This window comes from Pyrus communis, chromosome 7 (genome assembly GCF_963583255.1).
Source record: "Pyrus communis chromosome 7, drPyrComm1.1, whole genome shotgun sequence".
Classification (NCBI taxonomy): Eukaryota; Viridiplantae; Streptophyta; class Magnoliopsida; order Rosales; family Rosaceae; genus Pyrus; species Pyrus communis.
Genome location: NC_084809.1, coordinates 4,379,440 through 4,501,335, shown reverse-complemented (window position 1 = coordinate 4,501,335; position 121,896 = coordinate 4,379,440). Strand labels below are relative to the sequence as shown.

Here is a 121,896-nt window from a genome sequence, read left to right as displayed (position 1 = left end):
TGCATTACTCTCAAGTACTCATTCAACTGTTGCTATGATGTTGGTTATTTATACTGAAGCTGTTAAGCATGATGAGTTACTGAGATGTGATGTTCTGAAAGACTATTCAAATGCAAGGGTTGCATTCCACTTCTGCATCAGGGGACAAATATTGTAAGAGAAGATGTCACACCTGCATAGGGAAAATACCACTTCTGCAAGGAGAACAGATAAGGCAAGTGAATATGATACATTGAAGCATGTGGAGACAAGCACAACAAAACATGTGTCGACTCATCCTCGAGGGAGCCAAAGATCACTTGTTACGTGGAGCTGCTCGTGGTCCCATTTCATTCGAGAACAAGTCCCAATGCCTTTAAGGAAATCATAAGTCCGATTCAAGATCAAGTGTCCACCACCCTTGGATCGAATTTAGTTCCAGATAAATGAAGTAAATTCAGACATTTGGAGGAAGTCTAGCAGAAAACCCTCCAGCCCAATTCAAGAACAAGCTTGTGGAAAGTCAACAAACACAACAGATATGATACTACTCATTAGGGGGAGCATCAAAAAACAGATCAAAGATTTTAACAAGTCAATCGAAAACTTATGGCCATCCAAGGAGGAGTGTTATAGAACAGTGAATGTTCACTCAAAAAATAAAATAATGGGCCATTTCATTATTTGCCGAAGCTTGCCTCATACGACTCCTATTTTCTATAAAATACAAACTCCACACAACATCAAAGCAATAAGTTCATGAAGAGGAAGAGAGAAACGAGAGGAAGAGGAGAGGAGATAACATATAGAGTTATTTTGTACTACTATTATTCTAAATTATAATAAAAGCACCACTGCTGCTCGGATGACGTACTTCAGTCACACTGACTGTAGAGAAACCTCGTAAATTTTGTGTCTTGTTTTATTTATTCCACTGCATACACCGTCAATTTTACAACAGTGCCAAGGATTTGTAAGAATTAGAGATGGTATGATGATTTTCTGGAAGTATCAATAATAGTATTAAGAGTGTGAATCTCGTATTAGAGATAATAAATACAATGCAAGAGCTTGTAGTGTGTTAAGTATTCTTCTGATGCTAAAGTGGAATCTTAATTTCTTTCTTGGTATTACAACAGTTATCTACGTTGTAACATCCCACATTGTCCAGGGGAGTGAATCTTGTAAGCCTTATATGTATATTCTCATCCCTACCTAGCACGAGGCCTTTTGGGAGCTCACTGGTTTCAGGTTCCATCGGAACTACGAAGTTAAACGAGTTCGGGGGTGAGAGTATTCTCAGGATATGTGACCTACTAGGAAATTCTTGTGTGAGTTCCTAGAAACAAAACCGTGAGGGCGTGGTCAGGGCCCAAAGCGGATAATATCGTGTTACGATAGAATCAAGCCGGGGATGTGGTGGGGGCCCAGGCCGAGATGTAACATACGTGATAAGTCTCATTAATGACACATGCTCTACCTCTATGACATCTTATATATTTTGTTGGTTTTTTAGTCAAAATAAACCATAATACCAAAATACGCTCGAATTTTGTAAAATCATTTTGGTAATTTGTTATTAAATTGAGGATATTTTTGCTGCTTTTGGTCCTTATTTAACATAGAATTTTCACAAAATGATCAAAATGATTGATAGTGGATAAACTCAAGGATCACTTTTATCAATCTTAAATCTCAAATACCAAAGTGAGAAATTATGATAATCTCATAGACCATTTTAGTTAAAACAACTATTTTTGTTCACATGTTTGAAATAATTAACCTCATACGTGAGACTAAGAGAACGTTTTAGATTGACAAGTGTCAATAACAAATTTCATAAGAAATTCTATGACATGGAAATACGTAATTGACAAGGAAAAGCAAGCCATTAAACACACAATTAAGAACAAAGGTGCTTTTCACCAAATCCCCATTATGCCAATTATTGAACATTTGACTGAAAAACAAAAACACCGTCAGCATTTCTTTAATTAATAGGAGTTTAAACGAAACATTTTCGGTATTGTTTATTTTTTAACAAAAAACTACATTTTTATCTTTTCTTAATACTATTCATTATACCTTTATTTATCAATTTTCATTAAAACTAATTTTTTTTTTAACTTTCCGTTAGTTTTCTTTTAATTATTAATTAGATTTCGACACCGTCAAGTACGGCCGTCCGTCCGTCCCCACGACGAGGCCCAACACCTGCAGCTCACAACGCACGGCAGGCATCAGCAAAAATATCAAACGACATGTCGACAAACCAAGAGGGTGAGGACTGGGGAAGGAGCTTGCGTTGACCGTCAACGCCAGCGTGGCCACTCCCCAAAAATTGAAAAAAGCCTACGGAATCTCCGTCATCCACCACGTGTCTTCTTGCTATTGGACCTACCTCCCTACCCCTTCCTAGTGGCGACCATTTTTATGCCCCCACCCGGATTCCATTTCCTCCAGTTTTGCTTCGAGCTTAGATCTTCTTCTTCATCGTGGACCAGAGAAGGTACGGACGCCCCCAGCTTCTCAAGAACTACTCAGGGTTTGATTTTTCCTGATTTGATTTCAATTTTAATTTTTTGTTGTTGATTTTCTGTTTGTGTGATGATTTGCTTGTCTAAGATCTAAGGTATAGAGTTCAGTTTTTTTTTTTTTTTTTTTTTTTTGGCATAAAAAAGATATTGACTTTATGTTTGGTGGTTGGATCTGATTTGATTTAAGCTGTTTGGTAGTTGATTTTCGAGTTGTGACTTGTTTGGTTGCTGGGGAAGTGGAAGTGTTTTTCTTTCATTCTATCATCAATAAAGAAGTGTTTTTTGAAAGTGGGATAAGAAATTTGGGATTTTTATTTTTATTTTTTTTTATCTGGTTTTACTGAAGTTAGAGGCTTGGAAATTACCATTTGGTTAAGCTGGGAGTGAGATTTATTGGTCTAATCTGATTTTGCGATAACTGAATTAGGATCCTGATCTGTTTGTTTGCTGAGAAAATTCTTGTAGAGGTCTGAAGTTAGCATGCTTAATTGTTTTATAGGCTTTTATGGAATTAACATGGCTTTACTCATCTGTTACAAATTCAACTGTGTATCGCGTTTGCTTTGGCAGATCTGAGTAACCTTATGAACAGAGATCGCTGATTTCATTTGTCATTTGTTGGATTGATTCCCAGGTTTCAGATTTAGGCTTACATAACAAGGATGTCGCCACCTGATTCTTCACGCGAGGAGAATGTGTACATGGCCAAGTTGGCCGAACAGGCTGAGAGATACGAGGAGATGGTCGATTTTATGGAGAAAGTTGCCAAGACTGTCGATGTTGAGGAGCTAACAGTGGAGGAAAGAAATCTCCTCTCTGTGGCTTATAAGAATGTGATTGGAGCTAGGAGAGCTTCGTGGAGGATCATATCTTCCATTGAGCAGAAGGAGGAGAGCAGAGGGAATGAGGATCATGTTGCGATTATCAAGGAGTACAGGAGCAAGATTGAGACTGAGCTCAGCAAGATCTGTGATGGGATCTTGAACCTTCTTGAGTCGCACCTCATTCCATCTGCCTCATCCGCCGAGTCCAAGGTGTTTTACCTCAAGATGAAAGGTGATTACCACAGGTATCTTGCTGAGTTTAAGACTGGAGGCGAAAGAAAGGAAGCAGCTGAGAGCACTTTGTTGGCTTACAAGTCTGCTCAGGTTGGCTTTCAGCTTGCCATTCTGCCGCTTTTAATTTGTAATTGTGCTTGTGTTTTTTGTAGTGATCCTTAAGCTTGTTTTGTTTTCTTTGATGTAGGATATTGCCCTGGCTGAGCTGGCTCCAACCCACCCGATAAGGCTTGGACTTGCACTTAACTTCTCAGTCTTCTACTATGAAATCCTTAACTCACCAGATCGTGCTTGCAATCTGGCAAAACTGGTTTGTATGCAAGGCCTTATATATGCTATCATTTTGTTGTCTGTACTAATGTGCATTTAGTCTGTGTGACTAAATTATTCAGTTGTATTTGTTGCATAAAATTAATATATTGCTGTACATATTCAATGAAATTACATAACCTATTTTCATTGTTAATATGTTGCCCAGCTTTTTATGATTCTTTATGAATTTGTTGAGTCGCCATGTTTGGCTTTAGTGTTCCTGGAATTTACATGCTTGATGAGAAATTCTTTTCCAAAGACGATAATTTGCAAATTTCTTTGAAGGTATTAGTTGGTTTATAAATTAAGAAATACTTAGTTTATCTGGTTATGCCACATGTTGTATGAGAAATGGCGAGTCGTCCTTTAATCACTCACTTTTATACTCTCTGAATACTTCTTTCCTAAGTAATATCTACTTCTTGGCTCAAATTTTGAAAAGCCTTTCCACTCGTAACTTTGTTTAGGTCAGATTCTTGATCATGCTTGATGGGTTAATTAATAGGTATCACTACATATACTAGAAGAAATGAACTCTCACCAATTTCAAGAATAGCAGCCATCATGTTTGGTGGGATAATTTAGATAACATTGGACTTGTAGTGAATAAACAATCTGGATGTGAACTTTTGAGTTTTAGCTGTTATGTAACATGTTACAAATTAGCAATTCATGCTCCAGAATTTCTGTATGAGTGTTATACATTTCTTATTTGGGGGTTGTTTAACCATTCGTGTGTCTTCAGGGCATGAATTTGGTATATGTGTTTTGCTTTCTAACATTTGGTTTGTTAAGTGAACTAAACACGCTTTCGTAAAATGATTATTTTCTCCCTTCTGGTCGAGTACAAGTTTCTTTGTGACTGCAGGTTTCAAATAAACTTGAGAATTGGATGTTTAGTGTATTGCTTTTAAACTCAATTTTGCTACGTCTTCCCACAGGCTTTTGATGAGGCTATTTCTGAGCTTGACACATTGGGTGAGGAATCCTACAAGGATAGCACTTTGATCATGCAGCTTCTCCGAGACAATCTGACACTCTGGACTTCCGATATCACGGTATCTCTCTCATCCTCCTTCCCTCGTGATGCATGTACATGAACGAATGTATACATTTAAAGTATATTAGATTTATCTCTCCCCCCTCCCTCCCTACCTTGTTGAACATGTCCATGTATGGATCATTTATTAGAGTTAAGGTTGGTGGTACTTTTTTCATTTACTCCACAAAGGGAGAAAGGAAGGGGGGTCTTGAGATCGGGATGCATCATTCTAGTGATAGCAATGATGTAACCAATAATTTAAATTTGTATTCATCCAATGTTGTTTGATGATTAAGTTCCACTCCAGTATTTTAACTGTGGTAGACTAAATGTAATTGTTTATCTGGTGTTTTAGGATGATGCCGGGGACGAAATCAAGGAAGCATCAAAGCGCGAATCCAGTGAAGCACAGCAGTAACGAGGCTTCTGGTTCGTAGAATTTGTACTATGTACCCTTTTATCTTGGGACCTTTATAATAGATGCCTGTGGATTGTAGAAGGATTTGCCTATGAACTTGACGGTCTTGAGCGCGTCAGCGCTTAGGGTTGAAATGTTCCAGCCTAGGGTTGGAATGTTCCAACAGATCGCAAAATTGCGTTTTATAATTGGTGAGAAGAATTTGGTTCAGTGCTTTCAGTGCTGTGCTATATGATTTAGTGTTAAAAATTAGTGTATTTTTTTTCAATGTTTCTTCAGATTTCCAATGGCTTGTGTTGTTTTTTTACCAGATGTAACATTGTGGAGCTTGTATTCTTTATGCTTCTCTCAACTAGAATGTGTTTCGGGTACATCCAATTCGCTCGACCCACGTTGGTACCTTCATTGTTTGCAACCTTAGAATTGATTGTTTGGGGCTTCTACAAATCAGTTTATTGCTTTGTGAACTTGTGATTTCTTGTATCTTGAGCATGTACATCTTCTTAATCGATAAGTCACTGAGTCCGCTGCTTTATCGTCGCGATTTGATTCGTTTTGATACTGAAGCTATAGGTGCCTCAATCGGTTTTAACTCGTCTCCATGTTTATCTTCTTCTCTTGTTTCTCTTCCTGTTGGTATTTACTTTTGGACATGCTTCGTTTGCTTTGCTCTTCTTCTTCGGACACATTTGGCATAGTGCTAGAACCTTGTTTCGAGATGTTTTTGCTGGTATTGATCCAGATTTAGATGCTCGAATTTGGATGCTGCATTTTGGGCATTCACGAGTTTCTAGAGTTGGGAGTTACATTGACGGTTCTCAAAGTTGTAAAGACGATGACGTTTCTTGAAGCGAATGTTTTGCATTTCTTGGCTCTGACATCGAATCGGAGTGGCTCGCGAGAAATGAAAGGCTTCGATGATCACTAAAGGTGGTGGTCACCATTTTCTTAAAATTGTTGCCACTTAATCCATTGCATTTCAATAAACTGATTAATTTCCGACCAGATTCACATGAGAATTATGGGCAAATTAAAGCAACGAAGAGTATGAAAACTACTGGGAAAAAAAAAAAAAAAAATACAAACAAGCATATCATGTCTGACCGAATGCGCCCCCACTCCCCAAAATCAATCTTTTCGGTTTTATAGTGGTGGTGTCTCCCATGACGCTTACTCGTCACTCTTTGTTGGTTTCGAGACTGGATCCCCTCCGGATTCAAAAGGATGTGAGCCCACTAATCAATGAATCTTAACCATTGAAATTTGATTAAATGATTATAATTATTATAACTTTTAGAGGGGTTCCTGTTTGTAGCCGTTAGATCAAATTTCAATAGCCAGGATTCATTGATTAGTGGGCTCAGATCCCTTGGATCTGGAGGAGATCTAGTTCCGTTCACTTCTGTCTTTCTTCTTTCTCTATTTATTTCTTATTTTTTTGTGCAAACTTTTAAGATCGAACCGACAATTAGGGTTTAGAGTTTAGGGTTGATGACAAACATAACGTAGAGCCATAATTGATATTTCCCTTGTAGTTTTTCTTTAATTTTCCATGAGAGCATAACTGAACTAAAAAATTTACAAACAAAATAGAGAGTTGTTGTATTTTTCTTTCTATAATATTTGAGGTGCAAAATGCGAATTTTATAGTGCCCCGTAACAATTCCCATAAAAAAAATTTAGTTGATACAAATTCTAAGATTAATTTGTCAAGCAAAATTAAAAAAAAGGCTAGAAAAACTACTGCCGCGCAAACTTTTACCTCCACTGGTCAAGCAAAACGCCGCCGTTTGCCCCACTTCCATCGCGTTTTTGGTGTCTGGTTCCCCTGCTCGAATTGCTTCACAACATATAAAGAAGATACACGCACGTATCATACACGAACACGATATGCTATTCGATTGAGTATTGATCAACACAGTCACTCCTCTCCCTGCTATCTTTTTAATAGCTTCGATTCAAGCTCTGATTCAGCCTCCAATGGCATCCGATGCTGCCATTGCCACTTGGTATTTGCTCTCTTTCTCTCACCTCTCGGTTATGCTATTCTAGAGAGAGAAAGTAGAGCAGGTTTCGTTCATTCTGTTTGTCTTTGTGAACAGGGGCTCTGGGGAAGACGGCCAATTGGGAATCGGGAACAACGAGGAGAAGGAATGGGTGTGCGCCGTCAAAGCCCTCGAGTCGCAGACTATCCGCTCTGTTGTCGCTGGCAGCCGAAACTCTCTCGCCATTTGCGATGACGGCAAGGTGGGTCCTCTTTCATCTTCTTCTTGTCTTTTTATCACTCCATCCACTGTTTTGATTACTACCCTTTTCACTTGTTTGTTTGTGTGTATTCTGCAATTTTTGAATTTTTGGTTTTGGGTTTACTGAAAGTTTGGATTTTTATTGAATTTGTGGTTTTGGATTTACTGAAAGTTTGGATTTATGTTGCATTTTTTGTTTCACTGAAAGCTTGATTTTTTGTGTTGTGAATTGAATTGGGTTACCAGTTGTTTACATGGGGTTGGAACCAAAGAGGAACCTTAGGGCACCCTCCCGAGACCAAAACTGAGAACATTCCAAGCCAGGTTAAAGCTCTTGCTAATGTCAAGATTGTTCAGGTAATTTCGAATTTATCATAACCGTGCTTGGCTTTGGAAATAGTTAATTTTTTTGTTACTATAATTTTCCTTGGATTTAATTAGGGGTTGTTTGAAATCTAGGCTGCTATTGGTGGATGGCATTGTTTGGCTGTCGATGATCAAGGCCGTGCTTACGCCTGGGGTAATTGATCAAGCTTTTTCTACTGTTTAAGTTGTGAATATTTACTTCTCTGTCTCAAGTTCTCTAGTTTTCATTATTTAGAATCCAATAGAAGAAAGAATGAATTCCTTTAAGCCAGTTAAGCCAAATGCCAAAAGATGGTTGCTTCTAAGTCATGTTTAAAACCATGCCGGAGTTTAGTATGTTTTAACTTCCAAGTAAAGGTTTTGGTTGGTTTTCTTGAGGTGTGGTACATAGACCCGGAAGTTGTTTTTTCTCAGTCTAAAGGTACAAAGTTGTTTGGTGCAGGTGGGAATGAGTATGGACAGTGTGGTGAAGAACCTGAGCGGAAAGATGACACTGGTAGACCTTTGAGAAGGGATATAGCGATTCCTCAACGCTGTGCACCAAAACTTAAAGTCCGCCAGGTGGGTACCCATGCCTGTGTCTAGAGAACTGCATGATAGGAATTTTTGGATGTAGGATGCTTTTGTTTCTCAAGAGACATCTCTTTCTATAAAACGGTATTTGACATGTTCTAATTTTTCACATCCCAGGTAGCTGCTGGGGGTACTCACTCTGTGGTACTTACATGTGATGGGCAAGTATGGACATGGGGTCAGCCATGGCCTCCTGGAGACATGTATGTTGCCCCTGGACTTGAATCTGTCAACTTGTTTTCAAGTATCTGTCTTAGATTGCAGCCAACCTTCTAGGTCATACTATATCAAATTCTCTTTATACTATAACAGCTACGTGCATGGATGTACTTGTGAACTCATCGCTCACTGTCGTTTATCATACAATCATCCCTGGACTTTTGTTCTAATTTTCAGAAAACAAATTTCAACGCCTGTGCGTGTACAAGGTCTTGATGCAGTGAGGCTCATTGCAGTTGGGGCATTTCATAATTTGGCTCTGCAGGAGGATGGTACTTTATGGGCTTGGGGTAATAACGAATATGGACAACTTGGAACAAGGGATACTCAGCCGAGATCACAACCTATTCCTGTCCAGGGGCTATCTGGTCTTAATTTGGTTTGTATCACATTTCCGTGTATCTTTTTGTTTAATTTCTCGTAGTTACTTTAGCCTAGCCTCATGTATGATTATCTCGATGTTTTCTGAATGTGTGCCTTCGCATTATCCACCGTACACTGAAGTGCGTTGTTTGTCTAACCGGGAAGATTGTTACGTGATAGTTCGTAGGTTTCATACCTTCATGGTTGAACGTTTGCAACTAGATGATACGCCATACGTTTATAATGCGTTTGCCATATGTTTATAATGTGTGTTTTTTTAACCTTTTTGCTTGTATAGGTGGATATTGCTGCTGGAGGATGGCATTCTACTGCACTGACAGAAGATGGAGAGGTGATTTCTCTCCCTTCCTCCCTTCTAACATACACCAATGACCGTTTGAGATCAACGTGCTATAGTTCAAATATTTCCGTATTGCTAACGTTGTAACATCTGCATTTGAGTCAGTGGGATATCCTTACTTCTCTGCCTTTTTCATTTGACTGCAGGTGTATGGTTGGGGACGAGGAGAACATGGAAGGCTTGGGTTTGGCGACAATGATAAAAGTAGTAAAATGGTGCCGCAAGGGGTTCATCTTTTAGCTGGGGAGGATATTGTTCAGGTACTATCTATAGTTCATTCCTCGCCACTCCTCTGAATAACTCGGACTGCAATGTGTTTTATCGTTGATTTGATCGATTTCTTTCGTCGATTGCTCCAAAAATCCTGCAGGCTCGTAATAATCTCGTTTCCTTCCAACAGTTTGAGATAGATTGTGTTTATTTTTCATATAGGTGTCTTGTGGAGGCACTCATTCTGTTGCATTAACTCGTGACGGGCGAATGTATTCGGTAAGAATTTTTCACCGATATGAGTTAAAAAGATAATTTGCTTACGTTAATTTCTCATTGTCTTGCTTTAGTTCTTGCATCATCTTGAGTTTCCTTCCACATCACATCTGGTTCCACCATTTTTGTTTGATCCAACAACTTGTCCTTGTATCGGCAGTTTGGCCGAGGCGACCATGGACGCCTTGGATATGGAAGGAAGGTGACGACTGGTCAGCCGATGGAAGTTCCCATCGGCATCCCTCCCAGAAATGGCACTGCAGACAATGGACACTGGATTGCCAAACTCGTCGCTTCTGGAGGACGCCATACGTTGGCAATCGTAGAATGGAAAGCCGATGATGAACCAGAATCATAGGAATTATGTCTGAAAATTTTCCGGTAGCTTGAATAATCGATGTTGGTTATGTATAACTGTGTTAACTTAATATTTTCGTTCTGCATATTTTTTGCTTCCGGGTTTTTGAATTCGGTAAAGAACTGTTTTGCGTTTGGGTTTTTGAGATCGGTATAAACCGAAACTCATACAAACATAAGCCCCTTCGAACCCTTCTTGCTCGTGTCCGGATTAGGGTACGTCCAGCGTTCCATTCCCACCAAACTAACCGGAAAAAAACTGATACAAACGCAGAGCGCGGCTAATGAAACGGAGACATTGTGTTGTTTAATTTACAGCTGCTGATATGAACGGAAGTCAGATCACAGTCGTTGCGCCGGTGCTCCGGGGGTCATGACCGGTGCCAATTCCACCATGTCTATGTCTGCTCCTAAACATCCCACCATGCAGAAGCACCAGGTAAAGCAATTGACCTAGTAGTGATATTGCAATCATAGCTTCCAGTGTTTGCTGAAAAACACCAATTAATTTACATAATCTAGTTTTAACTTGTTTAATTGTGCCTCAGCAAACAGCAATATTTGCTTAAAAATTCTCTTACCAAGCGTTTTCCTCTGTGCCCTCCTAATATCATCTCGTTACACACAAAACTGCATCAGACACATCCAACCAAAACTGATTAATTTCTTGACTTTTGTTATGAAAATGTAAGCACTTTTTCATGTTGATTTTGGGGCGGAGAGGGGAGAGAAAACTACCCGAAAGCGAAGGCGATAATTGTCAGGGCTACGATCGCTGAAGAAGCTGCACCGGCTAAACTATTGGTTCGCCATATCCGGAGATGTATCAGACCGTAAAGCACAGAAGCAGCACCAACCACACCGGCTATCAATGCAAAGATCAACAAGAAGCTAGTCGATGTGTTGCCTCCCAAATCTGTACAAAAGTATCAGAGCTCAAAACCCTATTTCAACCATAGTATTCTAAATTACTCTAATCTATGCATAGGGTAATCGTACTCAGTACACATAAGTGACACTTTTCTGATCAACTGTTCTAATCCACGTCGAATACTAGAGGGATACTACACCAACAATAGAACATGCAATCTAATTAACTGATTCAACCCAACTCGAGTACTAGAGGATACTAAATGGACAATAAAATAAAGAATCTGATCAATTGACTTAACGCACATCGATGACTAGAGGAATACTAAATAGTCAATAAAACGAGGCACTATACCGTGATTTACGTACGATGTTTAGTCTCTCCCACTACTATTTTGCAGAGTTGGTTCTATTTGTGCATATTTTCTATTGACATTCTAGTGGGCGTAAAATAAGCAATGAAAACGTAAAAAAAAGAGGAGTGATTGAGAGAGAGAGTGCTTACGGGCGTAATTTTGCTCTCCATTGATGTATTTATCAAGGGACCAACAAGCAAGTCCAAGCATGATCAGATGGACCACCAAGTTGACTACCAGAAGAGGAGCCATTAAACCTCTACCAATCCTTCCGACCGCCATTGATATCAAAGCTTCAAAAGCTCAAGCTGCAACCCTTCAATCTTTTAGTTCTCAAACTATACACACTTTTAAACTCCAAGCTCAAAAGTACACACCCTGAGACCTGAGTGACACAGAGAGATTCAAAGCTGATGGATAAAAGGACAGAAAGCTCCTTGTGTTACGTGGTTTGTTGTAAGCAACCCAACTGTAAACGTGTCGGCAAGCAAGGGCATGGTTCCTTTAACGTGGAGATACACCATGCATGAAGAATTCGGGTCTGAAAAAACAAACAAATGAAATTATGGTTTGGATTTGGGAGCCATATTTGTTAGAACAAAAAGTCACTTGGTTCACATGCAGGCTGTCGGGAGTTCGTTTAATTAATTAATTACCTTGTTGGCCAATGACGTTGTTCAAAGGGACGTTAGGTTAAGTCGTCATTCGATATGGGTGCATGTGCAGTTAAAGTTATTCACGTACATAAACGATTGACTGTAGCATAATTTTATCTCATTAGACTCCCAAGAGAAAAACTTAGCAGTGTTCGAGGCACACGTACTATGGCCCACCTCAAAACTAGAAAGATGTAGAAGAATCACTAGAAAATGAGGGAAGTAATCCGAGGGCACGCGTGTTATAGCCCTCCCATCCTCACCTACCCCTCGCACAAGGTCACTGCCAACCCCAAAGTTCAAGGCTGGCTTCGTTTTGGCCTCTCAAAAAAGTACGAGACCCTCTAACCGGCCTCAAAGCTTGTTCCACCCGATATAAGAGGTGTCCTAGTCAGGTGGCCCTACTGTTCTCTCTACTCTTGAGGCTCAAGTCTCACAAACTGTTACAAACCGATTGCATGTAAAAATTGATACACACTGTCAAAATTGAAGGTCTACCCTCTTGCGTGCTACACAAGAAACACATATGAGCTAATGTGTTGTATAAATTGATGGTTTCGCATCCTTGTTGAAGTTTTACAGAGAAGTATCTGATGCAATGACATTCAGGGGAGGTCCCACAAAGAAAAGTAGAGAGCTTAATACAAGAACAAATAGGGCAAAGAAAAACAGTGATTTGCAAGGATCTGCATATCGTCTAACAAGTGCGATTCCTTCCTCTTGGCCACTTGTTGAAGAAGATGATGCATCATCCAGTTGAAGAGTTGGGCATGTCAAAAACCCATATGCCACTCCTGCAAATGCTGCTCCAAAATGTGTCCTGGAACAACATAATATGATATAAGGTCACTCAGGGACAGTCTCGTAATGTTTTCTGATATGAAAATAAAAAAAAACGAATAAGTATCTTCAAAACTTGAAAATGCGTCTGGTAGCTTACCAATCATCAATAGGGCCGAAAATGCTCAACGCGAAGCTAAGAAGCGTGGTTATGACAGCCTTTTGGAACATACTCTCCGAAATATCCTTTGAAATTATGTCCTTGTTTTGGACCTGATAAGCGAGCCAAGCTCCGATCATGGCAAATATTGGTCCCTGCGATCACATTATGAACTTAAACACATTCGGAAGAGGAGAGAAAAGGGGTAACAAGATTCGTAGAAAAGGAATTTGTGGGGCAGAGCTGCTTACCGTTCCACCAACAGTTGGCTCTGGTGTATGAAGAAAGCTAATCAAGTTGCCGGAGACTCCTCCGAGTATGTAAATCAAGAAAAATGTGAATGATCCATAGCCTCTGCACACTTTAGGCCCAAATACAACGAGTCCCCAGCAACCAACAGCTATGTGGAAAAGCCCCGAGTGCTGCATAAGTTACATGAGCCACGTGATAACCGTTGATAAGGAAGAATAATATGCAAATGCTCTTCAAGAATTTATCGCTTTAGGAATTCCTACTATTTTCTTAATCGATCCAAATTGTGAGGCGGATCTTGCAGATATTTCATAAACCAGAAAGCATGTATGTGCTGCATTATACTAAGAACCAACAAACTGGACGTTTCATAAACGATATTTAGATACCCGACAAATGTTAAGGCCAGATAAATCTCTAGTAATGTGCAAAGCCCTATAATTATTTGATACGTTCACATTCAAATCCAGTGGCTAACTAGCTAATGCAAATTATCACGGATAATGTTGAAATGGAAACAGAATCGAAACACGAACCGAATCGTCGGTCTTGTACCAGAAACATGGGTGTGACTAGCCTCCACCATTCTCCAACCAGGATCAAATCATTTATCTTTGCTCCATATAGCAATGGAAGAGAGAAGAGCCCTAAGTCAGTGTTCCTAACCGGACTCGCAATCTCGAACAGAAAAACTGCGATGTTTACAGAACCTAATATGCTTCTGCATCCAACATAAAGAACAAAGAAGCAAAATGTCATTATTCCTAAGGAGCTCCCAGATTTAACCTGGATTTTCGGTTCCCAATATTATATGAATAAATATACCGGTCACAAACTTTTAATCGAAAATAAAACCAGCAGAACATAAAACTGCGGTTTATATACAAACTTACGAGTCTATTTAGTTCCCCCATTTCTATTTCTGATTAAAAGTTCATAACCGGTTCGATTGGTGCATATTTCTGAGTACTAATTTAGATAGGGCAGGGTCTTACATTAAGTAGAGATCAGAGATTTCGTTATACTCGAGCGAGTCTTTAGAAATCTTTGGACCAAGATCATCCCTTTCACGTATAGGATTTCTGTATGCCTTCAATACCCTCTCATCACCTTTTCCGGAATCTCGATTGATAGCTGATGGTTTTGCAATTGGAATGTCTTCAGTAGCAAGATCAACAGATTTCGTCGAGTCTCCATCTGAGTTAATACAAAATATAAGAATTAAAATGTCATTTCTAAAAGTAACACACACAATCGACTCAGCTGGGAAGATAATTTTACCTTTATTTCTAAGTTTTCCAAGATAATCATCAAGAGACTCCAAACCCTCCTTTAGTCTCAGCTGACCATTATTTTTACTGAGTGGTTGCTCCCTTGTCGTGTTTGAATCATCCAGAGGCACATTTGTGACGTTTTGGAGCTTCCCAAAGTAAGAATCCAAGGATCTCAAATGGTTCCCAGAATCTGATGCAGCATACCAAACCATCCCAAGAATCTTATGTTTTCTTGCATTATTTTCTGAAGTTGGAATACAATCACATCGAAACCCTCTGTCCCTCTGTCCGATTACATAGTGATTTGATTCAGCACAGCCTCTATATGGCATTTTGTAGCATATTGGAACCACGGCCATGTGTTCCTGAAAAAGAAAGAAACCAAACAACAAAAAGGGTATCATGCATGAACTAACTCCAATATATACAACAATAGTGGTAACCAGTGGTTTATCTCCGCTCTCTATCTCACTCGTCACGTAAAATCACAGCCGTTGCATGTAAGAATCCCTTGAATAAAAATTATGAGGAAGTAAAAATTAGTACTAGAGAGCAAATTTTTTACAAGTGCAACATTAAAGCATGTGACTTTTTCTAGTTAGTTTCAGTTATTTTCTCAGCAACCAAACAGAGACTCAAAAGGCCAACTTTATACCAGACAAACACACAAAAGCTTAACATGGTTTGCCTGGTTAATTCTGAAAGAAATTTCCGTTTATAACCAACCCAAATTCTCCACTGTTACCAAAAACAAGCTTTTAATCTAGAAACCATAATTCTCTTCAAATACAATACAAAGCAGGAGACTTTTTCTAGGAAATTTCAGTTATTTTCTCAGCAACCAAACAGAAGTTACTCAAAATACCAACTTTCCTGAACAAAACAGAAAAATCTCAAAAGGGTAGGTTTACATACCTCCAAGTCCAACTCCCAAGTATTTCCCAGATTACCTCAATGCAGAGGTTCTGTGAGAGGGACAAAGTCTGAGGTTGTTTGTACTTGTGCTTGGTTCTGCCATTAATGGAAAGACATGATTAAGTACAAATAATACATGAAAAGCCCACGATTGAAAGGAACAGTAAGAAAGTGTCACTGACAGTCTGACATGGAATGAAAGAAATCCAGAGTGGATTCTCCTTATCGCTATTGGTCCATTAGGTTTCTGCCACGAAGGACTCACCGGCGATATGGTTTGCGTGGATGAACTCTATCTGACTGCCTTCAGCAGCTAACCAGAAACTAATGGTCAACGTACAAGAAAATTAGAGGCTTTTAGTCGAATACCCCACTTTTGTTTATTTATTTAATCGCAGGCCACAACATTTTTCTGGCATGAATTTTTCATAACTACTTTAAGCCACTTGTTTTTAAGAATTTTATTTTTAAGCCCTATTTCCCCCACATTTTGAGGCTAATGTATATTTTGTATATGTTAAGGGTTAGGCTTCTAACTTTCTACAGAGGTATCCACAATTTCAATGTAGACGTACGTTTTATCCTTTTAGTTTTCCATAATTCTAAGACAACTTTGTTTATTCTAGTGGGTAGATAGCGTGCTAACGTGTTTATTTTGAAACTGATTTTGTCTCATTTTACTTCTTGAAATTGTCAGTTTTGTCTCAAGTAGCGAGTTCATTCTATTTTCGTCTATCCCGTCAAATAAACTTTAAATTAAAGGGTACTATAGATATTTCATTTTTGACACTACTCTTTATCTCCAGCATGCCTCTAAAATAATTGCAATTCTATTTTTGACTACTCTAATTCAAACTTATGGACATCTTGTGTTTCAAAATCTAATCTAAGCTACTTATTGAATCAATGGCTATAGCTACAACAATCCGCAATAGAGACTGATAAGGTTTGAATGAGAGTTATAAAAAATGAAATAGAGATTGTTTCAACAAGCAAGATCTCTCGTATACACGACTCACAGATCTACATTATCTTTTGTACTTATCACAAACTTTCTCCATTGAAATTTATGCTCATCTTTTGTTGTTCCCTCACCCTTTTCTGAAGGTATCAAATTTCTCCAACATTTTTTTTGCTTCTATTGCATTGTTGCAAGTACTCTTAGATCTATATTATTTATGCATTTTTATTTTTTAAGTTGAATAGTATATACTTGTGAGCTTTGCGTTTTTGTCTTTCTTGGAGTCGTATATCTAGCATTTGATGACTCGAGGACGATGTTTCTAGATCACCAGATTGTTCTCTACCTTCTTGCTCTCCTTCACCTATAAGGCATAATAACAAGATGCTCTCATCTAAGACATGATTCACACTTGTCTACCCTATTTTGAGTCAACATTTTCCGTTGTAAAACTCAAAATTATGGTCACTTCTTCATAAAATGATTCACGAGTTCAAACTCTTTTCTCTCAATCTCAATTTTTCCTCTTATATTTGAGAAGAGTGAAGATTAGAGAGTAGACAAGTGTCTGTCATGGCTTAAATGAAAGCATCTTGTTCTTATGCTTGAGATTTCCTTCCTCTTTGACACTTTTGAAAGCAACAACCGTGCATATTTAGTTCATGAATAAAAAAAGACAAAAAAAAAAAAAAAAAACAGAAGTTAGATTAAAATGATTGTGTACCAGTGTGTATAAACTGCTCACGTCGAGAAGGGTAAAAAAAAATCGGCCTAATTTTTTTGAATTTAGAGGCATCACATGGTGCGGTAACATATTTTCTATTTTTTTACCATTGGAAATCCAACGGTCTTGATCAACAGATCATTGAAAATCCAACGGCTGTCAAGCATCCAAATTTGAGCCATTTGGCTCGTTGCATTTCACGTGCGTTGGGGATGTCTACTACTGATATCCTGAGTTGCAAGCGGGCTCGAGCCCTGCCTTTAGTTGGCAGGGCAGCCCAACGGGCTCCTGCCTTTCACCCAAACGCCCCTATTTTTTCATCTGCTAAATCTATTTTTCGAGAGAAGGGCAGTTCAACCTAATTGCAAGGGCAATTCGGGGAATGCCACGGTTGCTGTAAACGTGAAAAAATTTGAAAAATGAAAAACGTTACACGAGTCCGAAAGTCGAAGCCCAAAATTTGAGTGACGACCAAAATTCTCCCGCCAACCTCGAAGAGGCGGGGAAAGGAAATTTCAGACACATTACAAAATTAGAAATAGCTGCTCTCTCCCCTCCACCCACTGCTCTGTCCGAATCTCAGACTATAGAGAACGGGAGAGAAAGGGGAGTTTTACTCGAGCTCCGCTGCGGAAGACGTCGCCTCAGCTCGCAAGATGGTGGTGGAAGAGAGCAACAAGGTTGAGGATACTCTGGTGGTCGGGAAACAACGCGTTCGGGCCGTCGGTGGCCAGACCTACGACTCCAAGAAAGGAGTTTCCTGCCATCAGGTGATTTTTGTTTCGCTTTCGGTTTTGGGTACTTGATTTGGAGGTTGGGCGTCTGTTTGGTTGGTGAGAAAAATTTCAATGTAAAGGATTCGACTTTCCTAGCCCTTTTTCTTGGTTTCTGTTTCTCTTTGGATGACGAAAAAAGGTTGGGAATTATGAAACTTGGGGTGGATTTATCTTTGTTGGTCAATTTGTTTATTGATTTGTTGGTTGAATTCTTCAGTGCCGTCAGAAGATGACGGAAAAGTTGACAGCTTTGGCTGCCTCCTGTAAGAACGTCAAAGCGAAAGGCATTTGCCCGATTCAGTTTTGCCATAAGTGTCTGTGGAACAGGTTAGATTGGAATGATTTTTTCTCTCATTTTTCGTGTTTTCGAATTAAGTTTTCGGATTGAATTAGTATTTGGGTGTTGAATTGAGAATAGGTATGGATTGAAAGCTGAACAAGTGGAACTCGAGGATGATTGGAAATGTCCGAAATGTCAAGGCAATTGCAATTGCAGTATATGCTTGTAAGTGTTTGGTATATTAGACAAATGTGTTTTTATAGTTGTTGGTGTTTTGGTGCTGCGGCTGATTAGACTAGTGTGCTTTATCAGGAAGAAAAACGGTTACCAACCCACTGGTCTTCTCGTGTACGAAGCCAAGGCGAGAGGGTTTCAATCTGTTTCTGATATGCTGACTATGTACAAGCCAAAAAAGCAAGGGGAGGAGGATGACAAAAGCAAGGATGGCTCACCACAAAAGCGCGTTGCTTCAGAGAAGGTCTGGTGCTTTTGATTATGGTTGCTTTTGTGAATGCATATTGATATTGTTGATGTCGTTTTGGTTGGTTTTAGTGATGTTTTTATGCTCTCGAGTTTTGATAGGCAATTGTCGTTGGTTCACCAAGAAAACGAGGGAAGGAGAACACTCTCGATCGAAGCAAAGATATGAACTTGGATGCAGCTCTGAACTCTGGTGAGCAGGAAACTAAGAAAGCAAAGCGGGAAGAGTTGACAGAAGTTTGTAATGGCAGCGGAGATGGTGGTGCTGCTGTGAGTAATAAGGATGCCAAGCCCAAGGCCAAGGAAGTCAGAAGGAACCGGAAAGTAAAGGAATGCCCCGTGAATATTGAGAATCAAAAGGTTGATCTTGACCTTCCCCTGCCACAGGGCAATCCCTTGACAACTGTAGCTGGTGTTGAATTGGCTGCTGAGGATGTTGGAAATGCTCTGCAGTTTCTGAAATTTTGTGAAACTTTTGGAGAGGTAATTCTAACTTTTTGTTCCATACTTCTGTTACATATTAGACTAAAATGGTGTTCGAGTTTTCTGGTTCTATACCTGAATCAAAACTGATTGAAGTATCTGTTTAGCCCTTTGCATTTAGATGCTCACATGATTCATTTGCGTTCTATTAATATGAAATGGTTCTCATTTTTGCACATTTATTTTGTGTTTAAACATTCCTGAAATTTCACTGCACTTGAAATCTCATTTTCCTTTTCCTTTCACTTTAGTTTCTTAAAATCCAAAAATGCCAAGCTGAATCTGTACTTAGAGAACTATCACGTCGAGGAAGTGGGCGAAGGGGACGGCCTGGACAATACTCCTCAGTGATTCGATTTCATAACTATATGCTCTCCTTCATACAGAAGGGTTCCTTAGAGGAGTAAGGACTCTACCTAGCATTTTCCATTTATGCATAAAGTAATTTAGTAAGCTTTAGTTGCGGGAAGTAACTCATTTGGTTTCTGTCAACTTTATTTCCTGTCAGGTCTTCTTCTTTAGATCAATCAAGCTACAATAAGTCCTGGTTCCAAGATTTGGGGGAACTTATCTCTGCATCCGGTGTCTCTAAGGTCGATCCTGTATTAAAGGAACTGTCCCCAGAGTGTTTTAGCAAAGGCGGGGATGGATATGATATGTTGAACATCACTAAAAAGCTCAGGATTTTGAATTTCCTTTGTGATGAGGCTCTTGACACAGAGTAAGTGAATAAGCATAATATGTGAATCATTATTTTGCAATTGTCTTGGCTTCTGGATTAAGAGTGATGAGAACTTTCTGATCTTTCCTTCAGTATGCTAAGTGGATGGATAGAGGACCAAAATGAAAAATTGGTCCAACGAAAAAGGGACGCCAAAGAAAAAGTTGCTAAAGCAAAGGATAAGGTAATATGTAAAACAAGGCAACCTTTTATGAGGCAACATCTTTTGAAGAAAACATGGAGTTCTATTTTTAACTAAATCATATATTTGCAGGAGAGAGATCTCAAAAAGAAGTTGCAGAAGGAGATGACTAAGAGGATAATTGCAAACAATGGTTATCCTGTCCGAATTTCAGAACGTAACTCTGTTGTTTCACAAATCACAAGCAAGGCAGCTCAAGCTCACACTGAGGTAGTTGAAGCAATGGCCATGTCACCTAAAAGTAAGTTCCCATTTAAAACTATCCTTAAGAATATCTGAGACATTTTTCTGTGGCTGAATGTTTTTCATGTTTTAATTCTTCATGAAAATCGGGTTATCAGTTTGCTAATTGTTAAGCTTTCGTATCCTGCAAGCAACCTTGCTATACATGCCCGTGTTAAAATGTTTTGACCTATTTTATAGGCAATGAAATATGTGAAGCTGTTAGAATAAAGGCTTATGTTTTGGATGTTCATGGCCGTGCATTTTGGAAACTGAACGGTGATTTTGGTGAAGATATTTTGCTTCAAGGTTAGTCTTAACTGTGCCAAATACAATTGGTAGATTTCCAGGTCATGAGTTATTTCAATGTGTAAGCTTTATGTTTGCGTATTGTACAGATATGGGAACATGGGATGGAGCTCCTTCTGTTGAAAACTGGTTCGTTTATGGCGCTGAAATGAAAGAGCCAATCGACAAATACCTCTCTTTTCTAAGTCTTAAGTACGCACATATAATTGTTCTACAGTTTTAATTTGGTTGAAAATGTTCTGATATCGCACAGTTTTCTCTTCCTCCCTTTTCAATGGACTGGTTGTTCATGCATTCATTGTTTGCTTGGCTTGCAGACAAGAACGGGCCAGGAGCCAGAGGCCATTCAAAAGTCGGTTTGCAAGCAAAGAAGAAGACTTGCAGGTTCCTCAGACTCCTGAAAGCAATGAAGAAAACCCTGCGGTTTCCGACACCTTCTCAAAGCAATGAAGAAAACATGGAGCTCAGTCCTGAGGCTAATTAAAGTTTTGAGCCATCAGAAGACAGTATTTAGCTCCCCCATTTTCTGCACAAACTCCTATATGGGATGGTTGTTTCCTACCTCAGACTTCCCTCTGTATGGCGGGGAAGTGATGTTGGGTAGCCGGCCGACGGCCTCAGACGGAAAGAAATGTTGATCTGAACTTTTGGATAGTTGTATCTTAATGTTAGGGAAGTTATTTCGTACTACCTTTAATCCTCATGCACACTTTAGGTTACTTTTGGCCTCTGAATTGAAAGAATTTAACAACAATCAATCAAGGGACATGTAAATGATAGTGTGCAGAAGGAGTGCGCAAAAATTATTTCCCCTAATTTTATTTTGTGATGGGAAATGTAAAACAATGTGACGAGTTAAATTTCGATGTAAGCTATGATTTCACGTTTCTCTATCTGTGCTCAATTTGGTTGGGTGTAAGATGTGATTTCACTGTTTCTTTATCTTATTCGTAACGGTTTGGCGTTGGATAAAGTGATAAAAACTTGGGTGTATCATGTATGCTTGTTTCTCTATCTCATTCATAATAGTTGATTCTTGATAAAAACAAGAAAAATTTGGGTGTGCTGTGATTTTTCATGGCTTCTTTATTTCACTTGTAATGGTTGGGTATTGAAGAAAACGAGAAAAATTTGGGTGTGCTGTGATTTTTCATGGCTTCTTTATTTCACTTGTAATGGTTGGGTATTGAAGAAAACGAGAAAAACTTGAATGCAAGTAGTGATTTTTATCTCGAAGAATGTGACAATCGCAACGGTTACATTCAATCCTAAAGAAAACAATGAAGTAAAAGCTAGCGCTGAAAACACATGCGGGTGCATGTGCATTTGGATATGCTATTAACTATTAAGCAAACCAAACTCTAAGAAAGCTTAAGTGGGTTAATTGGCTAGTTAATAATAAATGTACTTTTCTATATAAGAGCAACCCAAGTTCTATACAGTTGTCAAAGCAAACCTTTAACCTAGAGGAGAGGGAAATTGGTGAGGATCGACCAACATCAGGGTGTATGAACATAATTATATTTCGCCACTGCGATAAAACGTCATCTACAAGACAAATTTTTATTTCAGTGAGTACATAGCACCTTCACATGCCATAGATAAATGAGGGACATTTAAGTCATATTTATGATCATTTATGATCATTTATTAAATAGTACTAGAAACTTGACTCGATTATTGCTAAGGTCCTTGCACTTTGTTAAAATTACTTAAGTAACATCGTGTGACATATCACCATATAGCCTACTACCAAAACAAGGTCGAGTGACGCTCGAGATTGAAGGATCAATTGTGCACATTATATAGTGGGCTGGCTCAACTTAAGAAATTAGAATATTTTCAAGTTGAGGTGTGATTATCAACGTCATGATAGTGTACCTACCATGAATGAAAATAAAAATGGATAGCGAAGAAAAAGTGGCCATCATTTAATTTTATTTCATTTTAATGAAATTACAAATATACCCTCTAAACCCTAGGCACCTCCTATTTATACGTGTTTTTGTCTCACTTTCATACCAACAAAGGCTGCTGCTACTCAAATTTAACTTGTCTTGTATTTTTCAACAAAAAATTTCAGCCATAAATCTGCTTCTCTTTTGCATTTCCCTCACTCTAATATGAAGGTATGTCACTTCTCTAGCATTTGTTATATCTCAATTGCAAGTGTGCTGATACTCTCAGATCTATACTAATTCTGCATTTTTCTCAATTTTGATTGTAATCTTGTAATGAAAATGGATTAAATTAGATATTTTGATGATTGTTATCTCATCAAAATGAATTCTGTCGGTGCATAATTATTAGCCCAAGTTAGCAAATTATTATCATTTTCTTATACGTGTGGGTTGAGAGAGTAGTGAGTCGATTAGAATTTCAATTTCAAAGATCAATGGTCACAATCACTTGAGTCACAAGTCCGTTATTGGATTATTAATGCATATCATCTCAATTTTTTTTTAATTGTAACTATATATCTTGAAAATTGGATTAGATTATATCATTAATGCATATAATTTTTGCACAACTAGTGGATTGCTTGCCTTGGTGGTTATGACACACCCCGACCGAGATCAGGGCGTGCTGGCCGTCACACGAAGGTGACGTAACCATGTGCACGTGCGGAAGCTAATAAGATAGTAATATAAAAGTACGAATAATTAAAAACTAGCATACAGAGTACTAAAACAAGTGCTAGTGTAAGTGAGACACAAGTTCAGAGCAATTCTACAGCAGTCCAAAAGAAAAGATGCGACAATAGTACACCCGTAGGTGACCCTACGCTGGTGAGTGTTTGTCAGAAAAGCCGGGAGAACCCTCTGGGAAACCACCGAAACTGCTAAGCAACTAGAACCTGGAGGGGCGCAAAACAAAAGCGTGAGTGGGCAAAAACAAAACTTTTCTAAAACCATTTAGTAAAACACAATCTAACCCCTCGCCGTAAAACCTGTATACTTCCCAGAAAATAACATATGTACGTATGTATAGATATGCCAATCATGCTCAAGAATATGCCATGTCAGAATCTCATAATGGAAATGCAAGTGCTCAGGTATAAACCATATCAATAACATGTAAACTGGCAACCGGAGTCACCTAACGTGACCTGTACGGCTGCATATAGAGCTCAAATCTCAAACTCAACAACTGAACCTGCCCACGAGTCGGAACCACCTAAAGTGGTCTGTACGACAGGCCTGGGTGTAATACATATGTACGCTCTAGTGCTACGATCACGTGAAGGCTGTGCGAATAATCGCGGGTCACCTACGAGTCGGAACCACCTAATGTGGTCTGTACGACAGGACTGTGCACCTAACTTGGATCCAAGCTGAGCGTGTGGTGCGGGAGGTGAACATCACGTGAAGGACTGTGCCCTACTATGGGCGGGAGCACTAACACCGGGGGTGCATGTTATGAGCTCTCTAAGCATCTCAAATTACTACTGAATGTAAATATGAATAACACTTACCTGACACTTACCTGTGCGTCCACAGCACCCAATATGCATATGTATATATATATGCAACTATTAACATAACCAACGATGCATGAATAACGATAATGTAATGCATGGCATAAACTAATAAACATTAATTCAATTTCTGGGCAAATATAGTATATAGGTATATACGGAAAACCAAAAGCCCACTCACTGGTAAGTGGAAGGGTCGTAGCCCCCCTGCTTCGAGTGACGACGCTCGTCCTCGGGATACGTATCACTTATACGCGAAACAACTACAAAAACGTTAATTTTAAAGCACATAACCAACTTCTCGTAATAACTTCTCATACATTGCTCAAATTGGACAAATGAATATACCAACGTGCTCTACACAACCTCAGGAACACACCCAAATTTTTAGAAAAATTTTTCTCCGCCGCACGCGCAGGCACGTGCCTGGCACGCTGACGGCGTCAACTGACGCCGTGAGGAATATTCCGTTATTTCTAATGGATTCCGTCAACGGCGTCAGGAATATTCCGTCAAGTCTGACGGAATATTCCGTCTCCTTCCCCGGCGAACCTCCGGTGCCGGCGCTGGCGCCGGAAAACTGGGAAATTTTGAAACCGTGTTTTCTCACTTGTTTTTCAACCATTTTTCATGATTCTTGCACCAAAACGACGCCTAGAACTAGTAGAACAACGATATACAAGTTTTAAGGGTCAAAAACCACAAGAACTTACCTGTGCAAACTATCCAAAACCGGCCAACTCCGACCACGGTGATCCCGACGTCAAAACTCTTCAAACGAAGCACTCCGAGGCTCCTTGGGACACCACCAAGCTACCTACGAGCTTCAAATTTCCTAAAACGTTAGTATTTACGTTCGCATGAATAGTACTCAAATCGAACCACCTCGAATCGACGTGAAAACGTTAGAGTTCTCACCTGAAAATGGTACGATCGTGCTCCTCTCAACCTCACGAGTTCGACATGTCCTTGGTTCCCTCGATTTGCTAAAGTTTGATGGGTTCTTGGTGTGTCCGTACGTGTTCGAAGAGAAAGGGAAGAAATGGGAGCACGGGAGAGAGACAGGGAAAAAGACAGAGGGTGAGGGAGATGACAGTGTGTGTGTGTGTGGCCCAGCACATGCCAACACCACATAAAACAACTAAACAACATAACGAAAACAAACTAGGGGTAAAAGGGTCATTTCACACGCACGTTTTAGATAATTTCGGGACGGGATGTCACAGGTTAGATTATCACTTTATGAGAGCAAGTTCACCCCTAAAAAAATGCGCCAACACCCAGCTTATTTAATTCACTCAGTGAATAGTGATAGATCCCAATGAACAGTAATAGGCCAAATGCATCTCCATCCCTAACAAAAAATAGCCCAGTCAATTTTATTAAAATATTATTATTATTTATTATAAAATAAAAAAAAATTATTTTTTATTTCTGACTTTATAAAAAAATATTATTAATTTTTGATATGTTTATAAAATATTATTATAAATTAACTTGACACACACCTATACATATAATAACACCACCGTCGCCGCCACCTTTAGCATCACCGGCGGCCCGACCCGCGACGCCAAGCCCACTGTCCTCGTCTCAGAGAAGCTTGGAGAACTCGGAATCAACCTCCTCAAGCAGTTCGCTAATGTCGACTGCTCCTACAATCTCAGCCCTGAGGAGCTTTGCACCAAGATCTCGTTCTGCGACGCGTTGATTGTGCGTAGCGAGACCGAGGTCACCCGCGAGGTGTTCGAGTCCTCCGGCGGAAGGTTGAAGGTTGTGGGAAAAGTTGGCGTCGACATCAACAACTTGGATCTGGTTGCGGCCATTGAGTTCGGGCGGTGAACGCCTCCATGACCAACACCGTTGCGGCCGCCGAGCATGGGATTGCTCACATCAGATGGCCCGGCTGTTAGGTCTGTCGATTCTGGGCTGGTCTCTTGCTTGGCTTGGGCTAGGTGCCAACCTATTAGGCTGGGGTGGAGTGATTTGGCTGGGGGCCGACCTGTTTTGGGTGTTGGGTGTTGGGTGCTGGGCAATCCACTCTCGTTGGACTTGCTTTGAAGAAGTGACCATGATTTTGAGTTTTACTACGGAAAATGTTGACTCAAAAGAGGGTAGACAAAGTGTCTAGAGGATGATGATTTGAAATTGATGGATTTTTACCTTTGTTTTTTAACAAACAATATTATCTACACTAAAGGGGAAATGGTGGGCTTAGCCTCACAATGAGCTAGCAATAATGTGGTTCGAACCCGCTAAAGAGAAATACTGCTAGACCGTAGTACTAAGTGGCTTTACCTCGTTAAGAATTTAGGATATTCTTTGATATGAATTAGTGAAATAGTTAAGTTTTTTGAAGTAACAAATTTCCATTGAGTAGGAAGAAATACATAACATTAGGTAGTCTTTTCACGATTGTTATCATTCCTTAAGTATAGATTTTTTTATTTTTTAGAAAATTTTAAGGAAAAAAACAAGGGAGTTTTAATGAAACACTCTTAGTACAGTTTACTTTTAACGAAAAATCACATTTTTACCTTTCATTGATACTATTCACTACACCTTTATTTGTCCATTTTCATTAAAACTAGTTTGTTTTTTTGGACTTTTCGTTAGTTTTCCTAAAAAACAAATGTAGATTAGTAAATTGTACATTCAAAATTTTAATAACAGTTCATTATGCAATACATAAATAATAACTTCTACGGTAAAATTTTCAACGCAAGTGTGGTGTTTTTTTTACCACAGTTGTGAAAAACAATGGCGCCTATGCACCTTGGTGTATGTTGATCTCCACCGATCTCTCATTCTTAACAATTAACAATTTAAGTCACTAATACTTTTATTTATCTAGTTAAAATTTAACAACATTTTAAACAATTCTTGGTTTAAAAACATTAATTTAAAAGCTTTGACATGCATGCACGCACGGTAGCTATAACTTATTCAAAACATTACATAAGTAATTTTTCTTAACAAAAGATTCACGAGCTCACACTCTAACTAGTCATAATCTTTCTTTTTTTTTTTTTAAAAAAAAAAATTATTATTTTTAAGGAGAGAATGAAGGTTCAAAATTATTAAAATAATTTATAAAAGAGGAGTTTCAAATCCGGGATGTCTAGGTGGGAACGCAACATACTCTTAAGTGTTTTTTTTTTTCCTGAACAAACGATATTATTTACGCTAAGGGGAGAGGGTGAGCTTAGTCTTACAATGAGTTAACAATAATGTGGTTCAAATTCGCCTTTGGCAGGAATCGAACGTAAGACCTCTTAATTACAAGTGAAGAGGAATACCATTAGACCATAATATTAAGGGCAACATGCTCTTAAATTTAGATTGTGTGAGATTAAAAGAGTTCAGACTTGAACAAATACCAAGTTATTCAACAAACTTAAACAGAAAAACAAAAAGAAGAGAGAACAATGCATCCTCTGTAGCCCATTCATAAGACATGTATGTCATACCTGAATCGGGCAAATGAATTTTGCTTTGACGTTCTTGCATAACGCCGCAAATTCCATCTTTCTTTGACGGCATTGCGGAATTTAATCAACAAAAAAATTAACCAAAAAGATAACTCCAAATTTCATTAACAGTAGATGCTTTAACCAAAAATATAACTCCAAATTTCATTAACAGTAGATGCTTTCTCATCATCCAAACAGAAATAAAAACAAAAACAAGATAAAATGGGCTAGGAAAATCAACTCTCCCGTACATTCAAAACCCTTTCACCAAATAAAACCAAGCCCTTGAATCGCGTACTTGAAGCCGAAAAATAAACAAAACTCACCTGGTGATAGGTTTCATTCTTCGAACTGGCGATCCAGCCTCCTACTGCCACACTGCCGTGTTTCTGGACAACCACGTTATTTTCTGCAACGGAGCTGACCTCCACTTCCATCCTCTCAATCGTAGCACAGCAGAGCTCGAAGCCATCCCCATTTCTCTCCAAAAACTCGATTCAGAAATACAAAAGGATTGTCACCTTTGAAGTATGCCAAAGTGACAAGTCGCAGAGGTGTCAATTCTGAAATCTTCCTGGTGCCCGAGTTCAAAGTATAAATTTGAGGTGTGAGTGATTTTGTACTTCTGGCGATGGCTTTGAGCTTTGCTGCGGCTACGGTTGAGAGGATGGAGGTCGAGGTCAACCCCGCCGCAAAGAATATGGTTATCCAGGAGTACGGCAGTCTGAGGTTTGGATCGCGGGTTCAAAGAACAAGACCTGTCACCAGTTGAGTTTTGTTTTTGGTTTCCAAGTACGCGATTCGAGGGGCTGTGTTTTGTTTGGTGAGAAGATTTTTAAATGTTGGGAAGAGTTGATTTTCGTAGCTTTTTTTTTATCGTGTTTCTTTTATTTTGTTTGGATGACGAGACAATGTCGGGAATTTATGTAATTCGGAGTAGAATTATCTTTTTTTGGTTAATTTAATTTTTGGTTAAATTCTGCAGTGCCGTCAGAGGAAGACGGAACTCGTGGTGTTGTCTAAAATGGTCAAAGCCAAAGGCCCTTGCACGGTTCAGCTATGCCATAGTTGTCTGAAGAACAGGTTCGATTAGAATGAAAATTAGTCTCCTTTTTCTCGGTTTCGGAGTAAATTTTTTGGACTAAAATTGGTGGTGGGTGTTGAATTGAGAATAGGTAATACATTGACACCTGAGGCAGTGGCACAGAAATGTACGAAATGTCTAGGCAAATGCAATTGTAGTATATGCCAGTAAGCGTATGGAATGCCATATAACCGTTAACTTTGTATTTGTAGTTGTTTACGTTTTGGTGCTGCTGCCAATTAGAGAAGTGTGTTTTTCAGTAACAAAGCCGGTTTAATACCCACTGGTATTCGCATGCACGAAGCCAAGAAGAAAGGGTATCAATCTGTTGCTGATATGTTGTGTGTGGAGAAGCTGCAAAAGAAGGAGAATGGTGACAGCAAGGATGGTAAAGGGCGAATGCATGTGGCTTCAGACAAGGTTTGGTGCTGTTGATTACAATTTTATGTTTTGATTGGTTTTATTGCTGTTTAAGCGGGTTTATGATCTCGGTTTTGGCAGGCAACGAGTTTTGATTCACCTTGCAAACGAGGGAGGGAGAATGCCCTTGATCAGAGGGAAGATGTGAACTCAGATGCAGCAAAGCCGGGCGAGTTGATGGGAACTTGTAATGACAGCAGAGCTGATGCTGCTGCTGCTGTGAATGATGATGATGTCAAGGCCAAGGGCAAGGCTGCAAAAGGGCGTCGCAGGGTCAAGGAACGCCACGTCGAGAGTAGAGAGGTTGAGCTTCCCCTACCTCAGGGCACCCCATTGACAACTGTAGCGGGTGTCAAATTAGCTGCTGAGGATGTGGGAAATACTCTCCAATTTTTGAAGTTTTGTGAAACTTTTAGAGAGGTAATTTTTGTTCTATTAGATGTTTGATTGAAAGATGCTCTAAACTTGTTTTAATTTACTTTGACACTTGTTTTAATTTTTATTCTTTTTACTCTAGCTTTTTAAGATTGAAAAGTCCCAAGCTCAGTCTGTTCTTCGGGAACTATCACGTGGAGGAAGTGGGCGAAGTGGACGTCCTGGACAGTACTCCTCCGTAGTTCGATTTCATAGCTATATGCTCTTCTTCATACAGAAGGGTTTATTACAGGAGTAAGAACTCTACCTAATATACTATTGTTATGCATAAAGTACTTCTAGTATTTAATGAGGGAAATAATTCATGTGGTTTCTGACATCTTCACTTTCTGTTAGGTCTCTAGAGCAAGCAAGCAACAACTGGTCATGGTTCCAAGATTTGGCGAAGCTGGTGTCTGCATCGGGGGTCTCTAAGGTCGACCCTGTGATGAAGGAGCTGCCTGCAGAGTGTTTTATTGGAAGCAGGGAGGGATACAATGCCTTAAACTTCTCCCAAAAGCTTAGGCTCCTGAATTTCATCTGTGATGAGGCTCTTAACACAAAGTAAGTAGATGATACATAATATGTAAATTATAGTTGTGTTATTGTCCTGTGTTTTCTGCGTTATGAGTGATGAGAACTTTTCAATCCTTTATCCAGGACACTGAGGGGATGGATTGAGGAGCAAAATGAAAGATCTGTCCAATGTAAAGGGGACATGAAAGCAAAAGTTTCTCTAGCAAAGGATAAGGTAATATGAAAACAAGTCGAGCTTTTATGAGGCAAGCATTTTTGAAGTCAACATAGAGGTCTGTTTTTAACTAAATCATATGAGCAGGCGAGAGATATCCAAGCAAAGTTGCAGGAGCAGATGGCTAAGAGGGCCACTCCAGACAACGGTGATGCTGTCCCAATTTCAGAGTCGGACTCCATTGCTTCAGTTCTCAGAAGTGAGGCAGCTCAAGCTCACACGGAGGTGGTCAAGGCAATGGCCATGGTGCCCCAAAGGAAGACCTGGTTTGGTACTGAGGTGATTCTAAAAAAAGCTGCTATAAAAAAAAGCTGAGAGCTGTTTTTGTGTTTGGTAAACACTCAGCTTCAGTTTTTTTTCACAGTTTTGGGTGAAAAAAAGCCAAAAACAAGAAGCTGCAAAACCCAGCTTTGAAAAATCGGCTTTTTTTCACATCTGTTTTACATAAAAGTTTACCGAACACTCTAATACTGCTTTTTTTTTTTCAAAAGCACTTTTACAAAAAAGTTTACCAAACACTCTGCTGCTTTATTTCACAGCTGCTTATTCTCACAGCACAGCAGAAGCAGCTTTTTTTTAAAGCACAACAATACCAAACCAGTCCTAAGTCCCATTTATCATATCTTCAGCCTTTCAATCACCTTTTTTTTTTTTAGGAGGTGGATTGTCTTTCCTTCCATTTCCATACTTTTCTCATGTCTTTCTGTAATATGTGATCACGGTTAAGTCATATCAACATTTTATATTAATTTTTTTATAAAAATAATAAAACAAAAAGTAATAGGAATATAAAATGTTGACGTGGTTTGACCATGATCACACAAATAAGAGTGCATGAAAAGAGTAAGGAAAATGAGGGCAAACAACCCACCTCTTTATTTTTTTTATTGCTAGAATCGATGTTAAAACTATCGTTAAGACTTAAGAACACTTTTTGAGATGTTTTTCCGTTTGGTTGAAATGCTTTTTATGTTTTTGGTTCTTATTGAAAATCTGCTTACACGTGCTTACGCTAAAATTGTTGACTTATTTTACAGGCAATGAAATATGTGAGGCTGTTAGAATAGAGCCCTACATTGTGGATGCCGATGGACATGCCTTCTGGAAACTGAAAGGCGATTTTGCTGACATATATTGCTTCAAGGTTAGTTTTAACTGTTCCAAATACAATGCGTTGATTTCCAGTTTTTGAGTTATTTCCGTTGAAATATCCCACATAAAAGAATAGTTTAAATACTTTAATTTCACTCCAATTAATATCGAAGTTTTTTGTGATAAAACTCCATACATGACGGATTGTGCATATGGTAATTATCAAGTTGCAAGTTGGAGACAATATTGATATTGTTGAAAGTGGGCCGTATGTAATAATTTTATTTTCGATTATTTTACAGATCTGGGAACCTGGGATAGAACTTCATCTGGGGAACGATGGTTCATCTGCGGTGCTGAAATGAAAGAACCAATTGACAAATACCGCTCTTCTCTGGCTCTAAAGTATGCACACATACCTGTCCTGTTTTACATTGTTTATATTGTTCTGATATCGCAAAGTTTTATTTAAGCCCACCCACACACCACCCCCCCCAAAATCCCTATTTTTTATGAACTGGTTGCTGATGCATTAACTGTTTGATTGGCTTGCAGGGAAAAACAGGCCAAGAGGGAGCAAAGGCGTTCCAAAATTTCTTCAAGCAAAGAAAAAAAGTTGCAGCATTCCCAAACTTCTTTGGAAAGCAATGAAGAAAACACTCAGGTTTCCCAGACTCCTGGAAGCAATGGCAAAAACGCGCAGGTTTCCCAAGCTCCCGATTGCAATGAAGAGAACATGAAGTTCGGTCAGGAGGCGAATTAATTTTTTTAGCCTAGAAGACATTAAAGCCCTTTTTTTTTTTTTCAAATACATAGAAGGGGATATACATTTACAAGAAAATATGTATACATACAACTATACAAGTTACAAGGATCCGGTTGCATGCCCAAATTTCTGTATGAACTCCTACATGGGAAAGCCGACCATAATTACTTTGTGACGGGGAATGTAAATTTTAAGATGAGCTCTGTCATAGTTATTTCTTAACAGCCTTTAGAATATTCATGTCTTCATCTCTCTTGATATTTGCTCCTAGTTTAGATTCCAAATATTTCAAAGTACCTTGGGTTTAGGTCCTTAAGCGTTTGTTTAATTAAGACTGCTTTTGTAAGAGTATTTTTGCTCATAAGCGCTTTTTCGAAAGTGCTTTCGTTAGAACTTTGGTCTTGTTTAGAAGTGATTTAAGAGAGCTAAAACACTTTTGACTGCGTTTGGTAGGAAAGGTTAAAAGTGCTTTATGAAGAAAGTGGGTAAGAAGACTTTCGAGTAAACAAAGCCGAGTCTCCTGCCGGAGCCTTAGATGATCTGATTGGCACCGCCGCAGGAGGAGAACAGAAGAAGATGGTGGAGGCGGGGGTGGTGGTTAAAGAGGAGGGTAGGGAGTAGAAGAATTAGGGCTATTGTTGGAGTTTGATGAGTGAAACTAGTGGAGTGAGGCTTTCGTTGGACTTGGATATGGTGGAGATTGCCAAGACTACTGGGTTTCGGGGATGTAACTTTTAAAATGTTGATATCAACATTTCTTACATATGCAACTCTTTTTAAATGTTGATATGAACATTTCTCACATTTCTTACATATGTAACTCTTTTTAAAGAGTAACATTTCTTTGTAGTTTTAGTTACTTTCTCAGCAATGAAACATAGGACAAGAATAATAATACCTGAAAGGCTTTTTAGTTAAAATGGTCATTGAGATTTGTCTAACTCTTCATTTTGGTCTCTGATATTTGAAATCAATAGAAGTGGTCCCTAAGATTGTCCATCATCAATCATTTTGGTTCTTCAGTGAAAAATTATGTTAAATAAGGATCAAAGTGATAAAATTACCCTCAATATAATAAACAATAGGCTAAAACAATTTGATAAAAATTAAGGGTATTTTTGTCATTTTATCCTTATTTTATGGAAATTTTTCATAGAATGACTAAAATGATTGATTGTGGACAAACTCAGGGATCAATTATATGGAGTTCAAATTTCAGGGACCAAAATGAGGAATTATGCAAATCTCTTGGATCATTTTGGCTAAAAAACCTACTTAAAAAGCCTACGATTGACCATTGAAGCATACCTGAATTTTTTTTTTTTTTTGACAAACAATAGATAATTTACACTATCAAGATAGAAGACATGGCTTAATTGACATCACATATGCACAAGATACCACCGTATAGCCTACTACCAGAACAAGGATATGTCATTTTGTATAGCATGATCTAAGCCAATCTCCAAGGCGGGGTCAAGCTCGAGATAGAAGGATCACTTGTGCGTTATATAATAGGCCGCCCCAACTTGAGAAATCAAAATATTTTTTAATTTGGGGCATGATAATGAGACGGCCTAACAAGATTCAAAAGGGAAATAGCTAACAAAGTAAAAGGATCCCCATTTTTTTTCCTTTGAATTAAATTACAAATATACCCTTCAAACTCTAGACGCCCCCTATTTATTTGTGTCTTCGCTTCTCACTTTCGTACAGGTTAAGATCGTTGATGGTTAGATCCACTTATCTATTGTATTCTTTTCCAAAAATTCTCCTGCTTCTCTTTTGCAGTTTCCTCACTCTAATTTGAAGGTATGAAACTTCTCTAACACTTTTCTAATTTGTCTCCACCTTCATTTTCTCCGGCACTCTTAGATCTTACTAATGTATTTTTCTCAAATTTGATTGTGATCTTGTAAGGAAAAGTGGATTAGATTAAATCTTACGCATCTAAATGAATTTTGTGGGTGAGTAATTGAGAGAATTTTTCTCCTTTGAGTTGAAGTGCACATATTTTGTTGGCACACATTATTAGTAAATTTTTTTCCTTTTCTTTTACAAACGTATTGGGGAGGGTGGAGAATTAGTTATAGCTCCTCAGATTTATGACAGAGTTAGCTATTTGAGTTACAATTTTATTATTGATGCATATCGTTGAATGGTTTGTTTCGTACATTAAGTTTTAAAAATTAAGATGTATAGATTTTGTTTGGATGATGATTTCAGATTGATGGACAAAAAATAATCGAGGAAACAAAAAAGATGTAGATTAGTTAATAATCCATACCCTCGAAACTATAAAAATGGTTCAATATCTAATCCCCACCCTAGTGTTTTGAAAGAACTGTTTTTTTTTTTTTTTTTTTTTTAAAAGAATTGTTTTATCAGATTAAAGGAAGTCGATGCTTTTAGGATTTTACGGAAAGAAATCTGAAGAATATTCATGCTTTCAAGCTTTTACGGTACAAAATCTGAAAAAAAAAAATTCTAAGTCTATGAGTTTTTATAGAAACAAATCTGAAGAATAAATTAAATAGGAAAGAAAGTTAAAACTCCTGATACTTTGCAACCATAAAAGGAAAAACATATTAACAAATCCCAAAAACTTTGACTGGCCACCAAATTCTCCTGCCAAATGTCGAAGAGGGAAGGGAACTAGGACAGTACAAATAGCAGCTCTCCAATGTCCGGCATGATCATCATGAGTTAACTATGCAATCTCCCCAATGGCTGAATGCGAGAATATAAATTGAGGCTTAGGGAGAGATTTTGTTCTTGCGAGTCGATTTCTGAAGAAAATGGTGATAACTTCAAGCTCTATCGCAGCCACAGTTCATCTTCTAATATGAAAGAAATAAGCTCGAAGGTAAAACTTTTATAATTCATGAGCTCACACTCTAACCAAGTAACCAGTCCTAGTCTTTCTTCATTTCTCATATTCATACAGTGTGCGAGATTGAACATAGATATTTATTCCACAAATTTTATCTGGAAATTAAACAAAAGGAAGATATATAGGAAAAACCATTCTAATCTAGCCTGTTTTTAAGCCATCTATTGCATAATTGAAGAGGGCATGTGCCTTCTATCCTCTACTTTCTTGCTTACGTATTACACCTCCATCTTCTGCGCTCGGACGTTGCTTTCCGTGAGGTGTAAGAACTCTACCTTGTATATAACATTTATGCATAAGTACTTCAGTAGGCTTTAATGGTGGAAATAATTCATGTGATTTCCGCCACCTTCATTTTCCGTTAGGTCTCTAGAGGAAGCAAGCACCAACTGTTCATTCAAAATTTGGTGAATCTGATCTCTGCGTTAGGGGTCTGTAAGGTCGACCTTGTGATGATGGAGCTGCCCACGGAGTGTTTTGGTGGAGGCGGTGATGGATATGATGAGGCTCACGACACTGAGTAAGTAGAAGATACATAATATGTGAATAGTCAATTTTTGTAATTGTGCTGTTTAGATTTACGAGTGACGATAACTATTCAATCTTTTCTCCAGTAGACCGAGTGGATGGAATGAAGAGCAAAATGAAAGGCCTGTCGAACAAAAAAGGGATGCCAAATGAAAAATTGCTAATGCTAAAGATAAGGTAATGTGAAAAACCAGGCAAGCTTTTGAGAGGCAAGCATATTTTGGAGCCAACAAGGGGTTGTGTTTTTTAACTAAATCATATATGTGCAGGAGAAGGATCTCGAAGCAAAGTTGCAGGAGGAGATAGCTAAGAGGACCACTGCAAACAGTGGCGATGCTGTCCAACTTTCAGAATCCGACTCCATTGTTTCGCAAATCACAAGTGAGGCAGCTCGAGCTCACATGGAGGTTCTTGAAGCAGAAATAGCCATGTTACCGGAAAGTAAGTTCCAATTCGAGTATCTTCAGCCCTTCAATTTCCTTTTTTTTGTTTCTATCAATTGATGTTTTTCTTTTAATGTTGTGGGTTTTCACGGAAATCTGGTTATCGTTTTGCTAGTAACTAAGCTTTCGTATTTTTCATGTGCCTGTTATACATGCTCGTGTTAAAATTGTTTTGACTTATTTTATAGGCAATGAAATATGAGAGGCTGTTAGAATACAGCCTTATGTTGTGGATGCTGATGGCTATGCCTTATGGAAACTGAAAGGCGATTTTGGTGAAGATATATTGCTTCAAGGTTAGCTTTAACTGTGCCAAATACAATGTGTAGATTTCCAGTTCACGAGTTATTTCGATGTTCTAATTTTACTTTTCAGTATTGTACAGATACGGGAACATGGGATGGAGCTCCTTCTGTTGAAAACTGGTTCTTTACGGTGCTGAAATGAAAGAGCCAGATGTTTCCTAGTTCGAATTTCGCTCTTTACGACAGTTCTGATTCGAAGGGGAAGTGATATTGAAAAATTGGCGCGCTGCCTCAGGTTGTGGTTATGAAAGTTTAATGGTTGTTTTTTTATAAAGCGATGTATTTACGGTATGAGGGGTGAGAAAATAAATTGGCAGTGAACTCGTTATTCAGAGATACTATTGAAGTATCTATTATTATTGGTGGTAGGGTTTGTCTAGTTGTCATTGTTTAGTTGGTGATGGATAACAACTCATTGTCATCTTACTTTCGGCTAGGGTTAGCTGCTTGTTTGTTTACTTTAGGCTTATTTAAGAGCAATATTCCCTCATCATGTAAAGCTAGGTATTAGTTTAAGTTAGAGATAGTGGAGGTCAGGTCTTCACTCATGCTTGCTGAGCTGCCATCCCTATCCGCACCATTCCTCCACTTTCTTTCTTGTATTCCTCTCCTATTTATGGTTGATCTTGTAAACTATTTTATACATGATATATACATAAAATTGTCCATATGGTATCAGAGCAGTGATTCCTCTTGGACCTGCTTCTGTGTTCTTCCGAAAAACCCACCAAATCCAAACCAGTTGAGCCATTATGGCCATACCAGCAGAAAAAACTTCAAAAAACGAAACCATGGATACCAATCCAATTCAACGTTTGAGCTCTGTGCTTCTAAACGAATTCAACTACCTGCCTTGGTCACGAGCTATTTCTCTCGCTCTTGGAGGACATGGAAAGCTCCCATTCATTCAAAAGGATGACATCATCCCCGAAACAACTGCACCGGATTATGCAGCATGGGTATCCCAAGATCAACTTATCATGTCTTGGCTGTTAAACTCTATGGAACCAAAGATGGCTGAGATTTTCAGCTACTCAGTATCATCTCACCAACTTTGGAATTCCGTACGAGACATGTATGGAGATCTAAACAATGCTGCGCGAGTATTTCAGCTGAAGAAAGATCTTACGGAATTACAACAGGGAAATCTCTCTTTTGTTCAACATCTTGGCAACTTGAAGGCCAAATGGAATGAATTGGATCTCTACAGACCTCATACCACGGACACAACCATTCTTTTAAAGCGTGCTGAAGAAGACAAAGTGTTCCAGTTGCTTGCCAGCATTGGACCAGATTATGAAGACCTTAGAAGCCATCTCTTAATGACACCTGAACTTCCCACTTTACAGATGGTCTGCAACGTTATTCAACGTGAAGAAGTAAGAAAGAAGGTCATGAACGCAGACATAGTCGTTGGAGAATCAAATTTTAGGCCATCAGAAGCAAGAGCCTTCACCTTCTCCAGACCATACAAGGGAAAACGACCAGACTTAAAGTGTTCTCACTGTGTGAAGATAGGTCGTACAGGTATTGGACACATAAAAGAGAAGTGCTGGATTCTTTATCCTGAACTTAAACCTAAGTTCAATGACGATGGAAGAGCACCAAGAAACCAAATGAAGCCTGCCTACACTCCTAGAGGAAATCTTGTTTGCGACAATGTCTCCAATAATGTGATAAACTCTTCCTCTAGTCCCATTGCTCTCATAAATGAATTCGCTAACTTCTTGCAACAGAAACAAGGAGCAACAAATCATGAAACTCCTTCAGCCATGCTCGGCAAGTTTGCTGGCTTCCTCGAACAATCAAACTCAGTGTCACAAAATGACATGCCAGGTATTATTGCAACTATCTCCACTGCTTTGGATCTTAGTAGTAGTTGTGATTTTTGGATAGTTGACTCAGGAGCTTCAGATCACATGACTAACGATGCATCTTTACTAAATGATTTTCAAAACTTTTCCACTCCTTCTTTTGTCTCCGTAGCTAATGGCACCAAAGTTCGTATAGTAGGCAGAGGGAAACTCAAAATCTTCTCGAGTCCAAAAGAATCCCTTGTCATGCATGTCCCTTCTTTTCCTTTCAAACTATTGTCAGTAGGAAAAATAACACATTTGCTAAATTGTCTTGCAATTTTTTCAACTCACTATGTGATTTTCCAGGACCAAGTTTTGAAGGAAACGATTGGTAAAGGGTTCTTCCTCAATGGACTGTACTATGTCAAATTCTCTTCAAGTTTCCCAAAAAGTTTCTACGTAAACTCAAGCACTGTAAACAAGGAGCAGCTGTGGCACATGAGATTAGCTCACCCTTCTTCACATGTTATGTCTTTTCTTTTTCCTAGTTTCTGTAAAGTGATTCCAGATTGTGAAGTTTGTCAAAAATCTAAGTTCACCAGGTTACCCTTTCCCCACTCTCTCTCTAGAGCTACCAAAGCCTTTGAAATAGTCCATTCTGACATTTGGGGACCTGCCACCTTAGAGTCCTTTGATGGTTACAGATTTTACATATCGTTCATTGATGATTTCTCTAGAACTACTTTTGTGTATTTACTTAAATTCAAGCATGAAGCTTTCCAGTGTTTCAAAAATTTTCATAAATTAATTCAAAATCATTTTAACTCTAAAATTGGCATCTTAAGGTCTGATAATGGGTCTGAGTACACTTCCAAAACCATGACAACTTACTTAAGTGAGCATGGAATTTTGCAACAAACAAGTTGTGTAGGAACGCCACAACAAAATGGCATTTCAGAAAAAAAGAACCGAGATTTGCTTGAAAAAACACGATCACTAATGTTACAAGCAAAAGTTCCAAAGAAGTTCTGGTCTCAAGCTATACAAACCGCTGCATACATCATCAATCGCCTTCCTAGTAGAATCTTGAAGTTCAAATCTCCTTACCAAATTCTCAAGGGGAGAGAAATTGACATAAGTCATCTCCGTGTGTTTGGATGTGTATGCTATGTGCACATTCAAACTATTCACCGAGATAAACTTGATCCAAGGGCTATCAAATGTGCATTCGTAGGTTACTCAACTTCCCAAAAGGGATACAAATGCTACGACTCTAAGACCAGAAAGGTATGTGTATCCAGGGATGTGCGTTTTGATGAAACTTACTCCTTCTTTCAAATGCATGATGATGAACCTCAGGGGGAGCTCTCATATGAAGTGTTTCCTACCCCTCTCTTCCTTGATGATACAAGGCTGTCAACACCGCAAAATGAAGCTGTTGAGATAGAGCCAGCTCCTGAAAGTATGGAAGCAGATAATGAAGAAGTCATTCTCGAAAGGAGAGAGCCTCAACTTGAACAACCTCCTCCTCCACGAAGGAATCCTTCTCGAAACAGACAACCTCCAGCCAGGCTTGATGATTTTGAAATCTACACGCCTAGACATCCTATTGGACAAATGGTTTTTCATAGCAAGAGCTCTCCATCTCATGCTGTCTTTGTGACCAAGTTATCCCAAAATTCTGAGCCTCGATCCTTGGAAGAGGCACACCAATCTCCTGTATGGAGGCAAGCCATGCTTGAAGAACTGAAGGCACTTGATGAAAATCAAACTTGGAGCATTGTTTCTCTGCCAAAAGGTCAACGTGTGGTTGGGGCAAGATGGATTTATAAGACCAAATTTCACTCAGATGGAAACATAGAGCGGCACAAGGCAAGGTTAGTTGCAAGGGGCTTCACACAAACCTTCGGAGCAGATTACAAAGAAACCTTTGCCCCTGTGGCAAAGATGAACACAGTTAGAGTGCTTCTTTCGGTGGCTATCAATTCAAACTGGTCTCTACATCAAATGGATGTAAAAAATGCCTTCCTACATGGAGAGTTAGAAGAAGAGGTATACATGCGACTACCACCTGGTCATGAACGAGAGAAGGAACAAGGAATAGCCTGCAAGCTTCACAAGGCTATTTACGGTCTCAAGCAATCTCCAAGGGCTTGGTACTCAAAACTTAGTTCTGTCCTTATGTCATCCGGCTTTAAACGAAGCAATGCAGATTCTTCAATGTTCACTAGGATTGGTACGCATGGAAGATTGGTGGTACTTGTTTATGTTGATGATCTTATTGTCACGGGAGATAATCCAGAAGAAATAACTGCTTTCAAAGCCACATTACATTCAACCTTCAAAATCAAAGATCTTGGCAGACTTCGATACTTTCTTGGAATCGAAATGGATCAATCTCCAACTGGTTTGTTTCTAAATCAACAAAAGTACGTTCTAGATCTTTTAGAAGAAGCAAATATGATGCATTGCAAGCCTGCCAAAACACCACTACCAACAAATTTCAAGGATGAAACCTCAGGCATCCAGCTTGAAAATGCATCGGAGTATCAAAGGTTGGTAGGAAAACTTATCTATTTGACTATAACCCGACCTGACATTGCTTATGCTGTTAGCTTTGTCAGCCAGTTCATGCATTCTCCCTCATCTCATCATTTGCAACTAGTTAAAAGGATCCTTCGATACTTGAAAAGCTCAATATCAACTGGGATTTTCATGCAAAACAACGGACACTTCACCATTGAAGGATACACAGACTCTGATTGGGCAGGCAATGTCCTTGATCGCAAATCCACAACTGGTTACTGCACTCTTGTTGGTGGTAACCTTGTTACGTGGAAGAGCAAAAAGCAATCTGTTGTAGCTCGGTCAAGCGCAGAAGCTGAGTACCGTGTAATGGCATCGACTGCATGCGAACTAATTTGGCTAAAGAGGTTGCTACGTGATCTTGAAATCATCTCCTCCAAACCAATTCTTTTTCACTGTGACAATCAAGCAGCAATGCATATTGCTGCCAACCCCGTCTTCCATGAACGCACAAAGCACATCGAGGTTGACTGTCATTTCGTTCGCAACCAAGTTCAGTCCAAGCTATTACAAACTGTATTTGTTCGTTCCAGTGATCAACTTGCCGATGTGTTCACCAAGCTTCTGCCTTTTGCACAACTTGATCGTCTTCTCTTCAAGCTTGGATCCAGAAGAACTCTCGATCCAGCTTGAGGGGGAGTATTGAAGTATCTATTATTATTGGTGGTAGGGTTTGTCTAGTTGTCATTGTTTAGTTGGTGATGGATAACAACTCATTGTCATCTTACTTTCGGCTAGGGTTAGCTGCTTGTTTGTTTACTTTAGGCTTATTTAAGAGCAATATTCCCTCATCATGTAAAGCTAGGTATTAGTTTAAGTTAGAGATAGTGGAGGTCAGGTCTTCACTCATGCTTGCTGAGTTGCCATCCCTGTCCGCACCATTCCTCCACTTTCTTTCTTGTATTCCTCTCCTATTTATGGTTGATCTTGTAAACTATTTTATACATGATATATACATAAAATTGTCCATAGATACGAACATAAGACTAGTCACTCACAAGTGAAGAGAAATATCACTAGATCGTAGTATCAGTAGCGAATAGTTGGATCATAATTTTTTTTGTAATGGGAAATGTAAATTATGGGATGAGCATTGGTCATAGTTGTTTCTGAACGGCTTTTGGAACTTATATAAATGATTTTCATGTCTCTTGATCTATCTCGAATTCTTGGTCAGGCCTTGAAGTTTTTTTCATTTGTTCATGACTATTTTGCGGTATAAAACACTGGAGTTCATAATATATATATATATATATATATATATATATATATATATATATTTGTTTTTTTTTTGTTACAGGGTACTCTTATTAGAAGGTAGAAAAATAATTCAAAAAAAGCTTTTTCCATTCAGAAGTACTTTTAAATTTGTAGTCAAATTGTATTTTTACAAGTTATCTAAAAAAGCAAAATAAAATGGATAACATGAGGACACGTAATCAGAAATTTGGCGGTTGGGAGTAACCAGCAAAACTACTGAAGCTTTCTCTCAAAGTCTGAATCTTTGAGGAAGGAGAGTGAGGGAGAGAATCCAATGGCAACGCAAGCACTATCTACTCCAACTGCAACTGCAAGAGGAAGCAGCAGCTCCTGCCGCCATCATGACGTCAACCGCAGCCGCTTTCTCTCTCTGCGCCACCATAACACTGCCTCATCCTCATCAAGGCCCATCACCAGCTTCCTCATCCACCTGGATCCCATTGGACGCAGAGCCCACCAACTCTGGAAGTCCAAGCCCAAACTGACCATCCAGAGAGCCGCCGACTCTTCCACTCAGCCTTCCACCGTCACCTCCTCCTCTGCCGCCGGCAAAGCCATCGTTCCCGACGACCAGTTCTCCCTTGCTAAGGTACCCTCTGCTCTTCTTTACCTTCCTCTTATTTCATTCACACACGTGCGAGAGGTACGTGCCAATCGTCTGCGAAACAAAATATGCACATATAAAATTGGTTGCAAACTTTAAAAACAAAAATATAATTGATGGGATATGTAATAAACAAGTGTAGTGTCACTTTATTGTCCGTTTAGTGTCCATTCAGTTCTACTTTTTATAAAAGAAAATTGTAACCAGTTCTATTTCGTGCATATTTTTGGAAAGATTCGAGGATTCTAATATAAGTTGTTTATGTAGATATGAATATGTATACTTGTATCATGTAGTTTTTCTTGTGTGGTGTTTGCAGGTTTCGTTTGGGGTTATTGGTCTGGGTGTTGGGGTTTCACTCCTGTCGTGAGTACTTTATCGCAGCATCAAGTTTGTAAATTTTTTGAGCATATTTTGATTCTTACATGTTTTTTCGTAATTAATTCATGTGGTTGTGATGGATTTCGAACAGGTATGGTTTCGGAGCGTATTTTAATATCCTTCCTGGGTCCGAATGGTCGGCATTGATGCTCACATACGGCTTCCCTCTTGCAATCATTGGTATGGCTTTCAAGGTAACACTAATTACCAAAGCCATTATCTTGTGTACAAGTTATAATGCAGGCTACTGCCCGCTTCAAATGTTGTCCGTGCGATGATGCGGATTAGTAGATGTTGATTTGTTTCATGAACGTTTTGTCTAGATAATTTGCTTTGATTCTCAAAACAAGTTCACACCTAGGTTCTTGCTCTGCTATTTAGACAAACTTCGGCTTTGTTTATTTCGTGACTGGAAGTATTTTGTGTATCTATTTGCATCATCGTGTTCCGTTATTCTGTTTTGCAGTATGCAGAACTAAAGCCAGTGCCATGCTTGACTTATTTGGATGCGCTACAATTAAGGGAAACAAGTGCCACCCCAATCCTTACACAGGTAATTAGATTGAACTGCCTCGTTTGTGACATAAAAGACGTGGTAATGTAAGAAAATAGATGTTGTAATGGTTTATATAAGGTGTCGTAAATTTATTGCATCAACCCTCGAAAACCTTGGACTGTATGTGCCAGTAACGTGTCGTTCATTAGTAGTATTGTCCCATATATATTTAGGTGATTGCAGTTTTGGGCAAGATTTGTAGTTTCTTCTTGTGATTCTTCATAACAATTTTGAACGAAGGCGGGAGGTGATTGGAAAAGGATCTTTTGAAGAAACGTGTGCTTGAGAATCAATATCATTAAAATATAGAATAGGATGTTGGGGAAATATGATCAACCCCTCTGAACTTCGGGGTTAGTTCTAAGTCCATAAATGGATAGAGTGGATCACTTCTTTGAATGTCTGATGCATGCAATTCATGGTTTTTCTTTTTTGTTGTTTTACCCAAATGTTATGATATATGGATTTAGGTGAGGAATGATGTTACGAGGTATCGTTATGGAGATGAGCAGCATTTGGATGAGGCGTTGAAACGAATCTTCCAGTATGGTCAGGTGCGTTATCTGCTTTGCGTGTAAATACAAGAACTCTATGACATCTATTCATTTGTTTCGGAATGTTCTGTGAGAGTGAAAGAAATGTTTGGCCTTCCGTGTACCTTTTTGGAAGCGACTTGTCATCACAACACTTCACTTTTAAAAGAATTTTGGATGTAGATAATCTTATGCTCAGTGCACAGTTATTCTGAGGGCCTCATTAAAGAATATACGCTTCAAGCACTGTTTTGTGCTTAACATCTTCTCGTTTACCTGGTTCTCCTTTCAGGGTGGAGGAATTGCTCGGAGGAGTGCACCTACTCTCCAAAGTGTTCGTGAAGAGGTATGCTTCTCACCAGCAGTTGGTTTCAAGCGCATAAACTTTCGAGTTTACTAAACAAAATTTTTTTTTGCGTCGAAATGTATCAGCAAACAGCAACTTTTGTGGCTACTTGTAATATCCTTTTGATTACCTTCCACTAAATAAAACTCTTTCGGGAATTTATATGAAAGGAGAATTTGTTCTTTCCTAAATATCGCATACAAGAGCAGACTGATGACATGATATGATTGCTCAATTATTTTTGAAGTATCTTGCATCTTAAAGAACCTCAACCATTTGTAACATCCTTAAGGTTTTAATCCTTTCAATTTGTGGTGAGGCTATTAGTTACTTTGTATCAAAGTGTGACCGACCATTATTCCCCGACTGCTAATACTATCTCAAATTATGATCGTATGTTCTTAGGTCACCGGAGATGGTAGATACTCTCTAGTCCTGGTGTTTGAGGCAAAAGCTCTGCAGTTGTCAGATTTTGAACAAAGACAGGTAAGGAATTATGAGTCTACAGAGTCCCGCTGCACCTGTTAATAGTCGCATTTATCTATATTTAGATTTATTCTTGAAGACAATGTTTACAAGTTTGCTCGTGCTTCACGGCATAATAAATTATTTGACCTTGCATTTTGAGAAAAAGATGCTGCATACTGATTAATCGAATTCTGACATTTCTAGGCTAAGTTTACTTCATTCTTCGGACCAGGAATCACAGCTGAAGTTGGTGAGTTTTATTCCTAAATGCTTCAAGTCCAATGAAAATTTTCGAACTTGTAGAACTAGAAACCTGTGGGTTCAACAATTTGAATTTCACTTACACCGAACTTTTTGGAATACTACTTACTTTGTGGTGCAGGGAAGGGAGAGAATGATCTATACGAAGTCCGACTTATATCCAACTCCAACGCTAACCCTTCTGCATCACCGTTGTAAAAAAAAAAAGATGTATTATAGTTTGATCGAATGCTGCTCTTTAGTAGTGTAGTTTCATATTATGCAGCTTTTTGTCACTTGTAATTTGTAACACTTTCTGTTTAGATTCAGTTGGCAGAAGCTTTATTGTATCATACACGGATTTTTGAAGAGAGAATCGGAAATATGAGCAAAATTGAAGTCGTCGTTACTCATCTCGGTAGCTTCAAATTCAATTCTGCTTAGTCCATTGCTTGAAGCTTAGATCTTCTACCACTTCGAGTAGTAGCCAACTTCTTCAATTTGTTGTTTTTCTTTTGGCTATTTCGAGTCTTCTTCTATTATTTGCCCGCTCTCGTATGAGCTTGTGGGACTAGTGGTTGTCTAAGATGGTTATCCGAGACGTTTTTGAAGGTGGTTTTGAGTTATATTCTCATTCTCCGCTTCTTTGGGCGCTTGCGGGTGTAGGATGGGGCTACGCACCTATATATTTCTCTCTTATTCTAATATTCCTCTCCAGTCTCTATGTGCAGGATGAGCCTGCACGTGACGGAGGTCATAAACTTGATGTACATCATTATAAGATAGTTCTGGAATTGTCAAGGTTTTCCATTTTTCTTTTTTGTAACCTCTCGTTATTTTCAAAAAAATTTGGCATACAAATTGATACACGACTGGATGACCAATGATGATGAAAGTTATATTAAGTTTATCCCATATCTTCAAAACGGTTTTCTCACTGCGGTTAATTATACTTATTAAAATGTGGACAGGTCGCACATGCGTTGTTGATACTATTAATACTTTGAGATGATGTCGATATGCAATCAATATAATTAATGCTCTGTCATCAATAAATTAGATAATAGTTAACCGCACTAAAAAATGACTTAGCCTTTAATTTCCCAAGATTAAAGTATTTACTCCAAGATCTTCATATTTCGAATCCTATTCAAAAGCGCACGAACAAAAAGCATAAGTGAAGCCCAAAGATGTCAGCCAATTTGAACATAACAAGAACAAAACGTTAACATCATCAGTGACTCAAAGTATTACTACATAAAACGTAAACATAATAATACATTGATGGATTGTTCTTTTTTCTTCCTCTCTGCAAAAGATTTCTCAAAAGACACAGAGAATCTCTGCTTTCACCCTGCAAATATTCACTTCTCTTTCTTCTTTTTTTACCATATTAATAATTTCAGCTCCTGATAATAATTTAATTTTCTCAGTACTCTTTGAGATTCAGATGAGAAAGAAAGTTATTCTTCTTGTTTTTTGGTCTATGTTTCTCTCTGTACCTTGTTCTCATCCATGACAAGCACCCACCTAGCCTGCACTTCTGCTTTTCCTTTTCTCTTTTTGTTTCTTCTTTTGTATCTTTCACTTCCACCTGCATTTTTTGTAGCAACATACATAAAATCTCTTTCCTTTTATTTTCAATTGCATCCTTTATATATTATGAAAACTAACGAAAAGTCCAAAAAAACTTCTCTTTTAATGAAAAATCATTTTTAAATGTATAGTGAATAGTACCAGAGAAAAGTATAAATGTGGTTTTTCGTTAAAAATGAACTGGGAGTGTTTTGTTAAACCTCTCTTATATATTTGGTAATTTGATAAGGAAAGTAATATAAAATAAAGCAACAAGAAGCTTCTGGTATATGAAAAAAGAAACCCCTTTAACCTAGTTAGTTTCTCTCGCACTTAAAATATCAGGGACGGTTCTAGTTTGTACTTGACCTAAATTTGGATGGTGCAAAATTTAGTTGATTTTGGAAGAAAAACTTAATATGGAGATTCCTATCTATCTATCTCACTCATCAATTATATTACGTAATAATTGACATAGACATACGAGAATCTGTCATGGTTGCTTGGGGCTAGATGGAGACTAACAATTTCAAATGAAGTGTAGCGTTAGGTCAATTGCTAGAGTAGACTAGTGTCACTTTCTGCAACCATCAGTCACCATGGTAAATCACACGGTCTCGGAGGGAAGAGAATCCGCTCCGGACCTTAAGTGTCCGGATCCTCATCATCAAATCATCTGGACCGTAGAAGTTGAATCCAACGGTCTCCATTAATTCATTTTTTTGGTCCACCATACACAACCAAAGATACTGATTTGACTTGCACACCAATCAGTGGTCCAGATGCCTTGATGAGAAGGCTCCAGTCACTAAGATCTAGAGCAAATCCTCTTCCATCTCAAAGACCATCAAATGACAATCTCCATCACAAACATGTACAAGTTGATGATCACAAACCCTAGCCAAAAGTTTGAAAGGACATGACTCAGTCACCTAGTCCAAAGATGCAACAAATTGGAATCGGATCCCCTTCGGACCCAAATAAACTGAGCCTTCTGAGCAAAGGATCCGAGTCGTTGAAATTTGATCCAACGGCTACAAACAGGGGGCCCTTTAAAAGATGTAATAATTGTAGTTGTTGGATCAAATTTCAACGGCCTGAATCCTTTGATCCTTAAGCTCAGTTTATTTGGGTTCAGAGGGGATCCGGTTCCCAACAAATTTGCACTTAAATAGTGAAATCATCAAGTAACAAACCCTGAAACACATGACCATCTTTTCCAAAAAGATGAACCAATAAATAAGTGATGGGGCATTTTCAGTGAGGAATCCGGATTCTCTTCGGATTTTTTTTGTGAGGACTCCGGAGATCCGTTAATTGTGTCCGTTCATCGTATATCGTGCGATCAGAAATCATATTAAATTTATTTATTTAAAATTAAACACAAATAATACCTAATAAAAACTAAGAGCACGATTTATGATAAATGAACGCGATTCACGAATCCTCAGGATCCTCACAAAGAGGATTCAGAGAGAACCCTGCTGGTTAAGTGAGAATCCGAAAGATCAAAACCGGTGGGGGTGTGTTGGGGGGGGGAGAAAAAAGTGAAGAATCCTTTTTAACATTTGCACTGAAAGAGTTTTCAGGGTTTCCACACAAAAACAAAAAGGTCATGGTAAAAAAGGAAGAGGATCTTCTCCGAATTCATTTGTGGAGATTCTAGGGATCCTCACATTCCAGCCATTCTTCGTATATCGTGTGATCAATTTTCATCATGTACTATTTATGTTTGATTTTAAATAAAAAATATCAAATGATTTCTAACCGTACGATGCACGATAAATATCTAAGATGTGAAGATTTCTAAAATCTCCATAATTTGAATCCGGATGGGATTCAAATCCGGTAAAAAAGGAACACATAGTTTCTGCATAATTCAAGGCAAAAAGTTAAAGCGAAGTGGTGGTGGACGTGCAAATTGTCCTGCAACTTAGAGAGGATAGAAACTTATCTACATGCAAATTGTCTTGAAACTTAGAGAGGATAGAAACTTATCTACACTCGAGATAATACGATTGCCAATATCGCATATTAATAATGTATTATCACGTAATAATCATGTAGTATTACAAAAGGACGAGTCTAACTGTATTTGATACTATTGGAATCCATGTGAAATTGTGAATACAACTCCTAATGCACACGGTCCGACACACTGTGACAGCTTACCCTACCCAAAGTTTTTCTTTTCTTATTGGAGGCAAAATGATATTCCGAGAAGAGAGTTTATGTGCTGGAAAGCACATAAAACCAGAGGGACCAATTCAATCTGCTAGTCCCCCACCTTGAAGGGAATACTCTATTTTTTATGACACCAAACGACCTTCATTTAATTGTCCCATCTTCAGAAACACATCATTAATTAAAAACACGAGAAACGCTGCCGGCATCCCAAATGCATATCATGTAATCGGTCACAAATTTTTAATAAAATATTCAATGCAAAGACAATAAACAAGCAATAAAATGTATACAGTTGTCCTTCTAATCTTAAACAGTTTATAAATCGGTTTTATTTGTGCTTATTTCTCTGTTATTAGTCTTAAAAACCTACAACATGGCTAACTCTTTAGCATTTTGTTACAAATATGAGCAAAAACATACCTCTTCATCAGATTTTGATTTTGCACTTGTTTTAGACGAATCTCCTCCTCGAAATCGATTTGACGATCTCACTACGATCGGAGGGGTTGAAGTAGAGCTAGGACAACTACTTGAACTCAAATCAGGAGGAGTGCTTTGAGTTCCCACATCTCTCATTCCATCTATTTGCTTCTCTGCATTAAAAATAAGTTGTGATTGAAAGTTGTAATTATCATTCCATGAGAAATGAAGTGATTTTTCCACACCTCGTTTAGATTGGGCCTTTGAATTGAATAAAGGCTAGTTTTAGATTGTTGTGTTTCTTTTTTTTTAAAGTGCTTTTCTTAAAATTGTTTTTGTTGTGGTTTAAGAATAATGTAAAATAAAACAGTTAAGTGTTTGATAAACTATATGTTTAAAAGTGTTGCAAAGATGAAAAGCAATATAAAAGCGATATAATTATATATAATGACAAATATGGACATGATAGTGGTTGTGATGGTGGTGGTGGTGCCAATAATCGGGTGTGGTGGTTTGGGTGCAAAAGTAACAATGGTGGTAGGGGCGGCGACGTTGGCGAGAAATGTGGTTGTGGCTGTGGTGGCAATGGTGGCGGCGTGATTGTGGTAAAAATGGTGGTGGTAATGGCGGTGGTGATGTAAGAGGTTGGGGTTTGTAATTGTAGGTGGTGATCACTTTGTTTTTCAAAGATAAAATGTGTTATGTCATTTTTAAAAATTATCGAGGGTATTACAAGAATTAAAAATATTTATTAAAATCCCAACTCCACTTTTATTAAAGCAACTTTTGAAGGTTATTACTTTTAAAATAAGCAAAACGTTTTATTTTTACCAAACATTTTTGTATCGCTAAACTTTGAAGTGAAACAGCTATTGGTGAAACAAAAAAGCAATATTAGAAGAAGCAAAATACAAAAATAATTAGATGTGTGAAAAGAAAGAAAAATGACTGAACCTGGAATTGGAAATTGACGAGCCAAATCTTCTTTTGTAGGATTAGAAAAAGGCTTGGCAATGTTGGTTGTATGGATTGGTCTCGAGTGGGAAGAGTAAACAAGAGGTGCAGACATTGTGATTCGATTCGTTACGTTTCGAAACGATCTTCCGCTAAGTGTTTTTGCAGATAAACACTCCATTGGAACCTGCCCTGATAGAGGGTTGCATATGTATTTCTCTGCTTCGTTCCACTTTGAATTCAAAGCAAACCCTTCCGGTGATGACGTTTCCCAACTATGATGAGCGGACCTTGCCTGCAACGCTGCGAGAACAACACAAAATCTGGTATATTAGTCCGGCTGTGGAACAAACGTCTGCTTTTTAATAAAGAAAGCAATAATAAAGATGAGACGTTCTGCACAGAAAATTTATATTAGTCTGGTTTTGGAATCGACGTCTATCTTCCTTTGTTATTTAAGAACGTTAATAAAGACCGAACGTCATGCACAAAGAATTTCTGAGCTGTATATAATAATTTGAATTTGAACTAACAACATGCTTTCACGATCATGATTTCGTACCTTTGAGGGCTGTGGTGAATGAGTACGTTGCTGGGTCGATTTCATCTGCCAAAAAGGAGGAGTTTTTTTTTTTATTAATTTTTTTTTTTTTATGAGAAATGGTGGATTAAAAAACTCGGTTTTGAGTGAAGCAGAGAGAAGGGTACCTCTTAAGTTATAGCCAGGGGAAGAAGCAGTGCTGGAGATTGTAATGTTTGATCTGAAAGACCTTGTGTCCTCTCTGAAGCTTCGAATGTAAGAAGCCGAAAACCTTCTAGACTTCGGGTTTTCGCGGCTGATTCTGGCCTTCACAGCCCACTCTTTCAGGTTGAACTCCGGCTCGTCTCGCCTTCTCGAACCGTATGGTGAGTCTTCCATGGTGGAGATCAAATGGAATGAGCTTTTCTTCTTCTGACTTTTCAATTTGGAATGGTCTTCTTTTAAGGGGTTTGAGTTTTATAATTAATAAGCATGAAAACATGCAGACTTCCAAATTCTGTAAAATGTGCTTCTGTTTGTGGGAAGATGTAGTTTAAATGAGTTTTATATTTGTGTGGGATTAAACATGTCGGCATACGATAGGCTTGGACATAAGCAATTTGGCTAAAACAATGTGACTTCAAAGTTTGAATTGCACCAGTGTAATTTTGGTTGAGTTAGAATATCGTTCGAATAAAAAAGAGTAGCACATGAAATAAGTATTGCCGCTTTGGCTGCCAATGATACACTCACACACGCACATAAAGGGTAAAAATTCATTCGCTTTCTCCTTCCAAAAGAGCTCGACCAAAAACAAAAAAAAGTGAAGGGAAAAGCTGCAGACTGTAGTACAAATTTTGAGACTAAAGATTATATTTTTACCTGTTCAAAATTATACACGGTTCTATAACTTTATGGTATGATTTTCAAATAAATTCTTTAGGGTGTTTTTCAAAAGAAAATACATGCATTGATATTGTCAAAAAAAATACATATAACATGTTTGTACGTTTGTTGGTCACAGTGATATCGACATATTACAGATAAAATATCAACAGTCCGTCATTTGAAAAGAAAAATGCTCCTATGGCCAAAGAGATACAATCATGTCACCAATTCGTCAAATGGCAGGACAAGTGAATTACTTTTTAAACACGTGACAAACATTTATTGGATGAGTGACGCTGCTCAGATTATATCTTAATTGAAAGAGATAATCTTTCCTACACAGACTATAGTTTTCCTATGCTTCTATTGGATTTTTTACCAAATGGAAGAAAGGTTGAAAGATGACAATTCACCACTTCTCTGCGGAGAGCCAAAGATTTGAGAGCTGTACGTGTGCAAAACTGACGATATAATTGGTATAAAGAATCTCAAAATTCATATATAAACACTGGAATGTGGGGTCATATGGTAAGCAATTTTGGTTTGTAGCTGTGCTTTATCAAAGGACTAGCATTGCAAATAGTACGATGGTGTTGAATTTTTTGGTATCAAACAGTCCAACCAAATTTAGCATTTGAAAATGTGAGTGCATTATGTAGTGCACCCAATTTTCGGAGGCAGATTTTGCCTGCCCTTCTGTTTGAGTGCCCTTTTTATCTTTTTCTATTTGTACGATCACGATTAAATTATGTTAATATTTTATATTTTTATTGTTTTTTGTCCTATTATCTTTATAAAAAAAATCAATATAAAATATTAACGTGGTTTAATCGTGATCTCACAAAATAAAAAAAAAAGATAAAAAGAACATCCAAACAGGAGGACAGACAATCTGCGTCCCCAACTTTCCCCATTTGGGAAACTGCTGCCTGGGAGTGAAGTCAGGGGAGATGTGATTTGATTACTTGTATGAATGTGTATAACTTTTTGACAGAAGTGTCAGGAAATTGAATTCAATCAGGTGAGCGTAGGTATAGGGGTAACATGGGTTTTAAATTATGGAATTATTGCGATTTGGGATTGCCTAGTTGAGCAATTACGAGGGAGGAATGGAGTTGGGTCTCTCCCCTCCTTCCCATCCTCTCTTTCTCTTTCAGTTTTTTTTCTTCTCTCCCTTTGCGGAAAGGTAAATCAAGATGACAATGTGACTTAATTTTAAGTGTTCAAATAAGAAGAGAGGAACATGAGGAGAAAATGAAAGGGAAGATAATTCAGATTGATGAGGAACTTACTTACGTCAAACATTGTTGTTTGGTGGTAAAAACGTATATGTTTAACTCTAAGTAGTATGACTATGGAACGTGCGTCTGTATTTTATTAAGAACATGTGGTCATTGGAGGACATGTCATATGTCCGGGATGGACACAACTTCTTTTGGCGCTAGAAGAACATAGGAAGACACTCGCGACCAAAGCATGTCATGAAAGCAGCACACTGGACGGGCATGCTTCGATTGTCTCCGAGGCACAGTTGAATGTAGATATCATGAATGTGCGGGGATACTAGATCAAGAAGCCTATGCAATACATCATTAATAATGTGTCGATACTACTGTAGCCAATAAAGCAGACATAAATGTTACTGATATATTATCAACAACATTAGCGACGCGTCCCTTTGAAGCACAGCAAGCATATAGAGAATTTTTATAACAGAAAAATATGACCAAGCAGAATATATATTATCCTACATAGTGCAAATATCGGCCTATTATTTACCTCACCTCTCTAAGTCTAAACCAATGAGATTATGACAGTGCATAAAACTTGTGATATATGAAACCAAATGTTAAAATCACATCCGGTTTTTTTTATAATTTTCTGGGGAAATGGGTTTTTTTAAAACAGCAAATAAGTTGATCAAGCAAGCAGATAACAATGTGGGGTTGCTTTCGGTCTGGCCTGGACCTGCATCTGGATCTCGATGGAAAGAAGAAAAAAGTGTGGATAGAAAGAACCGGAGAGCAGACTCTGTGTCTCTTTACACAGAGAGAAAGAGAGAGAGAGAGAGAGAGAGAGACAGTGAACCTCTCTCTGTGCGTGGGTGTGTGCGTGTGCGTGTGAGTGTGTGTGGCTGTGAATTTCCATATCATGTGATTGTCAACATCCTCATCATCCCTGTCAGGGAAAGGAATCCTCTTTGGATTTCTTCCTCCTAATTCATCAAATCTGATAATTCGGACCATTGAAATTTAATTTAACTTTTAAAGTGAATTCCTGTTTGTAACCGTTTTATCAAATTTTAATAATCCGAATTTCCGAACTTAGTGAGAGGAAGAGATCTGGATATGATCCCTTTTCCTCTTCAAGCTATCCTCAAATTATGGGGATGCCGGATGCCCCACCCCCTCTGGAACCCTCATCATCATGGTCGTCAGTTTTGTCTGCTGTGTATGCAACGTAGGTTTCAGGTGCGGTCCAAACCACCAAACCACCAAACCCCACCCCACATTTAATCTCTAAATCTTTCACTGCGCATTTCGAGAGGAGGAAGGAGGAAATAATCTGGTCTTATCTGGATATTATTTGTCCGTTTATTTTCTTTTTTGGCTAAGGTAATTACTGTCCTTGTAAATCAAAGATGTCTGTTAAATCCAACACTTAAAAACATTTGTTTCCAGAGAAAATTCAGCTGTGAATGGCAAGGTCTCACAGAAAGGAGAGAAACTTGACAATAACGACAGCGTTGCTATGACGTTATTCCAAACTAATCAAGCCCTGTCATGTGGAAAAATTAAATACAGGAAAATGCTCGTTTGAGTTGAGATACCTCCACAATAGAATTTCAGTTGCAAGTTCACGACAGGAAGTGGGGGTTTTACTAATGCTGATGAAAACTAGTATATTTTCCATTTCCATATCATCAACAGCAGTACTAGACAATCGCAAGGATAAAGTTCAACAAAAAGCGTTATTACGCAGAGTCAATATGTGGATAGAACTGCGAAGTTAGAAGTGTTATTACAGACCTTGCAAGCTTTAAGAACTGAAAGTCTCGTAAAGTCTGGAGTTTCATCCATATCAGTCTCAAACCTTGCTAGCCGTCTCATAGCTTCTTTTACCTTTGGCGAATGCACTTCAGTTCTCCAGTTGACAACCTTAGAATAGAGACATGCTCGACAGAGGCAACACAGAAGGACCAGCAGCGAATACGTTCAGATATGACAAAGTTGTAGCTCATGGAGTTAGGTTGAACAACAGAAGTAGCCTTCAGTTGCTGAAAGGATCAACCTTAAGAATTCAGAAAGCAATGGCACACACCCAACTGGTACCGATTCCATACCACCTAAAATGGAGGGGAAAAGATTTATGTAGTGATGCAAACCACACAACGATAGCAAACATTAAGAAACCAATACCAGATTAAAGTCAGACCTTTTGGCCCCTTAAATCCAAACCACCTAAAATGGAGGGGAAAAGATCTATCCTTGTTATTGGTTGCATAAACAAGCTTTTAAATCCAAACACAAGTATTTGAGAATAGAATGGCTACTTTGGCCGAAAACCCTTTGGCCCCTCATGGACTCACTATCTTAGACTCCGCTGTTAAACACTTATACATTAGCACAAAAAAGAGTCTCAATCTACATGATCTCTACACTACCATGTAGCAAATGAATGCAAACTACCATTGAAATCCACAGCCCATAGTCTGAATTAACTTCTTTTGATCTTTTCAATTACGAAAAATTTAAATGACAGTGCATACCTTCAACAGCTCAGCATTCTCAAAGTCTTTATCACTTTAGGGTAAAGGGGAAACTGCAGCTCCTGACTTCGGTAATATAGACAACGCAAGGGACCATGGAAATCAAAGAACACAAGAAGGGCACCTACAAAAATAAAAATATGAGTTAAGACTCCATACTAAAATACAGAGTAGACATGACAACTTGTTTCTGAGTCCTGGTAACATTACCCCAGGTTCACAATCATACTGGCAGAGCTCCTTTAAGCCCAGAAGTCAGAAGTCCTGAGAAGAAACCAACTTAGATCACAGCCACAGAAGAAAAAATATATATTTGAGTGAATAGATTCAAGACAAACTGCTCACCAATTAGAAAAGGTGGGTGTAACTATGCAACTTCAAGAAATCGCATATGTGTACAAGCTTCCTGCTTAATACAATCACATATGACGATTAACCTTTTATCTATATTTCAAATCCAGCAACACTTATTGCATATAAAGTACAAGGAGAAGAAAAAAACCACATACCTTGTCCAAGAATCAAAATAGCATTTGCAGCCATAGGAATAAGATCTTGAATTTTTTCACTGGCAAAAACTGTGAGAAGAACTAGCACAGAAAAAAGAATTGAGTGTGAAATACTGAAAATTAAAACCAATAAGGGGCATATGACCTTGACTTTCAAATTATAAGGTAAATACAATGCAAACGACCCTATCAATTAGGGGATCATTGGGTGCAAATATTTGATGACCAAGTTTGGACCTCTACTGATGATAAAATTAAAACAATATCACAATCTCATAGAATTACGGAAAAAACGAGAAAATTTATTTGACATGTTACAATGAAAGATACGACATGATTTCAAATTTAACGAGTAAGGACAATGAAAACCTGAGACATGAATCAGCTTTTCCTCACTGTCATTTTTCTCATTTTCCACAATATCCACGTCAGATGCCAACATCATCTGCACAGAATTATATCCATCTGATGCCCAAACAGATTGAGTTCCTGCAAAGTGATGGCAGGTTTCCAAGTTTTTCAGAGGGCAATGAGATAGTGAAGAGTAACCTCATGGTTGAATCTATCTCTAAAGTTGAACATTAAGTGTTTCATTCATAAAAATACAAACCAAGCTACATCCTACAATTATCTGCACAATAAGATCATCTATTTCTACTGTTTCCATACTGCAAATCCAAAAGACCTTCGGTGTTCCAACATGTAAGCATGAAAGATATTTAAAATGGAATGGGTAGGAGAAGCATACTTGAATCTATATCAGGAAGAACAGCCAGCTTTTGCACTTTCATAATGTGAGGCAAATGCTGCACGCAAGAAGTTATTTCTGATCCAATTATAGGACCGGAGAGGTGCAAGATGCGTAAACCTCCATCTGAATCCAAGATTAAAAATTTGTTGGGGGACAGTGCTTCAATAGAAATTGCCTTTGCTGGTATTGTTCTTTTCGATTTTGAGGTTTCAAAATCCTTTCCCTTGAATTCCACAAAACACACTCCCTCTTCACAAGAGTCTTGGTTCAGTTTAACACACCTCTGCTTGACTGCAAGGTTAAACACAGCGTTAGAGACACTAGTAAATTAGCTAAGGGCAAAACAAGTTCATATGAATCTAAAACCAAGAATTAATCGAAGTCACTTCCATCTAAAATGGACAGGGGCAGTTATCTGGTGAACATACTACAGAACTATACTACAGTAGAGAATTTTCGAGGGGATCAAGGTTAGAATCTGTCTATGAGCTACAGATTCCAATTCGATGATAAGAAAGTTAAGTTACTTTTCTAATCAGTGATTTACCATCTAGAGGCATCCTTATGATTTTAACCAAAGGACAGCACCCTGCTTATATGAGTAGCACCCATGTCCTGGTAAAAAAGAAATACCTAAAAAACAACTTGTCAGTGGAAATTACAGATAAACACATAGATAAGTTACAAGTAGTTCAGGCTTAAGAAACAGGCCTAACTAATGTAACACAAATAGATATGTTACAACTAAAGTTACAACACATAATGGAAAAGATCTTGTTTACAATACAACCCTTCCTCTCACATTTAATCCATAACGTGCTGGTGATAGACCAGTCATTGTGAGAAGGAGTTTGGGTACAACCATAGTAACACAAATTTCAATAAGGTATCGGATGTGCATAAAGATCCACGGGTATATGGTATTGGTTTAAGACAAAGTGATCATGACACTTTCATAGTAGCAAGAACACTGAAAAAGCCTGATACCAAGATTTCAATGCGGTAATACAGGACTGTTTTGTTAAGCCAATCATGGTAGGTCACTTCAAATCCCAATCGTGATCTTTCAGATTGCATGTATAAAATCAAATTTGAGAACCACATTATTCATGCACTTGACCAAATGATGGAATCCCTTTTTACTTACACACTGCATATAAAAGTACACTAATTTACTAGAGGATCCAACCTCATCTTAGTGGCTAGTTAATTTACAAAATATATCTAGATAGTCACTCTAATGCAGCTAGGGGATGCCTATGCATACGATCTTTCATCATCATGAACCCTAAATTTAACTCAAGACTGAAAGTCGTGGGCTGAAGGAATGCTAACCTCATTTCTTTGTTTTTTTGGTTTTCGAATAGAAACCCCTATTCTAAAAACCCGAATTACTTCCCACCGTCAAACCTTGACCCTAGCACTCCCAAAGTGTTAACACCAATATGGATTTCAACAACCTTCCCGCCATCCAAGTTTAGCCTTTTCCATCATATGCAAACAATAAGACTCATATGCAATCCTTGAAACTTCCAAGAAAAACCTACACTGAATATTTATGACCTTTTGAATCCTCTACCGTGCCTATGCATTTACAAGTTAACACATTCACCTTCTTTCACAATAAGGATTGCTCAAACTATCAACACTACCTAAGTTACATAAATAAATAATAAAAAAGCCTATAATTAGCTTTGAAAAAACAAGGCCACTGGGGGAAAAAATAGCACTTAGAAGTTAGCAGTGTGTTAAGCTATCCTTATTGGTTATATGGTTATCATAAAGCCATAGGATTTGCTTAAGTTCTCGATAAATTTAGAAGACCTATAAAGCTTTCATCTTGCAAAATGTTAGATTAAAAGTTCCAGCATCCAACTCTATTAAGTACCAACTCAACAAAGAGCAACGGATATGTAATCATATGTACAGAGAACGTTTGCAATCTTGCATTTTCTGCATAAAAGGTAAGATCAGCAAAAGTAAAATCAAAATGCAGAATTGGCTTACTTACCAGAAACATAATTCCTATCATTCTTCCCGCATGAGTTACCACTGCAAATTATCTCCAAACTCCCTTCAACGCCACCACATTTACTGCCTCCATGCTTATTTCCACAATCGCCCACATCACTATGCACTTGGTCACCAATCACCCCATTAGTCAAGCCCAAATTTCGGCCCTCATTTTTCGAACTTGAGCTCAAATTCTTGGCCTTTCGAACACGCCCTTTAACAAGCTGCCTCAAGTTGAAAACCCTAACTCCATTATCTTCTCCTAGGATCAAGAACCCAAACGAAATGCTAATCGACCAAACGAGCTTGCAACACTCAATGACAGCACACCTCATCAACTTCACAACCACCCCATCATCGCCATTGTCGTCATCGCCAACTGCTTTCACAGCAAAAACCGAAATCTTTGAGCTCGAAACTGAGTACATGGCGAAGAAATTGACGGACCCGGCAAGCTTAATCGAAACCCCATGATGGGCATCAACCAAAACCCCCAATTTCCCATCAAATTTCAGCCCTTTCTGGGTGCAAACAACTTGAGCCCTCACGAATTGCTTCTGGTTCTGCAGAATGTAGAACCTGAGCAGGACCTGGGACCCACCTTTGTGAGGGCCGGAGGCAATGAAGAGGGTCCGGGTGTTGGGGCTAGAATTAGGGTTTTGCAGAAGGAGGAAGGTGGAGGATGATGAGGGAGGGGCAATTAGGGTTTGGGGAGGAGGGAGGGAGGAGAGGGAAAGAGGGGAGGGGAGAGAGGGGTAGAGAGAGAAAGTGGAGTCAGAGTGCATGAGGGCTAGAGAGAGAGAATGGGGTTCAAATTGGAGGGAAGTTATTTGGGGAGGGGAGGAGAGAGAAGGGTTTGGGAGGCTGAGCTTGGAAGCTTGGACAATTACCATTAGAAGAGGAGTGAGAAGAAGAAGAAGAAGAAGAAGAAGAAGAAGAAGAAGTAGAAGATGATGATGATGAGACCCCAACAAACAAAACCACCACAACTGCCTGTCTGAGATTTTTGTCAGTTGGGTTGTTGGAGGAACAAGAGGAGCATTGTCTTTGAATTTTTGTTCTTTTGGGTTTGGTTTGGTTTTGGGGGAGGGTTTGAGATTTGATACTTGTAATTTGATGGGAGATCCAAAGTTGCAGAAATAAGTCTAAAGGTTTAGGCTTGCTGTCAATTTGCTAATCCTGGATTATTATATTTCTTAAGTAGTCATGTTGTCCACGTTAACAAGGTTTAGAACAATTTCCCTTTCTATTTCTGGATAAATTATTAGAAAAAGAGTCCTCGCTAACGGACAAGGATCTTCTCCGGATCGTTTTTATGGGAATCCAAAAATTAATTAATTATGTCTGTTCATCGTACATCGTGCGGCTAGTTTTTGTTAGGTATTATTTATATCCAATTTTAAATTAAAATTTTAAAATAATTTCTAATCGTACGATGTACGATGAATGAACACAATTAATTGATCCTCCAAATCTCCACAAAAAGAATCCGGAGAGGATCCTATTCCCTCGTTAACAAGGTTTAGAACAATTTCCCTTCTATTTCTAAATAAAATATTAGAAAAATGATGGAGAAAGATATTTATCTTTTGCAATTATAGGAAAGTAAATTGATTCAAATGCATAAATAAATCATAATCTTTGATAGACTAGCTTAACTTACTTATTGTCCTGAGATCGAATTACTTTTAATTGATCACAATTTAACGTATCGAGTGATTTGCGCCAACTTATAACTTAACTTAACTAATAATCACATCATATCTTGTATCAAATAATTAATTAACCTAAAATTTAATGAATGTTTCGGTGTGACGTACATTACCACATGGACTATCAAATTTACTTATTTTGGAATAGGGTGAAGTGCCGATTTAGTTCTTGAACTAACACCTCGTGAAAATTAGGTTCCTGAATTATTTTGTGGCAAAATAAGTCTCTAAATTCATTAAAAATTGCTAATGTCATCCCTACTATTATATTCAAAGCTATTTTATCTAATTTGTTGTCAACTTAAGTCACTTAACACACTTTATAAGAAATAGTGTAAGTTAACTTCGGAATAAAGGATTGAGCTCATAATAATCTGGGTTATGTAACTTGACACAACCCATGGGTTATGAACCCAATCCCCTCACCCTTCGTCGCCATCCTCTCTTCTTTCTCTGTTCAGGTGACAAAGTCTAGCGTTCATCCTCAACTTCGGTGACAATTTCGGCGAGCTAACATCTTTGCAACGTTCTATAAGCATCGTGAGCGTTGTGGTGGGTCTTAAGCAGCATCGTGAGTTGATTATTCGATGGGTTGCGAGGGTTGTTGCAGTGAGAGATGGATGGTGGTTGTTGTATGCTTTTATTTATTTCAATCCGAACCTATCCAGTTAAGTTGTTTACACCAAATTAGGGACAACTTTCCCAACCTCTCCCTTCCAATTCTAGCCTAACCATTCCAAAATACATAACCTATCATATCTAGTCCATCAAACGGTAACCACTTTTTTGATATAAACTCGTGGTGCTTGGGCTCTTCATATTCGTCTTTATCTAGTTTGACTCTTCTTGGAGATAGGAATTGTTTGGTCATATTTCTGAGATTCATCTCTTGAGAGTGTTACTAAACAAGCATCAAAAGTTGTCATCTAACTTGATATATAAAATGCATTGTTCAAAACGATACATTGACTTCAAAACACACAAAACATTTAATTAAATACCATATTCATCCAATTCCTCTCATTCGTACTATAATTCTCATCAGTTGGTGAAGTTGGACACGGTGGCATGGGCCTCACAGGCCTTGGCAGCAGGGCTGGGCTCCACACCAGGGCCGGGCTCAACAACCTTCACATTTGTAAGCTCCTCAGGCAAATCCTCAATCCCCTTCAGATAAAATGTGTACAAAATCTTGAAGGGGAACAAAATCTGGTGCAGCTTCACCTGCCCGTACACCCCTTCGAAAATCCCAGACCCACCAGTCACAGCCAGATACGTGTCCTCGTAAGTCAAGTACGGCCCCTGAACCGCCACGTGACCGTAGTTCCCGAAATAGAAGCTGTAAATTGCCTCGTATCGATCTCCTTTCTTCTCCGGCTTGTTTTCGATCAAAATGCAGATACCCGCCGTTATCCCCAATCGTTTCTGAAGATCTCCGGTGTATATCTGCAATTACATTCAGACAACGGAGGTATATTAGCAAATGTAAACCTAATCCAATGAAATTTTATTTGTAAACATAATTTTTAAAGGAAAAGGAAAAGGAAAATACTTTGTTAGTGAAGGGCACAAGGTCTCCGAGGGCATGCACAGGTTTCTGGCTTAAACTGAGATACGCAGGGCTTGAACGATCTCGCTCGTTGATCTCGTACACGTTGAGTTCTTGAACTTTTGCTGCAGAAAAAAATGAAACAGCAACGTTTACCATCAATTCAACACAAATGTGACACATTGACTCAATTAATATCATGCACAAGACTATCACATTTGCTGAATTTCAAACAAGATAGTATTTACGTTGACGGATGTCCGTGAACAGAAATGATGACGATAAAACAAACTACCGAGACACGAAAGTTGAGTTTCGAGAAAACTAGAGGGTACTACAGGGACGAAAAACGTATTTTAGCTGTAAGGTTATTGCGAAAGAAAAATGAAGAAACACTAACTGGGTCTTGAAGAGCTTGAGCAGGCCATTGCAGGAGTCTTTTTTTTTCCTCTCAGTTGGAATTAGCAAAGAATGTATTGTGTTGTGGGGAAGTGGAAGAGACGTTGTTTATATAGAAGGTGAAAAAAATTGATTCATGGTGGCATTTGATCACGTGGGGTTTTTGGGTAAGTGGACTGTCGGTGAAGTCAAAGGTCTTCGTCAGGATGTGAACTCGATGAAATGAGATAAACATGTGAAGAAATTGGGAATTGAAAAGTGGCAACTATTATGGCCGGTGGAGCCTCCCAAGCGGTGGCCAAGCAAACCAAACGTGCACAAAACAAGTCAAAGAGTCAAAAGCAGTCTCCAATCGTTGTAATGCGGAATTAACAGTTGTATTATACATTGGTGTATAACATGCATCGAATAATTGAACGTTAAATATACGAACAATGATTTAATGATTACATGTTGTATGGTATACACAAGTGTACAATAAAAATCTCGACACTCAACTTCAAACAACGATAAATTATGCTTGGCTTTATCTATTTATAAGTTTGATGTTCGTGTCAACTCACAAGTTGACCAACATACGAAATGTACGGGTTAAAATAATAGTTTTGTTTCAATCTACCACTCACGTGTAGTTAAAATAATAGTCAATTGATAGGTAGCTCAACACATAAAATAAATGACTTTTTAGCTAAAATGATTTTTGTTATTTGGTCCCTAATAATGAAAATCGATAGAAGTAGTTATTGAGTTTGTCTATCGTTAATTATTTGGTCTTTCCATTATATTTTATGTTAGTATGATGATGTGGCACATGAGTGGTCCCACCAATCTAATCATGTGTCACCACGTGGATTACCACAAAAAATTCTTCTTCTTCTTCTTCTTCAAAAAAAAAAAAAAAAAAAAAAAACTTCAAAAAAAAAAAAAACAAACCTTAAAAAAAAAAAAAATCGTCATTGAACTGGTGGGACAACTCATGTGCCACATCATCATATTAACTATATTTAACGAAAACCTAACAAAAGAACCAAAATGATTTATGATGGACAAACTCTATGACTATTTCTATTGATTTTTCATTATTAGAGATCAAGCTGCTAAGTTATATCAATCTTATGAATCATTTTGGGTAACAAATATTTGAATGGTTTTATGAAAAATATTTATATTCTAATCATACATACATTGGAGCCTATATTGGAATAGATTTCGAAATGTCCAAAATTAGAACCCAACAAATGGATGGTGGAAAATTGGGCATGGGCCACTTGTTATTAATAAAAAACAAGATGCCCAAACGGGCAAGCGCACTGGTGTAGTGGTATCATAGTACCCTCCCACGGTACTGACCAGGGTTCGATTCCCTGGATGCGCAATTCCTACCTTTGTTTTTCTTTTCCTGAAATTTATTGTGGTTTGGTTTGATTTCAAACGATTTTGGTTTTCGGTTTGGGATTAACTTATAGGTAAAGCCCGTTAAAAAATTGGGCTTACCTTACAGGTCTGTTTCGATTTACAGTTCCCAACCATTCTTTTAATTTTATTTTCATAGTTTTCTTCAGTTTGTTTTGGCCCCCAAATGAGAGAGGCCTGCTTCGATTTACAGTTCCTAACCATTCTTTTAATTTTATTTTCATAGTTTTCTTTAGTTTGTTTTGACCCCCAAACGGGAGAGAAGAACAATTAATGGTAAGTAAAACCCAAATTGATAACCACCATACTAAAATTCAAGGAAATCATTTTAGGGTTTGTTTCAAAACCAAAGGGGGAAAGTAAATCCCAGCAACCAATAACCACTATACATTATATAGGGTTTGTTTCATGTATCAAAACAAATTTTCTAATTAAATTGATTTTTTTTTTACATTATGCAGTTCGGTTCGTTTCCAAATATTAACCAAAACCAAAACCAAAACATTATTTTAGCTTTCGGATTTGTTTCAAACCTAAATCGTTTCAAAAATGCAAAATTCAAACCATTCAGTAAGTCCATTTTGATCCATGTTTCGATTTCAATTTTTGGTCCGAAGCACCCACCCCTATTTGCCTCATTCTTTTGGAAGTAGGATTTTTTATTTTCCCACCAATTATAGTTTTACTCATATGTATAAACTTTTTATTTTGTATTTTTCTGAGTTATTTATGCACACAGTTTGAACTATGAGTATATATAATCGATAGGAATGCAGTAATTTCTACTTCCAAGGAAGAAGAATTGCAACGTTTATTAATAACTATATATTAATGTAAGTAGAATGAATATCTAGTGTCGTTTAAGTATGTGGACAAATAAGCTTCAAGTTATTTATACGAAATTGGTGTCACTCAAACTAAACGCATACAACGAATACCTATCAGTGGGAAACGTGTGGCCATTTAGTCAAATACATGAATACCCTACTTTAAAACCATTCTAAAATGTAACCATTCAAGCATTTCAAGGTGATGAGAGTAGAAGCATGAGATCATTTAACCTATTTTTGTAAAACTTTAATATTCGATGCGAAACACCTTCAACACCATACGAAACTTGCACATAATGTTGTATAATTGACACAAAAAGTCATGCTGACGATACCTTTAACGTCTCTTGAAAGTCTGCATTGGACTCGACACATAAATTTGGAATGCTTTGGTCCAACCAATTAACTCGATTTCCCTTCCATCTTTATGTGTATGCTGGTGCATATAAATCCAAAGTTTGAATGCCGAAAAACCCTGACACGCCTCGATCTCGATATTCCCTGAATACCAAGATAGGCACGTGCTGGCTGACACCCGAGGGTGACGAAAGCCATTTATTGAATGCAAATGCTGAAAACAAGGAATAGATAAGACTTATAAATGTAAAAAAAAAATAATAATGAATATGCATTTAAGGAACATGTTCAAAGCACACATCTAATCTAGAATGTTAAATGAAATAATATAAAATTGAATGAAACAAAGAACGGGTCTTACACTGAGAAAACTCGAAAAAGCTAATGCGGAAGTGCCTGGACGCCGGGATTATATGCCTCGATTCTAAGTCTTGAAGGGGCACAAAACAAACATGAGTGAATCAAGTTGATATATATATATATATATATATATATATATATATATATAATAAAACAGGGATCAACATACTAACCCTCTAGTTTTTTGAAAACACATATAACATGATAATATAGGTTTTCCGAAACCTAGCATGTCGTGCAATGTCTCAAAACATATCTTGTATAGATAATAATCACTAATGAATGTCCAATATCCCTCCAGGCCCCATGCCAGCTCCTCGTCTCTGTGCAAACAGCCAGAGGAAAATTACCCCCAGGCCCCATGCCAGCTCCTGTCCATGTGCTAATAGTCAGAGGAAAAACCATTCAGGCCTTGTGGCAACACCATAACCGTCGCTCAGGACGGACTGGCATCTATCCCTCGTCCCATAGCGGAATTAGGACGACTAGGTAAGTACAAAACCACTGAACATACATGTATTGAAAAGCAACTTCATAGTATAAAGTCATCCATCATCTATACTATGAAGAGGTGTTCGAAACATGTTCTATATATTATATTGTCATCCATCATATATCCTATAAAGAACATGGGTTATAGGAAAAATAGTAATAATTCAAACTAGCCTCAGTAAGCATGTTATCTCAAAACGTTTCATAAAACATAATCGTAAAGTCATGCTTTTCTATGTATGCAATTCTACCATTAAAACATGCAATTTTAGAAGGGGTCCACTCACAGTACTTAGCTGCCGAAGAGCCACGCAATTAGCGAAGACGGAAACGCCACAAATAATTATCCTTAAGCACATAAAGGGTACACTTACTCAAACTCTACTCAAATGATGTAATTTGGGAAAACAGACATCAGAAACGAGTTCAGGACGTTGAAATTAGCCTAAGAGGGGTCCCAAACGAAAACCCAAAAAGTCACTGGTCAAAGTCAACATTGACCATAGACCGGTCAAGGTCAAAGTCAACACTGACCTTTGACTGGGTCGGGTCAAATGGTTTGGAGTTGGGTTTGGGTTTTAAAAGAGATTGGGCTTGGGTCATAAAGGCCTAAGGTTTTGGTTTCAAAAAGGACTTGGGTTTTAATGGGTTTGGAACCTGGGCTGGGCCTAAAGCCTGGGTTCGCCTTAAAGGCTTGGCCCAAGGGCTTGGGTTGGGCTGCAAGGTTTTGGACTGGGTTCAAAGGATCTGGGTTGGGTTTGATCCGTTTTCAAGCCATGTTTTTGGCCAGTTTCTGGGCATCACTTCAAACGCCCATAACTTTTTCGTTACTTAACGAAATCAAGTGAAACAAAAATGAAGTTATAGTTCTCGACGAGATAAAGATAATGGGACCTCGCATGATAGCTAACTTGCAGTGGTTTGGCCGGAAAATGCCTCAAAAGTCTTAGAGGTTACCTAAAACTGGGTAAGATTCAAATGGATATAACTTCTTCAATACTCAACGAAATTGGGTGATTCAAAAATGAAAGTTGTAGTAATCAATGAGATGAAGAGATTGATACCTTGCACGCTGGCCAACTCACAGTGATTTGGCTGGAAATTTCCTTGAAAAGGGCCGCGCTGGTCGAAAAATTTGGAAAAGCTACTCCGAGCTATTTTCTGCAATTCACACTTATACACCACTTAAAACAAGCTTTGATCTAACCCTAAAACACAACCCAAGGGGTTCTAGAAGTTGAAGCTGACTAACGTCGGAAAAATACGAAACACGATGGATAAGATGATGAATAGTACTGGTCAAAAGGAAAAGAAGGGTTTGTGGTGTTCTTTCTTTGAATCTTAGTTCGTAGGGGTGATGCTGATGGTGTTGCAGGTAAATGGTAAGGGTGTGCGTGTGGGTGGATCGGAAGGTGAGAGGGTTTCGAGAGAGGGAAGGGAGAGATCACAGAGGGAGAAGAGAAAGAAAAGAGAACTGAGAGAGAAGAGAAAGAGCATTGGAGACAGGGGACATATATCAGGGGTGGGCCGCTTGGGCACACTATTTAAGACCCAAAAATCATTTTTTTATAAAATTTTTAGGGGATTTATGAAATTACACTTTAATTCGGAGGTGGGGTGTAACAAACCCCGCCTTACACCTAGTGAGAAAACAAGGACAAAAACAAAAAAAGAAAAGAAAGGAAAACCCTGCCAAAAACAGATACGATAAATGTGGTGATGGGTTTCATCTTTATATACAAGAATAAAACACAACAACACAAACAAACACCCTTTTCAACATTAAGCATTCCAATTGTGTTTGTGTTTGTGCTTTTGCATTATTTGGGAGAGAGTTTCAAACACGATTTGGAGTGGTTTAGTTAGTCTATTGGAGATGCTTTTATCGAGCAATAACTGTTACTTCTCATAATCCAATCATAGTGTTATTTTAATTCCCTTCCGTTTGAACTCTACATGCTTAAACACGCTCCTATGTAGTAGTCAGACTAAACAGATTTGAATTATGTCAGAGTCGATCCTACAAAATTATACCCCTTTAATAGTGACTTGTAAAACACAATATGTTTGGTTTAATAAGTAACGTCCCAATATTTGTAAGGTCACCAAACATGGACTAGCACATTAATCCAATGCAACTAAACTACCCTTGTATCATTCTAACCCTATAATACAAGACTATACAACCAAACACTAAACCCGTTCTATACAAGTCTATTTCCTTCCGCCAGGATCAAGCCACCAACCTACGACTACTAATAGTAAAGTTCCTTTAACATAAACCTGTAGTCTCTCACTTTTTCTAACACACCCTGATCCTAATATCCTCCATATACCAAGGTGGGCACATGCTAATCAACACCCGAGGGTGACAAAGCCATTTTAACATGCATGCAAGTTATGAAGAAATGACGAATGTAAATAATATATATATATATTTAAATATAATGAAATATGCAAATGCAGAAACGTGTTCAGAGCATACAACAAATCAAGAATAGTGTGAAAGAAATATTATAAGACAATGAGATTACAAAGAAAGTAGGTTCTACACTGAGAGGTGGACTCGAAGCTACTGATACGGGAATGCCTCAACATCGGTATTGTACGCCTCGATTCTAATTCCTGAAGGGGACGCAAAACAAAAAGGTGAGTGGACCAAAGTTTATATTAATAATACTAAGTAAAACTATTTTTCTTTTGAACATACTAACCCCCTGTTTTGAAAACATTATATAATACTACATAGTATGTTTTTTTGAAAACCCTAACATGCCATGAAATATTATAAGACAATGAGATTACAAAGAAAGTAGGTTCTACATCGAGAGGTGGACTCGAAGTTACTGATACGGGAATGCCTCAACGCCGGGATCGTACGCCTCGATTCTAATTCCTGAAGGGTGCGCAAAACAAAAATGTGAGTGGACCAAAGTTTATATTAATAATACTAAGTAAAACTATTTTTCTTTTGAACATACTAACCCCCTGTTTTGAAAACATTATATAATACTACATAGTATGTTTTTCTGAAAACCCTAACATTCTTAAACCAGTGTTCAGTAATGGTAACATAGTTGTTCGAAGGAAAATCCATAAAACTTTTGTAAATCATAAATTAGTGTACTTAGCTAGGGATATCATAGTCGTCCAAAGGCATAACCATCACCCAAAGGTGAAGTTGTATGACACTGGGTTACAATAGTGAAGAAATATGGTAGGTCCCATCACCCGAAGGTGAAGTTGTACGACTCTGGGTTACGCCAGGGAAGAAATATGCATAACACATCGACACTAGCCATGGTTAATGAAGCTGTCCAACATTGGTTTCGCCAGTGAAGTTGGGAGTATGTCATAAATATCCTTAACTGTGTCCTTTGGCCATAGACGTATGCATACTCAGGTTGTGTGTATGTGCTGTATGAATACCCACTAGATAAACATCGAAGAACATAACCAAAATCTCATACCAAGTGTAAAATACCCAAACCTCATCATCTGAAATCATAATACATCCATCATGTGAAATCATAACTTCACATCTATAAATCTATCATATATCATAAAGCGTAAAAAGAAATGGTTCGTAAATATTTCGTAAATGTAAATACAATAAACCATAAATAAATCATGAAACCATGCTTTTCATGAATGCAAGCCTAGCATTTAATAAAAAAAACATGCAATTTAAGAAAGGGTCCACTCACAGATACTCCATCGTCGAAGAGTCGTTCGAACTAGTGAGGATGGGGTCGCCACTAACAAATGCACCTAAGCACATAAAGGGACCAATTAGTAAAACCCTACTAAAATGATTGAATCTGGGAAAACGGAGCGCGGATTTGAAATTAGGGCATCGAATTACCTTAAGAAGGATCCTGGGAAAATTTCGTAAAAACATGCAATTTAAGAAAGGGTTCACTCATAGATACTCCATCGTCGAAGAGTCGTTCGAACTAGTGAGGATGGGATCGCCACTAATAAATGCACCTAAGCACGTAAAGGGACCAATTAGTAAAATCCTACTAAAATGATTGAATCTGGAAAAACGGAGCGCGGATTTGAAATTAGGGCATCGAATTACCTTAAGAGGGATCCTGGGAAAATTTCGTAAAAAGTCAACACAAAGTCAACATAGAGGATATTCTAGAGAATATTCCCTATTATTCTTCCCTTCTCTGGTCGCCAGAAAACCTCACTGAAAATCTAGGTTTTTGGTCGAATTTCTGGGCAATTTTTAAAGCTTAATAACTTACTCGTTTCTCAATCAAATTTGACCCATAATATATCAAAACGAAGATAGGAAAGTGTAGAACAAGATTATATCTATTTTGAAGCCGAATGGTTGCCGAAGATGGCCGAAAAATGGCTTGAAAGGTGACTAGTCTGCGGAAAAACTAAGGTATTCACTGAAAAAATGGAAAATTTTAAACATCCACTTTGTCAATACTCAACGAAATTGAGTGATTAAAGAACGAGAATCATATCTCGGTACGAGACAAATAGATTCGTACCCTCCTCGACGGCTAACTCGTCATGGTTTGGTCGAAAAATGGCTTGAAATCTGCAGAAGTCGTCGAAAACTGGGTAAACTTTAAACGTTCATAACTTCTTCAATTCTTAACCAAAATCGATGATCTTTATATGGAAATGAAGCTATAAATGAGATGAACACATTTGTACCAAATTGGGACTGAGTGGTGGCCAGGGTTGTTCGGCAAAAGCCTGTAAAGTTGTTGGTCAATCACTGAAAAACAATGGGAAAATCCTTCCCGAGAAGTTTTCTTGGTCTTGGTTCGATGATGGTGTTTTTTGGGTGGTGAGTGGTGGTGGTTGGTTCTTGCTTAATGGGAAGGGTCTGTGGTGTCTGAAGATTAGGGAGGACGAGAGAGGTATGAGGGAAGAGAGATGTGACAGTTAAGAGAGGGAGAGTTTGTAGTAATTGAAAGTATAAAAAGAGAGGGAGGGAAGAATATCCAGAAAAAGAGGGAAGGGAATAGAGGACACCGGACAAATATATGGGCCTAGGTGGTTTAGAAAACAAAATTATAAAATATGGAATGGGAAAATATCTACGAACATAAGGGTATTGAAATGCCCTCAACGTTTCAAAATTCGTAAAATTTTCGTTATAGCTCCAAATTTAATTCTATTCACGCCTACGCATTCGTAACAACGAGTACTACGAGGATACATTAACATAATGGGTTATACGTCTCCTGATACGAGGGTCAACAAAAGTCTACGATTTCGCCTCAAAAGCCTTTTCATAAATTCACACTTTAAAAATTATAAAACCATAAAATTGGGGACGGGTTGTTACAATCTACCTCTGTTAAAATAAATTTCGTCCCCAAAATTTGAAATAATTTGCTATACGTAAAATACTCGAACATAGGAAGAAAATATATAAAGTAGAAATCAAGTTAAAGCGGTTGCATAAAAGATAATGTCATTCTGTCGTGATCAGATTGCAATTATTCCTCTTTCATGCCTCCAAGCTCATACCTTCTTTGTTCTTCAATATAATAGTATTGTGTAATACCTATATAAAAATATATAAAAAATAAAATATGTGTAACAACATAAGGTCAAAAATTTATACATATAATAAGGTGATGTCAAAATAGATATATAATAATGTAGAATTCAAATACTTGTACTGAATTTAAAATTGAAAGTGGAAAGGATTCACCCAAACATTTGTAACGTCAAAAAATACATATAATAATAATAATAATAATAATAATAATAATAATAATAATAATAATAATAATAATAATAATAATAATAATAATAATGTAAGTTAAAAAATACTTATGCTGAAAATTAAAACCTAAAATGAAAATGGGTCTCGTCTGAGCATTCGAAACGTCATGTACTCCGAGAATGTGTGTGTCTTGAGTAAAGTCCAAACCATAAATAATTAGTAACTACTACCATAGACATGCCTACTTGTCCACTTGCTTAACGAACCCAACGAATAAGCCATTGGTATTACAATTTGCATCCCGCTATACCGATAACTCACTATTGTCACAATAAGCAAGTAAACAATTCATGAGGGTGCAAAAATACCACTTTGCCCCTCATTGTGAAAGTGTACATAGATCGTCTGATTTAAGGCTCGTTCGTGCTCACGCATTACCCTCAAGCGCACCAATCCACGTTGCTAAAAGTGCCTTGGCATCCACGTACACACGAACCGTCAAATCTAGAGCAAAATAGTTAAAAAATGTGTCTAAACGAACACTTGTAGTAAAACATTCATTTGTAACTAATCACTAGGGTCGTTTTCCAAATCGAGGGGTATGTTGAAAACCTGAATTAGAAAAACCATATCTCTGACCACATCATTTGAATGACGGTTGCCGTTTCGAACCACACTTAGAAATTGACGCCACAATCGCCAAACTCAGAACCTACATTTCTACGTTTACCAATTCCATGCTAAAAGATTGTTCAATCCTCAAGGCCACTTGGAATTCTTTCTAGTAAGTCTGGTAAGCTTGTGAAAGAGTTATGCTCCTAATGTTTATGGGATAATCAATATGAAACTGGGCGCACATTTCAGCTGAGTCGATCCATTGTGATTTATTCGCGGATTTAGAGAGAAATCATGTTGAGAAAGCTAAAAAGAACACTCAAGAAGTTTAAGGGTCAAAACAAGTCCATTAAATCTATAGTATAAGATATTGGGATTGTTTATACAACTCTAATGCTTAAACACGTGTAAGTACCTAACTTGATTAGGTAATAACAATTTGAAAGGTCAAACTTGAAAGTCAGCTGAAAGGTTTCCTGATGATTAAAAAGTAACGTCACAACAGTATTCAAGAGTTCTGCACAAGGTGGAAATAGAACAGGTTGAAAAACATTCAAGTACCTATATGTTTTTTTGCAGAGGTTGTTAGCCACTACGCTTGCACAATCAAAGATGGTACGCGATGAAGCAATCGTAGACATTAACATATTCTATCCATCGCCGCTCATTGAGATTTAGCTTTTTTCGAGTAAAGATAATTAAGAAGTTTGTGAGGTTGATAAGGCTTTGATGCGTTACTCCACGAAGAGGGTGTCATTAGGTTTCCAAGCCAAGATGGTAACCGTTGACTCAAAGTCGTAGGTAGGATGGTTCACTTTGTGCGTTTTCAACCGTTGAGAGACACAAGCGTTACTCGGTCATGCTGCGTCGACAAGCGGCTAAACATTCAATAAAACATCACCTTAGGATTCTAATTTTATCGACGTCGTTGAAGAGTGTAAGAACAATGGTCGGGTAAGATGACACTTCAGTTGTTAGAATAGGCAAGGTCGATGTTTGAGGAATTTGGTATAAAGCTGGCTATTGATGTTTAGTAATTTTGACCTCGTTGTTAGAATAGGCAAGAAGGTTATCGTTAAGACAATCACGAATCCATTGGAAAATGCATGGAATACCCAGTCCATTAGGTTCATAAACGTCGTTGGAACATTTGTCACTCATTAAGAGGCAATGCAATCACCAAAAAACCTTCTGAGAGTCCACATGAATTTCTTTAGTAGAAACAACAAGCCTGAGAAAATTGACTCGATTCCACCAAATTGACACTTGCTAAACTTCGCTTACAACTGGTGCTTCCTAATTTCTCCATATAGGTACAACTCTGCCCATAATACCTAGGGAACCTATGACGCAGAATATCAGTCTGTTGTTGAAAGTCGTCCATCATCCTACTACGTCGCTGATGAGGCACAATCCCGACACAAATTTTTGTACTTCAGATAAGGATGTGACAATTCAAACTGAATAAGGATTATACAACTGTGCCAAAAGACATCAATACATGGAAGACGTGACAACTAAGTATGCTTTGAACCAAACCATGCTCTGATACCAAACTAACATGCCACGCCCGATATCCTCCAAATACTAGGATGGGCACGTGCTGGCCGGCATCCAAGGGCGATGAAGCCATTTTAACATGCATGCAAGTTATGAAGAAAGGACGAACGTAAATAATATATGTAGATTTAAATATAATGAAATATGCAAATGCCGGAATGTGTTCAGAGCATACAACAAATCAAGATTAGTGTGAAAGGAATATTATAAGACAATGAGATTACAAAGAAAATGGGTTTTACACTGAGAGGGGAACTTGAGCTACTGATACGGGAATGCCTCAATGCCGGAATCGTACATCTCGATTCTAATTCCTGAAGAGGGCGCAATAAGGACCAAAGTTTATATTAATAATACTAAGTAAAACCAATTTTCTTTTGAACATACTAACTAGGGGTAGTTTGGTATGGGATCTAAACCGAAAATGGGATCCCAAATCCCAAACCAAAAATTTTTGGGACAAGAATTTGAAGACCAATCCCAAACCAAAATTTTGGTATTCCCAATTTTTGGAATTCCCGAAATATTTTTGGTATTTCGGGATGGTTTGGTATTCCCAAATTTCATACAAACTGAAATAGCAATCATTCATAGAGTTAAATTAACATGGAACCAAAATAAAATAAGTAACCAACCCAAAAACAAAAAAATTAGTTACAAACCTAATATGTTTGAAACCAAAAAATACAATTTTTTGATTTCATGTTAAAGAAATAGACACATTTGTGGGAGATTCGTACATGCAAATGTGGCGATAAAGGGCTATGGTTACTACCTATAGACCACACCAATTATATTGCTACTAGTAGTTAGCAACAATTCAAATGTATAATATATATATATATATATATATATATATATATTATTTATTTTCGATTCGGTATGGGATTACTGAAGGATTGAGCAAACAATACCTAATCTCGTATCGAAATTTCGGGATTGGTTTAGCATTTCATCCCAAAAAATTCGGGAATTTTGGTTTGGGATTTTTGGGAATTTTTTCTAGCCTTGATACTAACACCCTGTTTTGAAAACATTATATAATACTACATAGTAGGTGTTTTTGAAAACCCCAACATACCATGAAAACCTTCGTAAAACATGTATATAAAAAAATAGTGTTCAATAATAGTAACATAGTCGCCTGAAGGAAAATCCATAAAATCTTTGTAAATCATAAAATAATGTACTTAGCTAGGGGTATCATAGTCGCCCGAAAGCATAACCATCACCCGAACGTGAAGTTGTACGACATTGGGTTACGACAGTGAAGAAATATGGTAGGTCCCATCATCTGAAAGTGAAGTTGTACGACTCTGGGTTACGCCAGAGAAGAAATATACATAACACATCGACACTAACCGTGGATAATGAAGTTGTTTGACACTGGTTTCGCCAGTGAAGCTAAGAGTATGTCATAAATATCCTCAACTGTGTCCTATGGGTATAGACGTATACATACTCAAGTTGTGTGTATGCGCTGTATGAATACCCACTAGATAAGCACCGAAAAACGTAACCAAAATCTCATACTAATTGTAGAATACCAAAACCTCATCATCCAAAATCATAATAAATCCATCATCTGAAATCATAATTTCACATCCATGAATCCATCATATATCGTAAAGTATAAAAAGCCATGGTTCGTAAATCTTTCATAAACATAAATTTAATAAATCATAAATAAATTATGAAATGTAAAACCATGAAACCATGCTTTTTCATGAATGCAAGCCTAGCATTTAATAAAAAAGCATGCAATTTAATAAGGGTCCACTCACAGATACTTTGTCGTCGAAGAGCCGTTCAAACTAGGGAGGGCGGGATCAAAACTAACAAATGCACCTAAGCACATAAAGTGATCACTTAGTAAAACCATACTAAAAAGATTGAATCTGGGAAAATGAAGCACGAATTTAAAATCAAGGCGTCGAATTACCCTAAAAGGAGCCTTAGGAAAATTGGTAAAAAGTCAACGGAGACACCGAGCCGGTCAACTACATTAAAACTTCAAAATTTCACTAAAGGATGTCAAAAACAGATTCAGGGCGTCAAAATTAGTCTAGGAGGGTTTCTGAGAAAATTTCGAAAAACTCAACACAAAGTCAACATAGAGTATATTCCAGAGACTATTCTGAGAATATTTCAGAGAATATTCCATCTTTTTCTTTCTCTCTCCGGTCGTTGGAACCGCCATCGGCCAACAGAAAACCTCGCCAGAAATATGGGTTTTTGGTCGAATTTCTGGGAAATTTTTAAAGCTTAATAACTCACTCGTTTCTCAACCAAATTTGACCTATAATATATATCAAAACGAAGATAGGAAATTGTAGAATTTGAAGCCTAATGGTTGCTGGAGATGGTCGAAAAATAGCCTGAAAGGTGATTAGTCCGCAGGAAAACTAGGGAACTCACCAGAAAAATGAAAAACTTTAAACGTCCATAACTTTGTCAATACTCAACAAAATTAAGTGATTAAAATACGAAAATCATACCTCTAAATGAGACAAACATCTTGGTACCCTCCTTGATGGCTAAATCATCGTGGTTTGGTTGAAAAATGGCTCAAAAGCCAAGGAGGTCGTCGAAAACTGGGTAAACTTTAAACGTTTTATATGGAAATGAAGCTACAAATGAGGAGAACACATTCGTATGACCAAGTGATGGCCGAGGTTGGCCGGAAAAAGCCTGCAAAGTCGCTGGTCAGTCACCGAAGAACTGGGAGAAAATCTTTCACTAGCGGTTTTTTTGGTCATGGTTCAATGATGGTGATTTTTGGGTCGTGAGTGGTGGTGGTCGGTTTTTACTCAATGGGAATGGTCTGATGTATGAAGATTAGGGAGGACGAGAGATATGAAATCTCGTTCCTGGATTTCACTATTGCAAACTACGTATTTGTTTTACGGAGATTTTATATTATTTTTAGGCATTCATATTAAATTTTATTAATTTAGATTTTAATTAAACTAATTACGAAGTTTGAATTTTGGTCAGTAATCATAAAAAAAATTTGTGGACTTTAAGGGGTCACACTAAGTACATTTGGATAGAGCTTGATCCTACGAACGCGTAGGCAAAAACCGTTCGTGAATCGGAGTTGAAATGAAAAAAATAAAGGCTTAAAAAAAAAAAAAAAAAAAAAAAACTGGAAGCTGCTAGATGGCAGTGGGATAGAAGGGAAAAAGAAGAGATGTGGGAGAGAAAAAGGAAGAGGGGACGAATTAGAAAAAGAAGAAATAAGGGAAATGAAAGAGAAGAGAATGAGGGAACTGGACCCTTTTTTTGACCCGCGACCCGACCCGGCTGTATCCATGTTTTCCGATGCCTTTTACGGTGGTTTCTTCGGTGAACTAAAGCCAATCACCACTTGGAAGCGACCTAGCATCCATTCCTCTTCCAATTTCACAAAAAACATGAGTTAATTTGGCCTTGATTTTGTGAAGAACTCGCCAGCGAGTTTGTGGGGTTCACGGCGGCAATCCGTCATTTTTTAGGGTAGTAGAGTTGACCACCACCCCTAATAAACTCTCCTCAACCTTAGGAACAAAGCCCATGCATTGGTTGGGGCATCAAAGTTCGTTTTTACGTCGAGTTGAGAACACCTATTTTTACAGTTTTCGATGGATCCAGGCGTTTTCAGGCCACTTCCTAGCCAAATTGAACTTCAACCCAGGTATGAAAATTATTCCCCTTGACTTGCTCTACATTTTTGTAAAATTTGGTAATTTTTTGGAGTTCGTCGAAAAATTGGGTTTCTGTTTACCTAAAACCGTCGCATGCAGTGGTACGTGGCCAGTGGGCCAACTGTATCTTTGTAGGTTAAATTTGATACCCCGAATCATTATGTGTCATCCAATCGATGAAATCCCGTCGTTTGAGCATATTTTCGTTAGAGACCGCCACTTGATCATTATAACAATCGATGATCTGACTGTTAGATCGTTACCAAATTTTAATATGTTATTATATGTAATATTTGAGGAACTTAGGAATTTACGGATTGAAAATCCGGTGGGCGGATCTTCCTGATTGATCTACTAGGGCTGATTTTGATCAAAACGTTCTTAATCGTTCTTGAATACTAAAATTGGTATTACTAGAGACCAAGTAGGGCTTAGTCAGGCTATATCGGTTAGTGAGCTATCCCAGGTAATATATATCTTAGTCTACGTGTATGGGACACCTTATTGTAATATAGATGTGAATTTATCTTCTTGATAATATGAATGATATGTATGGTAACTATTATGACAATGTGAGCTTAGAATCCTATTAGAAGTATTTCGGAGAACTTGTATGCTTGTGTGACACGTTAGTTAGTAGTCATGAAAAGTTGATAAGGCAGGTGCTTATGTTGTAACTCATAAGGGTTAAGGGGTATGTTATGTGTTGAATTTATTGCACCATGTAGCAGTGGTACATGGATGGTCCTGCTTGATATATCTGCGATAGAGGACCATACATATTTCAGGGGTAATCATGCTTGGTATATACGTGATGGGTGATCATTGCATGTATGATTAGGCTATGCTTATGGTTTTAATTGGTATATCCACAATGGGGGACCATACACATTCTAGGAATGATCATGCTTGGTATATCCGTGATAGGTGATCACTACCTAGAGCTATAGGATACAGTAATGTTTGGTATATCCACGATGGGTGATCATCACCTACACGATTAGACTATGCTTATGGTTCTGCTTGGTATATCCGCAATGAAGGACCGTACGCATTCTAGGTGTGATTATGCTTGGTATATCCACGATGGGTGATCACTACCTAGAGCTATAAGATACAGTCATGTTTGGTATATCCGCAATGGAGGACTGTTAGGGGTGATCATGCTTGGTGTATTCACGATGAGTGATCACTGCCTACGTTATTAGACTATGCATATAGTTCTGTTTGGTTTATCCGTAATAGAGGACCATATGCATTCCAGGAGTGATCATGCTTGGTATATCCGTGATGGGTGATCATGACCTAGAGTTAGGATGTGGTCCTGCTTGGTATATCCGCGATGGTAGACCATATGTATTTTAGGGGTGATCATGCTTGGTGTATCTGCGATGGGTGATCCTTGCCTGCACACTTAGATTATGCCTATGGTTCTGTTTGGTATATCCACGATTAGGGACCATACGCATATTAGGGGTGATGAGGATTAGTTGTACTTGGAACATTTCGGTATGTGCCATGTTTTAGTTAGATTCCATCGAGTGGTACGGAATCCTCGCTCTTGCTCATTTCCATAAAGTTAGTCTGGAACCTAGATTTGAGTGAATGAGGATTAACCACAGTAGACCTTGTGAATATAAATTAGATTTATCATGTTATTACTTATAATCCAAGTAAGGAATTATGTAGAGTTCTTTAATTGAATTCGTGAAATGATATGTTATTTCATTGATTGATTAACGTAGTTAGATGTTAATATCGTGCATCTTTGATTCATGGAATTGATTAATTGACATGATTGTGGAATGACGTTGGATATGATTGTTATTATTATGATTAGATTAGTTGATCAATGTGGCTTGAGAATAATATTGTGCCTTGTTGGTTCTTTGATATGTTACATGTTGTGGATCTAGTACCATGTTGAAAACATCGTGATTTATATGATGGATGGAATGTAAATCTTGAATGTCTTGTGGGTTTGTTATGTAGCCCTGAATCTAGTAATTCATGCATGTAAAGTCCTAATAATTGATTGAGGAATGCTATGCCTTCTTGTTAGAACGCATTAGGATAAATGTTTGAGTTTAGTGAATGGTGAACTACGAATGGCTTGATCCCTTCTTAGGGTACTTAGGCAGTCTAACGCAAAGGTTAGATGCAACCATGAAATAAAAGAAAATGACTGCATGGTTAGATCATTGATTGTGTTTTGGGTCTTGTCTCGGATGCGAGACATGACAGATAAACAGGAATGTGATGACGTCACGTGTTGATCTTGGACGTATGTCGGGATTGGGGTGTGACAAGAGAGGTATGAGGGAAGAGAGACAAAGTTTGTAGTAATTGAAAATATAAATAGAGAGGGAGGGAAGAATATCCAAAAAAAAGAGGGAGGGGAATAAGGGACACTGGACGAATATGTGGGCCCAAGTGGCTCATAAAATAAAATTATGAAATATGAAACGGGAAAATATCTACGAACCTAAGATTGAAATGCCCTCAACGTTTCAAAATTTGTAACGTTTTCCTTATAGCTCCAAATTTAATTCTGTTTGTGCCTATGTGTTCATAACAAGTACTATGAGAATACACTAATAGAATAGGTTATACGTCTCCCGATATGAGGGTCAACGAAAGTCTACGATTTCACCTCAAAAGGCATTTTCGTAAATTCACACTTTAAAATATAAAACCGTAAAATTAGGGATGGGTTGTTACATTTTCCCTGTCTAATAACACATGAGAAGGGAATGTTATTATTGCACTAAAGAAAAGTAGAAGGGCCACATCAAGGCACATTCTTTTTTCGCTATCAACATAGTACGACCATCTCCAACCGAAACGGTTAAATATAGCCTCGTCCAGAGTTATAACCTTGTAAGAAATTATATTTAAATGAATAGTGTCAGGCTATATTTATATACCATCTCCAATCGAATGAGTCAAAACATAGTCCTTCAACAATTTTATTATTTTTAAGTTTGTTCTTTAACTTTATTGGTGAATTGAATTAACTACCATATTAAAATAAGGTTGTCCGAACATATCTTGGGTGCCACTAATCGTTTTGAATGTGAGAAATAGTGTCAGGCATCCCTTAACCAAACCACGCACATTGGTACCCTGAAATCCTCTCTCTTTTATTTATGATTTTATCTGGGTTGGTGTCCCACTTTGAACTTTGGAGCACCAAAACCGGTTAGAAACCAGTATAGCAATTAAAGTTGAGCCTGTTGAGGTCAAAAATCATAAAGAGACAATTATAAACTATAAAGAGGTGCATGCATCCTTCCTTCCCCATTTCATAAAGCACCACGCGTGTGGTGTCACCCCTCCCCTCCACCCATAGTCCCCATCACCCACATCAGCCCATTTCATAAAGAACCGCACCTTGAAAACCGGAAACCTTTTTTTTTTTTTTTTTTTTTTTTTCTTTCCTTTTCCTCATCATCTTCGTTTTCTTTCCGTTTCCTCTTCTTTTTCTTCTTCTTCTTCATTTTCTATTTTCCCTTTGTAAATTCTCCCCTTTGTTTTTTGTTTCCTCTTCTTTTGTTTTGCGCTATAAGTTCATCTTCTTTGATGGATTTTCGAGAGGGGGAGTTGCAACAGCTAAGAAAGTCGTGGTGCACATAGAGAGGGAGTCAAAGCGGCAATAAAGCTTTTGCGATTCTGGGTATGTGTTTGGAATTTCTTCCTAAGAAACCATTTCACTTCGCCTAGACCTCCGACTAGACAGCCGCCTAGATTGCCCAATCCGCCTAAGAGTGCCTAGGCGGATGCCTAACAGCTCCCCGATTTTTCTTAACAATTTAGACCTAATCGAATCGGCACACCTACGCCCAGCGCCTAGGCGTTGCCTATGCTTAAGCCACTTTTTAGAGCACTGGAAATTCCATAGGTATATATAGAAAAAAAAATTAAAAAAGAATTAAAATTTTTGTTTTTAACTTCCGTCTGATAGCTAACTTCTACGAAAACCAAAAGGTAACAATTATCAAATTGAAAATGTTATTTTGATTCTTTCGAGCAGCCCACTCTGATACTTCTTTTCTAAAACAATATGTGGAAATAGTTTTAACATGTTGATCATGCTTGAGTCCATCTCATCCATTGGATTACATTGTAGACAATGGCAAAATGGGGCTTGGCGTGGGGCTGAAAGTAGCCAACCCGTTAGCCTTTTGACCAACTTTTGGCCTGGTAGCTTCTACGCATTGATGTGGAATCGTGGATAGGTGTTCAATTCCACTCGGCATCTTTGTTATCCATGCACAGTAATTGTGAGGGAGGGAGTTGAGGGTCTTTGGCTGTCCAGTGCGCCCCCGGTCCAGTCCGGTCATGTCCTGTTCACCACTTTGACTAATCACTCTGTCACCCACCCGCCTCCACCACCATTCCACTCACCCCACCCTCATCCTCTCTCTGATTTCTGATCTTCTGATCCTGCCCTCTGCCACCGTTCCCTCTCTCTATCGCCCCAATAACTAATCCCATCTGGGCAAATCCTTCACCATCATTCCAATTCGCCCTAAAACCAGCGACTACCATCGTTTCACTTTTCACTGATGTTACCACGCTCCACGCTCATTCCCCGCGCGTCCACTAGCCACCGCCGTTCCATCCTTAATAATTTCTCAAATCGTACTATATAGTAAGAACAGGAAGTTGAATCGAATTGGGTTCGTTGGATTGGAATTGGAATCAGTCCCTCATCCGTCAGCGGTTGCGATCTCTCTCAATTCCGGCGGAAGAAATGGCGATGAAATGAAGGAGCGACAGTGCTGGCAACCAGAAGAAGACGCCTTGATGCGATGGGTCAAAAGAGTGGAGCCTCGCCTCCCAGTGGATGGGGAAGCTCCTCTTCCATGACCCGGAGTCCTGCCTGGATCGATGGAAGAACTATCTGGAGCCGGGCCTGAAGAAGGGCTGACCTCGGAAGAGCAAGCCCTCGTCGTCTCCCTCCAGGCCAAGCATGGCAACAAGTTGAAAAAGATCGTTGCCAAGCTCCCTGGTCACACCCCCAAGCGCATCGGTAAGTCGTGGGAGGTATTTAAGGAAAAGCATATCAAGTTGCAGTCTCAAAGGCAAAAGAACAAACACTTTCTGTTCAGTGAGCCTGACGTTGTCTCCCTCTGATCTCGACCCAGACCCGACCTGTTTTCATCAAATGGGCACTCTGATTCAGCTGTGCAAGGAGGTGGATGAGGGGAGGCAGAGCTGGATGCAGCAGAAGAATGAGGCAATGTGGCGGCTGAGCAGGCTGAAGCAGCGGCTGGAGTCGGTGAAGGGAAGGAAGCGGACGGAGGCGGTGGAGAAATCGAGGCGAAGATAAGGTGTTTGAGAGAGGATGAGGCGGCGTTCGTGGGGAGAATCGAGAGGGATTATAGCCAACAGGGAGGAGCGGAGCGGAGAATGCTGTAGAGGGAGGCGGAGGGCAATGAGGCCAAGTTGGTAGAAGCTTTTGATGCGGCAAGCACGTGAAGCTAGCGAAGCTTGTGGGGCGGGTTGCGGTCAGGGTTTATAATCATGGTTTTAGCAGTAAACGAAGTTAATTAGAATCTAATTATGTGGTTTGGTTTTGTTTTGGAATTTTACCTAAATTAATACTATCCTCAACTTGTCAGCTTTCTTTTCTTCAGTTATTTTGTTTTGTGTATTTCAATAATTTTGAGATTCTACAAATCTCTTAATTGAAATCGTTTTTTCCCTAAAGATTATTTTTAGAAAAAAAAAATTGTGTAAGTTGAATACCATTTAGTCATTTGTACGTGTAGAACAAATAACGATTTTTGTTTTAGTCCATAAGAAAGGCCAAAAGTTGGTCGGAGGTCATCGGAAAATGGCATGAAAGCGACAGGCTCGATTTTGAGTTCTCCGTTTTCATCGGTTTCGAAGTGGATTTGGGCATGCAAGCTCAAACCTATGGCCTAGGGGTAGTAGGAAGTCGTCCTACACCTTCAAACTCAACCACAACAAGAAGTTTTTGTTGGGTTTAGCTTGGAAAAACCTACAACTCGCCAAAAAACATGGTGGGTTAGGAAAACGTCCATGCGTTCACCAACACATGCATGCATGCATGAAACCTAACCTTGAGAAAGATCGTCAAAGCTTACTGAGATAGAAGTGGTTTGATTGGTCGGTTCCGTCCAGATACGTAACGAAAAGTTTATATTTTTTACAAGCTAACCACGGCCACAAGGTTTTGGATGAGTTGCAGAGATCATTAGGAAGCTTTTGGGTGAGTTTGTGAAATTTTTAGGAGTGGTGTGGTGGCGTTTTGGAGTGTTGCGGAGTGGAGGGTGAGGAGAGAGTGACGGGAGAGAGCTGGAAGAGAGAGAGAGAGAAAAGAGAACCGGCTAAAAAGAAAAAGAAAGAGAGGGAGAGAGGCTAAGTGAGGGGAAAAGGACAAAAAGTGAATGAGAAGTATGATGTCTGATGGAATGAATGAGAGGAATAGGTTTTTAAAAAGTAATTTTAACGGAAAAATCTTAGTATTGTTTTTTTTAATAAAAAATTATATTTTTATATTAAAAAACTAATTTGAATACTATTCATTTTATTTTTTAATTTACCATTTTATGTAAAATTGATACTGTTTATTTTAATAAAAAATTATATTTTTATATTAAAAAATTAATCTTAATACTATTTATTTTATTTTTTATTTAATCATTTTATCGTAATAAGTGCATGCTTTCATCCTGCACAAGATCCCACTCACACACAAAAATCTAATAAAATATTGATTAAAACTAACTTGTTTTTCTTTAATCAAATCAGTCAACTCATGCCAGTTTTTACACTGCACGAAGACTGATTTCTGTTCCAAACACATGCAGTGGTGCACACTGCATAAGATTGTCTCAAGTATTTTTACACAATTTCGAACGTACCTTATTGGTATAATTCTGAATTAAATTCCATATGCGGTTACGCGTTTATAAAAATAAGTACCGTTTAGAAATAGTAAAATAAGAGTGAAAAGGTGAAAGAAAAATTGAAATTCATGTGGAAGGCTTACGGTGGCATCTCAGGAATATTTTAGAAATTTCATTGCTACGGAGAATAAAATACAATAAATCTTGAAACGGGATGTCACACACTACATTTGGATAAGGGAATTAACTTAAAATTTGGACAAAAGCGAGAATTTATAAATTTACGTGCACCAATTCTTGCATTTGGATTATAAAAAAATTGAATTTAAAATTTTCGCATGAAAAAAAAAATTTAGAATTTGAAACCTCGAATTTCTAAGTTTAAATTTAATATAAATAGTTGTCATTTCCTAATTTCAATGAGTGAGAATTTGGGACCATCACCGCCCACCATCATAGCCATCATGCGTCAATGCCAATGCCACTACCTACCGTTATCACCACTATCGCCACCACCCATCATCATCGCTAGTTCGCTACCATCTCCACCACCACTACTAGCACATTTCTTAACTACTATCTCTCATCTACATATTAACAACTCAATACACACATTAAATTTCATCTTTTTTAAGTTAACTAAAAAAAAGAATGTTCACAAGTTTTAAAAATTAAAATTCAGCCATTTCAATTTTTTGTTAATTTAAAATTCTTTAACAATTTCATCATCTAAACGAAATGCAGATGAAAATGTGAAAATGCGCTCGTTGAAATAACTGAAGTATCCTTGATTGCAATGCATGACAGTGGTCGCGTAGGGTCTCTGTTTAGAACCCGGCATCGTATGGTTTTTAATGCACTCTCTGTTCCTTTTATAATAAATTGGTTGTTTGGGCCGATTGAGTAGTTAATTTATGTAGAGCCTCCCGAATGTGCTTGTTGATCCTAGTTATTTCGTTAGTGGACTCCCGGTTCCAGGCGCAAAGAAAAATATAATACCCTTGGAAACTCATTAGATTATTGGCTTATATGTCAAAATGGTCTATGTGTTAGTTATTTGGTTAATTTAGTCTTCATGTTTTCAATGTGGACAATTTAATTATCGTGTTTGTCTCTATTGGTCAATTAAGGATATTTCATTTAATCACTGTTAATATTACAACCATCATAGAATTTTTTTTTCTTTCAATTAACTAGAAAGAAATATAATTCCAAGATAAAAATAAAAAATAAAAAAAATTAAACAAACCCATCTTGCCATCCGCCTTGTCCTTGATCCAAACCTCAACCCTAGCCACACATGCTTGCAACTAGACGAACACGTCTCTAGGTCCACCTCGACCCCACTTATCATCATAGTCCGTAGAAAATTAACTCTGACCACCTCATCTTCGGCTGTGTAATCGAGTAACAGACTGCAATTGAGAGAGCCATACATTTCTCTTTCTCTTTATTTAATTAAAATTTTATAGAAAAATGAAAACCAATGAGAAATAACACATATAATAGATAAAACTTCCAATCTGGAAGATTCTTAAGGTTGTGACATTAAAAAGAGGGTTGGGGAAGAAAATTGGGAGAGGAGAGAACTTTAGGGAGGTGGTGGAGTTGGAAGGAGATTAAATATTTTTTTTTTTTAAATTTTATGAATAAATTTATAATAATTTGGCTAATGGAAATAAACTTTAGAATTAAATTGGCCAAATTAAAAACAGAGAAACTAAATTGGCCAAAGTGAACCATTTTGACATATAAGGTTAGATTATTTGTGGGTAGGTTTGCATAAAGGGACATGACAACCATAATTGCCCAGAAGACCACAACTTTATAATCTTTACCCAGAAGAAAAAAAAAAGTAAATAGACCATTCCAAGACCAAATACATTGAACACATGTCCATATCATTCCCAGCTGAACAAAAAATGTTTAAACATATTCTAATACTACCAAGTAGAAACAAATTAGTAGTAGCTTGCAAGACCAAATCGAAGAAAATCCAACAAAATAAAGTGTTGCATAGTAGAAAGGCTAGGCAATCTGTAAGTACACATGATTTGTTCATGTAATTTCATACTAGCCTTCATGCACGTGCTCACGCGCGTGCATAAGCTATTTTTTGAATTATGGCATGCTACGCACGATTTATACATTTTAAATATATTTTTATGAGTAAATTGACAAAAGAAAAGTCAAATATTTGAAGTGAATGAATAATCTTAGGTCATGCTAAAAGAAACTCCTCATAAACCAATTAAAGCAATTGAATCTACATAATAAAATCGGTCTCTATTGAATTTATATTAATAATAGAGAAAATAATATTTAATAAACAACTAATTGAATCACATTATTGCTAACTTATAATGAGGCTAAGCTCACCCCCTCCCCCTTAATGTAGATAATATCGTTTGTTAAAAAAATAATCATTTGACAACTAATTTAATCACATTATTATCCGCATGCGAAATAACTTTTTTATAACCGGCATTACACGCCTCTTAAAATATTTTGAACGTGTTTTAGAAGTAAAGAAAATAATATTTAATGAACAACTGATTGAATCATATTATTGTTAGCCTATTGTGAGGTACTAATTATAAATCATGTGGGGCAAGTTACAAGGCAACCAACTTTGAATGCAATTGCAAATGAAGTAGTTTCACAGGGACCTCAGATGGTTTACAATCCTATTGCAAGTGAAGGCGGTTCAGAAGTATCTCATAGGGTTATCAATCCTACTTTCATTTCGGAAGGGTCACAAACTACGTCATTGATAGCAAGGATATGCCAAACGGTCAAGCTTACTGCTCCGAGAGCAAGGATGTGGAAGCCATAAATTTAACTAATAATTTGTCTACAATATGTTAAATGCTGGATGACTTTTGTGATCGCTGCCTTGAACTTTAGAAAATGGCAGATAATTATGTTTTGTAAGCAATGCCTTCAACTTTAGCAATTGGCAGCGCTAATTGTGTGTTTGTATGCGCTGCCTAGAACTTTAGTAAATGGCAATTTATTTTGTGCAGTTGGTTGATGATTTCGTAATGCCACATTAAAAGTTAATAAAATCGTTCTTTGTTATTGTTCTATTATGTATTTAGGATGATTCAAGTTTTCTTTCATATGTATATTGTGATTTGGGGAAAAACTGGCGGGAAATGATTTAGGGGAGAAGGGATAAATGAAATAACAGATAAAAAACGAACTTACCCTCAAAACTAATTTAAAAGTAGATGAATTTTTTCAAATATGACGGTGAAGGGTTAATTGACTGATTTAAAATAGTTTAGGGGGTTAATTTACCACAAAAGAGAAGTATTCACTATAAAGTTTGATGGCTAAAGAGTTGCTAATGCTCAACTCAGTTAAGTCTGAGTAAGGTATTAAGCATTATATTTATAAATGATGATTTACATGAGTTAGTTACAAGGAGTCTTATCTCCTATTACAAAAATACAAAATTGAAATATACATGAGATAATAGAAATAAGGGGAAACTTGATATAGATCCAATTTTTTGAGCTAATAGTAGGAATAGTCCAATTTTCTTAAATCTTATTATTTTATTATCAATAATTATCTCTTAAATGATAAGATTTATTATAAAAATCAAATTTCTTCTTAATTATCTCTTTGATTATTTATTTATTTTGTTCTTTCTTGTTCTTTATCCCGTTTTAAACCCTATTTATAGACTTTAGTTTTTATTTTTATAATCAACCTATATCATAGGTTAATTATATTTATCTACCTATATGACAGATTCTTTTTTATAATCAAGTAAGATTCATGTGTCTTACTTGTAGATATATTATGTTTTTTCTACCTTTTAGTTAAGTTTCATATCTTACTTATAGGTATGATATACATTCATATATTTGTTACTTGAGTTAGGGTAGAATGATTTGCAGATAGATTTATGTCAATATATATATATATATATATATTTGTTATAAGACATTAATTATATTTTTTGGGGTTGAAAATTCATAATATTAGAAGATTTTAATTGATTTTTAATATTTTTAGAAAATATAAAATGAGCATTAAAAAAATAAATACATATAATTAGGTAATTGGACTCACTCCTAAAAACCATCTATGTTTTTGAACTTGGATCTAAAAGCCCCTATAAATAATTATAAGTTGAAGAGTTGGAGATAAATCCCAACTCTTCCAGGAGTATATTCGACAAAGCTGTTGCAGCAGATTTGAGCGGGAATGGTTGTTTGAGATATTTGAAAAATCATGGCTTATCAGCAATAGTTTAGGGGGTCAAATGACAGTTTACTTATGTGCATAGTTAGTCATAAACTTAGGGTACATTTGTTTCACCAGACTATCTCAGACTGGATTAAGTTCAGGGATTAAGTTGGATTAGCTTGACATAGACTAACTAGTATAAGAATAATTGAGCGTTTAATACATTGTCAGACTAAGTCACGAACTAAATTATTTTTGAAATCTAAATATTTTTTGTCATTTTTTAATGGGAGTTTTAACGAAAAGCCCAGGGTATTGTTCACTTTAACGAAAAACCACATTTTTACACTAAAAAGTCAATCCTGGTACTATTCACCTTACCCTTTATTTTGTCATTGTTATTAAAACTCAAAGTTTTCAAGCCATTTTCATTAGTTTTCCGTTTTTTAATTTCTCTCCCCCTCTTTCTTATCCTTTCCAAATGCTTCTTGTTCCTTTCTTTTTTCTTTTTTTTTTTTTGGTCATAGCTTCTCCGTTTGTTTCTACTCATTCCTTTTCTTTTTCCGTCCTTTTCAAAGTTAGGAACTGGGTACAAGTCGATGAATTCCAACTAGATAAAAGATTTACCGATCGAAGCAGGCGTTAAAGTTGCAGATGGTGTGGTCGAGCGCGAACACGCAGATCGGCGTCGGCCTCGAGCTTTGGGTGAATGCCAATTTGGATTCGCTTACCTAGAGAGGCACCATGGCAGTCGAGCAGGACGAGGAGAGAGTGTGGTAGTCTGGTGGTGTGATTTCGTTGGATTGAGTACAGAAAGCAAGCAATGAGAGCAGGAGAGTAGAGAGCAAACGAAGGGAGGGAGGTCTTACCAGTACCATGGTTATTAGGGGTCTCGCTAAGACCTCCTAACGAAGAGGTTTGTCCATGCAAGTTCCTTTTAGTCTCATTAGTTGAAATCCCAACACGGAACAAACATGGGATTAGACTAAGAAATAATCCATCTAGTCAAGTGATTGTTAATGAGGCCAAACAATCACATTCTTATGGTGCACAAAATAAACATTGCTTATAACAGAAGATTTGAAATCTTGATTGAAGCAACAGTTCCTAAAATGCTAATAGAATTCATCTTTGAGCAGAGTACATTACTTCCTTATTTTATTAAATATGACTCAGAAATAAACTTTCTTTCATAGGATTTTTCTAAATTTATCATGTCTCACTAAGTCACTTAAAATGACTCTTTTTGGTATTTTTGCAACAATTAAAAAGCATATATGACAACCACACACGTTTCCACGATCTTCTCCCTTGCCTTGTGCTCAAATTTTCCATTTCTGTTTGAAAGTAGCAATAAGACACTCCACTACTGGAACCGAGGCCCGGTAGAAGGTTGTATGTTAACTCCGAACAATCTCACCATTCCATCATCTTGAACCGCCCCTAAAGGCTCACCAACCCTACTATGCATCTCCCTGATCCCCGACACATCGACGTTTCTTGGTCTACAGTCAATGAACATCTTCTTATCCTCCCCTACTGATCTCTCAAACCTCACAACATCACCAGCTTTCAGCTTCTTCTCCTTCACAAAGCGAATCCACCCTTTGCTCAACACATAGCTCTGACTACTACTCCAATAACAATACCCAAACCTCCACACATTACCCACCTCATCCTCAAATTTCAACAACACCCCTTTACCAAACCCTACACTCAGATGAACCTGAAAATGGTTCTCGGCATGTTGTTTTGGTATAACCATGCGGTTCAATCTCCCTACATCGCTTGGTGTTGCCACTTTCTCGAAAAGCAACTCCCTCTCGCTACTACATGTGTCCATTAAATCAAGGTGACACTTCATACGCTTTCCGCCGGCATCAAGGCCTAGGGCACCACCATTGTACAGCTTATGCTTGTACATCTCGAGCTCGTTGGCATAAGAATGTTTTCGAAGCATGTCAACAATCTCAGCCTTGGAATGGGACTCCAAGAAAAGAGCCTCCGTGACATCAAATTCGTAGGGTGTCATTTGGTTCCGACTGAAATTTTTGATGGCATCAAGACCCCGGAACTTTAGCGAAGCAATGTTGTAGGTTTTAGCAGCTTCTTCTTCATCATCGAAGGTTCCCAACCACACACGATGACTCTTCTCGTATATTTGAGCTCCCCATCTGCCATTTGACTGGGGCACTACTCCTTTGTAGCCAGAAGAAGGCAACTTGTTTGAACTTGCAGCCTTTGCTCCAGTCACTGGTGAGTAGTCCCTTGTGCTTCTATTCCAGCAACTCATCAAATCCATTAGTTAATTAATCTTACTGAATTTAGATATTGCACACACAAAAATAGAGTAAAATGAGTGGAGAATGTGCAGTGAAGGTTTTCTAGCGAGGGTATTGGGATCGGAAGAAGAGAGAACGAGAATCAAACTCTATTTCTAGGGTAATTTGATCTGTGGGAAGAAGATGATGCGAATAACCGGTCGGACTTCCACACTCTAAAGTTTGATTAGTTCGTATTTCTTCAGAATTGAGATTCTCGCAAACTGACCTACAAAGATGAAAATGAAACACTGTTTTTAGGGTTTGTATTTGGATTCGCATGAAGTGGAGAACTAGAACCAGAGTCTTTTTCTGTGAACTTGGTTCAAAAGGTTGAAGGTAGGCTGGACCAATCGCCGTTCTAATTTATATAATTATAGAAGTGTGTGATGTTAAAAATAGGGATATGGTATTCACACACCTTTTTTTCACTTCTGTCATATTCTTTATTAATTTATACACTTTGATCTTCTTTAATTCAATCGATCCGACGATCACAAATTAAAAAAGTGAGTATGAAATAAAAATAGATGCGTAGATAACACGTTACTAAAAATATTGGTTGTGAGCCGATGTAATAATAGTAAAACCCACTTTAGCAAGTGGGATGGTTTCAAAAAGAATTTTACATTATTTTATTGAAACTTTCCTGTTATATATGCCTTACCTGATACGATCTAAAACGAAATAGAAAATAAAAGACTGCTTCTAGAAATTAGAATTCCTTCTTCTCACCTCCTTCTAATAATCGTGTGTGTTAAATGTGGGAAAGGGGGATTTTACCAGAAGGAGCTCACTGTAAGTCCTATTTAGATCTAATAATGCATTGTCATTATGTGAAAAAGGAATTATACATACACTATTAAATCAGACGCCAATTGACTTATTCTATTTAAGTCATTTTCGTTAGAGGAGTAGTTGAAATTTCAGAGGCTGGATGTGTCCTATGTGAAATTCACAAACATATCCTTTGTCCAACACTTTGGCACGTTATTCCAGTTTGGCTGTATTGCGTCTGCATCTTTTGGACAAGCTTCAGTTAGAGGAATTACTGTTAACTTTGTTTTCCATGAACCCAACTGAAATAAAGTGCATAATTAGATTGTGATCCTTAATAAAATTTGTTTCTCATTAAAATCAGGTGTATATGAAGAAACTTAAGGTTCCATCATAAATCCAATTGGTAATATGACGAGTAGCTCAACTACTTATAAACTCATACAATGTCCCTTCCACCAATGTGAGATTCATTCTCAACACGTCTCCTTATGTGTGACGAATTTTTAAGTCTAACACTAAACAACACAACGGAGTGACATGAAGCATTTGTTGCTGTTTGACTCACATGTGAGATAACTTGGCTCTGATTCCATAAAGAAGGTTGGGCTTCCACATAAAACCAATTGATAATATGAGAAGTAGCCCAACTATTTATAAGCTCATGCAATGTCTTTCCTCCAATCAATGTGGAACTGATTCTTAACAATATAAGATTGAATATTGAATTTGATCGTTTTCGTAAAAATTAGCTCTTCACTTAGTACTATGGTCTATTGATATTCATTTTCTCTTATAAGTGAGAGGTTTTAAGTTCGATTCTTGTCAAAAGCGATTTTGAACCAAATTATTATGGTTAGCCCAATGTGAGACTTAATCTATTCCCGACCCTTAGTGTAGATAATATCGTATGTATTAAAAATTAGCTAATTATTATTGACTTTTTAAGTTTGTTTTCTTTTGCATTTTATTAAACCGATTCTTAATTAACGTACGTGTGCATTTTACAAGTTCATATATAGGTCCTAATAAATATACTAGGTTTCCATATAATACGAGCTTTTGCTCATACAATGTTAGAGGTATCAAATGATATCGTGGCTGAGATTTTGAGAAGAAGAATAACTTGTTCAATTCAAAACCATCTTTCTTCAGATATTCATATCAAAAACCAGAATTCATGCCAATAGATTCTTCCTCTTATATTTTTTACATTGTGCACTTGTGTATTTTTATGTGAATTTCTTTCCCTATTTATGGACCTATATTTATGCCCCTATATATATTATATATAGTTTCAATATTCATCTGTCTATCTATATATCTATACCTATGTATTTTTGTATACCGAATGTCCTTATATGTAAATATACGTGTAACTATATATCATCTATATGTACCCTTGCCGTGTACGGTTATACAGCTCCATCATTTTGAAATTTGATTTGAGCATTGCTCATTTAATATGTGGAAGTGTAATTCCTATTTTTAAAGATTAATTGATGATTGAATTGAATTTTTCAGATGAAAATATGGCAAATAGTGATAGTAGTAAAAGTACCTTAATATCACATGACATTGAGTTTTAAATGGGAGGACCTAAATTAGATTCGCAAAACCATTCAGGCTATCATGTAAAAGATAAATGCCCCTAAAATCAATTAGTAGCTACGTAATAATAAATACTTTTGATTGCCGGGTAGATCCAAAGTCTCCAAGTACGTGTAATATGTACATAAAAAGTGAAAATTTTCATCAGTTAATATTATAGTGTACGGATATTAGTGACAGGTTTTAGGTTTGGATGTCGTAAATAAATTGATCCAAAATTTTCTTCTACCCCTTAGTGTAAATATATCTTCATATAAAAAAATGAAAGTCTTCAAACCGAAAAAGCCAAATGGTGAGCATGTAAGGTTTAAATTTGGCAACCACTTCGTACTACAGTTTAGTGGTATTCATCTTCACTTATTTGAATTTCGGTAATAACGGGTTTGCATCCAATTTATAGCAAAAACCCAGTGGGAAAAATGCTCATAATTGTAGGGAGAAATAGTACATTAAGATCAAGTGAGTATACTTATGGATGCTTCCCCTAAGTTTGACATAACTTCCAAATGAGAACTACAAGCATTACATATGAATAGTTAGGCATACCAATTCCTCGGACAAACTTCTGGAAGGAGGACTTTGGCAGTGACGTCGTGTAGAGGTCGGCAAGGTTATCTGGGATTGGTTTGCATGACTTCAATCTTCTAATGCTTTACTGATGTAGATGTAGACTCAATATGTCTTGGAGTTGATTTTACTGATGTATCATGTCTTGGTCGGGTGGATACATGAGGCATAGTCTTCATGGATCGTCGTTGGGACTCAATGATGGATGAAAACAACAAGTACTTTGAATATGCTCAACAAGAACTCCTAACCATGTCTCACTTGTGGCGTAATGAAGTGAGGTGAGTCTTGGAACGATTCGAAAATTTCACAACTAAGGTCATATCGTGGACCTCCAAGATATTGCGATATCCCCAACGGTAAAGACATAACGATTTGGGGATTTTGCCTTATGCGGGTCTGATAAGTACCAGAGTCAACATAACAAACAAGGAAAGCATCATTCCGAGGATTAGGGGGTTGGATCCGCTCGAGATATGTTGGGATTGATTTGCCCAAATTCGTAGTACCTTCAGGGTACGTCTTTAATACCAATTCAGTGGTTGCGTGTAGGCACGGTGATGCATATTTACCAATAGATGAAGAGCGAAGGAGATGTCCTGTCTAAATACAATGAGCTATGTACAACAAAGCACAAAGTTGAACTTTAGATATGGAATTTCAGATTCCATAACCTCTTCAAGGGTCTCATTTACATATAGCGTAGGACAATCATAGGCATACTCAAACGTAACATGTTAGGGGTGTAGTTCGGCTGATAGACCAAGGTACCGTCAGAACAACGCTTGAACTTCAGGTCAAAGCATAAATGAGTTTTCCTAATATCTTTTATCTCAAATTCTATCTTCAGGTGCGAGGCAGTTTTCTCAAGCTCTTCCATAGTCTTAGTGAGATGTATGTCAACGACATAAACTGTAACTCTAGCAATTTCGAATAAGACTTCATATTTTAACACGTAAGGGTATAATTCATATCCCTAACTAATCAAATAATCACTTAGACAGGTATACCACATCCGTCGGATTGCAAGTGAACGCTTCAAACAAGTTAAGAAGGTGTTCCGTGGTTTTCGAACTATTTGAACCAGTCCATGTAATTCTTCGGGAACTTACATGTCAATCTCCGTATCTATATCCCCATGGAGAAAACACTAACCACATTTCATAATGTTGCTATCAATCACATGACGTTTGAGAGAAACATTGTTCTGTAAAGCGTGTATCATATTGCATTATTTCATTCATCTCATAACGTTTCTTTTCCCACTTGCAACACAACAAGTTTACCTTAGGCAGTGTAGGAATGAAAGGTCCAAAACACACTTTGGTAAGGAATTAGACTTGGATTGTAATTTTGGTTGTCCAATCAGTTCTATGTTGTCACTTAATCAACGAAACACGGTTCAATATCGTCGCTTTTCATTTATGTCGATAGCTACCATATAAGTGAAAACATCATCGATCGTAATCTCATTTCAATTCTATTTAGCTCATCCAAACTAGTATATTGGACCAAGAACTTCAAATCTCAGGAGTAATCCAGATTAATCTCATAAGATGTAAATGATTTGAAACAGCGCGACCTTCCAGGGATGTTGATCCATTAAGTATGTTTATCCTTGCAGGCATGTTTGCAGCTGGTATATGATTTCGTCACTTTAGCTAGATCAGAGGAATACGTCTGGAGCAACATTCTGAAAGCTAGAATTCATCGTACTTTCTTATCACACTTATGAGATATGGGGATTGAGATGAGACATTGTGGGCAACGTCCACGCAACTTCACGTCATTCTACAAGAATGTTGAAGTTATTATCTCCCCCTAATGGCGGAAAGATTGTCTTATTAAAGTGACAACCCGCAAATGAGCAGCAAAGAGATGACGTGCAAGGGCTCTAAGAGAGCTAGTGTGAAGGAGAATCATGATCGACAAAGATTCACATCCTTCTTTGAGGACCCATATTGGTATGTTGCGGCGGTGCAACTTGGCACATAGAATGCACACCCAAATGCATAAATATGAAAAACACCAGGTTCGTACCCAATAACCAATTGTAACATCATATAGGTTGGGTGGCAATGGGCCTCAAGACGGACCAACATAAATGCATACAAGATTGCATATCCCTAGGAAGAAATCGAAAACTTGGTACATTTACCAAAATCCGGGGCAATCGTTTAAATTGCGCTTTATGATCGCTAGGCAAGGCTATTTGGGGTGAACATGGGAATTCGATGTTCAATTATAAACCCAAAATACATGTAATACGTTATCGAAAACCGTCGATTTAAACTCTTCGACATTATCCAGTCTCCCAGACTTTATAAGATAAGTAAGGTGGTGAACCCTTAATCGGCTTGGAGGTTTAGCAGCAATGTGTGTGGACAAACATTTGACCAGTTTGTCGATTCATCAACCAAAACCATAAGTATTTATATGGTCCGCATTTTGGTTGGATTAGTTCACATATATTCCTTTGAATCCCCAGTGAAAAGGGGGCGATTTCATATCTTTGTGAGGAATGATATAGAAAATCAATTTCCCTAATGAGCAGGCTTGGCAAAGTGTACTTGTAGGCATAAGATCCTTACTTCGGGTAAGGAGATGCGTCGTAGCATCATTGTTCGACCTAAGTGTCCTAAATGGTCATGCTAAAGCAAGTAAACTGCTCAATCACCAGGCTCCAGGCCGGCCACATGTGGTGTGTTCCCAGTTGGAAGACAACCCGTTGGCCCCAAATTAAAGATGCATGCTCATTTTTTGAAGCGGTGCAAAGATATTCCACTCTATTTTCTTCGGTGGTTTCATTTATGTTCATTGTTCTCTGAAATATCTTTACAAACTCAACGACATGGAAAATTTAAGGTCCCTTAAATGGTAATTCGGTACCATTCATACAACGAGGAGCGTGCCAATACTCTTAATCAAGTTGGATAAACCTGAAGTCGTTGTTAGAGATGTGATTTAGGTGTAAAGTTAGTGTGCGTAGTATCATATTCATCCAAACAACTAACTTTCCCACATTTCTACCTAATCACATGTTTAATTGAATTTAATCATATGTATACAAGAAACATAATTCAATTAACTCATATTTAAGGACAATATCAATAAGATTATCCATAAGTAAAACATACACCAAACTTGAATCCAAAAACATGGAAAAATGTTCACAAAGTAAATGGTCTACTAAGGGGATTCGGCCAACAAGGCCATCCATGTCAAAATTCTGCTCTTCCAACAATATTTGGTGGAGCAAAATTAGTCTTACAGATTGGCTACGAGAATGATACTCCTCAACGACATTTGTAGGGGCATGAACAGATGCATAACCAATGATCTATTCCATCGACATGAACATAGATTCTGCAGGGTTAAGGTTCAAGAATATTTTCCCTTATTCTTGAAGTTTTTATGTCTTAGGTGCCAAGGATCATGCTTCGAGCATGATGCCACACATTTGCATGCCCTGATTCTACCATACGTTGTAAAAACAAACTCGAAATTGGATCATGAGAGAGACAGACCCTGAAATGGATTTGATAGGCTCCAACCGAAGCTGGAAGGTCTGTTCGGTGCACTTCTGCCAAATTAAGGCATCATCGTTCGGTAAGCTGTGACTGAACTAGGTTAAGCCATTCGGTAGACTCTAGCCGAACCGAGTTTATGCCGTTTTCTCACATTTGTGGTAGTAATCAGATTCAACAATTTGGTAAACTTCCGTTTTCTACACTACTGCTTCAGGAATGAGTTAGAAACATGGAAGGACGAGAAAAGCATTCTCTAGTCAAAATTCAATCGGATTTATAAACTTCAGAATTGTACTCATTCATGGTGTGTTTCAGGCAATGTCTTTTACCCCACATAAAGTGGTTTCTTTTAGAAACGTCCAAATAAGGGAAATCAAACTTGTGATGGTTCGACAATCCATTGAATTTGGAGGGAACATGATTATGATTGGTGTTATGGGATTGGATCGTCCATAAGCATCAAAGTTAGAACATTCGAGTTCTAAGACATGGTTTTCATGAAAAACGTTGGGTTTTCATGAGTGTATTGTTTTATGAAAACTTCGGGTTTCAAAGGCACTAAATTTGAAATTACAGGTTCAATTTAATTTATGAACATTTGGTTCATAAAAGAGAAGTTCCTGCAAGAACACAAAATGCAATATGCTGATTTAAGTGTAGTGGATTTAAGTTGCTTCAAGAACTCAAGTTTGAGCACTTCGAGACTACGAAAGTGAGTCAACGGTTCAAAGTATAAAAATAAATTATTGAATCTTTAATGTCCAAAAGTGATCTTCAGGTCAATAATTTTAAATTTATTATCAGATTAATGGATTGTATGTCACTTTTAATTAATTCAATAGATTGGGACTAAACGGGGTCGATCATAGAAGCAAAATATTGCTAAAATAATAGCGTTGGGTCGAAAATACCATATCACAAAACTTGGGCTGGGTGTCATGAGCAAAGGGCATGGGTATGGCTGCAATAGCAGCCCATGGAGTGGCTTCAAGCCACAGGCTAAATGACATAAGGCCAGCAGCAGGGGTAGGCCTAGAGGCCTACGGGTGTGAGAGAAACCCCAATCACAGCTGAGTTTCTGGTTTGGGCCGAAGGGGGGCACGGGTCAAGCCCAATGAAATGCTGGCCTACGAGTTTATGCGTGTGAGGACTAAGTGGTAACTAAGTATATTTGATGCAAATTCATGGGATTTATTCACCTATCACTTCACATGTTGTTTCTCACTGTTTTAAAACTGTTTTAGTGTGTTTTGTCTTAAAATTCGAAAATCCCATAAAAATTTGAAAAATTGTTTTGAAAAACCCAAAAAGAGTTGTTTTAAAGTTGTTTTTGTGTGTGTGTTTGTGTCTTAGGATATCTTCCAACACAATGTTAAGGATTTGGTTTGTAATTGCATGACTGTTAAAAAGAGTTATAAACATAGAGAAAAGTTTGATTTACTCTTGGTATATGCTTGGTTATGGTTATAATGTATGACTTCACATGCAATCATAAAAGAAAATTTAGTTTTTGTAACATGCCTGAAGGAAGGAACTCAAACAAATGCTACAACCCTGAGAGACTTGAGCCTATAACGTTCTTTGGAGAGTATAATCTGTGATTTCTTGTTTTCTAAAATCGTTGCATGATCTCATTATTCTTTGCTTGGTTACTACTTAGAAGGCGTTTCATCATATAGTTCCAAATGCTAGAACTCATGCCCATTTCATTCAAAGCATGTTATTGATTTGCATAACATATATCAAGATGAAGTTGTGTAGTTGCCACCATAGCCAAATAGCCTCGCTTCCCATATTTCGTATATGTTGTAAGTTTTACCCCCGTTGAGCCATGTTAACCCATGTTCTTTGTTTACCCACTTTATCTTCACCTAACCTAGAATATGACCGTCCTTACCCTTGTTCTTAAAAGATAGTGAGCATGACTTAATTGAATTCCTTTTGAGTTACATTATGAAAGAAAATAAGTGTGGGGGAGAGAATGTTTAAGTGTTTTTGTTTTGAGATTCAAAAGAAAAAAAAAAAAAAAAAAAAAAAAATTTAAGTACATAGAATGGGCCTAAAATAGGTTGGTTTGTATGGCATAATGTGTTTGATTGGGCTAGAGCCATTGTTTTGTGTCTTCAAGTGCATACAAGGCCTTCAAATTCGTCCATCCTCTTGGCTCCATGGATAAGCTATCCAATCCATGCCCAAAAATGCTCCAAATGGCCTCAAAATGCACTTTCTTGCTCCCTAGGCCCCTAGAACCTGAAAACACACAAAAGAAGCATAAAGGACTAAAATAACGAGAGAAACATAACGTAAATGCACGAGAACAAGCCATTTAAGTCGCATGAATATGCTCCTATCACTAAGCCCAGCCCCATGGGCTGGCTAATAAGTCACGGGTCGTGGGAAATGACCCAGCCAACTAAGCTGGTGGAATAGCTGCAGGTTGGGGCAACAAGAAGTCCCAGCAAGCACAAAGGCTTGCTCGCAGTTAGGCCAGAACTACTTTGGTGGGCACAGGCCTTCAAGCCTTATCGAGATTGACCCCAGGCCAAGGCTTGGTTGCTGTGATGGTCAGCTAGGCTTTAAGCCAGTGACTTTGCCAACGGTCGTGGTGCTGTGGTGTCCAATTTTCCCTTTTTTTTTCTTTGAAATTATTAGGGTTTTACAAACCCTAGATTTACTTCTAATTTATGAATATACTTTGACTCACATATTCCACATAGCAAATATAATTGCATAATGCATGAAACAAATATATATATATATATATCAAAAGGAAAATATAAATATAGGGGTTTCATGCATCATGGGGAATGTTTTCATGCTTCATGGTCGTTTCAAATATCTTCCTTTATTTTAAACTTACCTTATTGGCAGAAAACAACAAAAGTCTTTGAATTTGTAAAAGATCATTCTCGGAAAGCCGGAATTGCATCTCCAATGCGTTGTATCACATTCAACAAAGAAAAATTAAATTGAATCACTAGCATATAGATCAATTCAATAAAATAATAAATTAATCATAAAAAGATGATTAAAATGTAATACTCCTCTGATTGAAAATCAAACTCTCTTTTGTGTAACGTCAAGAGTGTGTTGATAACGTGTTGTACGCATAATTTATTGAACAATTATGGAGGCCAGAAAGAGAGAGGGTGCGGCATAGAGAGAGAAGAGAGAGATCTGTTATTGTGAGTGTGTTCTATTTCACCCCATTGTGCCTTTATTTATAGTAGAAGGATGGGTAAAATTCTTACCCTTTTAGAATTACAACTTTTAATAGGTAATCAACTCCTAATAGGAATATAAGAGATATTCCTAGATCTACTAGAATTTACACAATCACATTCCTAATCTAATAGGACTGCAACAAAAAGAAGATTGTTGCATAATATTGTGCATTGTTAAATAATATTATAGTTAACAAGCTTCAGTTATATAAAAAAAATATATATATATATATATATATATATATATATATATATATATATATATATATTGTTTAACAAGCCACTACTCAGTATTGGTAGTAGAGACATGTTGGATGAGATTGCGCCTAAATTGATATTGTCTTCGAATTGAGTGGTTGTGCATCGAGTAGAAACTTAGCTCGATTTGGTTTATTTTATAAGCCTTCAGCGGTAAAAGGACTTAAAATAATGAGTAATGCTACAATTTCTTGTAAGGGAAATGCGACAGTTGATTCAACGAGTAATGTTAAATTTATTATATTTTTTTATATCATATTTATACCATTTGTTTAATAAAGGTATGACTTACCTGAACATATGAGTCGCATCTCGATTAAAAAGATTATATAAACGTCGTATGAAAAATATAATAAACATATATTTCTGGAAACAATTTATTATCTACGTAATTAATCCATGAAAACAGGAATTGAATTGCCTGGGTATTGATAACACTAAGTGGTAGTATGCGTCCCATCAACTCAAAAAGAAATTCTATTAGATGACATTTTATGAGCAGTTTGCAAGGAATTTTGGACTCTAGCTAATACCACATCAAGTAACAATAACTTTGAAGATTCTAGGAGATTAAAAGAATAATGAAGAAGGAAAAATGGTCATGATGGCAATCTGAATTTGTTTTCAGCGAGGTAATGTGTTCCTTAAAGCATTTATGCAATGATGGTAAATATTCTCTAGCACAGTCCCTTTATGCAAAGAGATTTTCATTTTTTTTCCAAAAAATAGGAATTATGTGTGGGGTTCATTCCATGTCGAACCTTAACAATCCAAATCGTCTATTTTGTAAGTCTCGATTCATAGATCATCTTTGCAAAAATTCAATTTAATCCGAAATCATTTGCCTATTTAATTATCAAGATAAAATTTCATTGTTTATTATTTAACAAAGTACTCGTTAATTTTTTTTAACCCAATTAGATGTCTTAAATATTTCCGATTGGACTAATATTGTGCAAAGATGATCTATGAGGTGCAACTTGAAAAATAGACGATTCAGATCGTTAAAGGTCAATGTAATGTGAACCCCACAACTAATTCCCATTTTTATTAAAAAATGAGAATCTCTTCCCTTAAAAGCTTCATTCTCTAGCGTACCTAAAAAGAGTGATAGAAAAACAAAGCACAAATAGTACGTTAAAGCACTAATAATTTTAGTTACGTGAAAGAACATGATATATATATATATATATTTTTTTTTTTTACGTTATTTTGCTTCATAAATTTTATGCCAAATGAGAATCATTTATTTATTTTTTATCGCCATCTAATGATCGTCTGCATAAATTTCATTTATCTTGGCGACCATCACTACAAGGTCATTCCAATACAAAAAATAAAAACATAAAAGATATTGCAGAAACCCACATTTACCAGTCTCATGAAGTGCAGGCTTGATTTAGCCATTCAAAACTCAACCCATATTTGCAAACTAAGATGGGTTTTCAAGTTCTTCAGGTGTAAATTATAATATAAACTATGTCAACAATGAAACTCTACATTACAATATAATTGAGCTCAGTCCCGAAATTGAAAACCTAAAAATTTCAACCCCATAATTTGACAGTTGCGAGATGTGGTTTCAAACCACTTTCTAGCCCATATAATCAATCAGAATCCTCCAAATCATAGGGGTTTTAATCGCTGGGATGTCTAGTTTACAATCATATTAATAGAGTCAAGAAAAGAGCTATAAATAAGATGAAATAGTGTTTTAAAATAGGTTAAATAGTTGCATACATTCTCGAGAAAATTTAGCTTCAAACTGAATCCAATAAATTTTAATTGAAGCCAAAGCTCCAAATCAGTTTTTAAAGGACTTACCTTGTTCAGGACTAGTTTAGATGAATCCTTGCTATCCAATACCCTAAATGATAAGACAACAAACAACAATAGATTGAATAAGAATTCCTAATGAATAAATCAACGCTGGCTGAGTATTACCTGGATAAAGAATGAAATATGGACAAAAAGATACAGAATTAGCACGCTTTTCCAAATCAATATCAAATTAGGCCTGTTAACCAAAATTTTAATTTAGTTCTATGGAGTTAACATGTAAAATAATATACAAAAAATCCTTTTTTAAATAGGAACAAAGGAGGGATCTGCTGGCGTAAATCAAAAAAACTGAAACAAAATTGTCAAGTAAAATTAAAGCTGAAAATAAAACCTAGAAACCTGTGAGACGGAGAGAGAGGTCATGACTCGTGAGGGTGGTAATGCCGTCTAGAAATTAGGGAGGGAAAGAGGTGTAGTGGAGGGCAAGAGAAAGAGATAGAGAGGGAAAGTGCAGATCAATGTCGAACAGGAACTGACTGGGTTGAAGTTTAGGTGGAGAACTGTGAAGCTTGGTTTTGGGGATATTTATCCAAATTAATAACAGAAACATAATTCCCAATTCAAAAATAATAATAAAATATTTCTTTTATTGTTTAAGCGGCAACTTAAAAGAAATATTTTATTATTTTATTGTTTAAGCGGCAACTTAAAATTGATGGATCATTACTACAAAACCAATTGGGGATATTTGAAAGAAATTGTAGTAATGATCTCTCAATTTTAACTCAATTGGAGCAATAGTCCCTCAACTAAAAATTCATGACTAGTGGTCTCTTAACTCATGAAAACGTGCATATATGGTCTTTTTCGTCAACTCCATTAAAACTTCTATCAAAATAAGTCACGTGTCACGCACATAAGGTTGAATCAAAAGGGCAAATATGGAAAACTAAATGAAAAAATTGTAGCAGCAATCCCTCAACTTTAACACAATTAGAGAAATGATCCTTCAACTTTAACCCAGTTGTAGCAATGGTCTCTCAACTTCAACCCAATTGTACCAATGATCCTTCCAACATAAGTCGTTTTGATAGTCATGTATTAAAGTTGAGAGATCATTGGTACAATTTTCTTTTTTATTTGGTATGAGATCCCCTTTTTAGTATATGTGACGATGTCAAAACCTATATGCAACGAACAAACCCTCGCACAAAACCACATCTCTCTCGTTAGAATAGGTGTCGACATTGGTCTATATCCCAAAACTTCATTTTCTCCGTGTTGAGTTAAGAGTGACGGCTGCACAAATTCGTCACATATTATAGGAATATCTAGCGCTTATGGGTCTCACATATTATTTGGTCACATCTTCACTTTTTTCTTGTACTACGTTTAGTCATCCATATGATAATTAGTGACTCATTTAAGAATGTTACTTGTTATCATAAATGTTGATTTATTTGACATATATGAATGATTAAATGGCCTCCAAATCTAATGAATTTTTATGGAGATGATCTTTCAGTAAGCTAAAGAAAATGTATGGTTCAAATTATGATGTTTGCACAATAAAATGAGGTCAAGTCTATATTGAAAAGGAAAAGCCTCCTTACAATATTGTCCTGTGTTAAAGCTAAAGTTTTTGAATAAAACAATATATTTATACTAAGGGGTGATCATTTGAATTAAACCACACAATAGACCAACCATATAATAATTTGGTATCGAACTCGCTATTTACGAGTTGAACAAAAAAATCTCCCACTAACAAATGAGAGAAGAATATTACTATATAGATCGTAGAGGTTGCTTGTCAAGACTGAAGTTAGAATTGTTGTTTTTCTTTCTTGCAAAAAACAAATCAAACCAAAAGAAACACTATTATGAAATTTGAATTTACTTGCTCAAGTAATGAGAGGACTTTTGTTAGTAGGGTTTCGGGTTTAGGTCTCAAATAGATAAGTAATGAGGGAGTTGCTTTTCGAGAAAGTGGCAACACCAAGCGACGTAGGGAGATTGAACCGCATAGTTATATATACCAAAACAACATGTTGAGAAGCATTTTCAGGTTCATCTGAGTGTAGGGTTTGGTAAGGGGGTCTTGTTGAAATTTAAGAATGAGGTGGGGAAAGTGTGAAGGTTTGGATATTGTTATTGGAGTAGTAGTCAGAGCTAGTTATGTGTTGAGCAAAGGATGGATTCATTTTGCGAAGGAGAAAAAGCTGAAAGTGTAGGAGTTTTGAGACCTCTCTTGTCCCACATCGGGCGACAGTGGTTTTTCACTAGCCTTTATATAGGCTTATTCCTTTTTCTTAGTAATTAGAACTTGGACCATTTAGAATGAGGATTGAGGTTTGGGCCACTAATTGTGTAGATTAGGTTTGATGATTATACTATAATATTAATAAATATTTAATATTAATTAATCAAGACAAGGGCCTTGGGCCCTTGGGGCACTTGGGGCCAAGGAATTAAAATTAAACTGATCAATTAGTTTTAATTTCGAATTAAGTTTTTAATTAAATTAATTAAAAACGTTTTGATTAATAGACACAACTCTTTGGAAAGAGTTGTATCTCTTTGGAAAGAGTTGTATAGCTTCAGATACATCCAAAAGGTGTTTAAAGAGGTATGAAAGAGCTTATCTAACTGGAGTCCTCAGTTCCATCAAAAATCATCTTTTCTTCCTCCTTGTCTTCCGTACAAAATTTCCAGAGAGTAAACACACAAAGCAATTCGCTAGAGTTCTATAATCTAATACAGGTTGTAGAATTAGGTAGTTGTATCCTGGTCAAACAGACGTCGTTAAACCATAAGCACACGAGTGGGACGGAAATACTGTTCGAAGGACATAGTGTTTGCGCTAGCCTCTACCTTCAATTCATTCAAGTTAGTATCATTTTAATTTTTTTTGATATTATTGTGTAATTGCATTCTGTATTGCAAGTATTTTTGAATAATAAAGTGTAAGTATTTCGGTTCTGTATTTCTATTATTTTATTGTTTCTAAATTGTTCTCCAACAATCTTCGAACAGTATGGAACAATTAGGAACTAAACATCATTCTGAGAAGCTTGAGAAATTTAAGGACGAAGACTTCAAAAGATGGCAGCAGAAGATGCTGTTTTATTTGACAACCTTGAATTTGACTAATGTTCTGCGCGAGACTGTACCTACTGCAGATGGAGAAAATATTTTTTTTGCAGAAACTTTAACAGCTATAGATGCTTGGAATCATAATGATTTCCTCTGCAGAAACTATATTCTCAATGCATTAGATGATTCATTGTATGATGTCTATGTAGTACGCAAAACAGCCAATGAACTTTGGGAATCACTTGAGAAAAAATATAAAACCGAGGATGCTGATTCGAAGAAATTTGTCGTGGGCAAATTTTTGGACTACAAAATGGTGGATTCCAAGTCCGTTGTCTCTCAAACTGAAGATCTCCAAAAAATCATCTATAACATTCATGTTGAAGGGATAGTGATCAATGAGTCTTTCCAAGTGGCGTCCTTTATAGAAAAACTGCCACCTTCTTGGAAAGAAATCAAGAATTTTCTCAAGCACAAACGTAAGGAGATGACCCTTGAGGATCTCATTCTAAGGCTGAGAATAAAGGAAGATAACAGAAAGAATGAGATGGGTCTGGTTTCAAGTAGGGAAGCCAAGGCAAATGTTGTTGAAGGAAGTTCATCAAAGCAATGGCCGAAATTCCAGAAAACCAAGAAGAAGGAAAAGAACTATGCCCCTGAAGTGAAAGGCAAGGACTTCAAGAAAATCAAGGGAAGTTGCTGGGTTTGTGGAAAGCAAGGCTATAGGGCTCAAGAATGTCGTCATCGAAGAGATCAAGGTCCTGGACGTCAAGGCAACAACAATCGCGCAAACCTAATTAAAAACAATATAGATGCCCTGGCTGCAATGATTTCTGAAATCAACCTTGTATCTGACCATGCTGATTGGTGGATAGATACTGGTGCAACTCGCCATATGTGTGGTGACAAAAATATGTTCTCTTCGTACAAGAAAATTGAAGGAAATGAGGATCTGCTTATGGGAAATGCATCTGCATCTGTTGTGGCTGGAATAGGGAAATGTGTTCTGAAATTCACTTTTGGAAAGGAATTAACCCTCCTTGACATGCTGCATGTCCCCGATATAAGGAAGAATCTTGTTTCTGGTCTTATCTTCAGTAATAAAGGATTCAAACTAGTTTTTGAGTCCAATAAGTTTGTACTAACTAAATGGGGAATGTTTGTAGGGAAGGGTTACCTTGCTGATGGATTATTCAAACTAAATGTACTTGCTAATGCTATGAATGAAATAAATAATGCTTATGCTTATATTGTTGATTCGTCTAATTTATGGCACTCTAGATTAAGACATGTAAATTTTCGTTCTCTTTTTAGAATGCATAATTTAGGTTTGCTACCCAAAATTGATTATCTAGATAATGTTAAATGTGAGACTTGTACATAATCGAAATTTGCAAGTCAAAACTTTAAATTAGTGCATGAAAAGTCAGATGATTTATTAGATTTAATTCATAGTGACTTGTGTGATTTTAAATCATATCCAACTCGTGGTGGAAAGAACTATTATGTCACATTTATAGATGATTTCAGTAAGTATTGTTATGTTTATTTACTTTATAGTAAAGATGAGACCTTGGATATGTTTAAGACATATAAGGCAGAAGTTGAGAATCAACTTAACAAGAAGATTAAAATCTTAAGGTCCGATAGGGGAGGAGAATATGAGTCTCATGCCTTTGTTGAAATTTGTGCCACACATGGCATAATTTATCAAACAATAGCCCCTTATACACCGCAACAAAACAGTGTTGCCGAACGGAAAAATAGGACTTTTAAAGACATGATCAATTCTATGTTGAATAGCTCTGGGCTTCCACACAATTTGTGGGGTGAAGCTTTACTTACTGCAAATAAAATTTTGAATCGAATTCCACCTAAAACGAGAAATGAGTCACCATATGAATTATGGAAAGGAAGAACCCCACAGTTTAAATTGCTTAAAGTGTGGGGTTGCCTAGCAAAAGTACAAGTCCTATTGCCAAAGAGAACAAAATTAGGGCCTAAAACTATATATTGTGTTCTTATTGGTTTTGCATCTAATAGTTCAGCTTATAGATTCTTAGTTTTTCATTCCAAAGTAAGTGATATACATGTCAATACTACTATAGAATCTATAAATGCAATATTTTTTGACGATATATTTCCATACAAAATAAGCAAGTCTAATTTATTGAAAAAGATATTACATGATGATGTATCTGAGGTTAATGATGAACCTAGATAACATGATGATGGTTCATCCTCATCTAGAGTTCAAGAAGAATAAGAACTTGAACTTAGAAGGAGTAAAAGGACAAAAATTCGAAAGGACTTTGGGCCTGATTTTGTGACCTTATTAACCGAGACAGAACCTCAATCATTCACGGAGGCCATGTCCACTCCTGAAGCTCCATTTTGGAAGGATGCAGTTAACAGTGAGATAGATTCCATTATACAAAATCATACATGGGAATTAGTTGATTTTCCCCCTAGCAATAAGCCAATTGGGTACAAATGGATCTTTAAGAAGAAATTAAAACCTAATGGTACAATTGACAAATATAAGGCTCGTTTGGTAGCTAAAGGATACCGTCAAAAACATGGTTTGTATTTCTTTGATACATACTCGCTTGTAACGAGAATTACGTTAATAAGATTGTTGTTATAGCTGCGCTCCATAACATGGAAATACATCAAATAGATGTAAAGACTGCATTCTTAAATGGAGACTTAGATGAGGAAATATATATGGAACAACCCGAGGGGTTTGTGGTTAAAGGTCAAGAACACAAAGTTTGTAAACTTGTGAAATCGCTATACGGGCTTAAACAAGCTCCAAAGTAATGGCATGAAAATTTTGACCATATTATGATCACACACGGTTTTAAGATAAATGAGTGTGATAAGTGTGTCTACACAAAAACTCAAAATAATGCTTGCGTTATGTTGTGTTTATATGTATATGATATGCTTATAATGGGAACTAACAAAGAGATAATAAATTGGACCAAGAAGATATTGGAATCAAGTTTCGATATGAAAGATCTTGGATTAGCTGATGTGATTCTTGGTGTAAAAATAAAAAGAAACCAAGAAGGATATATTCTTACACAGTCCCATTATATAGAAACTACACTTAGAAAATATGGTCATTTGGAAAGTAAAGATGCAATTACTCCTTTTGATGCCAATAGCAAACTTAAGAAGAATAGAGGAGATGTTATATCTCAACGAGAATACTCACAAGTTATAGGAAGCCTTATGTACATAATGAACTGTACAATGCCTGATATAGCATACTCAGTGAGTAGACTGAGTTGATATACATGCAATCCTGGGCATGATCATTGGGAAGCTTCAAGTCGAGTATTGAGATACTTAAAGCATACAATGAATTATGGATTGCATTATACAAGGTATCCTCCTGTGCTTGAAGGATTTACTGATACAAATTGGATATCGGATAGTAATGATACAAAATCCACAAGTGGATATGTATTTACTTTGGGAGGAGCAGCAATATCTTGAAAATCTTCTAAACAAACATGCATAACCCAATCAACTATGGAATTGGAATTTTTAGCTCTCGATATGGCTGGAGGAAAAGTTGAGTGGCTAAGAGATTTTTTGGAAGATGTTCTCATGTGGCCTAAACCTGTAATAGCAATATGTATACACTGTGATAGTTTAGCTGCACAACATCGAGCTAAAAATAGTGTATACAATGGGAAGTCTAGACAAATTAGACGAAGGCATAATACTATAAAACAATGGCTCTCTAGTGGTGTAATTTCTATTGACTATGTTAAGTCAAACGATAATATTGCGGATCCGTTTACTAAAGATTTGTCTGGAGAGCAAGTTAAGCATACATCGAGGGGAATGGGTTTAAAGCCAATAGAGTAAAATGAAATTGCCAAACGGAAACCTAACCTAGTTGGTTGGAGATTCCATGGTCTAGGTTCAATAGGCAAACTGGTTTGGCTAGATTCAAGAAGAAACACATTTACATACCCATTCCTATGATGGAATAAGTGTGGTGACTGCTGATGGTGTAAGATACATTAGTTTAATGATATTGATACTTGTAAATCAGGTGGAATAGTAACAGCCTATTCTTAATCAATATCATCTATATGAGAGTAAATGTGGGGTCGCATTTATGAGAATTACATGGCTACATTCTCTCAAGCTCTCATGAATCCAGGATTTGTTCAGGACCAAAATGAACACAAATGTATGAATTTGCAATGTGTTGGTGTGACATATGTTTTGCTTATTGTCTTGGTTTACTACGGAGATGAACAGTTCAAGATTTTATATTCACTGCGTCATCTAGTAAATCTGATAAGTATATACTAAAGTAGGTTCAAGTTCAAAAAACACCTCTCCTGATATATGTCACATTTATTGTTTACTCTCGTATCTTAGTGTTTCTAGGTCCAAAGAGTTGTCTCAAATGTGGGGTATTGTAGGAGTTTTGAGACCCCTCTTGTCCCACATCGGGCAACAGTGGTTTTTCACTAGCCTTTATATAGGTTTATTCCTTCTTCTTAGTAATTAGAACTTGGACCATTTGGAATGAGGATTGAGGTTTGGGCCACTAATTGTGTGGATTATGCTTGATGATTATACTATAATATTAATGTATATTTAATATTAATTAATCAAGACAAGGGCCTTGGGGCCAAGTGTAACATCCCGTTCCGGGATTTTTAAAAAAAAAAAAACGTACGCGTGAATTTACAATTTTATCCCCCTAGTTGTTTCTACGTGTAGTTTTGTGTTGTGTGGTGTAGTAGGACCACACACACACTCATACACCTCGTTTCACTCTCCCGGGATTCCCTCCCTCTTTTCCCTCATTCCTGTCTCTTCTCTGTCTCTCTCTCTCTCTCTCACTCTCCCCGAGTTCTTCTTCTTCTTCCTTCAACACACGGACCACACATACAAACCTACTCAAATCTTCACCAATCGAGAAACCAAGACCACCATCGTGTTCGTGGAGCTGAGAGGAGTCCAGTGGTACCATTTTCAGGTAAGGATATCGTTGTTTTCACGTCGTTTCGAAGTGGTCCGAATTATTACACTGTTCATGCAAACCTAATCTAGCTTGTTTTAGGAGATTCTAAGCTTGTAGATGTGTTTGTGAGGTCCCAAGGAGCCTCGGAGTGGTTCGTTGGGTGAATTTGGACGTTGGGAAGGCTAGGTTCGAAGTTGGCCGAACTTGGATCGTTGTTGCAGGTGAGATTCCTTGATTTTTAGGCCTTAAAACTAGTCTAACGTTGTTCTACTAGTTCTAAGCTTCATTTTGGTATAAAGATCGTGAAAAATGGTTGAAAAACGAAGGAGAAAACAAGGTTTGAAAATTACCCAGTTTTCCGGCGCCGTCGCCGGCGCCGGAGGTTCGCCGGAGAAGAAAGAGGAATATTCCGTTAAGTCTAACGGAATATTCCTAACGGCAGTGGACGGAATCTGGTTAGATTTGACGGAATATTCCGTTAGTTGACGGAATATTCCTGACGGCGTCAACTGACGCCGTCAGTGTGCAGTGCACGTGGGCCGCGCGTGGGGGCGCGTAGGTCCGTGCGGGGTCAGGCGCGTGGGGGCGCGTGCGTGGTCCAAAATTTTTTCTAAAAATATGTGTGTGATCCTGAGGTTGTGTAGATCACATTGGTATATTCAATTGTCCAATTTGAGCAATGTATGAGAAGTTATTACGAGAAGTTGCTTAGGTGCTTTTAAATTAATGTTTTCGTAACTTTGTCGCGTATAGGTGATTCGTTTTCCGAAGACGAGCGTACGCACTCGAGGCAGGGGGGCTACGACCCTTCTAATTATCAGTGAGTGGGCTTTTGTTTTCCGTATATACCTATATACATCTAAATTCCCAGAAATAGAATAGAAAAGGTTATTTGTTTTATGCCATGCATCATAAGAATGTTGTTTACGCATCATCGCATGTATTAGTAGAGGCATACATATATATAAATGTGTATTTGGTGCTGTGGACGCACAGGTAAGTGCCAGGTAAGCGGTATTCACGTGGTTATGCATTCCTGTTTATTATGCAATAGTAGATGAAATGTTTAAAGAGCTCATATCTGCACCCCCGGTGTTAGTGCTCCCGCCCAGAGAGGGGCAGAGTCCTTCACGTGTATGTTCACCAGCACCACACGCTCGCCTTGGATCCAAGTTAGGTGCAAGCCTTGTCGTACAGACCACATTAGGTGGCTCCGACTCGTAGGTGACCCGCGATTATTCGCACAGTCTTCACGTGATCGTAGCACTAGAGCGTATATATTACACCCAGTCTTGTCGTACAGACCACGTTAGGTGGCTCCGACTTGTGTGCAGATTCAGATGTTGAGTTGAGATTAGAGCTCTATATGCAGCGGTACATGTCACGTTAGGTGACTCCCGGCTGCCAGATTATATGTTCTTGATGTGAATTACGCTTGAGCATTTATATTTGATTATGAGATTATGTTGTGGCATATTATGGAGCATGAATGGCATATCATGGAGCATGATTGACATATCTATACATACGTATATATGTTCATTTTCTGGGAAGTATACAGGTTTTACGGCGAGGGGTTAGATTGTGTTTTGCTAAAGAGTTTTCAAAGAACTTTGTTTTTGCCCACTCACGCTTTTGTTTTTGCGCCCCTCCAGGTTCTAGTGGTCTAGAAGGTTCGGTGGTTTTCCCCAGAGGGCGTCCCGGCAATTTCTGACAGACACTCACCATTGTAGGGTCACCTTCGGGTGTACATATGTCGTATCTTTTCCTTTTGGACTGTTGTAGACTTGCTCTGAATTGTGTCTCACATACACTAGTACTTTGTATGTTATTAGGTTTTTAACTATTCGTACTTTTATATTACCTTCTTAATTAGCTTCCGCACGCGCACATGGTTACGTCACCTTCGTGTGACGGCCAGCACGCCCTGATCTCGGTCGGGGTGTGTCAGCTTGGTATCAGAGCCTAGGTTTTAGCAGTCCTGTGTCTTTGTGAGTATTCTAATAGTTGGTGTCTTCTGTCAGAATCATGCCGCCTCGTCGGGAACCACGTCGCTCAGATGAGTCTAGTTTCCCTGATCTTACTCAGTTGGGGGAAGTGATTGCTACAGCCCTTCAAACAGTGATGCGCCCTCCCCAGAGGACTCCTCTGGAGACTATGTATAACCTGAAGTTGGATAAGTTTAAAGGTAATGAGGGTCACGAAGGCGCAGAACGTTGGTTGGAACACATAGAGAAGACTTTCCGTGTGTTACATAACCAGGGGAACCTTCCTATGGATAGGTGGGTTGAGACAACCTCTTGGTTTCTGGAGATGGAGTCTGCAGCTTGGTGGGAACAAGAACTTCGGAGGTTGACTCCAGCTCAGAAGACCGATTGGAATGTTTTCAAAGACGTGTTTCAAAGGAGATTTGTACCCCCTGAGTATATCGACCGTAAGAAACAGGAATTCACTGAGTTAAAACAGCGAAAAATGACGGCTAACGAGTATTATCGTAAGTTCACCGATTTATCTCGTTACTATCCTGATGTCGCTGGTAATCCGGCGGAGATGCTTCGTCGTTTTCGCTTGGGCACTAGGAAGAGATGGCGTTCTATGGCCACTACTACTCACTGTGAGTCCTACCAGGATTTTTATGAGATACTGTTGAGGATAGAGGACTCTGAGAATATGTCTAGTGACAGTGACGAAAAGAAAGATGACAGAGGGAAAAGTCAAGTGTCGCTTGGGCCTCGCCAAACTCAGAACTTTAAAAGGGGTGGTGCCAGTTCGAGTTCGTCTAGCGGTGGTTTCAGTGCCTCTGGACAAGGACGTGGAGGTAGGTTTTATGGAAGTGCTCGAGGCCAGAGACAAGGTGATGGTGGCCGAAACCGAATCCCATTTTGCCGTAGATGTAATAACCGACATTTCGGCGAGTGCAGACGTGGCAGCGGTGTTTGTTTCACATGTGGACAGATGGGACATATAGCGGTGAATTGTCCCCAGGGTCAGCAGCAGAAGCCACAGCAGACCTTTATGCCGCCACCTGCACCAATTCGACAAATCCAAGGTCCGAGTAATTATGGTCAAGCAGGTAGAGGTGGTGCTTACCACTATCAGGGTGATGTTGTTCCCTATGCCCCGGGACCGTATCAGTACCCCCAGGACCCGTATTCACAAGGTGGTTATCCCCCGTATCCCAGCAACTACATGCCGTATCCTCCAGCTCCAACGGGTGGTTCTCAGTGGTACCAAGGAGGACAGTATCAACAGGGTGAGATTGCCACTAGTAGTGCAGGGTCTTCGAGACAGATGGGTCAGCCCAGTCAGGGGCGTGGAGCTCAAGGTCGTGGTGTTCAAGCGAGCAGAGGTCGCGGTGGACGACAGCAGGGCCAGGGGCGTATTCACAATATTTCCCTGCAGGATGCTCAGAACAACCCGGACTTGATTATGGGTACGTTAAACATTATTGGTTATTTTGCTAGAGTCTTAATTGATTGTGGAGCTACACATTCCGTTATTTCTCATACATTTGCTCAAGTAACGCAACCTCGCCCCACACCTCTAGGGTACGATTTAGAGTTCGCTATGCCTAGAGGAGAGAGATGTGTTGTAGATTGTATGTACCCAGGATGTCCAGTGATAGTAGAGGGTGTTGTTATGCCCGCTGATCTTATCCCGTTAGATATTGTCGATTTTGATGTGATTTTGGGCAACGATTGGTTGCACTTCTATCGTGCCAACATTGATTGTTACGGGAAAGTAGTTACGTTTCACCGCCCTGGATTACCCGAGGTTACTTTTGTGGGTGAGCAGAGTGGAGTAAGACATGGTGTTATTTCGGCTTTGCGAGCGAAGAAGTTGTTGACTAAAGGTTGTCAGGGGTATCTAGCTCATGTGGTGCTAGAGGAGACCGTTCCTAGTAGAATTGAGGATGTGAGAGTGGTCAGACACTTCCCTGATGTTTTTCCTGAGGATTTACCTGGTTTACCCCCGGATCGAGACGTGGATTTCAATGTTGAGTTGCTTCCAGGTACCAATCCTATTTCTTTAACTCCTTATCGTATGGCTCCTGCTGAGTTAAGGGAATTGAAAGTACAGTTACAGGAATTAGTGGATAAGGGATTCATTCAGCCTAGTATTTCACCTTGGGGCGCTCCAGTGTTGTTTGTGAAAAAGAAAGATGGGACTTTGAGGCTGTGTATCGACTACAGGCAATTGAATCGGGTGACGATTAAAAACCGTTATCCATTGCCTCGTATTGACGATTTGTTTGATCAGCTGAGAGGTGCTTGTGTATTTTCTAAGATAGACTTGAGGTCTGGGTACTATCAGCTGAAAATTAGTAGGGATGATGTTCCTAAGACGGCGTTCAGAACTCGTTACGGTCATTACGAGTTTTTGGTTATGCCGTTTGGGTTGACGAATGCACCAGCAACTTTTATGGATTTAATGAACCGGGTATTCCAGCCTTACCTGGATAGATTTGTCATTGTCTTCATTGACGATATTCTGGTGTATTCTAAGTCCAAAGCAGAGCATGTTAGACATCTTACTTTGGTGTTGAAGAGGTTGAGAGAACACCAATTGTATGCTAAGTTTAGCAAGTGCCAGTTCTGGTTAGATCAAGTCGCGTTTTTGGGGCACATCATTTCTGCTCAAGGTATTCTGGTTGATCCTCAAAAGGTTGCAGCTGTGGAGAGTTGGGAGCAACCACGAACTGTCACTGAGGTGAGAAGTTTCATTGGTTTGGCGGGATATTATCGGAGATTCGTTAAGGATTTTTCGGTGATTGCCTTGCCATTGACGAGGTTAACAAGGAAAGACGTTAAGTTTGAGTGGAATGATAAGTGTGAGCAGAGTTTCCAGCAGTTGAAGCATTGTCTTACTAATGCACCTGTGTTGGCACTCCCGGACGATAGTGGTGATTTCGAGGTTTATAGCGATGCTTCCTTGAATGGTCTGGGATGTGTATTGATGCAGCATGGTAGGGTGATTGCGTATGCTTCGCGGCAGTTGAAAACCCATGAGATGAATTACCCTACACACGATTTGGAGTTAGCTGCTATTATCTTTGCGTTGAAGTTGTGGAGACATTATCTTTACGGAGAGAAGTGTAGGATCTTCACAGATCACAAGAGTCTTCAGTATCTCTTCACCCAGAAGGAACTTAATCTTCGTCAACGGAGGTGGTTGGAGTTGCTCAGCGATTACGATTGCACGATTGATTATCACCCTGGTCGTGCGAACGTAGTAGCCGATGCACTTAGCAGGAAGTCACATGGCCGTATCAATGCGTTGTACGCTAGTCGTATTCCTCTTTTGGTAGACTTGCGTGCTACAGGAGTAAGGTTAGAAGCAGAAGATCGAGAAGTGGCATTACTTGCTAATTTTCAAGTTAGGCCAATCTTAGTTGATCGGGTGCTTGAAGCTCAGGTAGCTGATGAACAGATTCAAGAACTAATTCGAGCTCGAGATCAAGGAAGGAGGCGAGATCTCAGAGTTCGTGATTCTGATGGCATGTTGATGTTAGAAGGTAGAATGTTCGTGCCTAGTAATGTGGAGCTGAAAAAGGAAATTCTAGATGAAGCACATATCTCGGCTTATGCCATGCACCCAGGGGCAACTAAAATGTATCATACTATTCGACCATTTTACTATTGGCCAGGTATAAAAAGGGAGATAGCTGAGTATGTGAGTAGTTGCGCTGTTTGTCAACAGGTTAAAGCAGAAAGAAAGAAGCCGTTTGGATTGTTACAGCCGCTTCCCGTTCCAGAGTGGAAATGGGAAAATATTACTATGGATTTTGTGTACAAGTTGCCGCGTACACATAATGGCTTTGATGGCATTTGGGTGATCGTTGATCGGCTCACTAAATCGGCGCATTTCATTCCCGTAAGAGAGAAGTATTCTTTGAGCCGGTTAGCGGAATTGTTTATCTCAAAGGTTGTGAAATACCATGGTGTCCCTGTAAGTATCGTCTCAGATCGTGATCCACGATTCACATCGAAGTTTTGGGTAGCTTTTCAGGAAGCTTTGGGTACGAGACTACTTTACAGTACGGCATATCATCCACAGACGGACGGACAGTCTGAGAGAACTATTCAGACCTTGGAAGATATGCTGCGAGCATCGGTGTTACAGTTCAGTGATGCTTGGCACCAGCGGTTAGATTTGATGGAATTTGCTTACAACAACAGTTTCCATTCGAGCGTTGGCATGGCGCCATTTGAAGCTTTGTATGGTAGATCTTGTCGCACTCCGTTATGTTGGTCAGAGGTTGGCGAAAGAGTTTTGGTAGGTCCGGAGATTGTCGAGGAGACTACTCAAAATGTTCAGGTAATTAGGTCTAACCTGAAAGTAGCTCAGGACAGGCAGAAAAGTTTAGCAGATCGACATGCTACGGACAGAACGTATGAGGTCGGAGATTGGGTATTTCTAAAGCTTTCACCGTGGAGAGGTATTGTGCGGTTTAGAAAGAAGGGGAAGTTGAGTCCCAGGTACATCGGACCGTACATAGTCACAGAAAGAGTTGGTGAGGTAGCTTACAGATTGGAGTTGCCTCTGGAGTTGGCTAAAGTGCATAACGTTTTTCACGTGTCTATGCTCCGACATTATGTTGCTGATCCATTGCATGTGATACCTCCTCAACCGTTAGAGATAAATCCAGATTTGACGTACGACGAGGAACCGTTAACGATCTTGGATTGGAAAGAGAAGGTTCTGAGGAACAAAACGGTGAATTTGGTGAAAGTTTTGTGGAGGAATCATTCGGTTGAAGAAGCGACATGGGAGACAGAAAATAGGATGAGGGATTTGTATCCTAGATTGTTTTTCGATCACTAGGGGTTATATGTGGTTGTTTTGAATTTCGGGACGAAATTCTATTAAGGTGGGTAGGTTGTAACATCCCGTTCCGGGATTTTTAAAAAAAAAAAAACGTACGCGTGAATTTACAATTTTATCCCCCTAGTTGTTTCTACGTGTAGTTTTGTGTTGTGTGGTGTAGTAGGACCACACACACACTCATACACCTCGTTTCACTCTCCCGGGATTCCCTCCCTCTTTTCCCTCATTCCTGTCTCTTCTCTGTCTCTCTCTCTCTCTCTCTCACTCTCCCCGAGTTCTTCTTCTTCTTCCTTCAACACACGGACCACACATACAAACCTACTCAAATCTTCACCAATCGAGAAACCAAGACCACCATCGTGTTCGTGGAGCTGAGAGGAGTCCAGTGGTACCATTTTCAGGTAAGGATATCGTTGTTTTCACGTCGTTTCGAAGTGGTCCGAATTATTACACTGTTCATGCAAACCTAATCTAGCTTGTTTTAGGAGATTCTAAGCTTGTAGATGTGTTTGTGAGGTCCCAAGGAGCCTCGGAGTGGTTCGTTGGGTGAATTTGGACGTTGGGAAGGCTAGGTTCGAAGTTGGCCGAACTTGGATCGTTGTTGCAGGTGAGATTCCTTGATTTTTAGGCCTTAAAACTAGTCTAACGTTGTTCTACTAGTTCTAAGCTTCATTTTGGTATAAAGATCGTGAAAAATGGTTGAAAAACGAAGGAGAAAACAAGGTTTGAAAATTACCCAGTTTTCCGGCGCCGTCGCCGGCGCCGGAGGTTCGCCGGAGAAGAAAGAGGAATATTCCGTTAAGTCTAACGGAATATTCCTAACGGCAGTGGACGGAATCTGGTTAGATTTGACGGAATATTCCGTTAGTTGACGGAATATTCCTGACGGCGTCAACTGACGCCGTCAGTGTGCAGTGCACGTGGGCCGCGCGTGGGGGCGCGTAGGTCCGTGCGGGGTCAGGCGCGTGGGGGCGCGTGCGTGGTCCAAAATTTTTTCTAAAAATATGTGTGTGATCCTGAGGTTGTGTAGATCACATTGGTATATTCAATTGTCCAATTTGAGCAATGTATGAGAAGTTATTACGAGAAGTTGCTTAGGTGCTTTTAAATTAATGTTTTCGTAACTTTGTCGCGTATAGGTGATTCGTTTTCCGAAGACGAGCGTACGCACTCGAGGCAGGGGGGCTACGACCCTTCTAATTATCAGTGAGTGGGCTTTTGTTTTCCGTATATACCTATATACATCTAAATTCCCAGAAATAGAATAGAAAAGGTTATTTGTTTTATGCCATGCATCATAAGAATGTTGTTTACGCATCATCGCATGTATTAGTAGAGGCATACATATATATAAATGTGTATTTGGTGCTGTGGACGCACAGGTAAGTGCCAGGTAAGCGGTATTCACGTGGTTATGCATTCCTGTTTATTATGCAATAGTAGATGAAATGTTTAAAGAGCTCATATCTGCACCCCCGGTGTTAGTGCTCCCGCCCAGAGAGGGGCAGAGTCCTTCACGTGTATGTTCACCAGCACCACACGCTCGCCTTGGATCCAAGTTAGGTGCAAGCCTTGTCGTACAGACCACATTAGGTGGCTCCGACTCGTAGGTGACCCGCGATTATTCGCACAGTCTTCACGTGATCGTAGCACTAGAGCGTATATATTACACCCAGTCTTGTCGTACAGACCACGTTAGGTGGCTCCGACTTGTGTGCAGATTCAGATGTTGAGTTGAGATTAGAGCTCTATATGCAGCGGTACATGTCACGTTAGGTGACTCCCGGCTGCCAGATTATATGTTCTTGATGTGAATTACGCTTGAGCATTTATATTTGATTATGAGATTATGTTGTGGCATATTATGGAGCATGAATGGCATATCATGGAGCATGATTGACATATCTATACATACGTATATATGTTCATTTTCTGGGAAGTATACAGGTTTTACGGCGAGGGGTTAGATTGTGTTTTGCTAAAGAGTTTTCAAAGAACTTTGTTTTTGCCCACTCACGCTTTTGTTTTTGCGCCCCTCCAGGTTCTAGTGGTCTAGAAGGTTCGGTGGTTTTCCCCAGAGGGCGTCCCGGCAATTTCTGACAGACACTCACCATTGTAGGGTCACCTTCGGGTGTACATATGTCGTATCTTTTCCTTTTGGACTGTTGTAGACTTGCTCTGAATTGTGTCTCACATACACTAGTACTTTGTATGTTATTAGGTTTTTAACTATTCGTACTTTTATATTACCTTCTTAATTAGCTTCCGCACGCGCACATGGTTACGTCACCTTCGTGTGACGGCCAGCACGCCCTGATCTCGGTCGGGGTGTGTCACCAAGGAATTAAAATTAATTTGATCAATTAGTTTTAATTTTGAATTAAGTTTTTAATTAAATTAATTTAAAACGTTTTGATTAATAGACACAACTCTTTGGAAAGAGTTGTATAGCTTCAGATACATCCAAAAGGTATTTGAAGAGGTATGAAAGAGCCTATATAATTGGAGTCCTCAGTTCCATCAAAAATCATCTTTTCTTCCTCCTTGTCTTCCGTACAAAATTTCCAGAGAGTAAACACACAAAGCAATTTGCTAGAGTTCTATAATCCAGTGCAGGTTGTAGAATTAGGTATTGTATCCTGGTCGAGCAGACGTTATAGAACCACAAACACACGAGTGGGACGGAAATACTGTTCGAAGGACATAGCGTTTGCGCTAGCCTCTACCTTCAATTCATTCAAGTTAGTATCATTTTAATTTTTTGTAATTATTGTGTAATTGCATTCTGTATTGCAAGTATTTTTGAATAATAAAGTATAAGTGTTTCGGTTCTGTATTTTTGTTATTTTATTGTTTCTAAATTGTTCTCCAACAAAAAGTTGGTGATGTTGTGAGGTTTGAGAGATCGGTAGGGGAGGATAAGAAGCAGTTCATTTACTATAGACCTAGAAACCTCGACATTTCGGGGATCGGAGAGATGCATGGTAGGGTCGGTGACCCTCTAAGAACAATTCAAGATGATGGAGTGGTAAGGCTGTTCGAAGTTAACATATCACGGAAACCTGTGCATTGTAGAGAATAGCAGGTATTGGAGGCTTTGTAGAATGTTCATGAAGTTTAAATGATAAAGCACTTTTTTCTTTTTCTTTCTTGTTCATTTTAGAATTTTGGTTGACTAGTTACAAAGTTTGATTTTCCGTAGTTAGGCATTAAAACTCCGTAAATCTTTCGTGGTCAATATTAGTATTTTCAGATAGAGTTCGATCACATGAATGCGTAGCCAAATGCTATTTACGAAACAAGAGTTGTAACGAAAGATAAATAAGCGAGCATGGGCAAGGGCAACATGATGTTTGGACTTTCTACGTATAGCAGCTCTAGCAAAACTAAAGCAGCCTTACCATTTCTATAAAGGCCAACCCGTGAAGCCGACCCGACGACCCGGTTTCTTGCCTCTCGACCAGAATTTCTACAGATTTTTCAGGTGCATTTTTCGGCGGATCCGATCTTGGCCACCACCTCATTCAACTCGCCTTAGTCTCTTGAACAAGAACCCACCAACGCTTGCCCCGTTTGACCACTATTCACAGCGAGGTGAAGTTCGACTTTTTTGAGTTCCCTAATGGCAAACTTGCCGTCTCCAATCATTCAAACATTTTTCTATATATTTGATTTAGGGTTGAAGATAAGTAGGCCCGATCAATTTTTTTCATTTAATTATGTGGTAAGAGTGTGTAATGTTCATATATATTAGGGGTGAAATTTTTTGCCAAATTACCATACTAACTGAATTACCAACCGTACCATACCAAAGTTGTGCCAAAAAATTTGTACCATTGGTAATGGTACGTTATTTGTACCGTACCATACATATTCGATACGGTAATGGTATTCAAAACCATTACTAGTGATATACCGTACTGTACCACTACTATTAATATTATATCATTTATTTATTCATTTATATATATAATTAGGTATTATTATCATTATATATGCACTTTATATTTTTTTTCCTAGTCATTTATCCAATCATCCCACCCTCTAACCTCCACTTTCCCAATAAAAAAACCTAAGCTTTCTTGCGCTGCGACTCTTTATCTTTTCACTCATTTAGCCATCGACTTCATCTATGTTGCTCCCGTTCCGGCAAACTCTCTCTCTCTCTCTCTCTCTCTCTCTCTCTCTCTCTCTCTCTTTTCGTTGTCTATCTCATCTTCTCCATCATCAAATTGGGATGTCTTTCTCCCTGACTTCATCTATCAAGTTAATTTTTGTACAATTTTAAAGAATGTAGAGATGGAATTTAGGAATCTTTGTACTATTTTTTTAGGGATGCTGGGTTCTTTCAGCAATCCTTCCATCTATTTACTTCTTGTTTCTTAAATGAAT

General features: G+C 38.0%; 11 protein-coding genes and 1 long non-coding RNA gene across 19 annotated transcripts; 7 read left to right on the top strand and 5 right to left on the bottom strand.

Annotated features, from left to right (window-relative positions):
• The first annotated feature begins 2,379 nt into the window (after positions 1-2,379).
• Positions 2,380-5,653, top strand: LOC137739620 (14-3-3-like protein A). 3 transcript variants are annotated; one of them, XM_068479253.1, is made up of 5 exons: positions 2,380-2,488; positions 3,151-3,664; positions 3,762-3,884; positions 4,828-4,944; positions 5,284-5,653. In XM_068479253.1, the coding sequence occupies exons 2-5, from the start codon at positions 3,179-3,181 to the stop codon at positions 5,344-5,346; spliced, it is 789 nt and encodes a 262-aa protein (XP_068335354.1). In that variant the 5' UTR covers positions 2,380-2,488; positions 3,151-3,178; the 3' UTR covers positions 5,347-5,653. The 3 variants fall into 3 exon arrangements, with proteins under 3 accessions (XP_068335354.1, XP_068335353.1, XP_068335355.1); XM_068479252.1 differs by having other exon boundaries at positions 2,398-2,524; XM_068479254.1 differs by lacking the exon at positions 2,380-2,488 and having other exon boundaries at positions 3,130-3,664.
• A 1,537-nt stretch (positions 5,654-7,190) lies between these two features.
• On the top strand, positions 7,191-10,423 carry LOC137739594 (ultraviolet-B receptor UVR8-like). Its single transcript, XM_068479217.1, has 11 exons — positions 7,191-7,355; positions 7,449-7,593; positions 7,839-7,949; positions 8,052-8,112; positions 8,401-8,519; positions 8,649-8,734; positions 8,928-9,129; positions 9,412-9,465; positions 9,621-9,734; positions 9,907-9,963; positions 10,121-10,423. Exons 1-11 carry the CDS (start codon positions 7,327-7,329, stop codon positions 10,316-10,318), a joined length of 1,176 nt encoding a protein of 391 aa, XP_068335318.1. The 5' UTR covers positions 7,191-7,326; the 3' UTR covers positions 10,319-10,423.
• A 111-nt stretch (positions 10,424-10,534) lies between these two features.
• Positions 10,535-11,825, bottom strand: LOC137739595 (membrane protein PM19L-like). Its single transcript, XM_068479218.1, has 4 exons — positions 11,693-11,825; positions 11,056-11,233; positions 10,899-10,947; positions 10,535-10,807 (listed from the first exon to the last, which is right to left on the bottom strand). Exons 1-4 carry the CDS (start codon positions 11,823-11,825, stop codon positions 10,655-10,657), a joined length of 513 nt encoding a protein of 170 aa, XP_068335319.1. The 3' UTR covers positions 10,535-10,654.
• Positions 11,826-12,679: 854 nt separating this feature from the next.
• Positions 12,680-15,897, bottom strand: LOC137741113 (RHOMBOID-like protein 9, chloroplastic). Its single transcript, XM_068480916.1, has 6 exons — positions 14,673-15,897; positions 14,387-14,588; positions 13,947-14,112; positions 13,391-13,561; positions 13,140-13,294; positions 12,680-13,019 (listed from the first exon to the last, which is right to left on the bottom strand). The coding sequence occupies exons 1-6, from the start codon at positions 15,067-15,069 to the stop codon at positions 12,776-12,778; spliced, it is 1,335 nt and encodes a 444-aa protein (XP_068337017.1). The 5' UTR covers positions 15,070-15,897; the 3' UTR covers positions 12,680-12,775.
• Positions 15,898-17,844: 1,947 nt separating this feature from the next.
• On the top strand, positions 17,845-21,620 carry LOC137741064 (uncharacterized). Its single transcript, XM_068480868.1, has 12 exons — positions 17,845-18,035; positions 18,259-18,368; positions 18,460-18,546; positions 18,634-18,799; positions 18,904-19,284; positions 19,536-19,687; positions 19,793-20,005; positions 20,099-20,189; positions 20,280-20,448; positions 20,631-20,738; positions 20,828-20,930; positions 21,056-21,620. The coding sequence occupies exons 1-12, from the start codon at positions 17,922-17,924 to the stop codon at positions 21,186-21,188; spliced, it is 1,827 nt and encodes a 608-aa protein (XP_068336969.1). The 5' UTR covers positions 17,845-17,921; the 3' UTR covers positions 21,189-21,620.
• Positions 21,621-27,905: 6,285 nt separating this feature from the next.
• LOC137740607 (uncharacterized) lies at positions 27,906-32,799 on the top strand. Of its 6 annotated transcripts, none has more exons than XM_068480448.1 (12): positions 27,906-28,512; positions 28,675-28,772; positions 28,865-28,900; positions 28,986-29,193; positions 29,275-29,613; positions 29,711-29,862; positions 29,965-30,171; positions 30,268-30,358; positions 30,446-30,604; positions 31,396-31,502; positions 31,753-31,855; positions 32,006-32,799. In XM_068480448.1, the coding sequence occupies exons 4-10, from the start codon at positions 29,068-29,070 to the stop codon at positions 31,423-31,425; spliced, it is 1,104 nt and encodes a 367-aa protein (XP_068336549.1). In that variant the 5' UTR covers positions 27,906-28,512; positions 28,675-28,772; positions 28,865-28,900; positions 28,986-29,067; the 3' UTR covers positions 31,426-31,502; positions 31,753-31,855; positions 32,006-32,799. The 6 variants fall into 6 exon arrangements, with proteins under 6 accessions (XP_068336549.1, XP_068336547.1, XP_068336548.1 ...); XM_068480446.1 differs by having other exon boundaries at positions 27,906-28,530; XM_068480447.1 differs by lacking the exon at positions 28,865-28,900.
• Positions 32,800-34,768: 1,969 nt separating this feature from the next.
• On the top strand, positions 34,769-36,376 carry LOC137738864 (uncharacterized). Its single transcript, XR_011069065.1, has 4 exons — positions 34,769-35,629; positions 35,724-35,814; positions 35,907-36,078; positions 36,269-36,376. It is a non-coding gene; the product is annotated as an uncharacterized lncRNA (long non-coding RNA).
• A 5,831-nt stretch (positions 36,377-42,207) lies between these two features.
• LOC137739588 (uncharacterized) lies at positions 42,208-45,508 on the top strand. Its single transcript, XM_068479211.1, has 9 exons — positions 42,208-42,616; positions 42,951-42,997; positions 43,104-43,206; positions 43,479-43,565; positions 44,039-44,122; positions 44,394-44,447; positions 44,853-44,933; positions 45,120-45,165; positions 45,298-45,508. Exons 1-9 carry the CDS (start codon positions 42,302-42,304, stop codon positions 45,372-45,374), a joined length of 894 nt encoding a protein of 297 aa, XP_068335312.1. The 5' UTR covers positions 42,208-42,301; the 3' UTR covers positions 45,375-45,508.
• A 9,081-nt stretch (positions 45,509-54,589) lies between these two features.
• LOC137739889 (uncharacterized) lies at positions 54,590-59,897 on the bottom strand. The gene is made up of 8 exons (XM_068479626.1): positions 58,740-59,897; positions 56,726-57,019; positions 56,347-56,466; positions 55,978-56,058; positions 55,814-55,874; positions 55,679-55,732; positions 55,469-55,592; positions 54,590-55,045 (listed from the first exon to the last, which is right to left on the bottom strand). Exons 1-5 carry the CDS (start codon positions 59,632-59,634, stop codon positions 55,846-55,848), a joined length of 1,419 nt encoding a protein of 472 aa, XP_068335727.1. The 5' UTR covers positions 59,635-59,897; the 3' UTR covers positions 54,590-55,045; positions 55,469-55,592; positions 55,679-55,732; positions 55,814-55,845.
• Positions 59,898-61,363: 1,466 nt separating this feature from the next.
• On the bottom strand, positions 61,364-62,472 carry LOC137740995 (allene oxide cyclase, chloroplastic-like). The gene is made up of 3 exons (XM_068480802.1): positions 62,403-62,472; positions 62,006-62,127; positions 61,364-61,899 (listed from the first exon to the last, which is right to left on the bottom strand). The coding sequence occupies exons 1-3, from the start codon at positions 62,428-62,430 to the stop codon at positions 61,495-61,497; spliced, it is 555 nt and encodes a 184-aa protein (XP_068336903.1). The 5' UTR covers positions 62,431-62,472; the 3' UTR covers positions 61,364-61,494.
• Positions 62,473-81,673: 19,201 nt separating this feature from the next.
• On the top strand, positions 81,674-83,134 carry LOC137740357 (transcription factor AS1-like). The gene is made up of 2 exons (XM_068480226.1): positions 81,674-82,459; positions 82,575-83,134. Exons 1-2 carry the CDS (start codon positions 82,318-82,320, stop codon positions 82,757-82,759), a joined length of 327 nt encoding a protein of 108 aa, XP_068336327.1. The 5' UTR covers positions 81,674-82,317; the 3' UTR covers positions 82,760-83,134.
• Positions 83,135-89,874: 6,740 nt separating this feature from the next.
• LOC137740356 (AP2/ERF and B3 domain-containing transcription repressor RAV2-like) lies at positions 89,875-90,810 on the bottom strand. The gene has a single exon (XM_068480225.1). It carries the CDS (start codon positions 90,808-90,810, stop codon positions 89,875-89,877), a length of 936 nt encoding a protein of 311 aa, XP_068336326.1.
• Between the last annotated feature and the right edge of the window lie 31,086 nt (positions 90,811-121,896).

Bases quoted from the DNA above. Each gene is read 5' to 3' on its own strand.
- LOC137739620 (XM_068479253.1), top strand. From the start codon at position 3,179: ATGTCGCCACCTGATTCTTCACGCGAGGAGAATGTGTACATGGCCAAG. The intron at 3,885-4,827 runs GTTTGTATGCAA...GTCTTCCCACAG, and splicing joins CTTGCAATCTGGCAAAACTG to GCTTTTGATGAGGCTATTTC. The intron at 4,945-5,283 runs GTATCTCTCTCA...CTGGTGTTTTAG, and splicing joins TCTGGACTTCCGATATCACG to GATGATGCCGGGGACGAAAT.
- LOC137739594 (XM_068479217.1), top strand. From the start codon at position 7,327: ATGGCATCCGATGCTGCCATTGCCACTTG. The intron at 8,113-8,400 runs GTAATTGATCAA...TGTTTGGTGCAG, and splicing joins AGGCCGTGCTTACGCCTGGG to GTGGGAATGAGTATGGACAG. The intron at 9,130-9,411 runs GTTTGTATCACA...TTGCTTGTATAG, and splicing joins GGCTATCTGGTCTTAATTTG to GTGGATATTGCTGCTGGAGG.
- LOC137739595 (XM_068479218.1), bottom strand. From the start codon at position 11,825: ATGGCGGTCGGAAGGATTGGTAGAGGTTTAATGGCTCCTCTTCTGGTA. The intron at 11,234-11,692 runs GTAAGCACTCTC...ACTTTTGTACAG, and splicing joins TGGAGAGCAAAATTACGCCC to ATTTGGGAGGCAACACATCG. The intron at 10,948-11,055 runs GTAGTTTTCTCT...TGTCTGATGCAG, and splicing joins ATTATCGCCTTCGCTTTCGG to TTTTGTGTGTAACGAGATGA.
- LOC137741113 (XM_068480916.1), bottom strand. From the start codon at position 15,069: ATGATACCCTTTTTGTTGTTTGGTTTCTTTCTTTTTCAGGAACACATG. The intron at 13,562-13,946 runs GTACAAGACCGA...TAACTTATGCAG, and splicing joins TAGTCACACCCATGTTTCTG to CACTCGGGGCTTTTCCACAT. The intron at 13,295-13,390 runs GTAAGCAGCTCT...ATGTGATCGCAG, and splicing joins AGCCAACTGTTGGTGGAACG to GGACCAATATTTGCCATGAT.
- LOC137741064 (XM_068480868.1), top strand. From the start codon at position 17,922: ATGGTGGTGGAAGAGAGCAACAAGGTTGAGGATACTCTGGTGGTCGGG. The intron at 18,547-18,633 runs GTAAGTGTTTGG...GTGCTTTATCAG, and splicing joins TGCAATTGCAGTATATGCTT to GAAGAAAAACGGTTACCAAC. The intron at 20,006-20,098 runs GTAAGTGAATAA...TCTTTCCTTCAG, and splicing joins GATGAGGCTCTTGACACAGA to TATGCTAAGTGGATGGATAG.
- LOC137740607 (XM_068480447.1), top strand. From the start codon at position 29,068: ATGCACGAAGCCAAGAAGAAAGGGTATCAATCTGTTGCTGATATGTTG. The intron at 29,863-29,964 runs GTAAGAACTCTA...ACTTTCTGTTAG, and splicing joins CAGAAGGGTTTATTACAGGA to GTCTCTAGAGCAAGCAAGCA. The intron at 30,172-30,267 runs GTAAGTAGATGA...TCCTTTATCCAG, and splicing joins GATGAGGCTCTTAACACAAA to GACACTGAGGGGATGGATTG.
- LOC137739588 (XM_068479211.1), top strand. From the start codon at position 42,302: ATGGCAACGCAAGCACTATCTACTCCAACTGCAACTGCAAGAGGAAGC. The intron at 42,998-43,103 runs GTGAGTACTTTA...GATTTCGAACAG, and splicing joins GTTGGGGTTTCACTCCTGTC to GTATGGTTTCGGAGCGTATT. The intron at 43,566-44,038 runs GTAATTAGATTG...ATATGGATTTAG, and splicing joins CCACCCCAATCCTTACACAG to GTGAGGAATGATGTTACGAG.
- LOC137739889 (XM_068479626.1), bottom strand. From the start codon at position 59,634: ATGGTAATTGTCCAAGCTTCCAAGCTCAGCCTCCCAAACCCTTCTCTC. The intron at 57,020-58,739 runs GTAAGTAAGCCA...TTAACCTTGCAG, and splicing joins TGATAGGAATTATGTTTCTG to TCAAGCAGAGGTGTGTTAAA. The intron at 56,467-56,725 runs GTATGCTTCTCC...ATCACTTTGCAG, and splicing joins TCTTCCTGATATAGATTCAA to GAACTCAATCTGTTTGGGCA.
- LOC137740995 (XM_068480802.1), bottom strand. From the start codon at position 62,430: ATGGCCTGCTCAAGCTCTTCAAGACCCA. The intron at 62,128-62,402 runs GTTAGTGTTTCT...TTTTTTCTGCAG, and splicing joins CTCAAGCTCTTCAAGACCCA to CAAAAGTTCAAGAACTCAAC. The intron at 61,900-62,005 runs GTATTTTCCTTT...ATGTAATTGCAG, and splicing joins TTGTGCCCTTCACTAACAAA to ATATACACCGGAGATCTTCA.
- LOC137740357 (XM_068480226.1), top strand. From the start codon at position 82,318: ATGGAAGAACTATCTGGAGCCGGGCCTGAAGAAGGGCTGACCTCGGAA. The intron at 82,460-82,574 runs GTAAGTCGTGGG...ATCTCGACCCAG, and splicing joins TCACACCCCCAAGCGCATCG to ACCCGACCTGTTTTCATCAA.
- LOC137740356 (XM_068480225.1), bottom strand. From the start codon at position 90,810: ATGGATTTGATGAGTTGCTGGAATAGAAGCACAAGGGACTACTCACCA.